This window comes from Rana temporaria, chromosome 5 (genome assembly GCF_905171775.1).
Source record: "Rana temporaria chromosome 5, aRanTem1.1, whole genome shotgun sequence".
Lineage (NCBI taxonomy): Eukaryota > Metazoa > Chordata > Amphibia > Anura > Ranidae > Rana > Rana temporaria.
The window spans coordinates 248,001,406-248,145,584 of NC_053493.1; the positions used below are offsets into that span (position 1 = coordinate 248,001,406).

Genomic DNA, 144,179 nt, shown 5'->3' on the forward strand with positions numbered 1-144,179 from the left:
AAAAAATATTCCCAATAAGCATATAGTGATTGGTTTGCGCAAAAGTTATAGCGCCTACAAAATAGGGGATAGAATTATGACATTTTTATTTATTTTTTTATTATTATTTTTTACTAGTAATGGTGGCGATCTGCGATTTTTGTCACGACTGTGATATTACGGCGGACACTTTTGACACATTTTTGGGACCATTCACATTTATATAGCGACCAGTGCTATAAATATGCACCGATTACTGTACAAATGTGACTGGCAGGGAAGGGGTTAACACTAGGGGGCGAGGAAGGGGTTAATGTGTACCCTGCATAGTGTTTCTAACTGTGGGGGGAGGGGAGTGACTGGGGGGGGAGGTGACCGATGGTTATCCCTATATACAAGGGACACACATCGGTCTCCTTTCCCTGATAGGACATGGATCTCTGTGTTTACACACAGAGATCCATGTCCCTGTCTCTGTGACTGCCTATCTCGGGTGCCCGGCAGACATTGAGGCCGCCAGTGACGCAGCGGGCATGCGCGCGCGCACGCCCCCCCAGTGGATTCGGAACATGTTATGCCTTGAATATGGATGTAACATGTTACAAATGGTGAATATATCCTTAATGCATTAAGGTAAAAGACCTTCAGGCTTGAAACCACTTTCAAATGCCAGAACTCCATGGGCAGTAGAGGCTCTGGCATTTGCCAGTTAAATGTGACTTAAATGTGTCAGGAGCTTGCAGGGATTAAAGCATATCTACATCCAAAAAAACAATGCAATATACTGCATTCGTGGTTGAAAATGTGGTAGCTGCATTCATTTTTTTTTTCACCTGGTGATTTGGCCAATAAGTCTGTTATTTTTCATCTTTTTTTTTTTTTAAACAGTCCAAGCTTTCGAGTAAAAGCAGCAGTTAGACTGTTAAACCAAACCATTTAACACCAGCAGGGGTACTTGCAATGGTCATCTTTTATTAATTTATGTAAAATCTTCATTTATAAAAAAAAGGGGGGGGGGGGAAATGTTGCTATAACCACTTCAAAAGGTTTAATTTGTTAGTCCAATCCATCCAAAACCGATAGTGCATTCAACACTACCCTTTCCACAGGTTCACAATGATGCAGTTTCGTTGCTCCTCCTTAGTGTGTTCCTAGTTGGATCACCTGGTTATTATTTTTAAACAGAATTTATATAGCACCAACAGCTTGTACAGCACTTTATAATAGAAGAGGAGACAATAAAGTTCACAACGAGAGGGGTAGGAGGGTCCTGCTGGTGAGAGCTTACAATCTATACAGAGCTAAATAAAAGAAAAAAAAAAAAGGTTAAAAAACAAACAAAAAAAAACAAATGCAGTCACCAACTTTAAAGCGGAGTTCCACCCACATTTTTCACTCCCCACCATGCAGCACCGATGTGCATCCTAAATATGAATTAGAAAATTATTATTATTTTTTCTGTTCACTTACCCGATTTCAGCCTATATCTAATCTCAATTGCTCCATTAGCAGACACGGCCATCATTCCCGGTTTTGCTTTGGCTCCTGGGAGATCTTGGTCTGCTTGGCATGGCACTGCTCCCGTAATATTTAGCATTGGCATCTACGGAAATTCTTGGTCAGCTTGGTATGGTACGGTTCCAGTAACATTTAACATTGGCGTCTATGGAAAATCTTGGTCAAAATTGCACCGCACATGCGTGAGATTGGCAGGTACATGCTGGGTAACCAGTATGCATGGAATCCAGGAAGGACACTGTGGTCTCAGATGCCCACACTGGAGATGGCCACGCTCTGCAGGAACTACACATTCATAGTTTACAGCATGCCTTTGTTACATTGCACGAGGCATGATTATTCTAGGGGTATTTTTATCTTAAAAGTAATATTTGGTCTGGAACTCTGCTTTAATGATTGGTAAGCTGTAATATAATAAATGTTTGCTTGTGGTTTTAACTTAACTACAGTTAGCCTGGACAGAAGATGAAACTGTAGGTAAAGCCTAGCCTAGGATCCAAGGCCAACAAAACTTGCAGGCTCAACAACATGCATATTTACTTCAGTACTATTACTTCCTTAGTAATATTTTTGACTAGGTCCATATGGAGAGTCTATTCCTTCTTGCTATATAATAAACACAATTATTATGAGAACAATAGGGATTGATTTTCAGTTTAACAAATAATTGGTCCCATAAATATAAAATATTAAATTTTTACAGAGCACACTGGAGTGAAACAAGGGCAAATGAAATGACGTGGCTCATTGGAACCACAACATAAACACATTTTCTTTACAATATCGTTCATACATTCATAAGAAATTCCCACTGCCTTGTTCAGGCCCAGGTGCTATGATCAGGGATAATAAAAGGGGGGGACCTTATATAGAACATAGAAAGGAACCCATGAAAAGACAGCTTTCACCGTTCTTAGAACACATTGAAACAAACCAGGGTGTGAACAGCCTAAAATACAGGTACATCTCAAAAAACAAAAAGTTTATTTATTTCAGTAATTCAATTCAAAAAGGAAAACTCATTAATTCTATAGATTCATTACACAGAGAAATATATTTCAAGCAGGCTTATGGCTTACAGCTAGTGAAAACCCAAGATTCAGTATCTCAGAAAATTTGAATATTGTGAAAAAGTTCAATATTGTAAACTCATGGTGTCACATTCTAATCAGCTAATTAACTCAAAATACATGTAAAGGTTTCCTGAGCCTTTAAACGGTCTCTCAGTCTGGTTCAGTAGGTTACACAATCAGAGGAGGATAAGTTACAAAGGGTCATTGCTAAAAAAAAAGCTAGCTGTTTACAGAGTGCTGTATCCAAGCATATTAATGGAAAGTGGAGTGGAAGGAAAAAGTGTGGTAGAAAAGGTTTACATACAACAGGGATAACCGCAGCTTTGGGAGGATTGTGAAGAATTTGGGGGGAATTCACAAGAAGTGGACTACGGCTGGTGTCAGCACTTCAAGAGCCACCACACACAGACATATCTAGGACATGGGATACAACTGTCACATTTCTTGTGTCAAGCCATTCCTGAATCAGAGATGTCAGAAGCGTCTACCTGGGCAAAGGAGAAAAAGGACTGGACTGTTGCTCAGTGGTCCAAAGTCGCCTTTTCGGATGAAAGTAACATTTGCATTATTTTTGGAACTCAAGGTCCCAGAGTCTGGAGAGGCACGGAATCCAAGTTGCATGAGGTCCAGTGTGAAGTTACCACAGTCAGTGATGATATGGGGAGCCATCTCACCTGCTGGTGTTGGTCCACTGTGTTTTATCAAGTCCAAATCAGCACAGCCCTCTACCAGGAAATTCTAGAGCACTTCATGCTTCCCTGACCAGCTTTATTGAGATGCTGATTTCATTTTATGGCAGGACTTGGCACCTGCCCACACTGCCAAAATGACCAAATACCTGGTTTAATGATCATGGTATTACTGTGCTTGATTGGCCCACAAACTCACCTGGCCTAAACCCCAGAGAGAATCTGTGGGGTATTGTCAAGGGGAAGATGAGAGACACCAGAACGCTGAGGGCCGCTATCAAAGCAGCCTGGGCTTCCATAACAGCCCAGCAGTGCCACAGGCCGATTGCCTCCATGGCACACTGTATTGATGCAGTAATTCATGCAAAAGGAGCCCCGACCAAGTATTGAGTGCATACTATACTGTACATGGACATACTTCTCAGTAAGCCAATATTTCTTTATTAAAAATACTTTTGTCTTATTCCAGTTTTCTGAGATACTGAATTTGGGGTTTTCATTAGCTGTAAGGGTTAATCATCAAAATTACAAGAAAGAAATGCTTGAAATATAATCACTCTGTGGGTAATGAATATATACAATATAGGAGTTTCACTTTTTGAATTGAATTACTGAAATAAATTAACTATTTGATGATCTATATATTTTTAGATGCACCTGTACTGGAGCTCCTGTATACAGACATCCTGAAGCCTAATTGAACCATTAAGATACATATATTTCAGATATAATAAAACTAAAAGGTGATCAAATCTTATAGTTCCTTTTCTTTTGAAAGCAGCCAGAATCTGAGTATACTCCTGTTCTCTGCCCGCATGCTGCAGAAAAGGAACCCTGCTCTCGATTTTGCTGTACAGAAAGACCTTTACTCTGTGTGGAAACAGGGGTCCCTCTGCAGAGGTTCAGCATGCCCCCTGCTAAGTCAGAGCTACAGCAAACAAGAAATACTCATGTACTCTGCCAATTGAAGAACTCACCCCATGCAGAGTCAAAGCTAGAATTCTCCCATTAGCAGGGTACACAAGTGTAGCTGATTTGCAGGAGGCGTACTGGACCTCTGCAAGGAGACCACCCACTGCTTTCACAGAGAGTAAAAGGTCCTTCTGTGCAGTATGCTGAAAGGGGTGTGGAAGATTCTGCACACTTTTTTTTTTGTACCTGTAATGTAGCTAGCAGGTTTAAACTAAAAGTTAAAGCGGTGTTTCACCCTGCAGAACAACTTTTTAGCATAAAATTAGGCATAGTAGCGCGAGCTACAGTATGCCTGTCTTAATTTTTTTATCCCCGTACTCACTGTGTAATCGTACATAGAAGATTCCGACTGCCCGCGGGGAATGGGCGTTCCTTTCAAGAGGGAGGGTGATTGACGGCCGGCTCTGGCACGTCACGCTCCCCGAAGACAGCCGGAGTAGGTCTTGGCTCTTCACGGCGCCTGCGCACAGACTATGCGCAGGCGCCGTGAAGAGCCAAGCCTATTTCGGCTATTTCCAGAGAAGCGTGACGCGCCAGAGCCGGCTGTCAATCACCTTCCGTCTGGATTGGAACGCCCATTCCCCGTGGGCAGTCGGAATCTTCTATGTACGATTACACAGTGAGTACGGGGATAAAAAAATTAAGACAGGCATACTGTAGCTCGCGCTACTATGCCTAATTTTATGCTAGAAGAAAAACAATTTTATTTTTTTTGTATAGGGTGAACCCCCGCTTTAAGTTTAGTTTTAAGGAATGCTGTTTGTATTCTTTACAAAGACCAGTTTGAGGGTATCTTGTTTATCTACCACATGATAAGCCATTATTTGCTATGGGCAATAGAGCCAATTGGCTCAAATAGGTTTCAAAAGTTAAAGCGGAACGCCATCTTTTGTTAGACTTTACATGGTTCGTTTGGGAGGCTACTGGATGTGCGGTATAAACTGTAAACAGGATACCGTACTGTGTTGGATCTGATACTTCCTGTCACATACCCGGAACATAGAGTCTATCACAGCAGCGCTCAGCCATTCACAGAAAGCGGTGTATTCTATCAGCTTTAAAGTGAACTTTGAGGATATTAATATTGGAGCTGCTACAGAGCTATTTTTAAAGATACAAAATATGGTGCTCGGACCCAGCTAAAGTATATGACATAGGTGCTCAGCCATATCAGGCTCCACTAGCTGCATGCATTTTTTCTGGTCAGCTACAGTATTTACTATGCAGTGATAACCCAAAGTCAGCATGTTTAAAATTAAAGTCAGCAATGCCATATCCCATATTTCTGTATTCACAGATTAACTTTTTTTTTTAAAAAGGGATCCCCAATGATTCATCAAAAAACAACAGTAAACAATTTTTTTAAAGGAAGGGCTATTTAAATATCAGCAATCTCCCGGTAATCAATTTGAAAAGCAGACACATAATCAAGTATTTTTAGTTACAGGCTGTAAACATTACTGTGCAGCCACACAGTGGCACTCAAGCCATTTCTTAGTGTCCAGAATTATTCAATAGGCGAATAATAAATAGCAGTATGATCATTTCATGATTAACAGGATGAATGTTCACATTTTATATATATTACATTATAAACAAACCTGCTGTGGAAATGCACGTTTAGAGAAACGTGGAGTGGCAAGATTATTATACACGCGACACATGAAAAAGGAAAATACACATTCTAAAGATGGAAAGAAAAGACAAGAAAAAGCACATTCTGTATTAGTTTTGCACGTTACAATCATGTTTCAGTAAGGCGTATGCTTTTATTTCTGTATCTGAAATCTAGTGTTGGAACATGATGTAAAACAGAGTCCCAACTCTGAACACTGCAACTGAAAGGCCATGTCCTTAGCCTCCATCCTCCTTCATGTAAGGGGAAAAAAAAACGTCCTTCGTAGCTACGACTTTCGTCAGTGCGTACGATTTGCATTTGAATGATACTGACAATTCTTGATCAAGCACTGAAAACTGTGTTATGATAGAAAAAAAAAAAAAACAGTCATAATACCAGTCCCGTAAATTATCATGGTCCACTAGTGTGTATACCTCCAACAGAGAGGTTGCTTAAGTCTTCCGTAACCTTACTTCATAGTAGGAGCCCACAACACCTGGCCCTCTGGAAAATGCTTTTGGCAAGTGGAGTGATAGAAGAAAATTAAGATCACCCTTGACTTAAACCTTTGCAGTAACATATTAGGCAATATGCCATCACCTTCTCCTTAGAATAACCGATTCCCTTTGGAAATACATAATCATTTAATGATTACTGAAGATAAAATAAAAAGTCTAAAAACTCATTATACAGTCTGTGAAAACGTCCGTGATTTTCCTTCAGAACCCGGTTTCTTCAGAAAACTGTAAAGATGGTGCAGCTTAAATTTGTCCATATTCTTACTGTAGACATTTAAGAAAATTCCAAGTACGACTAACAGTCCAGACCATATATACCTAAAAAAGAAAAAGCAAAGATAAAACACAGCGTTTTATTTACACGTTTATTATGCCATAGGCTCAGTTAACACTTCTGCGACTTGAGATCTGACTTGTGAGCATGACATGTAAAATCCCATGTTAGTCAATGAGAGCTGTCTTAATTAGCACTACTGAAGTCACTTCAACTTTAGAAAAGGTTCCTGTACTACTTCAAGGCGACGTCTATTCTCTTCTATTCTACACACTATCAAAGTAGTACTCAAGACGTCTGGCAAAGTCACACTGCAGGTCGTAGCAGTGTGAATCGAGGATAAATCTGCAATAAACCTAATCATATTTGCTTGTTCTTGTCCAAGATTCTGACACTTTCCAGGGCAACAACAGATACTACACTCTTCAAAAATGGATTAGCAGAAGGTAAAAGAATCGGTACACAAAAGCCACATTTGTATTTTGAAAATACATTGCTATGGCAGTATTTATGCCGCTGGATAAAAGAATAGCTTAAAGTGTATGTACCAGCTGATTGGTGCTACATTGGATATTCTCCAATATTTAAAAAAAGGGCCAAAATACATCCCTGGGAATTACAGATCAGTTAGCCTAACATCAATAGTATGCAAGCTCTTGGAGGGGTTGACAAGGGACGATATACAAGATTTTAGTTCAGAAAACTGTATCATTAATCGGCATGGATTCATGAAGAATCGTTCTTTCCAAACCAATCTGTTAACCTTCTATAAGGAGGTGAGCTGCCATCTAGCTAAAGGAAGGCCCATAGACGTGGTATATCTGGATTTTGCAAAAGCATTTGACACAGTTCCCCATAAACGTTTACTGTACAAAGTAAGGTCCATTGGCATGAACCATACAAAGGGTAAGTACATGGATTGAAAACTAGCTACAAGGGAAAGTTCAGAGGGTGGTGATAAATGGGGAGTACTCAGAATGGTCAGGGGTGGAAAGTGGGGTCCCCCATGGTTCTGTGCTGGGACAAGTCCTATTTAATTTGTTCATAAATGGACTGGAGGATGGGGTAAACAGTTCAATCTCTGTATTTGCGGACGATACTAAGCTAACCAGGACAAGAACTTCTCCACAGGATGTGGGAATTAGGTTTAATGTGGAAAAATATAAAAATAATGCATTTGGGTGGCAAAAATATGAATGCAATTTACTCACTGGGGGGGGGGGGGGACCTCTGGGGGAATCAAGGATGGAAAAGGGCATGGGCGTCCTAGTAGAAGATAGGTTTGGCAATGGCATGCAATGCCAAACTGATGCTAACAAAGCAAACCGAATATTGGCATGCATTAAAAAGTCGATTAACAAGACTCTGATTTGGCTGCACCTAGAGTATGCTGTCCAGTTTTGGGCACCAGTCCTCAGTAAAGATGTACTGGAAATGGAGAAAGTACAGAGAAGAGCAACAAAGCTAATAAAAAAGGGACTGGAGGATATTGGTTATGAAGAAAGTTTTGCGAGCACTGAACTTATTCTCTCTGGAGAATAGACGCTTGAGAGGGGATATGATTTCAAATTACAAATTCCATACCACAATAGGTATAAAACTTTTCCGCAAAAGGTAGTTTAATAAGACACATGGCGACTCATTAAAAAAAGAGAAGAAAAGAGGTTTAACCTTAAACTGTGTAGAGGGTTCTTTACTGTAAGAGTGGCAAGGGGTGAAAATGCCCTGTATTGAAGTGGTTAAAAAAAAGTTAAATGTAGTATTTGACTAGAACACCCAATGACATCAACCCTCATACATAAATAATTCATTACAGCAGTAAACAGAGTTAAAATAGCCAAAAACACATACGCATTTCAGAATTCTGTATGTGACAATGCTCTTTCTTTGCCCAGTTTACATTCTTCTTTCATAAAGAATTATCTTTCATCCAATGAGCAAACCACAATTAAATATCAAGGGCTGACAATAAGCTACAGTAGACACAAAAACACACACACACACACACACACACACACACACATACACAAACACACACACACACACTACATCTCAAAATGATTTTACATTTAAAAAAATAAAAATAAATAAAAGAAAACCTGTTACTTACTGCAAGGTAAAGGGCTTTGCAAAGAATAGAAAGGACAACACAATCGTCATTGCCTTTCTCCCAGTTGTTACTGTGGAATTGAACAAAACATGTATTAAAGAAGAAATAGAATTATAAAATTGGTATATGAAAAGGTTTTGAAATCAATATTGTTTTACCAACATTTTTCTCTTAGCATTTTAGTATTCCTGGCTTCAGTAGGTTAGGTTTACCATTGATGCAAGAATAAACCAATGCATGCAAGTCAACTGAGAACATGGGGTTTATTTACTAAAGCTGGAGAGTGCAAAATCAGGCTCACTTCTACATAAAAGCCAATCAGGGTCCAGGTTTTATTGCCAAAGCTTAACTGAACAAGCTGAGGTTAGAAGCTGATTGGTTTCTATGCAGAAGTGAGCCCGATTTTGGACTCTCCAACTTTAGTAAATAAACCCCAATGAGGTCAAATACAAAAACAAAAGCATTATTTTCACTTGCTTAAGTTATATGTTCAGTTTTCCTTTCGTTCTCTCTTCATTTGTAAAAATAATTGATAGTATGAGTGAGCCGAATATACAGAATGTCTGGTATCTATTGTATTTTCTGTGTGAAATCCAAATGAATACAATTACTGGGCACACTATCCTTAAAAATAAGCAGCCTCCGGTTGAAATGATATGCGACATTCAATAGGGTCGCCATTTAGGTGGAGATAAAAACAAGGGATTTACAAGACCCCAATTCATAAGCAATATGGGCTAGCGGTGGTTAAAGTTGAACTCCAGGATGCCATCACATTTTTTGCAATGCGTCCCTTTGGGGAAAATAAGTAGTTTTTGTTTACTCACTCACTAATTTTCTGAGAAAGTCTACGGAAAAGTTCATGATATCATCACTTTTAGTTGAAAATTGCTGAGATGCTAGGCCTCTAGGATGAGGTACTCGGAAGAGTCTGACATCACATCCTTTGGCATTTGCACAACCTGCCAATCTATTCAGGATGATGTGGATGGGTGGGACACATAAGGACGACTTGCCGATGCTTGAAGACTCTTCAGAAACCTCCTGGTCCACTGCTGGTGGTTTCCATCAAACTCTACTCGCTACAGGACACAGTAGTTACATAGGGATCAGCAGCTGGAACCACTGAATTCAGCAGGGGACTGGGAGGTTCTTGGAGCATCTTCAGGCTGCAGTTTCTCTTTTTTAGAGGCAGAGTTTGATGGCCGCCCTGTGGAATAGACAAATATTTGCCATCTTCACAAGGAGACCTTTTATTCTTGATATTTCGAGTCACTATAAAGAACACTTTATTGCCCATTTAATATTTCTCTTCATGAATTGACCATGTGATATAACAAATACTTAAAGCCCCTAAGGGATCATTCATACCTGCAACCCTCTCTACCACCCCTCTAAAAAGCAATTTTCAGTGGATCACTTTTTACAGGATGATGGAGCAGCAGCTGACAGGCATTCAGGAGGCCCACAGTGCCCTATGTTCGTTTCATCAAAAGAGACATCATCAGGAGCCATTAGCTTCCGATGACATCAGTTTTGACGAAACATATAAATAGAGCGGAACCGGAGGTCATGATGTCAGCACGTTTCACGTTTTGTCCAATTATATTGTGGAATGATGAGTCTTTGTGGATGCTGGTTTTTGCACAGCTTGTATTGTTTGTTATTTTAATAAAATACCCGACTACAGTAGAAAATTACCATGAAAAGAAGCAAAAAATTTGCATCATCCACTCACTCCACTTCAGCCAGCCTGTAAGTAGTTTTCAGTGGTATGTCAATCTGAATATAACAAGCTGAGCTGCTCAAGTAAGAAGCTTGGTTTTCACAGACAAGAGAGCTCATTAGTGCTTTGAACAGGGGAAGCTACAGAGTAGGGATGAGCCAAACACCCCCCCGGTTCGGTTCGCAGCAGAACATGCGAACAGTCAAAAAAATCATTTGAACATGCGAACACCATGGAAAACGAACGTGAAAAATCAAAAGTGCCAATTTTAAAGGTTAATATGCGAGATATTGTAAAAAAAAGTGTTTGGAGGCCCCAGGGGACGTGTATCAATGAAAAAAAAAAAAAAGTAAAAAAAAACTGCAGTTTTTTCAGGAGCAGTGATTTTAATAATGCTTAAAATGAAACAAACCTTGGGGGTGTCTATATTATGCCTGTAAAGTGGCGCATTACTCCCGTGTTTAGAACAGTCCCAGCACAAAATGACATTTCTAAAGGAAAAAAAGTAATTTAAAACTACTCGCGGCTATAATCAATTGTCGTATCCCGGCAAAACACATATAAAAGTCATTGAAAAAATGCCCCCCCCCAGTCCATTACCAGGCCCTTGGGGGGGGGGGGGGAGATGCGTGGGGGTCCCCCTCAAATTCCATACCAGGCCCTTCAGGTCTGATATGGATATCAAAGGAAACCCTGCGTCAAGTAGGCACACATAATGGGGTTAAAAAAATTAAAATTAATAATCGTTAGTTGCAGCCCTAGTTTGCTGTGTTCATTTATTTACGGATCACAGCATTTGGTGTCATTTGTGACTGTAAAAAGTGTTAGGGCAGTTAGTGGTAGGCCCCTTTAGGTGTAGAGTATCCCCCCTAATAAAGGTTTAACCCCTTGATCGCCCTCCAGATAACCCTTTCACCCCCTGTCACCAGTGTCACTAAGCAATCATTTTTTTGATCGCCATATTAGTGTAGCGGTGATGCTAGTTAGCCTGATAGTTATTTAGGTTCACGTCAGGTTTTTATAGCGTCAGGTACCCCCATATATTACCAAAATAAAGGTTTTAACCCTCCCCCCGATTGCCCCCTAGTTAACCCTTTCACCAATGATCACAGTATAAGTTTTATGGGTGACGCTGGTTAGTTTGTTTTTTTTATAGCGTCAGGGCACCCGCTGTTTATTACCAAAGGTTTAACCCCCCTGATCGCCCGGCGGGTGATATCAGTTAGGTTTTAGGGTCTGCGTCGCCCCAGGCAGCGTCAGATTAGTGCCAGTAGTGCCAACACCCACGAACGCAGCATACACCTCCCTTGGTGGTATAGTATCTGAACATATCAATTTCTGATCAGATCTATACTAGCGTCCCCAGCAGTTCAGGGTTCCCAAAAACGCATTGTTAGCTGGATCAGCCCAGATACCTGCTAGCACCTGCATTTTGCCCCTCCGCCCACCCCTCCCAAGTGCAGTATCGATCAATCACGGTCACTTACAAAACACTAAACACATAACTGCAGTGATCGAGTCAGGCCTGATCGCTAACAGTTTTTTTTGGTACCGTTTGACTCAGTTGCTGACAGCCTAGGTGTTTTTTTTCCTGTGAATCTCACTAGTTGTACCAGTAAATTTAGAGCCCAAAATGGCAAATTGAAGGTACACTAGTGAAGAGGCCTACATGTTTCTGAGCATGACAGATAGTGAAGAGGAAGTCACTCATCTGTCAGATTCAGGCTTAGAATATGATCCTGTAGATGACAGTGGCTCCATGACAGATAGCACTGACAACGAAGTTGAGGTCCCTGGCAGGGTCAGGTGTACCCGACTCCATTCTTTTTTTTGTTGTAGAGGCGCAAGAACCGCAGGGCCTGCAGTAACACTTGGTGACGTGGCGAGTCCCAAAAGTGCAGTTCAAATTGGCGAGGTGGCAAGCACAAGTAGTGTCCCACTGCCACCCACCGCCTGTAAATATGCTAACAGTTTCTAATAACTGGTTACCTGTCACAGCAGTCAGAGCTCCAAAGATCTTAATCAATGCAAGTACAAAAGATATTCCAAAATATCCTGTTAGCGAGAAAAGGAAGGCATATCCATACGTCTGAAATGGATACTAAAAAAACAACAACAGGTTCAGATTAGGAGATGCAGCTTCATTACACATACACACAACAAAATTACATGAAACTATTATTCTGGAAGCCTAAGAGCATATGTATATGGAATGCACCTTTCACCAAACATTCAAAATTGGTGTGTCTACTTGGTGCATGTGTCCCAGTTCACACTGCCGTGACTTGTCATGCGACTTAAAAGTTCAAAGTCGCATGACAAGTCGTGCCCTATTAACTGCAATGGAAGCGCTCTAATCGGTGCGACTGCAATATGACTTGGATTGACTTCTGTTAAAGAAGTCGTATGCAAGCCGATGAAGGCACACAGGAATGTCGGATTCAAAGTTGTGACAGTGTGAACCCAGGCTGACTAATTAATCAATCACTTGTTTAAAAGCACATGCACCAAGAAGAGACATACCAGTTGTGAATGTTTGGTGAATGTTTATAAATAAACCCCTAAACATAGAGCATGGGTCTCCAAATTAACGTTCTAAACAAAAGGGGCAGTTTATGGAGTAAACATCACAACTGTTGGGGTCAGTGGGAAAAATGGTGCCCCACTGTTGGTGTCAGCTGGCAGAATAGTGTCTGATATCGGTAGGAGGAATAGTGCCCCAAGAGCCAAATAAAGGCAAGAAAAGAGCCACAGTTTGGAGACCACTGATATAGAGTAAAGTATTTTTAAAATATAGGAGTATACACTGTATAAGATACAATTGTGATACATTTGTATTAAAAAATAAAATATTGAAATAAATTGCAACCATATTTCTGTGTCCTGGAGAGACAGCTGAAGTGTACGACCACCCAAACTATACAAAGACCGTACACGAGTATAAATCCCTAGTTGCACAAAAGCACCATTCTCAAATTTACTCCTTTGAATGAGTTGATCAAGCACGCTGTATAAATGCGTACAGCTAGTGCACAGCCATTCATTAGCATGTATGAATGTATGCTGCAGCTGTCAGAAATATGACGACAATTTACGTTGAATGTCTGAAAGTGTCTGTAAGGCCTTTGAGTGCTTAACTCTGTACAACTATTATGTATTTTTTAAGGGCACAATTATAATGAACAGCTATGTGTTTTACAAATGAGCTTTAAAATAAATGATGCTCCCTTCGCTTGATGAATAAACTTCAATATAAAGACAAGAAAAAAAAAATGGTAGAAGTTGAGCTCGGTCACAGAAGATGTCATAATATTGTAATAATATTCCTCCAATGCTGTAGTCTGCAGCATTATGCAGGAAACACACCACAACCTGCATTGTAGGAATGAGTGGAAAAAAAATAAAAATAAATGTAAGCATGGTGTGGAGTAAAAACAGTGGCATCCTGAGGAGAGCGGTATCCACCCTGCGCTGTAACCTCAAATCCAAGAACAAGTACTGTATGCATCGGCATAACACACACGCACACGCACGTGTGTGTGTGTGTTATACGCCGATATGCGTTTTTACCAATGGGCGGGCCCGGAATCGGGCCGCCCCACATTGGGGGTAGTCAGGCGAGCCGCCCGCCTCTCCTGGCCCTGGGACAGCACTGCCAGCATACTCTAAATTTAAGAAAAAAGTCACTGCCAGTCCCTTCTCATAAATTGCACCACCTGTGTCACGGTCATTGTAAAACAAAGTCTCTAAATATCTCATTAGCTCTGTTCTTTCCATTCTCTTCTCCTCCCTATGTAGCTTTAGATTGGAGGAGAAGAGCGGTCACGTGACACGCCCATGAAACATCATAGGAGAGCAGTCACATGACCGGGTCCATGAAATAACAAAGCTTATGAGGTATTTAGAGGCTTTGTTTTACAATGACAGTGACACAGGAGGAGCAGTGTATCAGAAGGGGCTGACAACGATTTTTTCTTAACTTTAGAGCAGGGATATGCAATTAGCGGACCTCCAGCTGTTGCAGAACTACAAGTCCCATGAGGCATAGCAAGACTCTGACAGCCACAAGCATGACACCCAAAGGTAGAGGCATGATGGGAATTGTAGTTTTGCAACATCTGGGATGTCCGCTAATTGCATATCCCTGCTTTAGAGTATGCTGGCAGTGCTTTCCCAGGAGACTGGGGGTCTCCTGGTAGTGCAGGGTGGCTGTATAATTAAAGGGACTGTGTACTGTGCATGGTGAGGGGGCTGTGTAATGTAAACAGGGCTGCATATTGTGTCTCTAACTGATTTCTTCCTGAAACTTCCCTCTTAAAATTACACCAATAAATAAGGTACCGTAATTGATAACTAGAAAGACGATAATTATACCTAATCCAAATGTTGCATGCCATTTACAATACTACCAATGCCTTCACATTGCTCATAACTTTTATAATATAGCTGAAGGTAAGAAACACCTTTTACAATGTACATTGTAACATATTAAAGAATAAGATGACCTTAAATAAACACATACATTAGGTAAATATATAAAGCCTGTGATGAATTAATTCTGAATATATAAAACATGCCATTACAATGTTTTTCATAGAGGAGAAAAAAATATTTTTGAAGTGTGTGCATGACTTGTGGCTGGAAGGCAGCGCCTATTCAGCAGCCACTCCATAACACGACATGTATATTTTATGCTTTCATGCACTACTGCCTTGTATTAATACAGTTTTCAGCTGTGTACTAGTCATTTCCTATTTTTTAATCATGCTGCTCTGTTTCAGCACTCACCTTGGAACAGAAGGCTATGGCAGGAGTTAATCCACTTGTAATGGCCAAACCCAATAAAATGTAAACAAATCCTATGGAATATGAATACAGAACCTGAAAAATTAAACACTCATTTGAAAAAGGTAATAGAGACTTGCCAGCACTGTTCACAGAGGCCTGAAATCTAACACAACCATTTTTACATAATGCTCTCCAGAATACTAGAGTATATTTGCATATAAAGATTACTTTGATTATGCAAAAAAAAAAAAGGTTGTTACAAGAAAATATACAAGTACAGGGCCTCAGAAGAAATATATACTCCACAGACCCCTTTCTCATTTACAAAGACCTTAAAAGAGCAATACATGTTTGACATTTGGTATAAAAGGGAGTAAAAAATTAATGTCTTATATAGATACATAGTTATTTTTATTTAAATTACAATCCAGTCATATGCAGTGCTTTACATTACAGCACATGTAGTGTTTGGCCTTACTAGCAGTACAAATTCCTATGCCCCAGTTCATTCACAAAACTGACTGAGCAGAGTAAAGCTTTTTAAGAGAAATTGGTTAATCTTTCTACACATGAAATCCTCCTCATACCTTTATGAAATAATTTCTCCCCACAGGTATCAATATGAGAAAACCAGGCAAACTTCAGTTTCCCACAGGAACTTTGCAAGCCCTGAACATAGCCGCAAACCTCATGCCCTTGTTGTTTTGTTGTTTTTTAAACAAGGGCATGGGAAAGTTAGGCATGGTCATAAAATAAATAAAAAAGGGATTTTTAATACAGCTTACCTGTAAAATCCTTTTCTTGGAGTACATCACGGGACACAGAGCGGCATATTCATTACTATGTGGGTTATATGGAGTACCTTCAGGTGATGGACACTGGCAATCTCAAACAGGAAGTGCCCCTCCCTATATAACCCCCTCCCATAGGAGGAGTACCTCAGTTTTGTAGCAAGCAGTATGCCTCCCAAAATGGTCCCCATAAGAGGGGTGGGAGCTCTGTGTCCCGTGATGTACTCCAAGAAAAGGATTTTACAGGTAAGCTGTATTAAAAATCCCTTTTTCTTTCTCGTACATCACGGGACACAGAGCGGCATATTCATTACTATGTGGGATGTCCCAAAGCAATGCTTACAATGAGGGGAGGGAGAACATCTTCCCAAGACAAAAGGATTTAATTTAGAGATATACTCAAATCATAATAAATCCAACTTAGTTGAGAAAAATAATTTTTAAATTTAACTGAAAAGGGAGCCCCCGGAATCCGAGGGTCTCAAACTGCAGCCTGCAGCACTGCCTGCCCAAAGGCTGTATCAGTATTCCTTCTTACGTCCAACTGGTAGAATTTTGTAAACGTGTGGACAGAAGACCAGGTTGCCGCCTTGCAAACTTGAGCCATAGAGATCTGGTGGTGTGCTGCCCAGGAGGCGCCCATGGCCCTAGTAGAATGAGCCTTTAATGATAACGGAGGAGGCAACCCTTTCAAGCCGTAGGCCTGAGTGATTAACTGTTTAATCCATCTCGAGATGGTGGATTTTGCAGCTGCCTGCCCCTTCTTGGGCCCATCCGGTAAAATGAACAACACATCTGTTTTCCGGATCTTCTCTGTAGCTTTAAGATAGGCCTTCATGGCCCTGACAATATCCAAGGTATGCAGCAACCCTTCCTTTCTGGAAGTAGGTTTAGGGAAGAAGGATGGTAATACCAAATCCTGGTTTAGATGAAAACTGGATATAACCTTCGGTAGGAAGGAAGGATGAGGGCAGAGAACGACCTTGTCCTTATGTAAAATAAGATATGGTTCCTTACAGGATAAGGCTGCCAGTTCCGAGACTCTTCTGGCGGAAACTATGGCGACCAAAAATACTAACTTCCTTGTTAGTAAAACCAAAGGAATTTCAGCCAACGGCTCAAAAGGTTGTTTCTGTAAACTTGACAGAACAAGATTTAAATCCCACGGACAAAGCGGGGATTTAACTGGAGGATTAATACGTAAGACCCCTTGAAGGAAGGTCTTAACTAGCGAGTGGGTGGCCAGCGGCCGCTGAAAGCACACTGACAAAGCTGAAATCTGTCCCTTGATTGTGCTTAATGCCAGTCCTTTATCCACTCCTAGCTGGAGAAAACTTAATACTCTATCGATGGTAAACTTGCGAGAAAGCCATCGCTTGGACTCACACCAGCCTACATAGGCCTTCCAGACCCTGTAATAAATCACCCTGGAGACCGGTTTCCTGGCTCCGATTAGGGTAGAGATTACTTTCTGAGACAGACCTCTACCCCTGAGAATCAGGGATTCAGCTTCCAGGCCGTCAAATTTAGATGCCGTAAGGCAGGGTGGAGGATCGGACCTTGCGATAGTAGGTCTGGCCGTAGAGGAAGAGTCCAAGGGTCTCCCACTACCATCTTCAGGATTAGTGAATACCATGCCCTTCTGGGCCATGCTGGAGCTACCAGGATGACTGGTATGTGCTCCACCCTGATCCTGCGCAGCAGGCGGGGTAGTAACTGGAGCGGGGGAAATGCATAAAGAAGTTTGAACTGATGCCAAGGGCAAACTAACGCATCGGTTCCGCAGGCTCTGGGATCCCTTGTGCGGGACATGAACCTGTCTAGCTTCTTGTTTAGTCTCGATGCCATGATATCCACGTCCGGCACTCCCCACTTCTGGCAGAGTGTCTGAAAGACCTGTGGATGCAGAGACCACTCCCCCGGCAATAGAGTCTGGCGACTTAAGAAGTCTGCCTGTAGGTTGTCCACTCCGGGAATGAATATAGCCGATATGCAGGGCACATGGGCTTCTGCCCACAAGAAAATCAAGCTCACTTCTTTCTGAGCGGCTTGACTCTTGGTTCCCCCTTGGTGATTTATGTATGCCACCGCCGTGGCATTGTCCGATTGTATTCTCACCGGGAACCCCTGCAGTTTGGACGTCCAAGCCCTGAGGGCTAGTCGGGCAGCTCTGAGCTCCAAGATATTGATGGGCAACTGCTTCTCTGCCGCTGCCCAAGTGCCCTGGCGAGTGCAACCATCCAAAATTGCTCCCCAGCCGATCAGGCTGGCGTCTGTGGTTACTATCTTCCAGGTCACAGGACTGAACGTCCTTCCCTTCAGGAGATTCTGAGGGTTTAACCACCAAGATAGACTTTGCCGGACTCTTGGTGAGAGTGGCAAAGGAATTTCCAAGGCCTGAGGCCTCTTGCTCCATGCTGACAGGATGGCTGCCTGCAAGATGCGAGTGTGGCTCTGAGCATACGGTACCGCCTCGAAGGTGGCCACCATCTTGCCTAGTAGCCGCATACATAGGCGAACAGTTGGCTTTCTCTTGCTCAGAACTATTTGTATTAGCTCTTTGATGGCCTTGACCTTTAATAGAGGTAGGAACACCTTCTGTTGTTCTGTATCCAATCTCATGCCGAGATATTCCAGCTGCCTTGTGGGCCGAAATGCTGATTTGTCTCGATTTAGGACCCAGCCGAACCTCTCGAGGTACTGAACCGTGAGGGCGACTGCTCGTTCCAGGCCAGGAAACGAGTGGTCTACGACCAAGAGGTCGTCCAGGTAAGCTAGGACCGTGACCCCTTGGGTCCTTAGATTGGCTAGGATTGGGGCTAGGACCTTCGTGAATACCCGGGGGGCCGTAGCCAACCCGAAGGGGAGCGCCACAAATTGGAAATGACGCTGAGCCACCGAGAAGCGTAGAAATACCTGATGTGGCTGAAAAATTGGCACATGAAGGTAAGCATCCTTTATGTCTATGGACGCCATGAAGTCGTCCTTCTGGAGCACGGCGACAGCTGACCGAATAGTTTCCATCCGGAATGAGCGGACCTTTAGGTACGCATTTACTCCCTTTAAGTCCAAAATTGGCCTGACATCGCCGTTGGGCTTTGGGATGATAAACAGGTTGGAGTAGAACCCCAAGCCCTGTTCCCGGACTGGTACTTCTACCATCACCTTCTGGCATAGCAGATGATTCAATGCCGCCATCAACGCGGCTCCCTTCACCGGGTTGCCTGGTACTCTTGACTCCTGGTAATGAGGAGGAGGGAATTCTGAAAATTCTAGTTTGTAGCCCGTGGCCACGGAAGACCGTACCCAGCAGTCGGGAATGCTGGCCTCCCAAACTTCTGCAAAGAGACGTAGCCTTCCCCCCACCATCGTGGGTGGGGGCGCCCCTTCATAAGGCCGACTTGGGGGCTGGCTTCGCAGGCTTGCGGTACCACTGCTTCTTGCCCCCAGTGGCTTGGCCTTGTGGCTTATTGTTAAAGCCTGATCTTGCAGGAGGCCGTCGATACTGTCTGGTATTAGAGGGCCCCTGTCCCGGGGAGGGCTGGCGCTTAAACGCGGGCCCTCTGGCTTTCTTCTCGACTGGCAAGAGAGTGCTTTTGCCGCTTGATATAGTCTGAATATATCTATCCAGATCTTCTCCGAAGAGTCGTCCTCCATGGAAGGGAAACCCTACCAGGAGCTTTTTGCATGGGGGCTCAGCCTCCCAACTCTTCAACCATAAGAGCCTTCTCATATGGATTAGAAATAAGGATAAACGTGATGCCTGCTGGATGGAGTCCTTGATAGCATCCACCGTAAAGCGTATAGCCCTCGGTATATCCGAAAATTCCTCTGCCTGCTGGGCAGGGATAAGTTTAAGCATTTGCTTAGTCTTATCTGATAATGCTTGGGTAATTCCAATAGCAGCCACAGCGGGCTGAACTATCGCCCCTGCTGAAGTAAAGGAGGCTTTCAGTAATGTTTCCAAGCGTTTATCAACCGGATCCTTAAACACCTGTACGTTTTCCACCGGACAAGTTAAAGATTTGTTCACATAGGAGATGGCTGCGTCCACCGCCGGGGGCGCCCATCTTTTGGAGAATTTCTCCTCCATAGGATATAAAACAGAGAATTTTTTAGGTGGTAAAAAGACTCTATCTGGCTTAATCCAATCCTGAAACATGACCTCCTCGAGTAGAGGATGGATCGGGAAAACTGCGTTGCTTTGAGGCGTTCTTAAAGAGCCTAAAGCTGAAACCGCCGATACTTGAGGTTCTGGTATGGGTAACTTAAATGCCTCATGGACCATGTCCGTTAAGGCCTGAACCCACAAACTTTCCCCTTGGGAGGCTGAACCAGACCCCTCAGTATCCAGATCCTCGATCTCTGAACCACCCTGGTCCAAAGCGTCAAGTCTATCCAATTCCCCTAGGGAAAGGATTTCTGTGTCTGTGGGGTTCTTGCTCGGGTGACGGAGACCTAGTCCGCTTTCTACCCGATATAGCTTTAGCTAGCCTTTTTGCCATTCTTTTCTCTAGTTCACCTAAAGAAACAGCAAGAACTCTCTCAGTGACAAAGCCGGGGTTGGACTGACCTGGATCAGCCCCAGCACCAGATCCCCCAGGTCCCATCAAGGCGTGCCCTGATATGTCCTGTGGGGAAAGCAGCGGCATAGCCGTGTCTGAGCCCTCGGATTTTGCGGGGGAATCCCCACCCGAGGTACACCTGCTATCACCCAGCCACAGATGTAGCTAAGGGGATCTGTCGGTTTGGGAGCGATAGAGACTAACGCCCAAACTGAGAAGGGAGATCAGCAGTTCTTTCCCTTCTTCTTTTTTTTTTGAAGAGGAAAAGAAACCACTCTGTCTCCCACTAAGTATTGTCAATAGCCATCTGCTGAAAAAAGGAAAAGAAAACCTATCTGTAGGTTTGACAGTCCTTAGAAAAAACTGCAATTCTTCCTTTCGCCACCGGGTGTCCTCGGCGTGCTCCGCTCTGTGTCCTCCTCTCCTCTAGCTCAGGATGACACTGAGCTCTTGGCAGCTACTGGAAGGACCTCCCCTTCCTTTATTTGTGATTCGCCGCCCACCGGGACGCGCCCCCACCACGGAAACGGCGCGAAAATCGTTTATATCTCGGGCGCGCGCGCCCGTCGGCGGGGGCCATCACACATGGAGGACGGAGCAGCGCAGGCACCCAGGCAGGTAAGCCCTTTAGGTAGGTCACAGACCTCCTTTTAGCATGGGAAAAAGACTCCCCTCTTACAGAGATCCCACACCTAGCGCCAGCAGCCCAGCTAAACAACACTTACCAGGGAGGTCACATATTACTGGGGAAAAAAGATTGAATCATCCTGTCTCTGTCATAGACATAGTGATTCCTTGCCAATGCAGAGCATACCCAGGCCTGTCCCCCTGTGCACCCCCTGTAGGGAACCTGCTAAGAACCAAGTTCCGCAAGCTCCCCCAATACTTACCTGCTCCATGCCGCAGGACTTTTGCACAGCAAGAGGTCCAATCTTCCCCCATCTCCGTGGGTGGCGTCTAGACCTTCAGGCCCTGGGTTCCTATGAAGGAGCCACTGTCCTGGGCCCATATAGCACCCTGGCAACAGAAACATTAGGCCCCCAAAAGTTTCTAAGTTCTGGGCCCAGGGTCCAGCTCTCTGAACAGAAAGCATTATGGGCTACACCCCAATGGTTTGGGGTCCGGTTGCTGACCACTTTAGCACTGAGGCCTTTGGACAGAACCGGTTAGCCCACCTTAATCCCAAGGATGTGGAGGTAAGCTAAACCATGACCAACACCTAAGACACTGGCGAAAAAACTGAGGTACTCCTCCTATGGGAGGGGGTTATATAGGGAGGGGCACTTCCTGTTTGAGATTGCCAGTGTCCATCACCTGAAGGTACTCCATATAACCCACATAGTAATGAATATGCCGCTCTGTGTCCCGTGATGTACGAGAAAGAAATACACTTCAGCGTGAAGAGGGTCTTTTATTGCGCCTTAAAGGGGTTGTAAAGGTACAATTTTTTTCCCTAAATAGCTTCCTTTTCCTTAGTGCAGTCCTCCTTCACTTACCTCATCCTTCCATTTTTCTTTTAAATGTCCTTATTTCTTCTGAGAAATCCTCACTTCCTGTTCTTCTGTCTGTAACTCCACATAGTAATGCAAGGCTTCCTCCTTGGTGTCAAACTCGTCCCCTCCCTTGGACTACAGGAGAGTCAGGACGCTCTCTACGTCGCAGATAAACAAAGCAGCTGTGTGTTAGTGGGCGTCCTGACTCTCTTGTAGTCCAAGGGAGGGGGGGAGCACAACACTCCACACCAGGGAGAAAGCCTTGCATTACTGTGTGTAGTTACAGACAGAAGAACAGGAAGTGAGGATTTCTCAGGAGAAATAAGGACATTTAAAAGCAAAATCAGAGAATGAGGTAAGTGAAGGAGGACTGCAAGGTAAAGGAAGCCATTTAGCAAAAAAAAAAAAAAAATTGTACCTTTACAAAGGGAAACAAAAAAAAAATCCTTTGCAATTTTTCTCAACTCCAGTCATCAAGTACCCCAAACAGGTAATGTTTTCACGATTTCCCTCAGATGAAACGGCTGTGGTGAAACTGATCAAATCATCTGTGCAAAATAACGGAAAGCCTGAAAACATGACTTATTGGGGGGTACTTGAGGACTGGCGTTGAGAAACATTGCTTTAGAAAGGACCTCCACGTGCAGTTAGGGAGCAGTACGATGTAGTCCTCTATGGCCTCTTGCATGCTGCAGCTTGAAAAGGCTCAGTACAGTTTTTTTTTATAGCGCTAAAATACGGCCCATTAATTGTAATGTGCCTATTCACACAGGAGCGTAAACAAAGTGTCGTGCATAAGAAAGAAAGAAAAAAAAAATGATAAATTTGCATTTTTGGTCAGTAATTTATGCCTAATGCGTGCAAATGTCTATTTGCATATTGTGCCGACCGAGAACGCGAGAATAAAATTTGCGCAAAAATACGCAATCGCATAAACACGAAAATTAACAAAAAAAAAAAAAAAAACGCCCTGAAAAAGTTACTTGGGTGATGTGATTGACCAAATATAATGACCACATTTTGTCAATGACCTCACCCAGGATCCCTGGCCAGTTTGTTTAGGAACAGAAGCCAGCTGGGAATTTGTCACTTGCAACATAAAACAGTGTAAGAGCCGTACGCTGGTTTATTTTATAATTTTTTGGGGTGTTTTGTGTAAAAATGTGTATTGCCTCTTTGGGGTGGGGGGGGGGACTTGTGGGGCCCCCCTAAATATTCACAGACCCAAATCCAGGCACACAGGCTGGATGATCAAGAAAGTAAGTGTTCATCCTCCAGAACCACATGCCTTACAAAAATAAAAATAAACAAAACAATATTCCCCGATGTAAATGCAATATCAATAACTGTGTCCAGCGATGTAGATCCTTGTCAATCATGATGACCTGCTACCCGACGAGGTTTTTCCATTACACGACTGCCACAAAATGACAGATCCCTGGCCAGCTGCTCTATGTAAACAAAATGTAAAATAATTCTACACTTGAGTTCTAGTTTAAGAAATAAAATCTTCTTAACCAGCTACCATCACCATGCCCCGATACAAGGTATTAAACAAACGAAACATGTGTGGTGTTACCATTAATAAAAAATGTATAATATAAATATTGTGATTTGATAACTGAACTAAAGTATTCGCTGCAAAAGATGCCATTGTGCAAAAATATGAACAATCTCCCCGTAATTGTGCAAAAGTGAACCTGAAAGTGCTGAAGTGCCAAAAAACAATCCTGGAATAACTTAATTTGGTTGATAAATCATGAATAAAGCACGCCAAGAGAATGTGAATGTCCTGCAGAACTCATGTGTGGAAATCTTCACACCACACCGCTGTGAAAAACATGTCTCTTACCAGAAGACAATGAACCACTTTGTACAAAAAAGTGGCAACCACCCCAACCTATAACTAGCTTTTGCAGTACGGTGCGCGTGGAAGGGCAACGCACATCACAAAAAACAAAGATATCCCAGCGTGCTTACCAGCTGGCATGCAAACAAAAACAAAAAACAAATTGACCCAGTCTTACTATTCACGTTCGAAACAATGGTTTTTGTTTGCACAGAGGGGTTGATTTAGAGCCGGTTCACACTGGGGCGACTTGTCAGGCAACTCAGCCACCTGACAAGTCGCGTCCCATTCTAGTCAATAGAACCGTTTTAACAGGAGCGATGCAAGTCGCTCCGACTTAGAAAAAGGTTCTTGTATGACTTTGGGGGCGACTCGGGGCGACTTGCATTGACTTCTATACAGAAGTCATTTTGCAAGTCGCCTCTGAAGTCGTCTTCAGGATGCCCCCGAAGTCGTGCCGCCCCAGTGTGAAACGGCTCTTGGTGTGCAAACAAATCCCTCTGTTTTTAACTTGAATTGTTAGACAGGGCCAATCTGGTTTGTTTGTAATAATCCCCTTTTCCAGAGTGGTCATTGTAAGTGTATCATCCAGTACCCTTCTAGAGAATATAAACCACCACCAGAGAGAGGGCAACCAAATGGTGCTCCGGCCAGAGATGATGGGTGACTTCATTAACCAACTATGGTCATGACGTCACTCAATATCCCTTTACAGATGGCAGGGATCTGTCATTTTGCAGCAGCAATGTTACCGCTGTAAAAGGACAGGTTTTACAACTGCTGTATACCTACAAACAATAGCCTTGAAGTCAGGCGGGCAAAACTGGCCAAATATGGCATCCCAACCGACATATTGCTCAAAGATTATTTGCTATTACAATAATTAAGAATTATATACAAAAAAAAAAAAAAAAGGAAGTGTGCCAAGATGAAAATGCCCTGTTGATCTAAGCAAACAAGCCGCCTCAAATTATAATTGCTAACATTTCTGTCATTTGAATATTCAAAATAATTGGGCTGTTTAATGCAGTTAATGCAGTGTGCATTCACTGCAGCATGCTGGTATGAATAGAATGTTAGTTCTGAAAAACCTGTGCATCCCAGGCCAAGATTTACATGAGGTTCTGACTAATGTGAATACCAAGCCCCATCTATCCTGATGACAGGTATTACCACCTCTCCTTAAACTGACAAATGCTAAGATTTCAGTGGGCAGTAAATGCTCTGGCAGAGGGCAGGGCTTAAGTTTGATTTGGGCACAAGCTGAAATCCCATGTTTAGCCTGGAATTGTGATCAAAAGGCAACCAGGACATATTAAATATAATAAGAGATTTGCAGGCACCTCAAAAGTAGCAGCACTTCAAAGCGGTTGTTATCCTAGAAACACAGAAAGAAGAAATCAGGTTCATGCTAAAGCCTTTTTTACACTCTGTATCCCCATTGACACTTTACAGCGTAGTGTGATTAAAGACTAAAAATTCCCTTATTGATAAAATCTGACAGTCTTATGCTGGCCATACACGGGTCGAATTTTCAAAGAACTTTCTTTCAAAAATCTTATCTAAGAATTTTCGTTCGTATTTCGCACCATTAGTGGGCTGCAACAACAGCCGATTTTCGGACGGTCATCGAATTTTAATAATCGAACATAGATGGATTTTTTTTTAAAAAACCAACGATTTTCTAATCAATGGTGGAAGAATTGTGCGAGAAACGTAATCAAAAAAGAAATGCGGATTTGCAAGAAAATAAAATTCACGGGAAGAAATAAAAAAGGTTCCTGGAACGAAAGAAGATTCCCAGACACAAAAATTATTTTCTGTAGAAACATGGGGTGAAATTGAAGGTTTGGTCGGTCGATTTTCTAAATCAATGGTGGTGCCATTGGATCACAAAACAAACACATTTTCTGATTTTCAAAAGAAAGTTCTTTCGAAATTCGACCCGTGTATGGCCAGCATTACACTATACCATTCCCGACTATAATCTGCCCTGGTGGAGAGGACTTTCAAAGCTTTTACTGCTCAGGTCAAAGAAAATTCTTCCAACAATGTACAAGTAAGAAATGAAAGCAGAGCTTTCAGAATGGTGCATCTTTAAAAGCATTTGACTTTGATGAACGGATGAGACTTTCTGCCAGCCATAGAAAAGTGTCTTGTCTAGCCAGGAATTATTGAGAACTTTGTTGTCAAGTACAGCCTTTGAGATGGTTATTCAGACTTTATCTAAAAAAAGGGTATATTTATAAATCTGTCACTCGCTGCAGATGAATCTTGCAGGTGTGTGTTTAAAATGACGGATTCACCAAAAATCACATTCAAGGCCTTATAAATATGCCCTAAAGTGATATATTAGCATCACTTTTAGATGAAACTGGGGCATAAGGGTTAATATAAAACGACATATGTCTTGGGTTGCCTTCAACGCTAGACATTTCAGATATTGCGATTTGTGGTGAATGACAGTTGTGTTTAAAGTGGTTGTAAACCCTGGTGGACTACTTCTACCTATAGGTAAGCCTAGAATAAGGCTTTCCTATAAGTAGTGGAAATATTTCCAAAACGGCGCACATTTAAGAGATATTTCACTAGTAGTCAGCCGAAATTCTTCACTGTGCATGCGCAGGGAAGAAACGAAACCAAGTGCAGTTTCTTTCCCAGCCTGTGCCGTGAAATGCGGCTCCTGTGCGCATGCGCGGGAGTGACGTCACGCGGCTCCGATGAATCAGAGAAGACAGAAGATGGACGCTGCCTACATCGATGGATTCGTTTGCAGGTAAGTGGCATACTAGCCCATTATGCTTTTCATTTGCAGGCTGCAGCAGCGAGCTAAAGAGGAAGTTAAACCCATCGGGTTTACTTCCTCTTTAACAGGTTCTTCAATCTGTAGCCCCCACCCCATTTCAAAGTCCCTTTGCTAGATTTTCAGAGGTTTTTTCCCCACACTGGAGCAAACTTCTAAAGCATGGTGATGGCGATTTGTACTCTCTATTTTTCATTATTTAACCACCACAATAACATCATGTTACACCCTATTCCTTTCTAGGCCATTTTTCAGTGATGTCATAGTTTGACTAACACTGAATCTTATATTGATTGTTTGACAGCTTTTTTTTGGTGGTATTTAAAGAGGAATGTCAGTTCCCTTTACCATTTGCCCATCCTGCTCCCCTCGGGCACCAGCATCTTTGCAAGTGTTCCACCTGTGTAAATGTGCTGAACAGCTCTGCTTGGCCTTCGGCTGTTCTGGCAGAGCCTAGTGGCACATCGGCGCACAGGGGTGAGATTCAATTCCGCCCATATGCAGACACAGTGATGTTTGGGACTTCTATACCTGTCCATGTACAGATGTGTTGCAGGACTTTACCGGGACCCAAGGCCCCGCAGCACATATGCATGTTTGCAGAATTTGGGGTGGGGATAGTGTCAAACATGATTCTCAGCTAGATGAAACTTAGGAAAAACTGCATTGCATCACACAAACCTTAAAAATAAAAAATAATAATAATATCCAAACATGAGAGAGAGCGAGGGAGGAGAAAGCAGGGGACATCAAGGGTTAGGTTTTCCAACATAAACAGTACTACAGTTTACATATGTGATCACCGATTTACTATCACAGCAATTAAAGTAATTGTAAAGTCTCTCTTTTTTTATTAAAAATAACAAACTTACCTGCTCTGTTCAGAATAGCCCAAATCCTCCTCTTATCAGGTCCCTCTTTGATGCTCCTGTCCACTCCTTGTTAAGTGCCACCACAGCAAGCTGCTTGCTATGGGGGCTCCCAAGCCTAGTCACAGCTCCCTCTGTCCATTAAGACACAGAGCTGCCGCCCGGCCCCTCCCTCTTTCTATTCTCATTGGCTGACTGACTTTGATTGACAGCAGCAGGAGCCAATTAGTGCCATGTTGCCATCTCAGTCAAAGAGGAGGGGAGTCCTGGGCAGCTGAGACATTCCTACAACATCGCTGATCTAGATGGACCTCAGGTAAGTATTAGGAGGGCGGAGGGGGACTGCTGCACACAGAAGGCTTTTTATCTTAATGCATTAAATGCATTAAGATAAAAAACCTTCTGACTTTGCAATCACTTTAAGGCACGGAGCTGCTCTGATCAGCTCTGTACTTTCTGCCTATACTCTATGCTGTCTAATAACACCAGGGGCAGCAGCATTGTGCGCACCTGGGAGCATGCACCATCGTAAACTAAAAGGCCGTTTTTAAATTACCTGTCAGAACTGCTCCCCCTAGTGGTCATTTACTACAACAGTCAACCATCCCACTAAGTCCGAAATCCGAATGCAAGAATGAAACTGCAACTTGTAGCTACATTAGCAGTTACATGTGCAAAGCACCCATGCATCTTGTGGTTACCATCCTTAGGATATACAAGAGGTTGCTGTCATTTCAACCTGCTGACAACCAAATAAATCTGAAAATAGGCACGTTATGCAACTTGGACTTTAAAGTACTCTGTAAAATAAAAAACACACTGCATAAATTTTAGATTCTTTACCATTTCTGAATTTGATCCATTATGTAGTTTCATGGCTTTTTCTTGCACATTTCCTATAACAGCATCTGCACAAAGCGCCAGGGAGATGAGCATCACACCTTAAAATGATAAAAACACAAATTAAAAAAATAGTCTGCATCTGCTCACTGAAACGACTCAACACTAAATGAGGTATGACTATTGAAACAGCACTTATGCCATTAACCCTTCAATGTAAAGAGACTCTATGCTACTTGTACATCAGAAAAAGTCCCTACTACAGAATCTGATAAACACCTAGCACTGCCTATTCTGTTTTAGACCCCTTTCACACTGGGGCACTTTAAAGGCGTTTTAGCGCTATAAATATCACCTTAAAAGTGCCTCTGAAGCCACACAGTGTGAAAGCTTGAGTGATTTAACACTGGGGTGGTGCGCTTGTAGGATGGAAAAAATAAAAATAAAGTATACGCTGCTCCTCCACTGCCTCGGCCCACTGAAATGAATGAGCAGCGACGCAACACGGGCGCTATTAATCCTTTCTTTGGCAGCTAGCGGTTAAAAGTGTCCCACTAGCGGCGGAAAAGCGCCGCTATAACAGCGGTAAATCGCTAACACCCGCACCGCCACAGTAAGAAAGGGGTCTTAAATGTTATTTATGATTAAGCAGTAATCCACATTAATTTACCCCGCCTTTAGTGAAGGTAATTGATGGTTACACCGATCATCCATAACTTCATGACCACCCAGCCAATATCGAGTAGGTCCCCCTTTCGTTACTAAAACAGCCCTGACCCATCGAGACATGGATGCAACTAGACCTCTGAAGGTAAGCAGTGGTATCTGGCACCAAGCCATCAGTAGCAGATCATGTTAGTCCTGTAAATTGTGAGGTGGGGCCTCTATGGACCCACACACACACACACACCCAGCCATCCACATGATGTAAAAGAAAAAACATGATTTATCAGACAAGGCCACCTTTTTCAATTACTCCGTTATGATGTTCATTGTAGACACTTTTTGTCGTGGACACAGGTCAGCATGAGCACATGTTGTGTATGGGGTTGCAGCTATGCAGCCCCATACACAACAAAACTATGATGCCCATTTTTACTACTTTTAAACACATCAACTTCATAGATAACATGTTTCTTTGCTGCCTAATATACCGTATCCCACCAAATTTCAGATGCCATTGTAACAAGAAAATCAGCGTCCGTGGTTCATAAAGTTATGGCTAAAACGGTGTAGATGTCCATATGAGATTTAACAGTTAGTTAACTTTACCAAAACCATGATTAATTTTAAAGGGCAAATAAAGCTTTTAGTTTGGAAGTCTTAATAAAAAAAAAAAAAAAGATTTCAATTTTTTTATATTTTATTAAAATGATTGTAACAAATATATAATGTTAACAGTAGTCAATTCTCAGGTTGTCATTGTGGCAAAAACAGAAGTCTGTCCAAAAAAGGGAACAATGACAATGTAAACCAGGGATCCTCAAACTACGGCCCTCCAGCTGTTGCGGAACTACAAATCCCACGAGGCATTGCAAAACTCTGACATTCACAGACATGACTAGGCATGATGGGAATTGTAGTTTCTGAACACCTGGAGGGCCGTAGTTTGAAGACCCCTGATGTAAACCATCATCAGATAAACTAACATCATTAGAATCTCAAACAAGTATTCTTATACTAAGTAAGGGCTCTTTCACACGTCAGTTCAGTTTTTTAGATCAGTTTTTTTTTCATCAGTTGATCCGTTTTTCATCAGTTTTTCCATCCGTTTTTTTTTGGGGGGGCTTTTTACATACAGTGCCTGCCGCCGAGAATGTGTTTTTAGCACGACGGCATCGCGCTGATTCTCGGCGACAGGGTGCCGACATCTCGCACTCGCTGGAATAGTAAAAGCACATTCCAGCAAGCACGTCATAGAAGCGACGGGAGATCCGACTTGGATTCCCGCCAATTCTACACGTGTGCGGCGTTTGGTATGAATCCTGAGGGGAAAGTCCCCGCCGGATTTTAAATAAAAATCCGGCATGGGTTCCCCCCTCGGGAGCATACCGGGCCCTTAGGTCTGGTATGGGTTGTAAGGAGACCTCCCTACGCCGAAAAAACGGCGTAGGGGGTCCCCCTACAATCCATACCAGACCCGTATCCAAAGCACGCTACCCGGCCGGCCAGGAAAGGAGTGGGGACGAGCGAGGGCCCCTTCCCGACAACCCTGGCCGTTGGTTGTCGGGGTATGCGGGCGGGAGGCTTATCGGAATCTGGGAGCCCCCTTTAATAAGGGGGCCCCCAGATACCAGCCCCCCACCCTAAGTGAATGGATACGGGGTACATCGTACCCCTACCCATTCACCTGGAGGCAAAAAGTTAAAGTTAATAAACACGACACAAGGGTTTTTAAAATAATTTATTAGTCTGCTCCGGAGGCCCCCCCTGTCTTCTTTATTAGCTCTTTCATCAGGGGGGGCTTCTTCTTTGACGTCTTCGGGTGGGGGCCGCTCTTCTTCGCCGCCGTCTGGTTCTCTTCCACCGCCGGGAGGGGGGGGGGGGGGTCGCTTTTATAAAAGCGCCCCCCCGGCGGGTTTCCTCCGACGTCTTCGGCGGGGGGTGGTGTGCTTCTTCTTCCGCTATTCGGGGGGTCTTCTCCGCTCTCCGGGGGTCTTCTTCTATGTTCGCCGCTCTCCGCTGTTGACTCGGCGCACCCCGGTTCTTCCTCCTGCTGTCCGGTGCCTTCTCCTTCAGCGCTGAACGTCTTCTTCTCCTTCAGCGATGAACGTCTTCTTCTTCTTCCGTGCTGTGACGTTGCCTCTTCTCGCTGCAATGACGGGTGCGCGGCTTGCATCGGACTTATATAGGCCTCACAGTCCCATCATGCTCCGTACCTACCCACGTGGGTAGGTATCACATGGGTAGGTATGGAGCATGATGGCACTGTGAGGCCTATATAAGTCCGATGCAAGCCGCGCACCCGTCATTGCAGCGAGAAGAGGCGACGTGTCAACATCGGGAGAAGAGAAGAAGAAGAAGACGTCACAGCACGGAAGAAGAAGAAGAAGACGTTCAGCGCTGAAGGAGAAGGCACCGGACAGCGGGAGGAAGAACCGGGGTGCGCCGAGTCAACAGCGGAGAGCGGCGAACATAGAAGACCCCCGGAGAGCGGAGAAGACCACCCGGATAGTGGAAGAAGAAGAAGCACACCACCCCCCGCCGAAGACGTCGGAGGAAACCCGCCGGGGGGGGCGCTTTTATAAAAGCGACCCCCCCCCCGGCGGTGGAAGAGAACCAGACGGCGGCGAAGAAGAGCGGCCCCCACCCGAAGACGTCAAAGAAGAAGCCCCCCCTGGTGAAAGAGCTAATAAAGAAGACAGGGGGGGAACTCCGGAGCAGACTAATAAATTATTTTAAAAACCCTTGTGTCGTGTTTATTAACTTTAACTTTTTGCCTCCAGGTGAATGGGTAGGGGTACGATGTACCCCGTATCCATTCACTTAGGGTGGGGGGCCGGTATCTGGGGGCCCCCTTATTAAAGGGGGCTCCCAGATTCCGATAAGCCTCCCGCCCGCATACCCCGACAACCAACGGCCAGGGTTGTCGGGAAGGGGCCCTGTCCTCATCAACATGGGGACATGGTGCTCTGGGGTGGGGGGGGGCCCGCAGTGCGCCCCCCCTGCCCCAGAGCACCCAACCCCCCCATGTTGAGGGCATGCAGCCCGGTACGGCTCAGGAGGGGGGGGGGGGCGCTCGCTCGTCCCCACTCCTTTCCTGGCCGGGTAGCGTGCTTTGGATACGGGTCTGGTATGGATTGTAGGGGGACCCCCTACGCCGTTTTTTCGGCGTAGGGGGGGTCTCCTTACAACCCATACCAGACCTAAGGGCCCGGTATGCTCCCGAGGGGGGAACCCATGCCGGATTTTTATTTAAAATCCGGCGGGGACTTCCCCCTCAGGATTCATACCAAACGCCGCACATGGCGTTAGCGGATCGGATGGTGAACGGATCATCCGTTTTTCGTCCGTTCCGTTTTTTTGACGGACGAAAAATAGGGTTTTCTTCCGTCCAAAAAAACGGAACTTAACGCAGACGGATGCTAACGGACGTTAGCGGATGCTCATCCGCTAACGGACGTTAACCCATAGGGAAGCATTGCGGTCCGTTAACGGATGTCCAAAAAACGGACGAACGGAACGGACGTGTGAAAGAGCCCTAAGGATGAAAATCATCAGAAGCTAGAAAGAGTGAACCCGATCCACAAGGGACCAGAAGCATAACAATCCCAAATGACACGGGGTCAGTTTACGTACCTCTGTCCTCTCTCTCCCTTCCCCTCCCTGAGTCAGTTAGTGACAGTGCCCGCCCCCTGCTATAATAACTGTAACACCTTATATAATTCTGCTCGTTTCTTAACCATTTCAGCCCCGGAAGGATTTACCCCCTTAATGACCAGGCAATTCTTTTTGCTATACAGCACCTTGACGCTTTAACGGACAATTGCACGGTCGTGCGACGTTGTACCCAAACAATTTTTTTCCCCACAAAAAGAGCTTTCTTTTGGTGGTATTTGATCACAGCTGCGGTTTTTATTTTTTTGCGCTATAAAACAAAAAACAAACCGGACAATTAAAAAAAAAAAACAAAAAAAAAAAAACAACTGTTTTTACTTTTGGCTATAATATCCCCATTAGCTTAGGCCAATATGTATTCTACATATTTAAAAAAAATACAATTGCAATTCGCGTATACTGAGACGGACAGATCGGAATCCTTTGAAACTTTTTTGGGACCAGTGACATTAATACAGCGATCAGTGCTATAAAAATGCACAGATTACTTTATAATGACACTGGCAGGGAAGGGGTTAACACCAGGGGGAGATCAAGGGGTTAAGTGTGTCCTAGGGAGTGATTATAACTGTGGTGGGGGGGGGTTGGAGTGGACGGACTGGGAGTACAGAGAGGTCACTGATTCTAATAACTAGGAACAGACAATAACACTGTAATCCCCTGACAGAACGGGGATCTGCTTTGTTTACACTGGTAGATCCCCGTTCTACCTCTGTGGAGCGATCGTGGGTGGCTAGCACTGTGCACACGCCCACTGTAGCTATTACATGAATCGCTGTACCGGTACCATAAAAACCCATTGTTAATCAACCACTGAAACAATGTAGGTACCAACCCAGATGGGAACTCTGGATTGCAAAAAATAGGGGCCAACGGTGTATGCAGAGATGAGGATTTACAATGGCATGCCCTATCCCAGATGACTAAGGATAGTGATAAGGTGGGACACAGTATAGGAGGGCGTAGATGGCTAGAAAGCCACAGCAATGATCTGATGGCAAAATAACAGCAGGAGAGAGCTTCAATAGAGACCCAAAGAGGTTTAGGTCCTTTAGCACTAGTATAGGCAAGTTGAGCAATTTGAGCATCTTAAAAATATGCTTGTAGGTTGGGAAGTTTACATTGCCGGGGGCTCGACTGCAAAGGCCATGACCGTTTGTTTAAAAAAAAAAAATAGAAAATGATCTCCGTCTTTCCAGCCTAGAGGAAAGATGTGGGTTCCTATAGAGGACCTTGCACGCGAAAGTGAACGCATACATAAGTCGCGCCCACATATGTAAACAGCGTTTAAATCACACATGTGAGGTATCGCCACGAGCAACAATTCGATCTCAAGACCTCCTTGTAACTTTAAACTGGTAACCTGTAAAAATAAAAATTAAAGCGTCACCTATGGAGATTTTTAAGTACCAAAATTTGGCGCCATTCCACAAGTGTGACATGTTGGATATCTATTTACTCTGCGTAACATCATCTTTCACATACAACATATTTTTATTTATTTATTTTAAATTCATGAAACTTTGTTTCCCAAAAAAGTGTTAGAAAAATTGGTGCGCAAATACCGTGTAATGTAAAAGGTTGCAATGACTGCCATTTTATTCCCTAGGGTCTCTACTAAAAAAAAAATATATATTCAATGTTTGGGGGTTCTGAGTAATTTTCTAGCAAAAAAAAAAAAAGTATGATTTTTACATGTAGAAGAGGAGTGCAAAAATAGGCCCAGAATGGAAGTGGTAAAAAAAAAAAAAAAAGAAGAAGAAGAACATTTCCACCTTTGAGCTGCAGTGGCATCTGAAGTACCATCTGCGTATTTTGTTAACAAAGCTCCAGTCTATATGTGATCAATAAGTCATAGATGACAGTGATCACATCTGGAAACGAGACAGTCAGCGAAAGCCAACATTGGTGCAGCGGATGGCTCACAAAAGGGCATTTCTTACCGAGTGCCCGACTATGCTCGCTCTTTCCAACAAGCTGAGCCATTCATAGAAGTCATACTACATGAATGGAGAATGGGTGGATGATTGATAGCTCTGCCCCCTCTATTCAGAGAACAGTTTCATTTATAGAAGCTGAAGTAAGGCTGGTACAGCTAGGGGGCATAGTCAGATACTCTTCATGAGAGCCTATGAACGCAAACTAAAAGAAATGGAATCAGCACAAGGGACACATCCTATTTACTGTAAGTTATGCTCCTTGTGCTGATTTTTCTGTTTTGTGAATTTTAGCTACACTTAGGCTTTAAATGCTGCAAAGGCTAATTGATATCATTACAACTTGAAACACTGCATTTAACAGACATAATTTGCAGGCCTAAATACATAGCCCTGTCTACATTTCAGCACAAAATAAATAATAGAAGCCCTCAACCAACAGAGGTTTATGATAAGAATATTTGTATGAGACAGCAGAATAGTATGCTTTGTTTATACTAGCTGAACAGTTCAGCTTCCTTTAGGCAAAAATGTCATCTGAATAGATTTGTCCCTCACAATGTTCAAACGAATCTGATTAAATTATGTAAGTAGAGCTTCAGCTGAAATCAGACTAGTTTATGTATCAATGTTTCTGAGAAATTTATGAGTAAAAGTCAAGTGAAGTCAATTTGGCATTTAGTAACTAGCATCCAAACTACTCCCCTAAGGCAAATGCATCCTTAAGAATTTTTCATTTGAAAGTTAATATAAAATAGAGAAAAGTAGCATGTTTTCTGAAAGCCTCAATGCCTCCAAGACTTTTGCTGGTTTATGCATTTACCCATGCATATGCTAGTGTCAATACTCATTTAACATATGTTGGCAAATATACCGCCTTTGCAAAGAATAATATGTGGTAATAAACTGTACAATGTAACTCTTTGTAGCTTTTTCCCCCCTTTCATTGTCTGTATTATTATTATTATGTTTATTACACAAAGAAATACATTACTTCGGATAACATTTCTACTACAACAACAACACAATTGTTACATGTTAGGATATCAGACACTGGGTAGCACAACTTGGGGGTAACATTTTTTTTTGAGGGGTCCCTTGATTTAAATGGTTTTATTAGGAAACACATTTTGGCGGCTTTCAAAATAGAAACATTATTTACTCCAAGAACATTCACAATTGGAACTCAAGAAAAATAGGGCAGTGGGGGACCCCATTAACCACTAAGGCCGCGTAGACACGGTCGTTCCAAACCGATGAGAATGGTCCGACGGGCCATTTCCATCGGTTCACCGCTGAAGTGGCCTGATGTGCGTCCACACCATCGTTCCAAAAAACGATCGGGTCAGAACGAGGTGACGTCAAACACACGACGTGCTGAATTAAACGAAGTTCAATGCTTCCAAGCATGCGTCGACTTGATTCTTAACATGCGCGGGTTTTGAACCAATGCTTTCTGTACTAACCATCTGTTTGGACCGATCAGGCAGCGGTCCATCGGTTCGATTTTGAAACATGTTTTAAAATTTTGGACCAAAGGAAAACAGACCGATGGGCTATACACACACCGTTGGTTTGGACCGATGAAACTGAATCTCTGTCCATTCTCATCGGTTTTGTCCGACCGTGTGTACGCGGCCTTAGAGTCCACCCTATAGCAGTTTTACTGCTACAGGGAAGGACCTGTGCACCATATCACGTAAATATATACATGATCTGACACTTTCGAGTAGGGGACGTGCATGTGCGCTCCTGGTGCCTCGCTTGCATTGCGAATACACACAGCCGAAGCCAATCGGCGGGTGCACCGCACCTGACAATAGTTTGGCAGAACAGAGATCTGCCCATGTAAACAAGGCAGATCGTCGTTCTGTCAAGAAGGAAGGGATGGAATTTGTGGCCCTACAAAGGAGGGAATAAATACCATCTCTGCCCCTAGTAAAAAGCACCTACCACAGTACACAAACAATGGCTAGGCACACAGTTAATCCTTTGATCGCCCCTGAGGTTAACCACTTACCAGTCAGTGTCATTAGTACAGTGACAGTGCATTTTTTTTTAATCACTGTATTAGTATCACTGGTCCCCAAACAGCATAAAAAAAAAAAAAAAGTGTCAGAATGTTCGCCACAATATTACAATACCGCTATAAGTTACCGATTGCTGCCATTACTAATAAAAATAAATAGAAATATCCCATAGTTTGTAGATGCTATAACTTTTGCACAAACCCATCAATTTACGCTTATTGGGAAATCTTTTTACCAAAAATATCTAAAACAGAATACATATTGGCCTAAATTGATTATATATATATATATATATATATATATATATATATATATATATATATATATATATATATATATATATATATATATATATATATATATATATATATATATATATATATATATATGATAGGCTTTATAGCAGAAATAAAAAAATAAAAAGATATTTTTTTTGAAAAGTGTCGGTCTTTTTTTGTTTAAAGCAGAAGAAAAACACACACACACACACACACACACACACACACACACACGAGGTGATCAAATACCAACAAAAGAAAGCTCTATTTGAAGGGAAGTTTATTTGGGTGCAGCTTTGCATGACCATGCAATTGTCAGCTAAAGTCTTGCGGTGTACGCAAGTATAATATTACACACTGTAGGCTAGCTGTTGGTTTTAATTTGCTGTACAGGCACAATGAATAACCCCTTCCCACTGAGCACATGCACATATGCGTCCTTGGCTTTCAGGGGATTATACCAGGTCTTTTAGACCCCGATCCCTCCATATAGAGTACCTGTCACCACCTATTACATGGGATGTTTACATTCTTTGTGACAGCAAATAATAATAAAAAAAAAAATATTTAAAAGCGCCCCCGTCCTATATATATATATATATATATATATATATATATACATATATATATATGCCTATGGAGATGTTTAGGTACTGTAGTTAGTCAGCATTCCACCAGTGCCTGCAAATATAAAGCGTAACATGTTTGGTATCTTGGTATCTATTCAACGTAACATCATTTAAAAAAAAAAAAAAAAAAAAAAAAAAAAAGGAAGGGGGCTAATTTTCCTGTTTCTTTTTTTTTTAATTCGCGAAAGTGCATTTTCCCCCAAAAAGTTGCATTTAAAACACTGCTGGACAAATACTGTGTAACATAAAATATTGCAACATCCCCATTTTATTCTCTAGATTATCTGCTAATATATATATATATATATATATATATATATATATATATATATATATATATATATATATATATATATATATATATATATATATATATATATATATATATATATATATATATATATATATATATATATATATATATATATATTGGGTGTTCCAAGTAATTTTCTAGCAAACAATACGGATTTTAGCTTCTAAACACCAAATGTCAGAAATAGGCTTATGCCGCGTACACACGATCGGTTCGTCTGATGAAAGCGGTCCAATGGTTCCGTTTTCATCGGACGAACCGATCGTGTGTGGGGCCCCATCGTTTCTCCCTCCCCCCCCCCCCCCCGATCGGTGAAAAAAAAACTTAGAACCTGTTTTAAAATGATCGTCTGTGGGCAAGTCCATCGGTTAAAAATCCACGCATGCTCAGAATCAAGTCGACGCATGCTTGCAAGCATTGAACTTCATTTTTCTCAGCACGTCGTAGTGTTTTACGTCACCGCGTTCTAACACGAACGGATTTTTAACTGATGGTGTGTAGGCAAGACTGATGAAAGTCAGCTTCATCGGATATCTGATGAAAAAATCCATCGGTCCGTTTTCATCGGATGAACCGATCGTGTGTACCTGGCATTAGGCATGAAGGGGATAAAGTATGCCAACTGCCACCACATGTAGATTTGCTCCGAATATATTAGTGTATGCTGTGCTGAAGAACTCCCTGCATTACAGTAACATGGGTCTCTTTCTACATGCAGTATGCATGTTCAGTAGTGTATCTGCAGCAAGCATAACATGCAGCAGTCTATAGTATTGTATATGTCAGTTTTATAATAAACCTCTCTGTTCTGCACTGCTTCCTGGAACCCTAAAGGAGTCCCTTGTAATGGGTTCTTCTTTTTGGTAACTTGCCAATCGTGTAAGATGCATCAGTCTCTTGTAATCTAAAATTTTTTGGTAAAGTACATAGTTAAAGACACATTTTGTGTAGGTATGTGGCTATGCAGATCAGTTTGAGTGACAAGGACACACAAGTTTAACCACCTCAAATCCGACCCTTCCACTTGCTTCCAGTCCAAGCCAATTTTTAGCACTGTCATACTTTGAATGACAATTAGTTATGCAACACTGTATCCAAATGATTTTTATCATTTATTGAGACGGATAGAGCTATATTTTGGCTGTATTTAATCACCACTGGGTTTTTAGATATTTTTACTATAGAAAAAAAACAAAACGAAAATCAGAGACGTTTTTCTTTTCTCGGTTATAAAAATGTAATAAAATTACATTGAGAGATTGCTTATTGCAATGACGATGCTTGCAATAAGCAATTGGTAAAAGACTGTGTAAATGTTTCATTCATGAAACCTTGTGTACTACTGTGATCGGCCCCAGGGATTACATGGTACCAGGGGCAAATCACAACAGCCCTGTACCATGTAACCGCTGTGACTAAAAACAAAGCTCACACAGTAGTAAACAATTACATAATGTTTACTACTGTTCACGTGCTCGCTGTAATTGGTTACAAACGATCATATGATATCATGGTCACTAATAGCGGCCTGGTACAACAATCGCACAAGCCGGTGATGCAGGGGGCTGTACGGGTAAGTCCACCTGCATCGGCGCTGCTCCTGTCCAGCTGTTAATGTACTATGGCTGGAGGCAAAGCAGTAAAAAAAAAAAAAAAAAAGGGGAGTTGTGGGGGTGTTAAGTAACATGCCAATTTGTTGTAATGTGCAAAATCCTCTGTACTATGTCAGTCTTATGCAAGATCCACAGATTGTAAGAACAATGGGCACTTTTTGACGGATTGGCGGATTGGCAATGCAGTTCCTGAATTTATAAAAAGTATATGCTAAAAATGACCTCAGTCTAATCTATATTGCCAGTGTACACTAACCCTTAATGTGAAACTGTTGTAGCACATTAGCTGTAAAACATTATTCAGGTTGAGATCCAGGTATAGCATGGTTTTAAATGTAGTTTGTGGGCCACATACACTGTATAGGCTTTCAAAATATGTAGATAGGTAAAACCAGAAAGGCAATTAAGCAACAGCTAAAGAACCTACAGAAATAATCCGCTAAACTCATAATAATTTAATATCTTACCTGTTACATTAAAGTTTGGAGCAACTGTGCTATCAGCCAGTGTGAACCATATGAGGCCAAAGCTCATGCATACAGCCGCACTTACATCTGCAGCATTATACCTCTTCCCTGTAGATACAAAAACAAGTAACATTTGTTTAGTAAACCTTTCTGCTATACATACATACATACATACATACTACCAATAAATTCAGCGCACAGCTAGAGATTGACAACCAAATCAGCAAACAAATTATGGATGCTTAGAAAAACTGATTGGTTTCTACGTTTTCTAGCATTTTCCACATTCTAGGCTGAGCAGAACTTTGCTCCTGGTCCCACCTGCGCAGAATCACGTTCAGGCAATCTCTGTTGACCTGAGTTGCAGGCAACCCAGGACTGTATAGGTGATAAAAAAGGATTAAAAAAAATAAATAAATAAAAAAAAGGGAAGGGAATTTCTAGGTCAAGAAGAAAGCTACCCACAGTAAAGCCGTGTACACACGATCGGTTTCTCCGAAGAAAACGGACCGATTGACTGTTTTCATCAGACAAACCGATCGTGTGTGGGCCCTATCAGGTTTCTTCCCATCCCCCATCGGTAAAAAATAAAATAAAAAAAACAGAACATGTTTTAAATTTTCCCTATGGATAAAAGAACGATAGAAAAATCTGATTGTCTGTGTGAAACTCCAGACAAAAATCCATGCATGCTCAGAATCAAGTCGATGCATGCTCGGAAGCATTGAACTTTTTTTTGGCTCGTCATAGTGTTGTACGTCACCGCGTTTTGGCACGATCAGATTTTTGACTGATGGTGTGTAGGCAAGACTGATGAAAGTCAGCTTCATCGGATATCTGACGAAAAAATCCATCGGATTAGATTCCATCAGATATCCGATCGTGTGTACAGGACTGGTTTTTCAAGTTCAGAAGTCAAACCTTTTGCCCTTTCATGTAATGCCTTTTCAAGGCTACACCACGATTCGGTCCAGTAAAGACACAGTATAGCCCACTGCCATCATAAGAGAGTAGGAAAGGAATACGATTTCCTTAGGACTAGCCACAAGCAGTGCCCATGGCAGGCTTACATTTCGAAAAGGGCCTTTAATAAAAGGGAATCTTATCCTCTTTTTGTGGAATCCTTCATGTCTTTAAAAGACTAGATCCGTTTTTGGATACAGTACCTGTGAAAAATGCTGCATGAAGTTTACATACTTTATTCAATAAAAGTATAATCTTTGTCAAAAAGGCCATTCTTCCTCTGATTCTGAGATGACTATGTACAGGAAAAATACATTTCTTGCATTTGCCAAACCCTGCATATATGCGATTGTGAAGCTATAACTGAACTCTTTATGCCTGAATTTTTTTTAAGTGGAATAAATATCTTTCAGAAGCTCAACTTCATCTGGTCCATATCGTCTATCTTCCTTATCTGCGGACTTCGCCTGAGGATAAGGCAAGCTCCCATCCTACTCATCTATCCCTCAAACCTCCCTGACACAGTGACAGAATACTGGGGTAATTACAAAATCCTGCTATGTGCCCAGATGTTTGGGGGGCAAGTTTGCTAGTTAATGTAGTATGAAAAGTTTGGAAGGTGGCAGATCATTTTTTCTGAACAGAGACAACAATATTGTTACAAGCAGCTGAAGAGTTTTCCTTACCCAACAAAAGATACAGGCTTGATATAGCAGCTTTTTCTAAGACCCTTCCAACCACATTTTAGAAGAAGCACATGCTCTTTTAAAAAACAGGAAGAAGTTTTGTCTTAGGCCCCATACACACGATAGAATCCATCCGCAGATAAATCCCAGCAAATGGGTTTCTGCGGATAGATCCTATGGTGTGTACACGCCAGCGGATCTGTTTCCGCTGAGAAATCTCCTCTGGGATGGATTCCAGCAGATCGGATATTTGCTGACATGCACAACAAATCCATCTGCTGGAATCCATCCCAACGGATGGATCCGCTCGTCTGTACAGACTCACCGGATCCATCCGTCCAAAGGGATTCCCCGCATGCGTCGTAATGATTTGACGCATGCGTGGAATTCCTTATATGACAGCGTCGCGCCCGTCGCCGCGTCATAATCGCGGCGACGGCGCGACACGTCATCGCCAGAGGATTTCCGCGCGGATTTCAATGCGATGGTGTGTACACTCCATCGCATAGAAATCTGCGGAAATCTTTGAGAGGATTTATCCGTGGAAACGGTCCGCTGGACCGTATCCGCGGATAAATTCTCTCGTGTGTATGGGGCCTTAGAGACTTTAGTCTTAAATACAGAAGATAGACACAGACTGGCTGCTTAAGTATGTGGTGTGGCATTGGGGAGAAGAAACTTAAGGCCTAATGCACACTGTACGTTTTTACAGCAGCTGTTTTTGGCTGTAGACATTTTTTTTCTAGTCATTAAACTCTCCATGCACATAGGCTGTTATCAGCAGTTTTGGGCAGTGGCGTTTTTGGGCAGTAAAAAAAAACAAAACAAAAAACCTAGTGGGTTCCGAGAGACGTTTTCCAGCTCGAAAAACGGTCTAATGCAGATAAACATCGACAGATGCTCAAAAACGTCACTCACCAGCATTTAATTTTTTTTTTTTTTCAATGGATAAAAAACAACAAACACACACACACAATATATTTATATTATATACACAAACACACGTGATACTCGAAAAATTGGAATATCGTGCAAAAGTTCATTTCACTAATGCAACTTAAAAAGGTGAAACTAATATAGGAGATAGATTCATTACATGCAAAGCAAGATAGTTCAAGCCGTGAGTTGTCATAATTGTGAGGATTATGGCTTACAGCTCATGAAAACCCCAAATCCACCATCTCCGAAAATTTGAATATTGTGAAAAGGTGCAATATTCTAGGCTCAAAGGGCCAGATTCACATACATTTGCGGCGGCGTAACGTATGTCATTTACGTTACACCGCCGCAAGTTTTACGGGCAAGTGCTTGATTCACAAAGCACTTGCCTGTGAACTTGCGGCGGCGTAGCGTAAATCCGTCCGGCGCAAGCCCGCCTAATTCAAATGGGGCGTGTCATTTAAATTAGGTCCGTTCCCGCGCCGAACCGACTGCGCATGCTCCGTTTTGAAATTTCCCGCCGTGCTTTGCGCGAAATTACGGCGCCCCGACGTGTTTTTTTGAACGGCGACGTGCGTTAAGTCCTTTCGTATTCCCGGACGACTTACGCAAAAAAAAAAATTGAAATTCGACGCGGGAACGACGGCCATACTTTAACATGGCCTGTCTATTTTTACACCACCTAAATAGGTGTAACTTTACGACGGGAAAAGCCAACTAGCGACGACGTAAGAGAATGCGACGAACGCGCGGACTTTCGTGGATCGCCGTAAACAGCCAATTAGCATACCCGACGCGGAAAACGACGCAAACTCCACCCAGCGGGCGCCAAAGTATTACACCTACGATCCGAAGGCGTACGAAGCCGTACGCCTGTCGGATCGATGCCAAAAGCCGTCATATCTTGGTTTGAGAATTCAAACTAAAGATACGACGCAGCAAATTTGAAAATACGCCGGCGTATCAGTAGATTGGGCCAGATTCACAGAAGAAATACGCCGGCCTAAGTGTCACACTCTAATCAGCGAATTAAGCCATATTACCTGCAAAGGGTTCCTGAGCCTTTAAATGGTCTCAGTCTGGTTCAGTAGGAATCACAATCATGTGAAAGACTGCTGACCCGACAGTTGTACAGTGTAATGACACAGAAGCCACAGGGGGTAATTAAAGTACATAAACTCCAAACACAGAACAATGCTTTTCTTCCAGACCATGGAGCCGTCTGGAGGGGGGGCGGGGGTTAGCCTTAAGACAGGGCAGAAGACCCCCCACTGTGTAACTGATTCAAAGGAGAAATACTTCAGTGTTCCAAGGTTAATGACAATACTCCCCCCTGAGAAATAGTCCAACAGCCACAGTGGGACCCCAAACGGGTCAACTCGTGAATGTTGGAAAAGTAGTCTTAAAGTAGTTGTAAATAAAAATAAAAAAATTATGCTAAAATGACCGTTTACAGGGTATAGAGACATAATAGTTAACGGATTCCTTTTAAAAACGATTAAAAGTAGATAAAAATCAATCATATAAAATGTACCTGTAGTTTCTAGTTTCATTTTTGCATGTTGTTTCCTGCCTCCCTGCTGTACAGAGCATACAGAGCCACAGAGCAGTGATGGTTTGGAAAACGAAACTGATCCAAAGGTACTGTGGGGTTTTAGACGCACAGCAATCACACCTCCTTGAAATTAGTGACCACAGAGAGAAAGCTCCCAGCACTGTGGTTATCAGGAAAGACAACCAGGAAGTGTGGAGATCAGAGAAGAATTACAGCAACTTGAGAGCAAAAACGAACAATGAGGACATGAAAACAGCACTGCATTAAGGTAAAGGAAGCTATTAAGATAAAAAAAAAAAAAAATTCCCTTAACCACTTAAGCCCCGGACCAATATGCAGCCTAAAGACCCAAGGTGTTTTTACAGTTCGGGACTGCGTCGCTTTAACAGACAATTGCGCGGTCGTGCGACGTGGCTCCCAAACAAAATTGGCGTCCTTTTTTCCCCACAAATAGAGCTTTCTTTTGGTGGTATTTGATCACATCTGCGGTTTTTAGTTTTTGCGCTATAAACAAAAATAGAGCGACAATTTTGAAAAAAAAGCAATATTTTTTACTTTTTGCTGTAATAAATATCCCCCAAAAACATATATAAAAACATTTTTTTTCCTCAGTTTAGGCCGATACGTATTCTTCTACCTATTTTTAGTAAAAAAAATCGCAATAAGCGTTTATCGATTGGTTTGCGCAAAATTTATAGTGTTTACAAAATAGGGGATAGTTTTATTGCATTTTTATTTTTTTATTTTTTTTTACTACTAATGGCGGCGATCAGCAATTTTTTTCGTGACTGCGACATTATGGCGGACACTTCGGACAATTTTGACACATTTTGGGACCATTGTCATTTTCACAGCAAAAAATGCATTTAAATTGCATTCTTTATTGTGAAAATGACAGTTGCAGTTTGGGAGTTAACCACAGGTGGCGCTGTAGGAGTTAGGGTGCACCTAGTATGTGTTTACAACTGTTTGGGGGTGTGGCTGTAGGAATGACGTCATCGATCGTGTCTTCCCTATAAAGGGAATGACGCGATCGATGCGCCGCCATAGTGAAGGACGGGGAAGCCGTGTTTACACACGGCTCTCCTCGTTCTTCAGCTCCGGGGAGCGATCGCGACGGAGCGGCTATAAACAAATAGCCGCGCCGTGGTCCCGGATCGCTCCCCGAGCGGACCCGACCACCGCATGTAGCGGGGGGGGGTCCCGATCGGACCCCCCACCCGCTAATAGGCGAGGACGTACCTATACGCCCATGTGCCTGTACGTGCCATATTGTGGACGTATATGTACATGCGGTGGTCCTTAAGTGGTTAAAAACCCTTTAAGGTTCCAGGTCCATCTGCCAGGATAACCCATCCGGATGCCTTCCCGTTTTGAGGCCCTGGCCCATAATCGGAAGGAAAGAGGCTCGCATTCAGTCCTCTCCAAAAGCCTCTGTCCCGGCTAGGTCTGTCACATGCAGAAAACCATCATTGACACCCTCCATAAGGAGGGAAAGCCTCAAAAAGGTAATTGCAAAAGTTGGATGTTCCCAAAGTGATGTATCAAAGAACATTAATAGAAAGTTATGTGGAAGGGAAAAGTGTGGAAGAAAAAAGGTGCACAAGCAGCAGGGATGACCTCAGCCTGGAGAGGATTGTCAGGGAAAGGTCATTCAAAAGTGTTGGGTACTTTTACAAGGCGTGGACTGAGGCTGGAGTCAGTGCATCACGAGCCACCACACACAGACGGATGCTGGACATGGGCTTCAAATGTCATATTCCTCTTGTCAAGCCACTCCTGAACAACAAACAACATCAGAAGCGTCTGACCAGGACTAAAGAAAAACAGACCTGGTATGTTGCTCAGTGGTCCAAAATCCTCTTTCCGATGAGAGCAAATTTTGCATATTATTTGGAAACCAAGGAGCCAGAGTATGGAGGAAGAATGGAGAGGCACACACCGCAAGATGCTCAAAGTCCAGTGTGAAGTTTCCACAGTCTGTGTTGATTTGGGGAGCCATGTCATCTGCTGGTGCTGGTCCACGGTGCTTCATTAAGTCCGGGGTCACCGCAGCCGTCTACCAGGAGATTTTGGAGCATTTCATGCTTCTTTCCGCAGACGAGCTCTATGGGGATGATTTCTCTTTCCAGCAGGACGAGGCACCTGCCCACACTGCCAAAAACAAAACCTGGTTCAATGACCATGGGATTACTGTGCTTGATTGGCCAGCAAACTCGCCTCACCTGAACCCCATAGAGAATCTATGGGGCATTGCCAAGAGAAAGATGAGAGACATGAGACCGAACAATGCAGAAGAGCTGAAGGCCGCTATTGAAGCATCCCGGTCTTCCACAATACCTCAGCAGTGCCACAGACGATAGCTTCCATGCCACGCCACATTGAGGCAGTAACTGCTGCAAAAGGGGCCCAAACCAAGTACTTAGTACATATGCATGCTTATACTTTTCAGAGGTTCGATATTGTTCTATGTACAATCCTTGTTTTATTAATTGCATGTAATATTCTAATTTTCTGAGATTGTGGATTTGGGGTTTTCATGAGCTGTAAGCCATAATCATCACAATTATGACCGTCTTGCTTTGCATGTAATGAGTCTGTCTCATATATTAGTTTTACCTTTTAAGTTGCATTAGTGAAATAAATGAACTTTTGCACGATATTCAAATTTTTGGAGCAACACACACACACACACATACACATATATATATATATATATATATATATATATATATATATATATATATATATATATATATATATATATATATATATATATATATTTATTTAAAAAAAAAAAAAAAAAAAGTTGCAAAGCTACTGGTGTTTTTATAACGTTATTTTAACGTCCAGTGTGCATGAGGCCTTCGAGGTAGGCGATGCTTACAATGAGTTGTGCCAGTCCAAAGCTGTATTTTAAGGCACGGCAGCCCACTTTTATTAAATAAACGGAATGTTCGAATGCAAATTAGCTCACGCAGGGGTTTCTTTTGCACAAAATCTTGATGGCAGCACCACTGTTCCTCTTACTAGTCCATCCAACAGTGTTGTCCAGATCTCCTGGATCACCTCGACTCCTATGCCACGTACACAAGATCGTTTTTTCGAGTAGTAAAGAAATGACGTTTTTATTTTAATGTCATTAAAAACGATTGTGTGTAGGCTTCAGAGCATTTTTCGGGTTCTGAAAAACGGACACATTTTTTTCCGAACATGTTCTATTTTTTCACAACGTTTTTAACGCTGTTGTTTTTAAGGTTGTAAAAAATTGGCATGCTCAGAAGCAAGTTATGAGACGGGAGCGCTCGTTCAGGTAAAACTACCGTTCGTAAAGGAGTAAGCACATTCATCACATCACATTCATCACGCTGTAACAGACAGAAAAGCGCAAATCGTCTTTTACTAACACAAAATCAGCAAAAGCAGCTCAAAGGGTGGCGCCAGCCTCATGGAACTTCCCCTTTATAGTGCTTTATTGCTTGGTCTCATCAACATTTAGGATTCGATTATCATTTTCAAATCTTCACTTATTAGCGCAACTATAAACCTTTTATGTACTGTTGTGTGTATATATCACCTTTTTGTTGCAGCTCACATTTATTGTAGTTTTTTATATTTGAGCGCGGTAAAACTTTTTTTGTTTATAGTCAGATCTTCTATTTGTTGAATTTCTGTTATCCTTGCCATCCAGTGTGATCTACAGAAGTTTTTTTCTACCTTGTTATAGGGGCACTCTATTACACTTTGCAGCTTGCTATTGGGGCACTCTGAAGGCAGGAGGAGCCAGAAGCGTCAGTGAGGGCCCCCAGAAGAGGAGACTCAGAACTGCTCTGTGCAAAACCATTACCATAGCAGGTAAGTATAACAGGTCTGTTGTTTATAATATATACATTTGTAACATGACAAAATGTGTAACATTTCAAGGGGTATGAATACTTTTTCAAGCCACTGCATTACATATACACAGACACACACACACACACACACACACACACACACACACACACACACTACAGATTTTTAAACAAAGCTGGATACCAACCTTGAATAAATATTCCTCCAATCATGACAGGGATCAGCTTACAGCATTTGAAAATAACCTGAGTAGGATAGTTCAAATACCCAAGAGAAGTATTTGAAAGGCCCATTGTACCCACAGTGAGGAATGCTATTATCATGTAAGTTTTTGCAGGTATTCTGAAAAATAAAGTAAATATACTCAACACTCAAACATTCATTTTGTTTATACCACAAGTTTACATTTTGTTTTTCATTTACATGATCAAGGTCTTCCATCATGCTATCATAACCTGACACATTTAAAACCATCATTCTGGGGAATGATTTAACAGTTTCGGATAGTATTTATACCTAGTAGTAATTTGTACAGTAATCATTTGTACAATAGCAACTAAAGGTTACATAAAAACAAAAAAAAACAGCAGATATAAAAACAGAAATCATGGCTGCACTGCATTCTTGGTCGTTACTATGACTGAAGACCGGTCTTATGCCGCATACACACGATCATTTTTCGGGTTGTAAAAAAACTGTTTCTCAGGCTCTCAAAAAAAGACGTTTTTTTCAACTTCATTATTAAAACGACGTTGCCCACACACGATCGTTAAAAAAAAAAATGCTCTAGCAAAACGCGGTGACGTACAACGGCACCATAAAAGGGGAAGTTCCATTCGGATGGCGCCACCCTTGGGGCTGCTTTAGCTGATTTTGTGTTAGTAAAAGACGATTCGCGCTTTTCTGTCTGTTACAGCGTGATGAATGTGCTTACTCCATTACGAACGGTAGTTTTACCAGAACGAGCGCTCCCGTCTCATAACTTGCTTCTGAGCATGCGCGGGTTTTTCATGTCGTTAAAGCCCACACGCGATCATTTTTTACAACCCGAAAAACGACATTGTTTAAAACGTTGTTAAAAAATGCAGCATGTTTGAATTTTTTTTTTGTAGTTTTTCAGAACCCGAAAAATGATGTGAAGCCCACACACAATCGTTTTAAATTGCATTTTTTTAAAACGTTGTTTTTTACATGCCGAAAAATGATCGTGTGTACGCGGCATTAAACTTACACATGCCATCATGCCAAATTGTCCTGAAGATACTAGCTTTTTGGCTAGTTACTATGATTTAAACAAGGCCAAGGATAAATTCAAGGAAAACTCAAAGCTTACTTACCGACGAGCCCATGGACAACGGAATAAACCTTTCTAATAATATGCGTTAAAAACAGGGGTTTATGGCCCGTACAAACAATCCGAAAATCGTATGAAAAATGTTGTCCGAGGAACAATCGTACGATAATCGGATCATTAGTACAGAGCTTTTCGAGAGCCGATCATGACAGTTCATCCGATATTATTTTATCGGACAAGCACAAAAATTTCTCGTACAATACCAGATCGTTCGATTTTCATTTAGTCAGTATAGTTGTCATCGGACACACACACACTATATATATATATATATATATATATATATATATATATATATATATATATATATATATATATATATACATATACATATACACACACACACATACATATACATATACATATACACACACAAACACACCAGTTTTATGGTCTGAAATCTATTTATTTATATATGCCGTTTCAACGTCATTATTAAATAGGAAAATGCCTTATCGTACTATTATTTCAGGTTTAACATTGCAGTTTATGACAGTACACAGACAGCTAAACTGAAAAATTGCTTAAGCTGGCCATACACCAAACAAATTTTGGTTGGTTTTTAGTGAACCGGATAAAATACAGTGGTTGGCTCTGATGGCACCACTGTGTCCGACATCCTTCAATCGAAAAATCGAAGCAGCCAGGTGCAAAATTGTTGGTCAAACAGTGCCTGCATCCAATCAGCCGTCATCTGAAAACAATAGACATAGGGATATTCGTCCGTGGCGTTTGGTGTGGATAGAGTAAACAGACATTTTGTTTTTCAGTCCACAGGCCTGACAAACGATCTATGGGTGTATGGCCAGCTTTAGACTGCTATAAAGTCAAGATAGTGCTAAAATAGCCAGTTAAATAAACAAAGAATTAGAAAAACACATGTCGTATACATACCTTCTTCGTTTATCTTGAGTTAACTGTAATTCTATTAATCCAAACACGGAGTAAAATCCAAATTGCACTAATGTCAGATACCAACCAAATGGTTTAAAACCCTCAACGGAGAATATCAATTCCTAAAAAGGGAAGAGAGAAAAAAAAAAAACACACACAAATTAAAAATCATTCAATTCTGTCAAATGTTGTTTAATATAAACAGCAGTTTTATGGTCAACATCAAAAAAATATTCTAGGACAATAAGTAATTCTCCCTAATTTCACATTTTTATAAACAGTGCACTACATCAAATCTAGTCATAGTAATTTTAAATAAAAATAGGTTACTCCTGGTCTATACATACACTAAAGTAAACCTGTCACAAATCAGGGAAATGCAAACTTGGCATTTGATTAACAATTTGCATATATAGAGCTGACCCCCTGAGAAAACTACACATCAGAACAAACAGATCCAGCGATCTTATTGGCTGAGAACTCATACTTATCATTTGTGGTCTAGAATAGATTATCCAAAACAGACTAGAGATTTAGGCTTCAGCATAAACAATAAGAACATATTTATTTTACTTCTGTGCTGAACCTATTGCACTGGCTAAATAAACTGTGTAAATATTCACTTCAATTATACAATCATGTGCAGATGATATAAATACGCAGGAATTTGCTTTTCACGTGATTGGATAAATAAGTGAAGATTTTCATTGCCTTTTTAAAATCAGTCACCACATATCTAGGCATGAGTTACAAGACCTTCTGCTGAGTTTTCTGGAGCAAAGTCACTCACAGTTTAAAGGACATTTGTACTCCAATGTCTAGTACACACGATCGGTTTTCCCCGACGGTCAGGAGAGCTCTGGTCAAGAAAACTGGCCGTGTGTATGCTCCATCGTAGCGTTTTCCATAGGAAAACTGCGGGGGGGAAAAATGCTGCGGCAAGAAAAAAAAGAAAACATGTTCTCATTTTTTAAACCGCAGTTTTCCTGTTGGGAAAACTGCTAAGGAGCCTACACACGGCCGGTTTTCCCGGCCAAAAGAAAAACACGGCAGTTTTCCCCGACGGGAAAAACGATCGTGTGTACTAGGCATAAAGTCCCATATACACAGTCAGACATTTTGACAACAAACTTCAAAATTAGCAGGTTTTCAAAAAAAAAATCCTACCGTGTGTACGCTCCATCGGACAAACTTTTACGGTTTTCATCGGACAAAAGTTCGCTCAGCAGATGTCCAAAGTACAAACATGCATGCTCAGAACCAATGTTAAAGGGGCTGTAAAGGTTCGTCTTTTATTTTCTAAATTGGTTCCTTTAAGCTAGTGCATTGTTGGTTCACTTACCTTTGCTTTCCCTTCTAAATGTTTTTTTTCTTAGTTTGAATTTCTCACTTCCTGTTTCTCCTCAGTAAGCTTTCCACCATCATCCCAGCGGTGGAAAGTCATTTAGAACACCTTACTGAGGAGAAACAGGAAGTGAGAAATTCAGACAAAGAAAAAAAACATTTCGAAGGGAAATGGAAGGAAAAGGTAAGTGAACCAACAATGCACTAGCTTAAATAAACAAACGTTTACAACCCCTTTAAAATCAACCAACAATAGCAGAAGTTTACCAAAGAGTGGTGGTAAAGAGCAGAAAAGAGCTGAAAAAACACGTGATTTTTGAAAAGTTTGCTAAAAAAAAGTCCTGCCGTGTGTATGCATACCAAGTTCATGGCCAACACCCTTCAAACAAAAATCCACGGAAAAGTTTGTTTGAAGTCCGACCGTGTGTATGAGGCTTTAGCCCAACATCCTAAAGTCACCTCTTCAACCTACCTGAACTAACCTGCACTAACATCCAACCCCCACCAGCTTCTTGCCCACCTCTGTAGAAGAGCTGCATCCTGTGCACTGTCCACTTGACCTTGAATCCCCTTTTGAGGTAGCCACACCTATACAATGAGACCTTGCAGACTTGTATGTGGTCTTCCATGACACTGGAACTGTATCCTGGGGGGGTCCCACCCAAGTCTATGAGGTCTTTGTGCACAGATGAAGCCAGTGCAGAAGAAGATTCCAGCCCAAAGTGAAGTAAACAGTGTACAGGATGCAGCTCTGCTACAGAAGTAATATTCCTACCTCTGATGGTAAAACCTTTACTTTAAACTGGAATCTGGAATTGCGCCATTTCCCTCCAACACCCACTGATTGTTAGCCAACCCATTGCCACTTTCCTAAACTAGTACTTTTCAAAAATCCCCACCCTGTCCTAGACTGCTAGCCACCCTCCACTGCATATACTTCTCTTTACCCCTCAACTACATTGAACGGGGCATTACAGTACAACTTCAAGTACGACTTTGAAGACATTTGTGTGGCTTCATGCATAGATGTCTATGCAAGCCGCATCCAAAAAAAAAAAAAAAAAAAAAATCGCCAAAAGTAGGGCAGGAATTACTTTTTTAAATCGATGCGGCACCGCAAATTCGGCATCACACAGATTTGATATTTTGAATGGTGCCATTGCTGACAACAGGGTGCAAATTGTCATGCGATTTAACCTGTCAAATCGCATGACTAGTCGCTCCAAATGTGAACAAGGGCTTAATGCTACTTCCTCACTACATCATGGGTAAATTCCTGGGAACTTCTTCTCCCACTGCCTAAACACAGCGCTGAGGCTACATACAGTCTATGCAGTGCTTACAGCTGTTGCATCTGTTAATGAAGTAAATAGTGGATCAGCTTGGTCCAAACAAACTATTTAGGCCTCATGCACACTGGACGTTAAAATAAAGTTATAAAAAAACGCCAGTGGCTTTGCAGTGAGTTTTTCAACTGTTTTGCAATAGCGTTTAGCGGTTTTCCGTGTTCCCACTAGTTTTGGAGGTTTTTTACTGCTCAAAACTGCCAATAACAACCTATGTGTGCATGGACACATATAGCCAGATTCAGGTAGAGTTACGCCGGCGTATCAGTAGATACGCCGTCGTAACTCCGAATCTGCGCCGTCGTATATTTAAGCGTATTCTTAAATTGAGATACGCTTAAATGTTGCCAAGATACCGCCTGCGCCGTCGTATTTTAGCTGTCTATTTACGCTGGCCGCTAGGGGCGTGTACGCTGATTTACGCCTAGAATGCGTAAATCAGCGAGATACGCCTATTCACGAACGTACGCTTGCCCGTCGCAGTAAAGATACGCCGTTTACGTAAGGCGTTTTCAGGCGTAAAGATAAACCACAAAAAAAGATGGCGCAGCCAATGTTAAGTATGGACGTCGGAACCGCGTCACATTTTTAAATTTTTACGTCGTTTGCGTAAGTCGTCCGTGAATGGGGCTGGCCGTAATTTACATACACGTCGAAAACAATGAGTCTTTGCGGCGTAATTTGGAGCATGCGCACTGGGTTAGGTCCACGGACGGCGCATGCGCCGTTCGTTAAAAACGTCATTTACGTGGGGTCATGCTTTATTTACATAAGAAGAATAAAGGTGTAGTGCTGCGCTATGAATGCTGCACTACCCCTTTATTCTTCATTTGTTCCTGGTTTGATACACCATCCAGTGCAGCAGCTGTACCCCTTCTCTCTCCCCCTTCCCCCACTCTCGTGGTAAGCGCGGTAATACTCACCCCATCCTTTATTTACATAAAACACGCCCACCTCTTCACAATTTGAATTAGGCGCACTTACGCCGGCACATTTACGCTACGCCGCAACTTACGGAGCAAGTGCTTTGTGAATACTGCACTTGCCTCTCTAACTTGCGGCGGTGTAACGTAAATGACATACGCTACGCCCACACAAAGTTAAGCCGGCGTATGAGAATCTGAGTAAATAGGCTAACTTGGAGAGTTTAAAGATTCCACCCGCGATTTTTTTTTTTTTTTTAAAGTTAGGAGCTACTGACACTGTAGCTGCTGACTTTTTATAAGGACACTTACCTGTCCTAGTCGCCCGTGATGTTGGTCCCCCGACGGCGATCGGTCGGTCCTGGCGCCTCAATCCTTGCCATGGTAAAAGTAAGCCTTATGGCTTCACTGTCCATTTTCTACTGCGCATGCGCGGCGCTTTGTGAATGGGTGGCTGCCTCCTGGCATACACACAGTTCCCAGAAGGCAGCGCGGCTCATTCACCAGAAGACACCGTAACAAAGGACGAGGCAGAAGATCCACCGCGGTGGAAGAAAAGGCAGATGAGCTACTCCTGCATAGCAACCGCCCTTTCAGGTGAGTATAAAACATTTTTTTTAAGATTTTTTGGGGAAAAAAAAAAAAACACACACAAGGGTGGAACTCCACTTTAACGATTGTAGGAAAAAATAAAACGTCTACTGCCAAAAACAGCTGCTGTAAAAACTCCAGTGTGCATGAGGCCTTAAAGTTCACTAAAACCTGGAGATCAACTTTACCGCTAGTGAGACTGCATCAGAGATGTCATTTTTTTTATTTTGTCTTTAGTACCACTTTAAATGTAATATCTGCAAATAACATTAACATAAACAACCTAAAGCATCACCCACTGGATTAAGATGGTCTGCATATTTTTTACTCTATGTGATTTTTGACATTTTGATATTATTACAGGAACATAAAATGTTTGCATGAAGATTACCTGTAAATATCCATATATTAAATAAAAAATAAAAACTCCAGTAACACAAATGAAAAATTGCACAGGTTTTTGGAACTGGCTAAGATTAATACCAAGCACCCGGATGTCGTCATTAGACTTGATGTGAGGGGACATTGTATCCGGTTTTGAGGGCATGCTGATGGAAATGTACTTCCTTGCGATATTATATTTTAGATCCATGGTGCTCAGTGGGAAGTCTTCAGGTTCCTCCGACGATTCAGCTGCTTTATCTTTAGCATAACTGAAAGAAAAAAAAAAAAAAAAAAGCAAAATTAAATAAATTTTAACAATGGCCTCTTATAATTGGTAGACATGCCATGCAGATCTGACAACACATATTCTTCACTTAATAGTGGTAATACACTGGATCTCATTAGGTACAAACTGGAGGAAACGACTTTTTTCAGCTGCACACAGCAATACATTTTTACAGCTGTTTTCTAGTGCGAGTAGAGAGTAAAATTAGGGATCAGGTTGATTCCGTTTCTACACTTCCTCTACATCAGGGATCTTCAAACTACGCCCCCCCAGCTGTTGCGGAACTACAAGTCCCACAAGGCATTGTAAAACTCTGACATTCACAGACATGACTAGGCATGATGGGAATAGTTCCTGAACAACTGGAGGGCCATGTTTGGAAGGACTGCTGATTGGAGGGAAGGGAAGGGAAGGGAAGGGACCCCCCCCCCCCCTTCACACAAGGACAGAGCTGAGGCTGCCAGTTGGAGCGCCTTCCCTCACTCTTTTTTTTTTTAACTGGGTCTCAGAAAAATGTATCAGAAGCGATTCATGCTGATAGCAGAGGAACGAAGCAGCAGACAGAAATTGCACTTAGTGCTCTTAGTTGAGACAAGTATACACGATAGAAGGATGTGCTTTGTTCATATTTCATGTCTGAGGTTTACAACCACTTTTAATCCTTCAAACAAGACTTCACTATCAGAGCCAGTACTCTGATTTGCACATCAGAAATTGACATCTAAGGCTGGATTCACACCTATGCATTTTTTTGTGCTTTTTGCATTTTGTAGATTTGCACTACAGAACCTGACCCATAGGACACCATGTTAAATGGACTGTAGTGCAAATCTGCAAAATGCACAAAAAAATGCATAGGTGTGAATCAAGCCTAAAGCTCCCTTTAGAAACTACAGTCTGTGTATATGCCAGGAAATGAGCACAACTTTTGTTCACTTTTGCACGACGACAGGTGACATTACTTATATAGGACAAAAAAAAAAAAAAAAACACACACACACACGGTGCTTGGTTATTTGAAGAAGAGCTTGAATAGAGAAATGAATAGCCTAATAAAACCTTAAAAAAAATAAGAAAAACAAACACATACAAAACTTTTGTTACAATATTCAGCTTCAATTTAGGGGTTTCATTGCAGTTTTTTTTCTGCTACTAGAGGTCTTTAGCATCTTTCAACCCTTTCTCTGAGCCCAGATAGTCCTAGACCCAGCACAGCTTGTGACTAAACAGTAAAAAAAAAAAAAGTAGCAGAGTGATGGTCAGATTTTGATTACAGAGATGAATAAAATGTGAGTATTTTATATCTGTCTAGAGATGAAATACATATCGGAGCAGTTTCGCCAGCCAAAAGAATTGCATCTCTGATATTTACACAGCTCTGTCACACAACACAGTCCTGTCATGCAGTGCAGCAGCAACTGATTATACAATGGACTGCAAGAGGGCAACACCAAGTCAACTTCAGGTAATTAGATGCATTAATGATTACAGAGATACATTAATATGTTTTAGATTAATATGTTAGATCTACTTGTAGTTCAGATTAAAAAGTTCCCAACTTTTCCCCAACTCTGGGAAAGAAAAAGACCTCCCCTGCTCTTTTTTTTTTTTTTTATGTATGTATGTATGTATGTATGTATGTATGTATGTATGTATGTATGTATGTATGTATGTATACACACACACATACAGGTTATGCAGTATAGGTAGGAGGTGGAGGGGACATTTTTAAGAATATTGTGGCTGAGTCTAAGTTCACATATGCAGGTCTGGAAACGCAGGCAAATCACACGAGTTCTTGCACCCTCAGCAAAAAACGCATTGCTCTAGCAGACATGAGGGGGTGCTGTTAATTCTTAATGGCACCCCTACAAATCTGGAAACGTAGCGAGTTCGCGAGTGTGCAGAACCGCATAGGATGTGTTTTGATAAAATAATAATAAAATAAAAAAAGGTCTGGGACTACCCCCCCCCCCCATATTTCCTGCAGGCACAACATCCCATTCAAACGAATGAACTGCTGTGTCCACACAAACGCACAGAGACACAAATACCTGAAGCTAGCATTGTGAAGAGACCCTCCCTGATGAACATACACTGGGTGGAACATTCAGGTAGACACAATAAAGTCACATCTTGCTGCCTAGACACATGCAGGGACCTCAGTCTGCTCCATTACACGCTGCCCACCAATGCCAACACTGGCAGCCTGCTGTACAGATGTGAGGAATGAATGAAAGAAATTCTGACAGGTACAGGTCATACAGGAAGCTCCACACATACACAGAGACGATGAGCTGGCCGGAACTCCATCAGATACATCCTCCCTCCTCCTCTTCTCCAGTTATCATGTATCACCTCCGTATCCCCATCAGGTGAACGCACCCGGCACCCTCATACTACAACCTCCGGGGACTCTCATACAGAGCGGCGATCACATATACCCCACAATGCAGACTTGTTGTGCTAGTTGTCAGTGACAGCAGCCACTTCCGGGTTCTGACCGTCACGCCGTGATGACGTACACCCAGCGAGCAGAGAGTGGGCGGGGATTTTTTTTTACTGTGAACCCTGCACATAGCAGAGCTAGTATGGGACTACATAGCGCAGCATTGGGGAGATATATGTGTCCTGACCGCTCTGCTTCTCCAATGTCCAGCTATTAAACAGTTTGCTGCCAGACCCTTTTTTTTTTTTTCCCACACATGCTGGGGCCTACAGTTTTCATCTGAAAAAGAATATAATAACCCTTTCACGTTTCACGACTAAGGCTATTTCTGACATGTGGCATATTTTTTTTGCTAGAAAATGACTTAGAACCCAAAACATATATTTTTTTTTAGCAGAGAATAAAATGGCGATTGTTGCAATATTTTATGTCATATTTTAAACGCAACTTTTTGGGAAAAAGACACTTTCATGAATTTTAAAAAAATGAAAAAGTAAAGTTAGCCCAATTTTTTTGTATAATGTGAAAGATGATGTTACGCTGAGTAAATAGATACCAAACATGTCATGCTTTATAATTGCACACACTCGTGGAATGGCGACAAACTACGGTACCTAAAAATCTCCATAGGCGACGCTTTAATTTTTTTTTACAGTTACCAGGTTACAATTACAGAGGAGGTCTACAGCTAGAATTATTGCTCGCGGGGACCGGGGTGCTTTAAAAAAATTCTTATTTTATAATATTAAATTGTGGGTTTTTTTTTATCACTTTTATTGCTGTCACAAGGAATGTAAACATCCCTTGTGACAATAATAGGTGGTGACAGGTACTCTTTATGGAGGGATCGGGGGTCTAAAAGACCCCCGATCCCTCCTTTCCACTTCAATGTATTCAGATCGTCGAAAACGGTGATTCTGAATACTGTGTATTTTTTTAAAACCGGCGCCATTGGCAGCCGAGTAAACTGGAAGTGATGTTGTGACTGCTTAAAGCCCCACCGAAGCCTCACCGAAGGCCCAATCGAAGTACCAAGCAAAAGCAAGGTGTAAACAGGACTGTAAGCTAGCCATTTTACCTAGGGTTCATTTACACTTGCTTCAGCTTCAACACACATTAACGGCTAGGACATGCTTTGTTAAAGCTCTCTGAACGCCAGTCAAAGCTCATTTCACGAAATAAAATTGTTAGCTTACAGTGAAAGAAAATCCCAAATTTTGGGTTGTCACCAGAACAGGAATAGAGGGGAAATCCTCCAATGGGGACACTTGTGTTGGTGACACCCTGGGATTCCCTCACATCGGATGGATTTCCTCTTACCTTCTCTTTCGGTTGAGGGACAGGAAGTGATGGGAAATGTCAATTGGACACGGATGACAAAAGAAACTGTAGCGCCCCCTTGCTTTCAGTATGGGCACTACGCTAAAGTTAGTGGGAATGGGAGAGTTACTTTGCTCCCATTCAGTGTTTGTCCAAATTTGGGACTTCTGTCATACCAGGAATGTCCACTGGGTCAGTCTGTGGTCAGGGGGTGCAATGCCACCCCTGGCCGGCAGTTGGCGCCAGAGGGGTTTCTGACAGAGCAGGTTTTCCCCAGCAGCCAATTGGAGGATTTTTCCCTCGCGGGGCATGCTGGGGGAGAGTATATCTGTGACAGGGGTCATGTGTTAAGAAATCATTACCCACCTTCAGGGTACGCGCATCCATGGACCCCGCCGGCGCGGCCCACCTGGCCAAGGCTCAAAGCTGCATTGAACCTCATCCGGAGGAAAAAGGGGACTCCAGTGCTTCGCTGGGTTCCAAGACCTGTTGAGAAAATCCCAGTCTGGGATCGGGTGTCCGGACCACTGACAGGTATGCTTGCTGTCATCCGGGGGCCTATATAGGAAAAGTCCACTGGGAGGATTCGCTCTCTCTTTATTAACCTAAGTCCTTTATTGAAGTTGGCCTGTGGCAGAGGCCCTAGGGCCGGTTCTGTGTGAGAGACCTCTTCGTCCCAGCTAGTTCAGAATGACGCTTTGGTTGCAGGGCCTATCACAGGGGTCTGTCCGGGGGCACTTTACCCACTCCAAGTAGAGTGGCGACGAGTTACAGAAATTGGTACTATACAGAGCAGTACTGACTGCTCCATTTAATATCCGGGCTTGATACCGCAAGGTTCTCTCTCTTCCTTCATCAACCTTGACCTTCCCAATTTATGTTGATGTTGGCCGTGTTTGGCCTGGACAATAAAGCATTGAAAAACTCTTTATTGGATGTCTGGACCTTCGCTCACTACCGCTGTTCTCACAACTACACCCCTATACACCGTCAGGGTAACTTAGTAGGCCGATTCCAAAATCAACCAGCGGCTCCTTCGGGGGTGAGCGCTACATGAAAAATAATTAAATAAACAAGCAGAGTTCTTCCTTATCATATCCAAAAAAAAAAAAAAAAAGCTGAAGTTTGGCTAAAAAATATTTTTTAGCCTTACAGCATTAGCCACATTACCAACCAGTTATGAAGTATGTCCTGCAGGCAGCTGGATCCTGGAGAAATCCTCACTATAGGGATGCCTGTCCTCTTCTTTTTTCAAACTTTGGGCATGCAGGGGTTTAAAATCTTCAGGCTCTATCTGAATACAATAGAAAAAGGTATTGACAAGGGCCTGCATCCCTCGTTTGCCTCATCTATTGAGTGAAGTTGTTTTCATTGTCTGAGGGGAGGGGGGTTAATCATTTGACTTGTCAGACTCTCTTCCATTCACATGTAGTGCTACCCCCGCAGGAGTTGCAGGTGAATGAAGTATCTCCCACCCTGTACAGCCAGGCACACAGAATTTTCCATCACACACTGGAGTCAAGAATCAGTCCTTGCAGATTTGTTTTTGTGTTTTATTAGGGGTATTGAACTTGGTTAGGGTTTAGGGTATTATGGGATGCCAACTTGATCAGAATAGTAGAACTCTTCAGGGGCACAACTATATACATCCCTGTATATACACTTCTCCTCTACCTTCTTCACGATCTTGCTTGTAGAACAACAACTCTCAGGACCAGCTGGCACTTTATGGATGGTCTGACAAGAGCGCAATCAGACCATAGCAAATGTGTAGTGTAGCAAAAAGTCCTAGTGCCTAACTGTCCTCCTCCTGTGGCTTCTGATCCCAGCACCACCTCTTCAGGCACTGCCAGCACGCCTGGCTGCAGCTGCCTCCTTCTCTAGCCCTCCTGGCTTCTTCTCCACAGTCTTCCCAGACTGACTCTGCATCCATCCCAGAGTGCTTACACCCAGTCCTCTCAGGCATGCCTCTCAGCTCTCAGTTCTCTGACTGCAACACTCACCAGCTCACGTGACTGTCTTCCTCCCTGGAGATTTGCCTGGCAGTGTTGTCCTGCTGTCCTCCACTTGCTCCCTTACCTCCGGTCCAGACAACTCTGTGTACAGAAGAAAGCCTGAAGTAGCTACTTGGATTTTGGGCCTCTTTATGCAGGTAGGCTGTGAAAAAGTCTCACACATGTAGAATCCTTATACTTGGAAGGTGTAGCAGAATTTGTTTTACTGTGTAATTGTAAGTATGCCTGTGGTGTGTGTGAGAAAAAAACATACATTTCTTAATTTTCCCAAAATTTGGGACAAAAGATTACAACTTCAAAAAACTCACCGCCCCTCCTACTAAGCACATTGGAGTGTCTTCTTTCCAAAATGTGTAATTTTGGGGGTATTTGTACTTTGGCATTTAAGGGCCTCAAGAAATGAGTACATCAGGATCAATCAATTTTTCAAATATATATACCAAAATTGTAAAGTCTTTTTACCAAAGAAAGGTATCGAAATATTTGTTGACCCCCAATCAGTGAAGAAATATGATTTATTTGCAAAATGTTATAACAAAAACTAAGAAAGGCATGTTTTTTTCAAAACTTTTGGTCGTTTTTCTTTTTATGTAGCAAAAAAAAAAAAACCCCAGTGGTGAATAAATACCACCAAAAGAGCTGTGTAAAAAAATTACCGGTATATAAAACTAATTTGAGTGCAGTGGAGCATGACTGAGTAATTGTCATTCAAACTGTGACAGCTCTGAAATTTGAAAAAATGGCCTGGGCTGGAAGGATGAAACAGTGGTTAGGGGAAGTGATGTAGAGGAACTGATCTGTTTGAGGCATGTTTACATTTTGGTATGATAGCAGGCATTTGTGTGATTTCACTGTATAACGGATTAGTGTACTTTGATTTCATTGACACTTGACTTGGTCCAGCTCAAGATGATCATGGAAAGATTGTCACAGTCACTAGCAGACACCAAAACGTGTTGGCACAATCCCTTGCTTGCAACACTTGCTGGCACTGTTGATTGTTGGCACTGACTCTTGCTGGCACTGATACACAAAAAGCTTTACCACTGACAATAATACTCAGTACCTCTGCTCCTGCCTGGCACTGTCAGTATTTCTGGCTATCTTAATGCTTCTGCCTGCACACAGAAGCCAATGTTGTTATGCATGACTGCTCTGTACAAACAGGAAGTGGATAGAGCTGCTCAGTCCTAGTTCTCTATTATTTTCCAATGCAATCTGGGATACAGGAACTTCCACTGCCATTATCACAGCACTCAGCAAGGAGTTTACAAAAATGCTATAGGTGTGGCTATGGCACGTTACCATTGAAATGATTGGAGGTGGCTAAGCGTTGATGCCTCATGAAAGTGAAAAGTGATATATTGATCTTGCCAGTGTCACTGTGTTGATGGTGAAAAGGGTCTCTTCCCTACATCCCTGGCCCAGTGAATGTGGGGGTCAGTGAGGGGACTTATGGAAATCTGAAATTCCCCTTTGAAATAAGGGGGTCCCCCAGATATACAGCCCCCTCATGTGAATTAGTAAGGCATATATAGTACTTCTGGTTACTCATTCTCAAAAAAGAAAAAGGTAAATAAAAACACAGACACTTTTGAAAAAGTCTTTTAATAAAACATTCCACAATACTGTCCCAAAATATAGATCTGTCAATCATATCATCTAGTGATGTACGTCCATAGTCAGTCGCAATAAACGATACTCCAATGACCTTTCAACACAAACGTGAAGGGTATTGCCCCAACGATATTCTCCTGCCAAGATTCCATCATAAGTGGCAGCTCCTTGACCAGCAGGTAAATGTCAACAAACCATCCAGGGATGCTGGGTGATGTCATTGACCAAATATAGGCATGATTACATTTGGTCAATGGCATTAGCAAGCATTCAGTTTGGTTTGTTTACATTCAGCAGTTGACTAGGGAGAGTCGGACATTTACTTTGTCAGACATTTATTTTTTACATCATGGGACATTATTTTTTGAACATCATGGAACATGCATGTTTATTTAGGATGTATATATATATATATATATATATATATATATATATATATATATATATATACTGTATATATATATATATATATATATATATATATATATATTTACCCCTTACTTATACACATTGGGGGGTTTGATATTGGCCTTCCTGGTGGTAGCTGCACCCCCTATGTAAAAAGCCCATCTCTAGGCAAAATTAGAATGTGGATATAAATGAGAAAAAAAGAGGCATTCTTATATCCTGTATGCTAGCAATTATTTAGAGAGAGTGGAGAGTGAGGCCAGAGGGGTGCCCAGAGTTGAGCTTTTTTGTTAAACCCCTTTCACACTGGGGCGTTTTTCGGGTGCTTTTGAGCTAAAAATAGCGCCTGTACAGCGCCTGAAAAATGGCCCCCCTGCAGTCTCAGTGTGGAAGCCCTCGGGCGATGTGCTGGCAGGACGTTAAAAAAAAATCCTGCAAGCAGCACCTTTGGATCGGTGTATACACTGCTCGCCCACAGCTCCTCCGCATCGCATCTTGCCCATTGAAATGAATGAAATCATTGAACTTAATTTTTCTCGGCTCGTTGTAGTGTTGTACGCAGGGGTGGACTAACAACTCATGGGGCCTTCGGGCAATAGGATATTATGGGCCCCCCAGGCAATAGGTTATGGGGCCACACAGTACTGTATATACACACACATACAGTATGCATACACAGACACACAATATACACACACAGTATACATACACACAATACACATGCAGACACACAGTATACATACACACACTGAGAAGGTACTGGAGAGGCGGGGCAGCTATAATCTTGGGATTTTTAGACCAAAAGGATATCGGTAAGGGACATTTTCATAGACAAATGTAAAAAAAACACAGATTTTTACATACTGTCCCTGGTTTTACTAGGGCTGGCAACCCTGATGGGGCCCCCTAGTGGCATGGGGCCCTCGGGCAGTGCCCGAGAGCCCGAATGGTCAGTCCGCCCCTGGTTGTACGTGACCACGTTCTTGATGTTTGGAATATCCGGCAACATTTGTGTGACCGTGTGTATGCAAGACAAGTTTAAGCGAACAATCGGGTGGAAAAAAAATCCACGGTTTTGATGTCGGAATGTCCAATCGTGTGTGCACGGCATTGATCTCTAGTTTTGTTTAATGAAGAAGAAGAAGAAGAAGAAATGCAAGTATAAAATGCATAAAACCCACATAAACAGATGTATAAATTGTGCATACAAGTGTTAAAGATCATTAACCACTTAAGCCCCGGACCATTTTGTTGCTAAATGACCGGGCCACTTTTTGCGATTCGGCACTGGGTAGCTTTAACTGACAATTGCACGGTCGTGCGACGTGGTTCCCAAACAAAATTGACGTCCTTTTTTTTCTTACAAATATAGCTTTCTTTTGGTGGTATTTGATCAGCTCTGCGGTTTTTATTTTTTGCGCTATAAACAAAAATAGAGCGATAATTTTGAAAAAAAATGCTATATTTTTTACTTTTTGCTATAATAAATATCCCCAAAAACTATCTAACATTTTTTTTCCTCAGTTTAGGCCGATACGTATTCTTCTACATATTTTTGGTAAAAAAAAAAAAAAAACGCAATAAGCGTTTATTGATTGGTTTGCGCAAAAGTAATAGTCACTACAACATAGTTTTATAGCATTTTTAGAATTTTTTATTTTTTTTTACTAGTAATTGCGGCGATCAGCGATTTTTATCGTGACTGCGACATTATGGCCACCTTTGTCACATTTTTGGGACCATTGTAATTTTTACAGCGATCAGTGCTATAAAAATACACTGATTACTGTGAAAATGACACTGGCAGTGAAGGGGTTAACCACTAGGTGGCGCTGTAGGGGTTAAGTGTTCCCTAAGGAATGATTCTTACTGTAGGGGGGCGTGGCTTGCTGTGACACGTCACTGATTTCACGGAGATCGCGGCGGGCGCGCGCGCGCCTGCTACAACCGCTTTTTAACGGGGACGTATATATACGTAGTTTTGTCTGCCCGTGCCATGCTGCAGACGTATATCTGCGGGCGGCGGGCAGCAAGCGGTTAAAATGTAATTGTATACTTGGGTCATGTAACAATACTCTAAAGTCACCAGCAGGCGTCATAACAAATAAAATATGTAATTGCAAACTACACTGATTAAATAATTAGTTCACTTTATCAGAAAAAAATAAAAAGGTGAACTAACACCTTACACCTACCATATGGGATGGGAACAGGGCAAGCTGGGAGCGGGACTGTCTTTGCTGTTTGGACTGAATGGACTAAAGGGACCACTTGGTGTGGGGAGAGAAGACCACTGTGACCACTGTGCTGCTGCACATTGCTGTACACTGCTGTCAGTGTCACTGTGAGAGTCAATTTTATGTGTGTGTGCCTGTCTATTCTAAGGGCCAGTTCACACCAGACACAGTTCCGTACAGTTTCGCGTGCATTTTTTCTGAACTAAAAATGCATGCACAGTGTTTTCCATGTATTCCAAAGGCTCTAGTTGGCTCTAGTTCAGTCCATGCAGTCAGTTTCCGGTGCAGAAACTGACCGGAAACTGACTGCATGGTGTGAATTAGAGCCATTGGAATACATGGAAAACACTGTGCATGCATTTTGTGCAGAAAAAAAGCGCACGTAACTGCGTCTGGTGTGAACTGGCCCTAAGTCCTGTCCCTGAGCTACTTGCTTACTGTATCAAAAATAAAATAAGAAATATTTTTTTTGCCTTAAAGGGGAGTTCCAGACAATATTTATGTTTATTAAAAGTCAGCAGCTACAAAAAGTGTAGCTGCTGGCTTTTAATAAACAGACACTTACCTGCTCCAGCGTTCCAGCGACGCGCCGGCCGGGGCTCCGCTCCTCTGCCTCCCCTCCCCGGCCGGCGTCTTCATTGTCACTATGGGCACCCGGCCGTGACAGCTTTCGGCTTCACGGCCGGGCACCCACTGCGCATGCGCGAGCGGCACTGCGCATGCGCGAGCGGCGCGGCGCCGTCCGATTGGACAGGCGCTCGCCTACAGGGAGGGGCTGTGAAAAGGCGATTAAGCTAATCGCCTTTCCAGCCCCTCAGGGGAAGGAGGAAGTGGGACAGGAAGTCCCCTTCTCCTGAAGTCCCCACTCCCCCCCCAAAAAAATTACATGCCAAATGTGGCATGTAAGGGGGTGAGGAGTGGGATAAGCGGAAGTTCCATTTTTGGGTGGAACTCCGCTTTAATATCTACCCCAAATCACATTGCTAATTGCATATTGTACTTGTTTGTAGCCTAAATATTGAACTTTTAATTTAAAACTGTAATTTTGTAACTTTTGGGAATGGTAATAAAAAAATGTCTGTGCCAGTAAATTTTGGGTGTCGTGTCAGTAAATTTAAGTCTGATAGGCTGGTAGCACTGCTGTATACTGTGTGCTGAATCAATAGACATCACTCTAAATCAAGGGTCTCAAACTGGTGGCCCTCCAGCTGTTGTAAAACTACAAGTCCCATCATGCCTCTGCCTGTGGGAGTCATGCTGGTAACTGTCATTCTTGCAATGCCTCATTGGACTTGTAGTTTTGCAACAGCTGGAGGGCCGCCAGTTTGAGATGCCTGCAAGTCTAAATGTATTGAATATATATTAATTCACTGCTTAAAACCCAACCCCATGACATATGCTCATGTCTCCATCATCATCACATGTTAAACCTGTAGAAATGCAAGATACAAGCATTTTAGATGTATATACGAGTTCACAAGCTAAAACAATATAAAATACCTTTCCTGTTCGGTCACAGGTTGCGGATTGATGTTTTGACTACTTGAATGAAGGTCCTTTGCAGGTGTCCAATTATTGTTGGCAGTAAACATCTCCAAAGGATGAATACAGCTGTTATCGTGGCAGTTGTAACTCCTTGTTCTAATATTCCTTGTATAAACCAGCACGGAACTGCTGACAAGGAAATGTTTAACTTCAGAGCAAGTATATCCTGTCTGCATAGGTCAACAAGTGTAGGTGTGGCAGCAAGAAGAGAAACTGTCTGGGCTTCTGACATTGCATTGTGAGGTCTATCTCTTACCTCCCAGATTTAGTACTTGACAAAAAGGGACACAGTTGTTAAGATTGCATGTGGTTGTCAAATTGGACTCAGCAGCTGAAAATCTGATACACAAGTTGTGCACATGTATGCCCTGCTTTCTCAGTGCCCATAAATTCGTTTGCTAAAGTCCAAACTACAAAGTACTTAAAAGGGTCCAAACTCTTCTGCAGCACTATTTGGGATGGATCTCCACACAGTATGAAAAAGAGCACAGACAGTTAGCAGTTAGAACCACATAAACACCATTTTAATATATAAAGCACACTTGCGTGTTAAAATCCAGATGGTGAACAGGCAATGGTAGACAAGCAGAACATGTAACAGGGTAGGTGCTAAAATAGGATCAAGCAGAGCCGCGGACTGGCAAGCAAATAGGCAACGTTATGATTAAGCATTATTTTGTGTGAAACTTGTAAAAAAAAAAGTATGTGTACTTGTTACAGAGAGGTATTTTTTTGTAGAATCATACTTACCTAGGTGGATGCAGCATCAGTGCGATGCTGCATCTGTCACCTGCCGGCTCTAAGCAGCCGCGAGAGCACGGTGAGTTAGGAGTTCCTGCGATGTTCTCTGTAGCAGGTGAAGCAGCCAGCAGCGGTGGTATAACTGCGGGTATGGCTGTGGATGCAGGCACATTGTGGATGCAAGGGTGCTGTAGATGCAGGTAGGTTGCAGGTATCCTTGACGCTGGTGACTGGGCTGTGGAGAAGGCGAGAGCAGCTAGCTCAGGCTCTCAACGACTCGCTGAGAGGCTGAGCTGGGTACAGGTCCAGGCATGTGGGTGGATCCTGACCAAATGGTCATGGTCTTTCCCGAGCCTGGACCAGTTAAAGTAGAGTTCCACCCTAAAAATTTACTTTCTATTACAGCTTGCCTTTAATGTAAAAAATAAATAAAACATTTTTGAAAACATTTTTTTACTCACCCTAACATCTGGCTCGTAATCTGCCTAGTTCCTGGTCCTAGGTGGTTCAACTTCCTGTCCTAAGACCCCATTGCCTCCTGGGAAATGATGACACTCATTTCCCAGGAGTCTCTGGGCATTACTGTGCCTAAAAATCGCCCAGCATGCACCTCTCCCTGAAAACCAGGAAGAAAAAGGAACTGGGTTTCACATGCCCACACGTATAATGGATACGGCCACAACATGAGCTGGAGGATATAAGGCAATTGTTTGCAATGCTTTCTGGAATGATTGGGGAGCTATTAATATGTTTTAGGGTCTATTTAATGTGATTAATTTTAGCTTGCAAAAAAAATAAAAAATTATGCCCGGAACACCGCTTTAAGTGACATCAGCCAACTGCAGGCTTCAGCCCGCTGTCTTCTGAAAACAGGTCACAGGAGTGCAGAACGAAGTGCACTCCTGTGACCTTTGGAACCCTGTGCTGTAATACCTGTTATCTTTTGGAAAAAATAAGCATTCCTCAGTATCCTGTTGTGGTTTGGGGCTATCTTTTGTTTTCCAGACAGCTGTCAAATCTGACCAATGATTTCTGGGATGGGTGGGCCACTACGTGTTTCAGGGGCCCTTCCCCCTTTGTCAAGCAACCCTAGCTTCAGGAACAAGACAGTTTCCTGACAGTCCACGGCTGTGCTTGTCGCTGTTTATGCACCTATCCTGCTCATCTACCATTGCCTGTTTACCATCTGGTGCCAGCTGTCCAAGCTCCCTTGGCTTTGTATGCTGACAAATCAATATTTTACCATGTAAGTGTGCTTTATTTATTAAAATGGTGTTTATGTTGTTCTACTAACTCCAGCGCCCTGTCCGGAATTTTTTTTCATGCTGAATAGCTGATTCATTGTTTTCACAGAATGTAACATCTTCTGTAAATGGGGGAGCGGATTCTGTCATTTATCTGCTCCTCCCCATTGTGGTACATTCTGTGAAAACAATGAAAGGCATTTTTTAAATGGAGAAGGGGAGAAAGGGGGGTACTGCCATGTTAGAAACAAAGCTATAAACACATCCTGTGCTGGAAGTTCAGCGCTGTGAAGAGAACCGACCAACAGTGGAGAGAGGATTTTTACAGGGAATATCAGTCTGCAGGACATGACTAGCGAAGGAAAGGGCTAGTCAATATATAATTTATCGGCCCCTTCTTTTTCTAAATGAACACACTCGCTCACTATGTTCATGCACAAACACAGTTTACTATGCTTCTGTGTGTTTGTGCTTTGGGGTGCACACCCTAATGCAATAGGCTGCACACACCTATGGTGCACCTTCATACACCAGCTCAGAGTTGGTATTTTTCTACCTCCAGTTTACTAATCTGAGAACTGACTGTAATTCTTAAAGGATTTGTTGCTGCCATAGCAAAAGATTTTTAACCACTTCCGTACCGTAGGACATCATATGACGTCCTGGACTTTAGTTGGGGATATCTGAATGATGCCTGCAGCTACAGGCATCATTCAGATATCCTTCTTTTCAGGCAGCAAATATTCGCACCATAAGAATGATCATAGCGGCGGTTATGCTGCTTGATCGTTCTTAAAGGTGGCGGCAGGGACATCCCCCCTCCCGCCGCCATTAGGTGCTTCTCCGGGCTCTCCCGTGCCATCGGAGGCCCGGAGAACGAATCGGCCGCCGCCAGATGAAGAGCATAGAGATGACCGATCATCTCTATGACCGTCGGAGGACCGGGAGCGACGTTATGACGTCACGCCTGGTTACCCGGAAGTAAACAAAGCCGCAATCGTGGCTGAAAGCATGAGATTGGTTAATATTTTTCCCGATCTCATGCTTACCAGCCTGGAGGAGAGATGCAGGGTCTTATTGAAAATATCAAACCCTACGGACGAAGACTGGGGTGCCATTAAATTTATGTGCGTGTAAAGTCAGGCGTCCAAATACTTTTGGTAATATAGTGTACAGTATGTCTTGGGTGCGTGTGCATTGGTATGTGTATGCCTGGAAGGGAGTGGAAGTCCTTCAATTTTTTTTTATATTACTAGACTTTTATTTTACTAGACTTTATTATTTTAAAACACTTTTGAAAATGTTGTGAAACTTAAAGCGGTTGTAAACCCTTGGCTACTTTTTCTATTTTTTAGTTATTCTATTAGCCAAGGTCATTGCAATGCTTATAACATTTATTATTTAAAAAAACGATGCCCGCAAATACCTGTTGGCTTGCGTTCTTTTTTTCAATGTTTCCGGGTATAGAAATCGCCATTCTAGCTCCTGTTCATTGCTTCTTTCTGATGTCACTTCCGCCCTTACTGGGTCTCTGTTAGAAATCTTCCACATGCATCGTACCGCCGTAACCAAGCCTCGATCTGGATTGCCGTTACCATGGCAACCAATATACTCATTCCTATGTCTGAGGCTGTAGTGTTGTTCAGTCACACGGGGGGGGAGGAGTTATCAGAAACAGGAGGACTGTAACATCGCGAGACTTCTCTTCTGAGGACAGAGGGGAAGCTCGCTCATGGAGCTCGCTCACATTTACTGCCGGAAATGTAGATGAAAACTCGGCAAGCTTCAAATGGCCGGATTTGCAGGGCTACAATGCGCAAGCGCGGTGACGTCATCAAAACGAAAAAAAAATTTTTTTTACAGCTAATGACGGCGGTGAGTAAACTTTCACATGCAGCGATCAGCTGCTTGTGTTATGTGCTAATTTTTTCAATAATGTTATATCCGAGGGTTTACAACCACTTTAACTTTATTACTATAGGGGATTTCAGTCCTCTTGTGGCAAATCTTATTTATAGAGACATGAGCGGTCTGTTAGACCCCCGATGTCTCCCCTGTACTGTGCCCAAGCATATTGAGTATAGACAGTATCCAATTACTCCTTTCCTGGCCACAACCATCTAGGATCAGACAGCCGTAAATCCCTAAGTGGAAAATATTGGCAGAACAAAGAGCTTGGACTTTTTAGCCACACCAGTACACAATGTAAAAATAAAATTTCTTTAATACATAATATATACAATAAACATACAATTTAGCTTAAAACCACGCTAATATAAATTGTCTATATAGTAAAGTATTGGCCACTCATACATCAAACCATTGCACTTAATAGAAGCGAGCGAGCCAAGTTAAAGTACTCCACAATCTACAGTACATCAAGCACTTTGGAACCTACTTCACCATATAATATCATTATTTGAATCTTTTATTAAGTGCAATGGTTTGATGTATGAGTGGCCAATACTTTACTATATAGGTAGTTTATATTAGCATGATTTTAAGCTAAATTGTATGTTTATTGTGTATACTGTATATTATGTATTAACCACCTCAATTCAGGGCACTTCCCCCCCCCTTCCTGCCCAGGCCATTTTTCAGCTTTACGCGCTGTCACACTTTTAATGACAATTGCGCAGTCATGCTAGACTGTAACCAAGTGACATTTTTATCAATTTTTTCACACAATTAGAGCTTTCTTTTGGTGGTATTTAAGCACTTCTTATGACGGCGTCCCAGAACGAGAACCGCACTGCCCCGCAGTCATTTAACGGCCGGCGGTAAGTTGTTAAAGAAATTTTATTTTTACATCATGTACTGGTGTGCCTAAAAAGTCCAAACTCTTTGTTCTGACAATAGTTTCCAATCCAATTCAGGACGTAGCACATGTGCTAATTTTGCATCCACAGAACCACTCTGTGGTGATTCAAGCTAATACATTTATGTGAATCCCTAAGTGTTTAGTGAAAAGCACATCCTGGTTCACAACATGCAAGGAGGCTCAATAAACTGACAATCCACCATGGATTACTTTTCAGAGGGCGGTAAGCACTGCAGCCACTGTGAAAGAGCCCTAACTTCATGTCATTATTCTGATCTGTTACTTTGGTCACCCTTTAGCCTCTTCCAAAGAATGCGCTCCCGATTTGAACCTGGTCATTGGAATACTTTGTTGATTGGTTGCCCTCTTACTGTATTTCCCAGCGTATAAGACGACCTTTTATACTTAAAAATATGCCTCAAAACTTGGGTGTTGTCTTATACGCCGGTACCTGTATGCAGAGTCTCAGTCAGACTTCGGGCGTCCATTGTTCAAAAGCCGCGCCTCCTCCTCGTGCTGTTTCGTGATAGGCGGAACACTCAGTTTCCCAGCAGAGACTCTGTTCACTGTTCCGCCTATCACGGATGTCCTCTCGTCCGAGGCCGAGGATGAAAATCCAAAATACATCATTCATCGATGTATTGTTAAAATGATGAACAAATAACCTTGTATGTGAAGGTGACATTAACATTTCATCAGGTACAACGTCCCTTTATAAACCCACACAACTACCTTTATTTTATGAGATGGAGTAAAGCCAGAGAATTACAGATACTTCCTTAGATATGTAAGGATTCATTTTTGTATCATTGTTTAAAACAACTATCCTCTATACATAAAAACACGGCATGGATAATCCAACAGGTTCCAACAGTACAACATTGTATTATTAATAGACAATGGGACCTAATAAATCCAAAATGAAGCAGACAAAAATGGCATTTAATCTAATTGTAGAGTCATTAAGAATCAAAGAACACAGCATAATCTATTTATGTATTCATTAGGAAATTATTTAATCCATCTTTTAATACAGCTACATAAAATAAATTCCTAAATCTGTCCTGAGAACAGCTTCCTGTAATTCCTGCTATGGAAAGAGAAGGGCAGCACATTGAACCAATCATAGCACTCCTGTTTATTGGGAGAATGCTTACATGATGGAGGATTCCATCATCAGTGTCCTGTCACTCCTCCATTATCCAATTACAGGGTGGAAAAGATACACGTACCAAGCACTATTAGTTAATTGAAACTGTAAATTTACCTTTCACAAAAAAAAAAAGATGAACTAACACCATACACCCTCCCTTTCCCCCCAGTCCCCGCTGAATTTACTTTCATGGATGGTTAGCTTTTTACTACCCATTCAGCCGATGCAGAGGTCCACTCCGGCTACATGGGCAAAAAAAAGCCTTAGATCCGTACCGAAAGAAGACCTAATGCAACACAGGATCATTTTTCATGACGAGAAAAATGCAATTTTTTAAATTGGTCATTAAAAACGGTCATGTGTAGGCTCCAGAGCATTTTTCTCGACGAGAAAAATGGGCATTAAAAATTTAGAACATGCTCTATTTTTTCTCGTCCTTTTTCACGTCGTCGTTTTTCTCGTCATGAAAAACGGTCGTGTGTACGCTTTAACGTCGGGAAAAAAAACGTGCATGCTCAGAAGCAAGTTACGAGACAGGAAATTAGCATAATCAGCCCAAAGGGTGACGCCATTCAAATGGAACTTCCCCTTTATAGTGCAGTCGTACGTGTTGTACGTCACCGCGCTTTGCTCAAGCATTTTTTATCACGATCGTGTGCATGCAAGGCAGGCTTGAGAGGAATCACGTTGAGAGACTTAACATTAGAGACTTACTCAAATCATGGTCAGCGTTCCATGTGTCCTTTATGGGTAGAATAGTTGCTACCAAGATGGTTATACTTCCAAAACTACTTTTCTTCTTTAGAGCACTCCCTATCCTGGTCCCTAAAAGCACCCTAGATTCGATACAAACAGATATAAACAAGTTCATATGGCAAAATAAAAAATCGAGATTTGGATGTGCACTGATGTATAGACCTCAGTCGAAGGGAGGGTTGAGTATGCCCAACTTATGGCTATACTACCTTTCAGCCAGATATACACAACTCGCACAATGGTATGCACCTTACAGTCATATCCCTTGGCTAGAATTTGAAGAACAGTCTGTCCTACCATTCCACCTCCAAGGCCTCCTATGGTCCAAATCTATTAAAACTCAAAGAATGGGCCAACTTAATAAAGTAGTGCATCAAGACCTACTATTGTGGCACAGACATAAACATAAATTTAACATCGCCTCAGAGATCCCTCCCCTAGCTTCTTTCTTAGGGGACCCTCTTTTTACCCCCCAGACCTACACTCCAACCAATATTCTGTTTGACAACTCCTCAATCTATCTAACTTAAAAGCTTTCACTAAAAATAACACTTTTCGCACATTCTTGGATTTACAAACAGAATATAAACTTAGAGACACTGAACTCTCAGACTACAATAATATCAAACTATTCTATGAAAAAAACTATTCTCTCTCCCTCCAAACCCCCTTCACGACTTTTGAACGAATTTGTCTTACTTCACCTCGAGATAGAGGCCTAATTTCTAGAATGTATAGAACCCTAAACGAACACAATTTACCAGACAAAACACGCCAAATGCTGCAATGGGAATCAGATCTAGATGAATCCTTCTCCACTGAACAATGGGACAGCATGACAAATAACCTACGGAAATGTACCAAGACAGCCTCCATTAGGGAATCTGCCATTAAACTCCAATATAGGTGGTACCTCACCCCTGACAGAATTAATTCATTCTATCCTACAACATCTCCCCTTTGTTTTAGAGGCTGCCCAGTACAGGGTTCCCTTATCCACACCTTCTGGGAATGTGCACACCTCAAAGACACGTGGCAACAAGTCAGTATTAGAATAGAACAGATAACAGGTAGAAGAATAGAACTGACACCTAAAATGTGTCTCCTGTTTTACCCTATCCCCGACATCCCTATAGCCCACACCAGGCTAATACACACCTTGCTCACATCAATACACTGGGCGATAGCGCTCAATTGGCGCTCCTCCATTGTGCCATGGTCCCAAATTATGGATCGTATGTTATCCATCAAACTAGGAGAACGCATTCATCACACCTTATATGATACTATGAACATATATGATCAGAAATGGAAACCTTGGGACCTTTCTCTGTTGAATCACTAAATTAAGCCAAATTTTATTTTATTTCTTTTGTTTTTGTCTGTGTTTTTTTTTTCTTCTCTATTTTTGCCATTAATCTAATTCATTAAGTTACCACATTGCTGCATTGTGCTACCTGATAGCCTTTCATACAAATCATTACCTATTTCTCTGCCTATCGAATAACTGCTATGCATATTCTTCACAGATGCTCACTGCTCTTGTATGTATTTTTGTACTTCTTGCCAATTCGAGTTTAAACTGTATTGAGACTTATTTTTTCAATAAACCGTTTGTAAACGGAGAACAACTTTTTTTCCATGCCATGAAAAATGGTCATATGTACGCGGCATAACACTAACTAGTCTTAAAAGTGTTCTCTTGCCCCTTCTGTTACCTATACTGCCTAAACTATGTAAAAAAAAAGATTTGTAAATGTACCTCCTTTTTAGTCCACTCCAGAACAGTCATGTGATCCCCTGTGCTAGTTAGTGGTGGCTGCAGGGGTATGGAGGGAGCGCTCAACAACAGTTGGGAATTCCGGGATCCATGATGCCACTCATAGCTTTGCATGTCCCAGCTGAGCAGATCAGGTGACTGGACTGGAGCGGACTAAAAATAGGTAAGTACACACATCTTTTTACACAGGTTATACAGCATAGGTAGCAGGGCGAAGAGCATATTTTTAAGACTAGTTAGGCTAGAATTCTACTTCAAGCGCATCCTCAACAGAGGTACAGTGGGGACAACGAGTATTTGATACACTGCCGATTTTGCAGGTTTTCCTACTTACAAAGCATGTAGAGGTCTGTAATTTAATTATTTAATTATCATAGGTAGTCTTCAACTGTGGGAGACGGAATCTAAAACAAAAATCCAAAAAATCACATTGTATTATTTTTAAGTAATTAATTTGCATTTTATTGCATGACATAAGTATTTGATACATCAAGAAAGCAGAAATTTATATTCGGTACAGAAACCTTTGTTTGCAATTACAGAGATCATACGTTTCTTGTAGTTTTTGACCAGGTTTGCACACACTGCAGCAGGGATTTTGGCCCTCTCCATACAGAACTTCTCCAGATCCTTCAGGTTTCGGGGCTGTCGCTGGGCAATACGGACTTTCAGCTCCTTCCAAAGATTTTCCATTGGGTTCAGGTCTGGAGACTGGCTAGGCCACTCCAGGACCTTGAGATGCTTCTTACGGAGCCACTCCTTAGTTGCCCTGACTGTGTGTTTCGGGTCGTTGTCATGCTGGAAGACCCAGCCACAATCCATCTTCAATGCTCTTACTGAGGAAAGGGAGTTGTTGGCCAAGATCTCGCGATACATGGCCCCATCCATCTTCCCTCAATACAGTGCAGTTATCCTGTCTCCTTTGCAGAAAAGCATCCCCAAAGAATGATGTTTCCACCTCCATGCTTCACGATTGGGATGGCGTTCTTGGGGTTGTACTCAACCTTCTCCTTTCTCCAAACACGGCAAGTAGAGTTTAAACCAAAAAGCTCTATTTTTGTCTCATCAGACCACATGACCTTCTCCCATTCCTCCTCTGGATCATCCAGATGGTCATTGGCAAACTTCAGACGGACCTGGACATGCGCTGGCTTGAGCAGGGAGACCTTGCGTGCGCTGCAGGATTTTAATCCATGATGGTGTAATGTGTTACTAATGGTTTTCTTTGAGACTGTGGTCCCAGCTCTCTTCAGGTCATTGACCAGGTCCTGTCATGTAGTTCTGGGTTGATCCCTCACCTTCCTCATGATCATTGATGCCCCAGGAGGTGAGATTTTGCATGGAGCCCCAGACCGAGGCAGATTGACCATCATCTTGAACTTCTTCCATTTTCTAATAATTGCACCAACAGTTCTTGCCTTCTCACCAAGCTGCTTGCCTAATGTCCTGTAGCCCATCCCAGCCTGGTGCAAGTCTACAATTTTATCCCTGATGTCCTTACACAGCTCTCTGGTCTTAGCCATTGTGGAGAGGTTAGAGTCTGTTTGATTGAGTGTGTGGACAGGTGTCTTTTATACAGGTAACAAGTTCAAACAGGTGCAGTTAATACAGGTAATGAGTGGAGAACAGGAGGGCTCCTTAAAGAAAAAATAACAGGTCTGTGAGAGCCGGAATTCTTACTGGTTGGTAGGTGATCAAATACTTGCAGTTGCAATGTCATGCAATAAAATGCTAATTAATTAAAATCATAACATGTGATTTTCTGGATTCTACATGCTTTTTAAGTAGGAAATCCTGCAAAATCGGCAGTCTATCAAATACTTGTTCTCCCCACTGTATGTAATCTAGTTTTAAAAGTGGGAGAACTTTTGGTTCACATATATATACTTTAATTTTGTATTTACAGATAAATTCCAGGAAACCTTGCTGTTCACTTCTGTCTAGGGGATTTGGCAAAGTAGGTTTACTTACTTGATCCTTCACTCTTGCAGGATCCTGCATGCTGCTAGACTGGTCCCTGAAGCCTCTTCTCCCCAAATGCCTCTAATGTCATCAAGGCCAATATGGTAATAGCCCTACATTGGACATGAGGACATTGAGGAACAGTACACCACTGGAAAATGGAGGAGCTCTGTTTGGCAGGACAGCAGAAGATAAGGTAAGTAAAAGTATTTCTCACAGGGGGGGGGCGTGGCCTGGATGGCAATGGAGTAGGAAGCAGGCAGAGTGAGCTCCTCTTGATAAATATCCTTCCTGATGTCCTCCTCACAAAATAGCCCTAAAAACATTACTGCCAGACAGTGCACAACAGCGCAGAATGGATCAGCACCATGTCGCCACCCAAAAGAACCACAGATGCAATGGATAAGCTGGAGAAATTCAGACACCAGGATAACGGCCGGGCAGACCAAGATGGCACCGACATGTGCTCTGCAGCAGAACATCAGGGTGCAGACACAGCCAAAGTACTAGAGGCCATAGCCACCCTCCAGGGGACACTTACTACGAATATTGATGAGGTTAAAATCGATATATCCCTGCTTAGACAAGATCTTTCTACTGTGAGGGACCGGGTCACAGAGGCAGAGACCCGCCTAGGAGCAGCAGAGGATATACTGCACCCCTTAAGCCATACTGCAGAAGACATGCAAAGGCAAATACAACAACGGCATGCACATCAAGATGAAATGGAAAACAGGCTGAGAAGGTGCAATATTCGGTTCATAGGACTGCCGGAGAGAACTGAAGGTAACAATCCCACTGAATACCTAGAGTCACTTTTCATTGATCAATATGGCAGGGAGGCTTTCTCTGTCATGTTTGCAGTGGAGAGAGCTCATCGCATCCCAGCAAAACCCCCTCCAGCAGGAGCCCCCCCAGTACCTTTATTGCAAAGTTTCTCAATTTTAAGGATAGAGACAAAATCCTGAGGTTATCCAGAGAGAAAGGAAATATTCAGCTTGATAACAGTCACATGGCAGTCTTCCCAGATTTCTCTAACGAGGTTCAAAAAAGAAGAGCACAGTTCCAAGATGTTAAAAGGTGGCTTAGAGCACTACATCTCAAATATGCCATGCTGTTCCCTGCTAGACTAAGAGTGGAGGAAGATGGCCATGTACAGTCTTTTGAAAATCCTAAGGCAGCAGCAGCCTGGCTGGATCAACGCGGATAACAAGATGTAACACGCTGACTACAGAAACTGAGTGAGTACAACTACCTTTGCCCACAAATGATGGAGGATTTACCCCCCACAGCTCTCCCCACTTCCCCTGTGTCACTTTACACACAGATCCCCCCCACCCCCACAGGACTGTCTGCAAGGGGATGGGGATTGAGAACATTAAATCATGCTCCGCACAAGGGGGGGGGGTAAAGACATTAGTCTTTATTTCCTTTGGGAACAATGCCCCCAAACACAGGGCATGCCTGGGCAACAATGCTCTATGACTAACATTATCTCACACTGTGATAAAATCTGACCCACCATGAGACACTGCTGAACCATATGTTCACATAATTTGCACTCAAGTGTTCCAAAATCCTGAACGGCAAGAGACTCGCTCGATTGAAGGACTACTGAACATAGGACTTCACCTGCTCCCTTCCCATGCGCTGTGCAGTGAGAAAACGACCCCATCTCACATAAACAGAATATTTTTTTTGTCATAGCTTTTTTTCATGCCATAACTGGTTCGAGTAGAACACCTCCAGTCAGTTTGGAAGGCTGGAAGAAAGTCCAAACACTGGTTCATGGGTATTGTATTCTTTCACCAAGTTGGGGAGGTGAAAAGCTGGGAGGGAAGGAAAATGCCAGATCAGCAGATCAGAGCATTGGGAAATATTGCACCTTTTTTAGGGGAGTCAGGTAGGCTTTGTGTACAATGTATATCTGTGTCAGTCTGTCAGATAACTTGGGGGACGTCAGTCTGGTCCCTTCCAATATTTCATCCCAGTCTTCCTCCTCCATAGGGCCACTGGGCTGGATTCAGATACAATGGCGTATCTGTCCGGCCTGCGTAACGTATCTCGTAGTTCTTTATTCAGAAAGAATTTGCACCCTTAGTTACGGCGGCATAACGTATGTGTTGCGGCGTAAGGCGTAAGGCCGCGTAATTCAAATGGGGATGTAGGGGTCGTGTTTTATTTAAATTGGGCTTGACCCCGCGTTTTTGACATATTATTTGAACGGTGCATTGCTCTAAATAATGTCGCAAGGACGTCATTGCTTTAGACGTGAACGTAAATTACGTCCAGCCGTATTCGCGAACGACTTACGCAAACGACGTAAAAATTTCAATATAATAAAAAAATTATTTTGTTACCCAAAATACTATAGACGGTTTGGCATGCTCCTCTATATCCCTTTAAACATCTTTAAACAAATGGAAATGGAAGCCAATCTAAACTCATTTGTATGGGGAAATGGCAGACATAAACTGGCCTGGCATGTTCTGAAGAACCCTGCGGATAAGGGAGGAGTGTCCCTTCCTGATTTACAGGATTATTACTTGGCAGCTCAACTCTCCCACATATACCACTTTAACAAAGTGGAAATGCAACGCTATAGGTCCCTAGTATGTAATAAACCGGGTCACCCAGCATTTACCCCGCTCCAAGCTATCCTCAGAGGGAAACAACTCACTAAAAAAAACACAAGGTATAATATGGGAATGCTACTCCATCATCAAAGAATATGGGAAATCACGTTAAAAAAACAAAACACTGGGAAAAGTCACACCCACACCCCACTATGGTTCAACAAACACCTATCCGAGTTAGAATCTTTCTCAGATTCGACAGTATGGGCTACACATGGTATTATATACTTCCATCAGGTGTTATCTAACTCCAGAATCAAGCAGTTTCAAGTACTTAAGGAAGAATATACACTCCCTAACCAGATCGCCTTTAAGTATCTACAACTGTGCCATGCATTGAAAACACAATTAATAAATAAACTCATATCGACCCTGTATCTAAAGATCAGAACCCGTAGTTCAAATGCCATTGCACAAAAGGCAAAAATGGAATGGGAAAAAGACATAGGGCCAGATTCAGAAAGAGATACGACGGCGTATCTCCTGATACGCCGTCGTATCTCTGAGTTCCGACGGTCGTATCTATGTTTACGCGACGAATATGCAAATGAGCAGTTACGCCGATTCAGAAACGAACAACCGCCCGGCGCTTTTTTTTTACGTCATTTGCGTTCGGCTTTTTCCGGCGTATAGTTACCCTTGCTATATGAGAAGTATGTGCGGCGTATCCTATGTTGTTAAGTATGGCCGTCGTTCCCGCGCCGAGTTTTGAAATGTTTCCGTCGTTTGCGTAAGTCATTCGCGAATACGGCTGGACGTAATTTACGTTCACGTCGAAAGCAATGACGTTCTTGCAACGTCATTTAGAGCAATGCACACCGGGATATTTTACGGACGGCGCATGCGCCGTTCAAATAATACGTCAAAAACGCGGGGTCAAGCCCAATTTAAATAAAACACGCCCCCTACATCCCCATTTGAATTACGCGGCCTAACTAAGGGCGCAAGTTCTTTCTGAATAAAGAACTTGCGCCCAAAGTCAGAGCAGCGTAACGTATCGGAGATACGTTACGCGGGCCGGACAGATACGCCATTGTATCTGAATCCGGCCCAGTGGCCCTATGGAGGAGGAAGACTGGGATGAAATATTGGAAGGGACCAGACTGACGTCCCCCAAGTTATCTGACAGACTGACACAGATATACATTGTACACAAAGCCTACCTGACTCCCCTAAAAAAGGCAAAATTCCTCCATCCTTATGACCCGACATGCCATTTGTGCCACGCAGCACCTGGAACATTCTTCCATCTCATATGGTGCTGCCCAAACATTCAGACATACTGGACGCAGATTGTCCAGTTTTTACATGACAATATGGGTTCCCCAGTGGTATTAGACCCCAAACTATGTCTTCTGGGACTTCTGCCAGACGTAGAAATTGACAAATACCAAGCTACATTTCTAAATTAAACTCTGTTTATGGCATGTTTAAGGGCATAGCCAAGGTATGGATGCAGGCTCAGCCTACCTCCATATGCCAATGGAAGAGGGACGTTAATGATGCACTACCATTTAGAAAATTAGTCTATGCCCATAGAAAGTGCACGCATAAGTACTTAAAGGTGTGGGATAGATGGTTAGAGGATGGAGAAACATGTGCCTTAAAATAACCCAAGCCCAGCAGACAGGCATACTTAGATGAAAGTAGAAAGTGACTGTCATATGAAGGTGTTAACCATGAAAATCTTAATCAGAACTGTATTGGTAGCTGAATGACACGAAGTTTCTTTTATACTGGTTATCTATACCCTCATAGACCTGTGCCTTAACATGTATGTACAAAGAATTTCACACAAAAATGACTGTTATAATGTACTGTTTTATTATTCTACATAAGCAACTACTTTGTAAAATGACTTTTATCCAAATAAAATTGGCTTTTTCCAATAAAAAAAAAATAATACTTTTCACTGCCACTGGACAGAAACAAGCAATAACCCTTGCAGTGCAAGCTCGGCCCCACTGCAAGAGAAAATGTTTATGTTTCCTGGAGTTGGACCTTAAAAAACTGAGCTAGTCTTCATACTTACCTGTCCAATGGTCCTGCATCGGCATCGGCATCTTTTTCCGAGTGCCGGTCTTGAGGTCTCTTCATTGGCAAGTGGGGAATGACGTACTCAGAGACCAGCCTCGCACTGTAAGCTGAGCTGAGCATGCTCGTCTGTACTAAAAGCCTGCATGCCTCACGTTTTTTACAGTAGGACTTTAGTTTTAAGTGTTTAGAGTACAGCTTTAACTCCATGTTTGCTTACTTCAACTTACTTTCCATAGTCTCCTTAAATCAATTGCGCGATCGTGCGACGTGGCTCCCAAGCAAAATTGGCGTCCTTTTTTTCCCACAAATAGAGCTTTCTTTTGGTGGCATTTGATCACCTCTGCGGTTTTTAGTTGTTGCGCTTTAAACAAAAATAGAGCGACAATTTTGAAAAAAAATTATATATTTTTACTTTTTACTATAATAAATATCCCCCAAAAAATATATCAAAAAAACTATTTTTTTCCTCAGTTTAGGCCGATACGTTTTCTTCTACATATTTTTCATTAAAAAAATCGCAATAAGCGTTTATTAATTCGTTTGCGCAAACGTTCTAGCGTTTACAAAATAGGGGGTAGTTTTATGGCATTTTTATTAATATATTTTTTATTAATATTTTTTTTTACTAGTAATGGTGGCGATCAGCCAATTCACATGGGGGGGGGGCAGGATCTGGGGGTCCCCTTTGTTAAAGGGGTCCTCCAGATTCTGATAAGCCCCCACCCGCAGACTCCCAAAACCACCGGGCAAGGGTTGTGGGGATGAGGCCCTTGTCCCCATTAACATGGGGACATCCTCCCCATGTTGAGGGCATGTGGCCTGGTACGGTTCAGGAGAGGGGGGGGCTGCACTCTGTCCCCCCCTCTTTTCTGCGACCGGCCAGGTTAACATGCTCGAATAAGGGGTCTGGTGTGGATTTTTGGGGGTACTCCACGCCATTTTTTTTAAATTTGAGGTGGAGTTCCCCTCAAAATCCACACCAGACCTGAAGGGTCTGGAATGGATATTTGGGGGGAACCCCACGTCATTTTTTTTTTAAATTGACGGTGGGGTTCCCCTTAATATCCATACCAGACCTGAAGGGCCTGGTAATGGAATTTGGGGGGACCCCCACGCTTTATTTTTAATTTTTTTATGAATGAATTCTCTCTGATCTGCCAGAGCCGACAATTCATTATTGCCGCAGGTCCGGTTTTAAAATACTTTTTTTCCTTTCAGAAATCACACTTTGTGCAGGGACAGTTCTATGTACACCCCCCCCTAGGTACAACATTTAAAGTAATATTTCACTTTTATTGTTTCACTTTTAGCATTATTAAATTCACTGCTCCCGAAAAAACGGCCATTTTTAAAACTTTTTTTTGCATTGATACATGTCCCCTGGGACAGGACCCAGGTCCCCAAAAACTTTTTAGGACAATAACTTGCATATTAGCCTTTAAAATGAGCACTTTAGATTTCTCCCATAGACTTTAACAGGGTGTTTCGCGGCTTTTCGAATTTGCCGCGAACACCACTAATTGTTCGTTGTTCGCCGAACAGGCGAACAGGCAATGTTCGAGTCGAAAATGAGTTTGACTCGAACTCGAAGCTCATCCCTACTGGCCGGTAAGTGGTTAAATGAACTTGAGCAGTTCTGCAAAGAACAGTGGGCAAATATTCTAGATGTGCAAAGTTGGTAGAGACATATCCCAACAGATTAAAGTCTGTAATTAAAGCAAAAGGTGGTCCAACAAAATACTGAAATAAGGGGGTGATCCTTTTTTCCAACTTAGGCCTTGTACACACGGGCAAACATGTCCGCTGAAAACGGTCCGCCGTACCGTTTTCAGCGGACATGCCCGCCCGGAGATTTCTGTATGATGGCTGTACACACCATCATACAGAAATGAGAGACAATCCGCGCGGACAGACAGCGCGGTGACGTGTTTGCGCCGTCGCCGCGACGATGACGCGGCGACGTGCGCGACGCTGAAAGGTCAATGCTTCCACGCATGCGTCAAAGTCATTAGACGCATGCGAGGGATGGCGGCCGCTCGGACATGTACGGTAAGTCTGTACAGACGACCGAACATGTCCGAAGGAAAGGGTTCCAGGGGGCATGTTTCTAAGCAAGTTTAGAAACATTTGTCCGCTCGAAAACGGTCTGGCGGGCAAATGTACGCTGAAATCCTGTCCGATCGGCCGTACACACGACCGAACATGTCTGCTGAAACTGGTCCGCGGACCAGTTTCAGCAGACATGTTCGGTCGTGTGTACGGGGCCTAAGTGATTCAGTTTTTTTTTTGCTGACATGTTGGAGGTATATCCTTGGATGTTGTAAGTTGCATTAGTAAATACAGCTGGATAAAACAAAAAACTGTGTCTGTCTTCATTTCAGGCTGCAAAGCAACCAAATGTGATTATTTTAAAGGAGTTAATTTTTTTCTATACCCACTGTATACAATATATATATATATATATATATATATATATATATATATATATATATATATATATATATATATATATATATATATATATATATATTTCTGTACAAGGAAAGCTGAGGTGAAAAAAGAGAATTTGGTTTAAAAGGCACTGTTTTGAACTATATATTTATGATGATTAATGAGAAGTTTCCAATAGTTTTTCTGCTTGTACGCTGCACACAGTAAAGAAACTTATGTGGTTCATATACTGTAGCCTATATGCTTTTCAGTTCATCATTATCTGATAATACAGAAGGTCAGTTCATCACCTTATTTTCCTCCTGCTCCTTGATAATATAAAAAGATTCCAGATGGACAGCTCAATCCCTCTTCCATTTTATATTTGATTGTTATGCTATTGCCTAGTTACCCTGGAGAGGCATCCGGGCCAATTTTCTGCTCTTCATGACCCTTAGATTTAGGTCTACACTTTCCCCATCTATTCCAACAATCCTATTGAGGATTCATGCAATCTTTATATATTATTAGTATGGGATTTATTAATTATTCTTGGCTGCTGAATCGCTTTTAAACAGAAAGCAATTGGCTAAGTGTATATTTTATGTTACTTTGTAGAAATATTAGGGATTTTGTATTTACAGTGTCTCCTAAACAGGATTTTATATACGATATTCAATAATATGGTTTGCATTTAGTTATCCATTCCACTAGCAACTGACTATTTTCAATCCAATTCCATTTGTCAACTGTACTTGATTTTTATAATCTGCTTTCTCTTTTTTAAATTGAATAGAATATGGATGATTTATTGATAGCACACCAATACCTGTGCATGCTAAACCTACTATGCCTACACACAACAGTAGATCGCAGATAAACAAAGTATTGTCCTTTCATTTTTGGAAAACTAAATATAAATCTAAAAAACTTACAAGCATTATATGTATAAAATTGAAAGGCATTAATTGCATAGAGTGCTATCTGCTTGTTAGCATTCCTTATTTTAAAGTGATGTTAAACTCAGCAATTGTATATATATATTTTTTAAATGGGCTTTCTTCCTGCCACTCTTCCATATAGGCACATTTGTGGAGTCTATGACTAATTTCTACAAATAGTTATCCTGTGGACCGATTTTCTCGCCTGAGCTGTGAATCGTTGCAGTTCCTCCAGAGTTACCATGGGCCTCTTGGCTGCTTCTCTGATGATTGCTCTCCCTGTCAGTTTAGCTGGATGGCCATGTCTTGGTAGGTTTACAGTTGTGCCATAATCTTTCCATTTTCGGATGGTGGATTGAACAGTGCTCAGCAAGATGTTCAACGCTTAGCATATTTTTTTATAACCTAATGCTTTGAACTTCTCCACAACTTTATCCCTGACCTGTCTGGTGTGTTTCTTGTCCTTCATGATGCTCTTTGTTCACCAAGGTTCTCTAACAAACCTCTGAGGGCTTCACAGAACAACAGTATTTATACTGAGATTAAATTGCACACAGGTGGACTCTATTTACTAATTTGGTGACTTCTGAAGGCAATTGTTCCACTAGATTTTAGTTAGGGTTATCAGAGTAAAGGGGACTGAATACAAATGCACACTGCACTTTTCAGATATTTATTTTGTAGATTAGGGTCCGAATGCATGGATGGGGGGGCGGCACCTATGCGCCCCTTATGGGGACAGCCCGTGCTGCTTTGAATTGAAATTGTGTATTGTAGCAAAAGCTACTTTTTTATTTTAAGTGGGGCAAAGGGGCATTTAAAAAAACATTAGCCAGGAATTGGACGCTAAAGGGGGGTAGCTGATTTTGAAAGGTACCGCTCCTACTTCTAGTCGTATCACTGCAGTAATCCACCGGATGTCCCCCTCGTCCACAACAAACTGGGACACGCCACAGGTCCCAGAAGGCTGTGGGACCATTCACAAAGTGTAGTGCAGCTTGTCACAAGCCACAAGAAACCACAACCGACTGCACACTGTAAACATGCTGGCATCAGGGAACCCAAAGATCAATGAAGAACCGGTTTGAGTGATCATGGAAATGGATCTCTGGACAGGCGAGTGTCCTTTTATTAAAAGTCAGCAGCTACAGTATTTCTAGCTGCTGTCTTTAAAAAAAAAAAATCAAATGGGGCAAAGAACCAATTTAAGATGTTAAAGCTGAAATCTCTACAGCCAGCGGTGTTGCTAGGGGGGGAGTGGGGGGTGCGGCCCGGCACAGCACTGGATTAAGAGAGGTGCCGCGGCTCTCTCCTCCTCCTTCCCCTGCGCACTCCGGTATCTTTGCTGTGACTACACAATGTTCCGGAAGGGAGGAGGAGAAAGAAGGCATAGGCAGACAGCTCAGTGCTCGGCACCCACATGTCTTCTGGGAACCGGCACTGCAATCCCCTATTATTGTGATAGGCAGGCGGGAAGAGGTGCCTTCTGCCTATCACAATTACACTCCTCACAGCCAACAGAGTTTAGGAGGTGGGACATCCATGTGGAGAAAGCTACACTGTTCTAAGGTCCGTAAATGTGGGGAGGGGAGAGATATTATACACTATATAGTCACAATGGGCAGATATACACAGGGGCGGTTACATCAGGGGCGTCTACATTAGGGGCATTAAACAGGGGGGAGTTATATTAAGGGGATTACACAGGGGGGAGTTACATCAGGCGGGGTTACATTAGGGGGGATTACACAGGGGGAGTTACATCAAGGGGGTTACATTAGGGGTATTACACAGGGGGGAGTTACATTAGGGGGATTATACAGGGGGAGTTACATCAGGGGGGGGTTACATTAGGGGGGATTACACAGGGGGGAGTTACATCAGGGGGGGTTACATTAGGGGGGATTACACAGGGGGAGTTACATCTAGGGGGTTACATTAGGGGGATTACACAGGGGGAAGTTACATGGGGGTTACATTTGGGGGTATAACACGGGAGAGTTACATCAGGGGGGTTACATTAGGGGCATTACACAGGGGGAGTTACATTAGGGGGATTACACAGGGGGATTACACAGGGGGGAGTTACATAAGGGGGGTTACATTAGGGATATTACACAGGGGGAGTTACATTGGGGGGTTACATTAGGGGGGTTATATGGGGGGAGTTACATCAGGGGGGTTACATCAGGGGGATTACACAGGGGGAGTTACATCAGGGGGGTTTACAATAGGGGGATTACACAGGGGGGAGTTACATTGGGGGGTTACATTAGGGGGATTACACAGGGGGGTTGCATTAGGGGGATTACACGGGGGGTACATTGGGGGCATTACACGGGGAGGTTACATTGAGGGGATTACACTGGAGGGTAGTTGCACAGGGAAGGAATACACTGCAGGGGTTTTACACTGTAGGGATTTACACCGGGGAGTACAATGTTGGGGGGATTTATACCAGGGAGTACAATGGTGGAGGGATTTATACTGGGGGAGTTTACACTATGGGAGATAAAACTGGGGGGACTTACTGGGTGGAGGGGGAACTACACTGGGGGGATTTACACTATGGGAGATTAAACTGGGAGGATTTACACTGGGGTCGATTTACACTATGGGAGATTAAACTGGGAGGATTTACACTGGGGTCGATTTACACTATGGGAAATTAAACTGGGAGGATTTACACTGGGGGAGGGGGATTTACACTGGGCTGCTCAGTCTAAAATGCCTGGGTCTATTTTTTGTCCCAGTCCAGGCCTGGGTGACACTATTAAGAAGGAAGTGATTCTGACAGTGATGGTGTCATCCCCATCCGTGACAGTGCATGGATTGGCGCACTGGCATAAACCACAACATTTAAAGGGGCCAGTTTGGGGTGCGCATTGTGATCGTGTGCTGCCGCCCCGAAACTAGCCTTCCCAGAGCCCTGCAGAGCACTGTGGCAGGCTAGACAGAAGAGAGCCAGATGCACTAGCCTGCCCAGTGTCTACTGCACTGTTCTGTGCCTGCTATTACTCCGCAGTGTCAGGACAGAGCATTGCGGCAGGCTAGGGGAGGGCTATGCTAATGCTTAGTGACTGCGGGGGGGGGTTGGGGGTGATACCATATTTTACCGCACCAGGTGACACCAACCCTAGTGACGCCACTGTCTACAGCTTTGGGCGCATCACTTACCTGTAATGAAAAATATCCCTTGTTGTGCAGACAGGTGAATCCTGGAGAAACCTTCACTGCAGGGATGTCCATCCTTTTCCATTCTCTCAATTGCTGGCTCTGCATTAGGGATGAGCTGAACACCCCCCCCGTTTGGTTCACACCAGAACCTTCAAACGGACCGAACGTTTGCGCAAACTTTTAGAACCCCATTGAAGTCTATGGGACTCGAACGTTCGAATTCAAAAGTGCTAATTTTCAAGGCTAATATGCAAGTTATTGTCGTAAAACGGGTTTGAGAACCCGGGTCTTGCCCCAGGGAACATGTATCAATGGAAAAAAAAGTTTTAAAAACGGTTGTTTTTTCTGGAGCAGTAATTTTAATGATGTTTAAAGTGAAATTTTTTTTTGAAAAATTCCTTTAAATATCGTACCTGCTGGGTGTTACTATAAGAAAAAAGTCATTTAAAACTGCTTGCGGCTTTAATGTAATGTCTGCAATATGGATGAAAATCATTGAGAAAAATAACCCCCCTCCCCCCAGGTCATTATATATATATATTTAATGTGTGTGTAAATAAAAATAAAAAAAAATCACAAAAATGCATGCTAACTGTTGCAAGGAAATAATATCTGAGTTTTGAACATAGTCTGTTTCCAGTCCCAACGGTCATTTAAGCCCCCTGCAGGAATGTAAGCTGTTACACCCGACTCCGAAATGTCTACGAAAGTCTTTGATTAGCCCCTTGGCAGACAATAGGGAAGTGCGACCGTCAACATAGTTGCAATGATGAAAGGATCAGCAATCTGTTAGGCCTTGTACACACGGTCCGCCGGACCGTTTTCATCCGACATGTCCGCTGCCGGATTTTGGTCTGATGTGTGTACACACCATCAGACCAAAATCCCCGTGGACAGCGAACGCGGTGACGTGGTCGCGACTTGGCCGCGACGATGACACGGCGACGTGCGCGACCCTGGAAGGTCAATGCTTCCACGCATGCGTCGAATCACTTTGACGCATGCGAGGGCTTTCGGCCGAGCGGACATGTCCGATGAGTTGTACTAACCATCAGGCATGTCCGACGGACATGGTTCCAGCGGACATGTTTCTTAGCATGCTAAGAAACATTTGTCCGCTGAAAACCTGTCCGCTAGGCCGGGAATCCGATCCGGTCGGCCGTACAGACGACCAAACATGTCCGCGGACCAGTTTCAGCAGACATGTTCGGTCGTGTGTATGAGGCCTTAGAGATTATATGAGCAGTATCGCCACCCAGAGGCTAGGTATGGCATGACAATCACTAACAGGGATGTGAGTCATGGAAGTGCAACGATTGGTCGAACATTAGATGGGAGGGCAATGGGAGGTGGTTTGAATGAGTAATGAGTGAGTTTTTGTAAAAAGAGCCTTGAAACACAGAGCTCAGTCTATTCTCGTTGATGCAAAGTTGAGTGAGGACCTGGGCTGGGGAATGCCTCCAGCTTGTATTTTGGGCCTAGCCATGTGGCCATGTGGCTGAGGCCTTCCTCTTTGTACATCGTGAGCTCAGCCAGTGAGGAAAGGAAGTGTTAAGTATATTTCATTCTTATTTGCCAGTATTGTTTATTAGGCCATAGACATTTTCTGTTAGAATGTGATGTTCCTACTTTGAAGGAAATAAATACAATGGGCTAGATTCACGTACCTCGGCACATAGTTTTGCCGGTGTAGCGTATCGAATATACGCTACGCCGATGGCGCGCAGAGAGCCCAGAGCAGTATTCACAAAGCACTCGCCCCGTACGTTGCGGTGGCGTAGCGTATTATGGTCGGCATAAGCCTGCCTAATTCAAGGTAGGCAGGTAGTGGGTGTGCTACATTCAAATTAACCGTAACCCCATGTAAATGAAGGGCCGATTGAACGGCACATGCGCGCGCATGCTCAGAATCACGTCGCATATACTCCATAAGATACGACGGCTCAATGCGAACGACGTGAACGTCACCTAAGCACAGCCCCAGTCACGTACGACTTACGTAAACGACGTAAAATTTGACGGCTGTTCCGACGTCCATACCTTTGCATGGGTAGCGCCACCTATAGCAGGGATAACTTTACGACATACGCACGCCTTACGTAAACGGCGTCGATTACAGCGATGGGCGCAAGTATTTTCGTGAATAGGCGTATCTAGGTCATTTACATATTCGGCACGTAAATCAATGGAAGCGCCCCTTGCGGCCAGGGTAAATATGCGCCCAAGATCCGACGGCGTAGGAGACTTACGTCGGTCGAAAGGAGGCCAAACTCAGGCGTATCTAGTTAAGAGAATAGGGCGCATAGATACGACGGCGCATTTGTTCACTTACGCTGCGTATCTGTAGATACACCAGCGTAAGTGTTCTGTGAATCTAGCCCAATATGTTTGTCTAGTAAATGCGTCTGTCTTTATAACTAGCATTTATAGCTTAATCCTAACACACTCCATTAGAGGATATTAGCAAATACGGGACTCATACATATTAACAGTGATGAGCCGAACATCCCCCTGTTCGGTTCGCACCAAAACTTGCGAACACACCAAATGTTCATTTGAACTTTAGAACCCTATTAAAGTCTATGGGACTCGAACGTTTGAAATCTAAAGTGCTAATTTTAAAGGCTAATATGCAAGTTATTGTCCTAAAAAGTGTTTGGGGACCTGGGTCCTTTCCCAGGGGACATGTATCAATGCAAAAAAAAGTTTTAAAAACGTCTGTTTTTTCAGGAGCAGTGAATTTAATAATGCTAAAAGTGAAACAATAAAAGTGAAAAATTCCTTTAAATTTCGTACCTAGGGGGGTGTAAAGTTAGCATGTGAAATATTGCATGTTTCCCGAACTTTAGTGAATGGGGAAAGAATCCTGTGACTGATCAAACTCTCCCCATTCACAAGTCCTGTTACAAGAGGAGTAATCAGTGAAAGAACTTTTCTCAATGAAGGAGGAGGATCTGTGCTGCTGTTCTGCATGTCGACCCAACCATTGCAACATCTGAAGTTCAAGGCCAGGAAGAGACCGGGCATCCCGGCACTAGGGTAACCACATTTACAAGCTGCCATTTAGGGACAACCCCCCCCCCCCCCTTCCCAAAAATCAGCTTGTGCCACAACGAATCACAGCACAACTGGCGGGTGCGTGCTCTACCCAGAAGCACTGATCACGCCCCCAAAAAAGGCCGCCACATCGCCACTTTACTCACTGTTGGTACTTGTCCTGGTCGGCCGAGACCCGTTTTACCTTGTTCCAAAGCTGGCTCTACACTGCCCTGCAGTGATTCGACACAAGGGATTTATGATTTAATCCAATCAAAAGCAGGGGGTAAGGATTGTGCCTCTCCAGACTTTCCCAGCCAGGGCAAGTACTGTGAGTAAAGCGTCAACGTGTCGGCCTTTTTTAGGGGCATCAGATCAGCCGGGGGGGGGGGGGGGGGGGTGGCTGTGTCAGTTTCATTCTGGGACACTGTATTGTCCTGGAATGAAGGTGACAGACCTGCAAAATGCGGGACTGTCCCAGGCAATTTGGGACATGTGGTCACCCTACTCTGAATAGAAGATTTTCCCAGGATCCAGCTGCCTGCACACTGTGGGGCATAATTCATTACAAATAAGTGATGTGACTAAGATAGAGATTTTTTCTTATATAAACTCCTGCATTAAAAGGAAGTAAACCGCCCTGTTAAAAACGGGGAAAAACCTAATCCTGCAACAGAAAGGCATAATGAGCTAGTATGCATAGCATACTAGCTAATTTTGTGCCACTTACCTGAAATCAATGCCCCCGTAGTCCTCCTTGTTCGCTGCTGCCGCAGTCGCCGCCGCCATCGTGTCCCCTCTCAGATACTTCCTTGTTTCGATGCTCCGGCGCTGTGATTGGCCGGAGCGGCGATGACATCACTCCCGCGCATGCGCGCGGGACAGGCAGATCCCCGCGCATTGCGGAAACACGCCATTAACCCAGGTTATGCCATTGTGAAAAACTGCACTTTCAGTGCACCTGCGCCGTAGACATCGGCGCCTGTAATTAATGTAAATATCTCCTTAACTGGTACGATTTAGGAGATATTTACATTTCTTGCACCTACAGGTAAGCCTTAATCTAGGCTTATCTGTAGGTGCAAGTTGTGTGTTTGAGGTTACAACCACTTTAACCTACCTGAAAATCCTTAAAAAGATTATAGTTCTTCCAATAGTTGGAAGATAATGCAAATGACACAGATGAACAATTTAGTATGAACTTAATTGCTCTATCTTTCAGTTCCTCACCAGCTTAAGCAAGCAAATACTGTATAGCATGATATCAATTAATTTCTCTGTTTCTTAGCAATCAAAATAGTCTGCTCCAGCATTACAAATGTGCATGAACAGAAGCAGCTACTTTTTTTAAGAATTGATATTGTCAGATTCAGGACCACTTTTAGCCAGAAGAGGGAAGCATGTGGCTTCTCAGATATTTGAGATTCTATACTGAGTAAAATACAAGGCTTACTGTTCCATTTCCATTGTTGCTAAATTTTAATAATCCAATTAAATATGATTTTTGCAAAATGGTACAGCTTGGTTGTACACATTTGAATACTAGAAGTTCAGACCTTTTCAGGCGTAAACATCTTTTTCCACTGGTATGACTATATGGATGCAATACAAGGCCAATGGAGGCTGAAGTGTAGACACAGGATTACAAAAAGGATGTAAGACAATGAAGAAAGCATGGTAGGAAGTGATGTTTGCTTTTCATGGAAAATACAATGTATCTCAATATTCCTCATACTGCGATTCAACATGGAATGGAATGTTAGATAACTGTGGATGGTGCTATAGCTTGCACAAAAAAAAGCTCTCAGCTCATTGGCACTTTCCTGTCTCTCCTCCTATGCACTGTCCAATACTGCCCTGCTTCACAAGCATTGCCCCACTACTCCCTTTTTAATCACTTCAATACCAGGCACTTAGGCCCCTTCCTGCCCAAGCCAATTTTCAGCTTTCAGCGCTGTCGCTGTTTAAATGACAATTGTGCGGTCATGCTACACTGTACCCAAACAGAATTTTTATAATTTGTTCCCACAAATAGAGCTTTCTTTTGGTGGTATTTGATCACCTCTGCGGTTTTTATTTTTTGCCTCTGTTTCTGTTATAAGATTTTGTAAAAAAGTATGTTTTGTCCTTCACTGATGGGCACTGATAAGGCAGCACTGACGGGCACTGATAAGGTGGCATCGATGAGGTGCCACCAATGAGCGGGCACTGACGGGCACCGACGATGGACACTGATATGCGACACTGATGGGCACTGGTAGGCGGTACTGATGGGTGGTACTGATAGGCATTGATAGGCGGCACTGATGGGCACTCATAGGTGGCACTGGTGGGCACTGATAGGTGACACGTATGGGCATGGAAAGGCTGCAAAATGGATACTTATTGGTGGCACTGATAGGCAGCACTGATAGGCACTGATAGGCGGCACTGTTGGGCACTGATGGGCATTAATACGTGGCACTGATATGTGGCACTGATAGGCATCCCTGGTGGCACTGGTAGTGGTAGGCATTGTGGGTGGGCACTGATTGGCTGCTGCCTGGGCATTGATTGGCAGCTGCCTGACCACAGATTTGCATTTCTCCGTGGTCTAGGGAGGCATACCTGGAGCACAGACCCCCCTGTCAGAAGAGTAGCCGATAGGCTCTCCTCTACTCGCGTCTGTCAGACGCGAGTGAGGAAAAGCCGATTTAATGTCTCTCCCTGTTTACATCGTGATCAGTCGTGATTTGGACATGGCTGATCACGTGGTAAAAGGGCCCATGTCGGAGGCTCTTTACCGAGATCGTTGTAGCGGTGTGTCAGACACAGTGTTTTTTACACTGAGATGAGCAACTCTAGTGACTAACATGGTTTATCTCTACTGTGAAGACATGTGCAGAATGAAAAAAAAATGTGTTTTGTTTGATTTGTTATTTAAATAATTGTGTTTAGTTAAATTAGTTAAATTAATTTTTGGAATTAATTTATTTTTGTTTATTTGATTCAAATTTGACTCAGCATTCGAGTTCAAATTGGCATTCACATTTTAATTTATTCTATTCTATTAAAAATAAAAATTTTGGAAGACGGTTATATTCATTCTACTCTAATGATTTTTGCTATTCAATTATTTTCTATTCTTTTCTACTAGAAAATTCTAATTTCGGAAGACGGTTATATTTTTTCTATTATATTCTATTTTATTCTAGTCTATTTCTTTTTTCAATGCTATTCTTTTCTATTCTAATCTGTTTTATTCAAATTTGAATTTAATCTATTCACAATTTGAATTTCGCAAGGCAGTTATATTCTTTCTATTTTATTCTATTGTTTTTTCTATTCTATTCTTTTATTTTCTATTCTGTTCTATTCTATCATTTTCTATTCTATTCTAAACTAATCTATTCAAATTCAAATTCATTCTATTCTAATCTAGAATTTCCATTCTATTCTTTTCTATTCTAATCTGTTATATGCCCTTTTATTATATTCCTTGTATTTCTATTCTATTTTATTATATTCTTTTGTTTTCTATTCTATTTTTTTCGGTTTTACTCTATTTTATTCTTTATTCTATTCCCTTCCTTTCCTTATATTTGATTATATTATTTTATTGTATTTTCTGTTCTGTTTTACTCTATTCTTTTCTATTCCTTTATTTTATAATCTATTTTATTCTATATTTATTTAAAAATTCAATTTGATCTTAAATTTCAGCCAAATTTAATTTAGTTATTTTGTTTAAAATCACCATGACGTGAGGAGGAATTATGTCTTCTGCTTCCTCTGTCATTGCTTGGCAGCCCCTGTAAAATATAGAGTAGCTTGTAAACTGTATATATGTGTGTATATATAGATATAGATATATCTATATATATAGATATATATTTATATAGATATATCTATATATCTATATCTATATATATAGAGAGAGAGAAAGAGAGAGATATCTGTCTCTCTCTCTCTCTCTATCTCTCGCTCAGATATATATATATATATATATATATATATATATATATATATATATATATATATATATATATATATATATATATATATATATATACCCTCTATGGCCTCTAATAGTTGGGGAACCCCAGCATCTGGTGTGTGTATATTGCCACAGTAGACCCCAGTATATTCTAGTTAATATACTGTAACGTTAATAAAAGACCGATGTCCCGTGACATATCACAAAAATGTATTTTATTTTGTCAATTTTTAAACTTGACTTTTCACTGAGGAGCATTTGGGCCCCTGATCTTGTGAGACCAGGGTCTCAAATCTCACTTCTACTCACTTAAAGCCCTGGTTCATGACGGCAATATGCCCAATTTCGGCTAGCGGTGGCACTATGTCACTTTAAAGCATTTGTATTCCTTGACCCTTATTGTGAGAGTATTTTTTTCTTTTAATAAAGTCTATATTTTATGCAGTATTACATTATAAGAATTGCCACTAGGGTCGTTGGCAAATATAAGTACTGATACTTTAGCTCAAGTACTCGCCGATACCGAGTACCGATACTTTGCGGTGCAATTTTTGTCAATACAAAATAAAATGGCGCAAATTGCACCACAGAGAATCACATGCGATTAGAAAAGGAATTCCTGTCCGAATCGCATTCGATTTCCCCCACCGCTCCTGTGTGTATATATAGAATGGGAAGCGCCATCTAGTGGGCAGTCTATTAAAAATGTTATAACTCACATTAATTACATATCTGGTCAATAGGGATGAGCCGAACACCCCCCCCCCCCGTTCGGTTCGCACCAGAACCTTTGAACGGACCGACCGTTCGCGTGAACATTTAGAACCCCATTGACGTCTATGGAACTCGAACGTTCTAATTCAAAAGTGCTCATTTTAAAGCCTAATATGCAAGTTATTGTTGTAAAATGTCTTTGAGAACCCGGGTCTTGCCCCAGGAAACATGTATCAATGGAAAAAAAGTTTAAAAAACTGTCGTTTTTTCTGGAGCAGTGATTTTAATGATGCTTAAATAAAAAAATTAAAAAATGAAAAATTCCTTTAAATATCGTACCTGCTGGGTGTCTATAGTATGCCTGTGAAGTGGCACATGTTTAGAACTGTAAATGCACAAAATAAGATTACTATAAGAAAAAAGTAATTTAAAACTGCTTGCGGCTTTAATGTAATGTCTGGTCCCTGCAATATGGATGAAAATCATTGAGAAAAATAACACAGACAGTACACACACCACGTAGCTTTAGGTGCACACTGCAGAGGACACGGGCAGTACACACCACGTAGCTTTAGGTGCAACCTGCAGAGGACACGGGCAGTACACACCAAGTAGCTTTAGGTGCAAACTGCAGAGGACAAAGGCAGTGCACACACTATGTAGCTTTAGGTGCAAACTGCAGAGGACACGGGCAGTACACACCACTTAGTTTTAGGTGCAAACTGCAGAGGACACGGGCAGTACACACCAAGTAGCTTTAGGTGCAAACTACATAGGACAAAGGCAGCACACACACCACGTAGCTTTATGGTGCACACTGCAGAGGACACAGGCAATACACCACGTGAGAATACTGCAGCTAGCACAATCACCTGCCTGCCAGTAAATTAGAAAGAGCTGATCTAGCTAAACTATACAGTGTATAAATATATATATACAACACCTGGGATGCATATATATCCTCTACACACTGTAACTTTAACTGACTAGCCTGCCTGCTCTCTCTGTCTTATCTCTTTCAACCACCGCAACACACTACACAAGGCCGACCTGCAGGCGGCCTTTTATAGTGTGGGGCGTGTACTAAACCCCCTTAGCCATAATTGGCCAAAGCCACCCTGGCTTTGGCCAATTATGGCTCTCCGTTTTTTGCAAGCTGTGATTGGCCAAGCATGCAGGTCATAGTGCATGCTTGGCCAATCATCAGCCAACAATGCACTGCGATGCCGCAGTAAATTATGGGATGTGAAACGTAACTCGAATTTGGCGCGAACAACCCAAAACGTTTGTAATTCGACGAACAATCGAACATACAAAGTTCGAGTCGAACATTAGTTCGTCTCGAATACGAAGCTCATTCCTACTGGTCAAATGCTAAATCTGCATAGTGTCCCACAGATGATAGAAAATCACGGCTGCTGAAGGTGCTCACAGGGCTGGATGAGAAGTTCCTGGACGCTTGTGGGTATAGGAAGGAAGTGATGTCAGCTTGGGGGTGGACCGCCTCTACATTTCCTTCAGCCTTGTGAGCACCTCCAGCAGCAATGATTTGCTATCATCGGCATGACAGGGACACTATGAAGATTTTGCATTTGACCAGGTATGTACTTAATGTGAGTTAATTTTCTTTTAGTAAACTGCCCACTAGCTGGCACTTCCCTTTATATACTGTATACACAAACACAAGTGTGGTAAATCGCATGCGGTTCGGAAAGAAATCACACCACAATGCCCATTCATTTTTGTATTGACACAAATCACACTGCAAATGCTCGGTATCATCACCAATAACAATATCGGTGCATCCCTAAAAATCACACTGTGTTCAGGTATAATATAATGCCCCAATATGGCAAACCGCTACAAAAGAAAGTGCTGACATTAACATTTCCACTAGTAATCCCCTGTGGTCAAGTGGCAGAAAAATACTACACGTATATAAAATAAATCCGAGAATTTACCTGTTCCTAGGCATCTTTCCTTACCTAAGTAAAAGGGGAGAATTTTCCGTCTCTACTTTGTACTTGTGTAGCTTTTTAGCTCTTCCTGAAATAACTGCTCTCTGTGTTGATGGGCTTGACCTTGTGTCCAATGCATTCATTTGACAGTTTGAGATGCTTCTGGGATCATTCAGAAATCACTGACCTTCTTCAAATGTGTTTTGCACATCCATAGATTTGTATCGAAATGTAAAACCCCTATGCAAACATAAGCCAGTAGACAAAGGCCCTACACCTTTCTTGTTCTCCCACATAGCAACGTCCTCTTTCACCACCGCTAGTTAAAAACATCCTACTGCAATACTGGAACTGTATACGTAAGGCTAAGCTTTTCCAAAGCACTGCACATTTTAATTGTAATTATTATTATTATACAGGATTTATGTAGCGCCAACAGTTTGCACATCGCTTTACAACATGAGAGCAGACAGTACACTTACAAATAAAAATCAATACAGGAGGGATCAGAGGGCCCTGCTCATTAGAGCTTTCAATCTAGAAGGGAGGGTCAAGTGGAACAAAAGGTAGTATTAACTGCTGGGATGAACTGATGGAGAGAACGAAAATACAGTTGTTAGGTGTGGGTAGGCTTCTCAGAAGAGAAGGGTTTTCAGGAATCGTCTAAAAGCTAATAGAGTAGGAGATAATCAGACAGCTTGGGGTAAGGCGTTTCATAGGATTGTAGAGGCTCTGGAAAGACCTGGAGGCGAGCATGGAAGGAGGTGATGAGGGAGCCAAAGAGCAGAAGGTCTTGAGAGGAATGAAGAGAACGAGTAGGTTGGTATTTGGAGACTAGGCTAGTGATGTAGCTGGGAACTAAGTCACGAATGCCTTTGTAAGTAGTTAGTATTTTGAATTTAATTTGTTGGGTGAGCGGAAGCCAGTAGAGGGAATGACAGAAAGGAGTAGCAGACGCAGAGCAATTGGTAAGGTGGATGAGTCTGGCAACAGCATTCATGATGGATAATGTTGATTAGATGAAAATAGAATGGAAAATGTGCCAAATATAGAGCTCAGTAATCTGAAAACCCATATAATATACTAAGAGTAGTGGCAATAATTCCTTTTTTGTCAATATGGTAACAATGGTAACTGGATATATCTGAGGCCCCGTACACACGACAGAGGAACTCGACGTGCTTGGCACGTCGAGTTCCTCGTCTCGTTTTGGGATGAAGCCGCCGAGGAGCTCGGCGGGCCGCCTTCTCCTATAGAACAACGCGGCCAACGAGAAAATAGAGAACATGTTCTCTATCTTCTCGTCGAGCTCCTCGGCGGCTCCATCGAGCCAAAACTGTACAGACGACAGAGATTCTCGGCAGAATCCGGGTTTTGACCGAGTTTCTCGGCGAATTCTGCCGAGAATCTCTGTCGTGTGTACGAGGCCTCAGAGGTTGGAAAGGAAAGAACACTCACAAAAATATTTTCACCCAGGACTTAATTGTGCCTCAATGTACTGTAAAGGCCAGGTCAAAAAGACTGGGGGCTTTAAGAAGAAGGCCCATACCCCATACATACCTGAGCCTCATCTATTTGCTGCAATCAATCACATCCAGTGAACCAATGAGGAGAGGGTGGGTTGCAAGGCTGAGCCACGCTTCTTGTGTGAATGGACAATGTCTCGAAACAAAGCCTGCTCAAGTGCCCCCCTATCAAGAGGCTTGCTATTGGGGGCACTAGACAGGGGGGGAGGAACCAGGACTGCTGCCGGGGGACCAAAAAATAAGAGGATTGGGGCTGCTTTGGGCAAAACTATTGCACAGAGCAGGAAAGTATAACGTTTATATATTTATTTTTAAATACAACCTTTAGAATCACTTTAAAGAAGGAATGATAAAGTGCTAACAAGGTCCTCCATGCTCAGGCACTGTTAGATATCAGAACCAATTGATCATTTTTTTTTTTTTTTTTATAATACTTGGTTGTATTTTTTCTTTTTTTTTTAAGTGTATTTTGTGCGTGTACTCGAGAGAGGAGCCGGACTGCAGGATTTGGGAGTAGGCAGGCCTCCCCCAGAGGCAATCTGCCACCTTTCTCCATGCCCCGGGTGGCAATGGTGGGTGTGTGAGGGGGTCCTCCCACACAGCCCGCCCTACCTGCTCTGCTTTGAAGCCCAACGGGGCAGAGGGACTCCCTATAAGGGAGTGAGAGGATCTAGCCCGCTCAACCAGCCCCGTTAGTCCTTTGCCTCTCTTTTTAGAGACCGCGTGGTCAAAGTGCGTGCATGTTAACCCAATTTCGAGTGCGTGTAAGTGTGGTGGTTTTTGCGGGAGGGGGGTAGGTGTACTAAGCGCAAGCTTACCTCGCATAGCACACCCACCAGGAGCCGGGCTGAGACCACCAAACTCAATTCACATGTAGCTGAGACCGGGATGCGAACCTCTAGCTGCAGAGGTGAATGGCTTGTCAGCGCAGTGCCAATCGCGTTGAGCCACCGCAGCTCCGCAAGGATCATTTTAAACACGTAATTGGGACAGCTTGGACAGGCTACATCTATAGTTACGTTATTAATTTTTAATCCAGTAAACTGGGTAGCGATTACTGGTTCATTTGTGCACAGATATCATCTCCATTGGTGCCAGAATATACTAAACTGAATATGAGCTAAAAGTTTTAGATTTTTCTCACATACTGTATCAACTTCCTGCCAGATGTTCTGTAAAACATCTTTGTAAAAATTCAAGATCCTTGGTATCATTATGTAATCATCTACATAGAAAACTGCTAGCTTCTTGTGAATTTGTGTACCTCATTTACAAAACTCACAGAAACCATACTACAGATTATACATAAGCTAAAATACTCCATACTAAAGCGTATAATCTAATTGTGCCCCATGTCGGTTATAAATCTGTGCAAGAATTCACTTAAAAAGCAAAGTCACCTTTTTAAATTACAAGTAAACGTGAAGGAAATGTATGTAAATGCAAGGCAATTTAGCAACGGCTACAAAAGTCAAATAGCTGAAATCATGTTGCATGTATGACACATATCTCCCTGTATTTATTAGATTAATATATATCTTTCATATGGTTATATAGCTGTTTCATATATTCACATTCATTTATTCATATGTGCATTTTTTTAATGTTGTTATATAAATCTCATAACAATGGCGTCTTTATAGCGTTGGCTGCAGGCGTGGTTTAGAGCTTTGAGGAGTCCTATTAATGTTGACTAATCTCATTTGCCTGTGATGTATCCTTGGTCATGGTAAATCTGACAGAAACTGACAGTACTGTATAGATAGCCCACTTTTCATTGAAGATTTCGTTTAGGCTCTGTTGTTGCTTGTTTGTTTTTTTGTTTTTTAAGTTTTCATGTATTCTTTTTTTTCTATCTTTTTTTTTTTTTTTTTACCTGCTTAACCCACAGTTTTGTGTTCTTTAATTTTCTTTGACATTTATATCATAAAAACATTTGCGCTTTACTCATACATGTTATCCTTATTGAGCATATTTAAAAATTGCAATTCTTTAAATATACTATATTTCACCGGTACCAAGGGAAATCTGTCCATCCAATATAAGAATGCATAGAAATGCAATAAATAAATAAATAAATAAATAAACAAAGACACATTTTAATAGATAAATAGATAAAAGAATTGCGCTCACATTAAAGTGACTTAATTAGGGCATATCATCAGGAGTAGGTCACACCAACAGATGCTGAAGACACTCATGTTAAGTACCTGATATAACAGATATACAGATATAACAGGTTTGGTTACCTTTAGGCTGGGTTCACACTATTGTAAATTGGATGTGGGTTTCCCTGCATCCAGTACACATGACAGGAGATTGTGACTGGCTCTCTATGGTGCTGGTTCACACATCTCCGGAGTGGCTTTGGTGGGAATTGCACAGGAGTCCTGTGCATCTTCTGGTCCATTCCAGGTCCGAATTCAGACAAAAATTTGGACTGAAATCGTACATTAAACAGTGAACAGGGACACACCTGATCCCTGCTGTGAGACGCTCCATGTTGCAACGTGAGCCCAGCCTAAAAGTGAACATTGCAAGTGGAGAAATCCTCTGTGCCATGACTTATCACAATTAAATTAACTTTAACCCATTGGAGTCATCTCTTGCTGGCCCTTTAAGGGGTTTAGAATGGCGGGAGGCTGGCGGGGCTTATGGGCAGGTGACTGCCATGATTGGTTGTCAAAGCGTGCACTCACAGTGCGCATGCTCTCGACACAGCTAAATTTGCACTAATGCACACACATATGCACCCGCTCTGCGCCAAAGCCCACCCCCTGAGAGGATGCATATTTGCGTGTTTTCAGCGCCGACTCTACATTCAGCTTCTTTTGGCAACCCGTGACGCTCCTTATGCGACAGGTGGAGGTCGTTTTTGTCATCACGTCAATCACCTGCTGGATAGGAACGCCCACTCCCGCGGGAGGCCCTACCCGGAAGCCGGGGAAGAAAATAGCTGAACGAGGTATGTACAGCAAAAAAAAAAAAAAAAATAGCGTCATACTGTCAATGTAGAGAGTGAGCTGGATGTAATGTTAGAAAATTGTTTTTAGGGTGAACCCCCGCTTTAATTATTATTGAAAATTGTTGGGTGGATCTCACATATGCAGTACTTGCAAGACAACCTAGAATTATTTTATTTTTTTCTAACTAGAATCATTTGCCAAGGAAGGGTGGAACACTATTCTAAAGTAAGGATAAAGGCTCTTCAATAACTCCCAAAGATAACTGCCAAAATAGATGGTGCTATTGACCAACAGGGCTTCCAAACTATTGCACATGCTTTATTTTTCCAGGTTATGCATGAATTATCTTACTCCTCGGTCTTGATTGCAAACACTTCTTCATAAGCCATCCTGCAGTGTAATGGATCAAAGCTACTGTTTTCTATATGACCAAAGCTAATATCCTTCAGTTAAGTAAAATGGCATAGTTTTTTTTTTTTTTTCATACCAACGATTTGTTAGGGGGGTGGGGGAGGGTTTGCTAATATCATGGAGGTTGGCAAATAGTAATTCTGATTTGAATTTTAAGAAACATATTATGTTTCAGTTTGTTCCATGGAAAGGTTTTATTAACTTGGTTTCCTGAGATTGCATAAGAATATGTTATTTATTAACAACAACAACATTATTTAAAACATAAATAGATTGTCTGCTATTTACGTTAATGATTAAATTAAGTGATATATTTTTATTATTACTATTATATTACGCATATTAATACATCATGCAAGTACAAGCTGCAGAGCTGAGCGTTTCCAATCTCTTTTTTTACTTTTCATAATTTTAAATATACACCAAAATAAACATAAAATTGCTCGCCATTTACTGTATATTGCAAGTTCTTTTATAACAAATATATTTTGAACGTTTGATTTTTTTACTTTGTTTGCTACATTATCTGCCTGACTGAAGTTCTTTTTTTTTTTTAAGTTTTCTTTTTGTGTCCAGGCTATTCTTGGCTGACAAGACACGCTCATAGAAGTAGACAATTTAATTAGTATTGGTTGTACTATTATGTGCTTTTTTTTGTTTTTCTTTCTGTATTATTAAGTGTATGTTGTTTTCCATTATTATGGCATTTGTTTTTCCTTTTCTTTGAACAGTGATCTTTTTATCAATCCCCCGAGGAAGCCCTTTTGAGTGAAACATGTCGGGATAAAAACTTCACATCATCACCTAGTTTGAAAATGTTCTCCATGACGTGATAAAATGATAACCTGTCAACTTTTTTATTGTTACATAAACTTTTTAAAGATGTACAAATAAAATGTATTATGTTTTAAAGATATTCCTTTTTGGTACTATTTGTCCAAGGCACCGCCAAAAATCCCATTAAAAAACGTTCTCTGTATATAGATGTAGACAGTTGGTATCTGCATCCTTGGCCCTACACATTTAATTTCAGTATTTGTTTGTTGTGGCTTCCTTCGTGAAAGGGGGTTGCTGATGCCTCTAGATCTATTCAGCTGCACAAAGCTATTCAGCTGCACAAAGCATAACTGGTCTAATGCCTTGGTTAAATCTAGTCTAGTTTTGGACATAGAACTGGTATCGTGGTCATATTTTATAGAGACTATGTTGATGACATACTAGTTTCCATATTATTTGGCTGGCATGGTGACTGGTGCCTTTAGTGTCTTTCTGGCTGATACAAGAGACAAGGTAAGAGCTAAGCAAAGTAATAGGACGATTGGTGGACCTTTTCCTATTTCTGGTGGTGTGTCGGCTTCTGGACTTTCTCTATTTTATTTGCCTTCTCCTCTAGTACACACTGCAATGTGATCTTATTGAATGTGCCACAAACTCTTCTTTTACCAAAATTACACTATTTCTACTACTGAAACACAAGTTCACTGAATTTCATGATTTTTCCATGTAAAATTCGCAAAATATGCAGTGCAAAACATAAATGAATCAGATGACTACAAAGTGTCTATATGCTTGCAATATAGGGTAGTGCCTCAGTAGGCTACTAGGTTCTAAATTTTTGGCCTCTGTAGCCAGGGAGAGCATTTATCATTTGGTTAAGTCAATTCTCTGTTCTATTGGTGCAGGCTCAATTACTTTCCCCTGTTTTCCCAGAGCATTGTGACTTAGTGGGTGAAAGAAGACCCTGGCCTGCAGAATAATGTCTCTTCAGCCAATCCATGGTTAGTATGGTTAGTGGCCAGCAGGGGGCTGAGAGGAGTATATATGGGCTGGAAGCCAGAACAGAGGTCTCCTGTTCCTGGGAAAGTAAGACCAAGTGTGAGGGCTGTGACATCCCTGGGAGTTCACCTGCAGCTCAAAGAATCCTTCATGGGGTCCCAGATTTTGCAGTGTGTCTGGCTGCAATGTGCTTATCGGGGAACAGAACTTCTATGCTTTAAATAGAAAGAGAATGTATTAACACGCAGAGTGGTACTGCGGATACATAAAAAAATATTAAATGTGCCACTAGGACGTGATACCATCTATGCGCTACATAATATTATATGAACAGAACAGGCAGCTTTTTTATGATAGTTGGTGAGCAGTTTGGACTATTTACAAAATACTAAAAAAATAACTGTTATAATCCTCAGGTTGCTATCCTATCCTAAGATCATTAATGATCCATTGTTGTCTATAAAATCATTAATAATTTTGAAAACATTTACAGTAATTAGTGGGAATGCTTTCATAAGCATTCCCAGTATTGATATTCGTTTTTTATTAGTGGGAATGCTTTAATAAGCATTCCCAGTATTGATATTCGTTTTTTATTATTAGTGGGAATGCTTTAATAAGCATTCCCAGTATTGATATTCGTTTTTTATTATTCTTCTTCTTAATTTTATTCCGTACGTTTTTTGGCTCTGCGTAACTTCTGCATACTTTCAGCTATTGAGACCATTTAACTTTTAAAATGTTCGTCTCATTCAGCTAACGATGGGACTTCTTCAAGTTTTTTTGTACTATTTATACTTTTTAAAATATTAAGCTTTTAGACACTTTTTTTTAACATTGAAGTCAATGAGAACATCCTTTTTCCTGCTTCAAAACACACGTTCTGCCAAAAGTTTCAGCTCCTTCATACTTTCACTTACAGACACCAAACAAACTTTAAAGCGGTCACAAAATATTCAGCTATCCAAACATGACTTTTTAGATTGATATCTTATACGGTTTTTGTGAAAACGCAATTTACGTTTAGTGATTTTTTTATCGGTTATAATGTAATCCTATGGAGCAGGTTTAGAGTGTGTCATGTGACCTTTAGAGTGGAGATCTTTGAAAACAAAAATTATCTTTAAAAAAAGGGCGAACAAATTGCTCTCACGCCCACAAGATCTACTTGTCATACACAATTTATATATCAAAACGTAGGTATGCTTGTCTGGTTTCAGGCAATGTGATCAGTTTTGTGATACGTATTTTAGTTTTAGTTCCAGGAGCTTCTAAAGGACAAGAGTGACAAAACCACTCTCATTGACCGTCCATGTTAAAAATTTTAAAAATTTTCCTGCAAAACACACAAAGACGCTCTTTTCTAAATCGCTGGCATGGCCACAATTTTAAGTTTATCAACATAAATTTCATATCGATGCGTTCACAAGGGCCGTGTCTTTCAAACGGTGAAGTCGCTGTATCGATCGCATGTACGGTTGTGGATTTATTACGTTTTGTTTGGAGGCGTAATTAATGTATTGGTCTGTGAATTAAAAGGCGTTTGTAATGGAATTTCTTTCCATAAATAGCTTTCTACCTCAGTGCAATATTCCTCCTCACTGACCTGGGGGGAGGGGAAACCTCTTGAGGGGGGAGGGGCGACCAGGAAGTCAGCATACTCTCTACTTTGCAGATAGAGAAAGGAGCTGTGTGTCCTAAAGATAGTGTAGTGGTTATGGTGAATGGCTTTGGTGCGGGCTCAGCAATTCAGCATTCCCACTCGCATTTTCCTCAGGGAATGCATTTTCTAGTTCTTCTTCTTAATTTTATTCCGTACGTTTTTTGGCTCTGCGTAACTTCTGCATACTTTCAGCTATTGAGACCATTTAACTTTTAAAATGTTCGTCTCATTCAGCTAACGATGGGACTTCTTCAAGTTTTTTTGTACTATTTATACTTTTTAAAATATTAAGCTTTTAGACACTTTTTTTTAACATTGAAGTCAATGAGAACATCCTTTTTCCTGCTTCAAAACACACGTTCTGCCAAAAGTTTCAGCTCCTTCATACTTTCACTTACAGACACCAAACAAACTTTAAAGCGGTCACAAAATATTCAGCTATCCAAACATGACTTTTCAGATTGATATCTTTTACGGTTTTTGTGAAAACGCAATTTACGTTTAGCGATTTTTTCAGAAAATGGAATCGGTTATAATGTAACCCTATGGAAGGGATTTAGAGTGTGTCATGTGACCTTTAGAGTGGAGATCTTTGAAAACAAAAATTATCTTTAAAAAAAGGGCGAACAAATTGCTCTCACGCCCACAAGATCTACTTGTCATACACAATTTATATATCAAAACGTAGGTATGCTTGTCTGGTTTCAGGCAATGTGATCAGTTTTGTGATACGTATTTTAGTTTTAGTTCCAGGAGCTTCTAAAGGACAAGAGTGACAAAACCACTCTCATTGACCGTCCATGTTAAAAATTTTAAAAATTTTCCTGCAAAACACACAAAGACGCTCTTTTCTAAATCGCTGGCATGGCCACAATTTTAAGTTTATCAACATAAATTTCATATCGATGCGTTCACAAGGGCCGTGTCTTTCAAACGGTGAAGTCGCTGTATCGATCGCATGTACGGTTGTGGATTTATTACGTTTTGTTTGGAGGCGTAATTAATGTATTGGTCTGTGAATTAAAAGGCGTTTGTAATGGAATTTCTTTCCATAAATAGCTTTCTACCTCAGTGCAATATTCCTCCTCACTGACCTGGGGGGAGGGGAAACCTCTTGAGGGGGGAGGGGCGACCAGGAAGTCAGCATACTCTCTACTTTGCAGATAGAGAAAGGAGCTGTGTGTCCTAAAGATAGTGTAGTGGTTATGGTGAATGGCTTTGGTGCGGGCTCAGCAATTCAGCATTCCCACTCGCATTTTCCTCAGGAAATGCATTGTCTAGTTCTTAATTTTAATTTTAATTTTATTCCGTACGTTTTTTGGCTCTGCGTAACTCCTGCATACTTTCAGCTATTGAGACCATTCAACTTTTAAAATGTTCATCTCGTTCAGCTAACGATGGGACTTCTTCAAGTTTTTTTGTACTATTTATACTTTTTAAAATATTAAGCTTTTAGACACTTTTTTTTAACATTGAAGTCAATGAGAACATCCTTTTTCCTGCTTCAAAACACACGTTCTGCCAAAAGTTTCAGCTCCTTCATACTTTCACTTACAGACACCAAACAAACTTTAAAGCGGTCACAAAATATTCAGCTATCCAAACATGACTTTTCAGATTGATATCTTTTACGGTTTTTGTGAAAACGCAATTTACGTTTAGCGATTTTTTCAGAAAATGGAATCGGTTATAATGTAACCCTATGGAAGGGATTTAGAGTGTGTCATGTGACCTTTACAGTGGAGATCTTTGAAAACAAAAATTATCTTTAAAAAAAGGGCGAACAAATTGCTCTCACGCCCACAAGATCTACTTGTCATACACAATTTATATATCAAAACGTAGGTATGCTTGTCTGGTTTCAGGCAATGTGATCAGTTTTGTGATACGTATTTTAGTTTTAGTTCCAGGAGCTTCTAAAGGACAAGAGTGACAAAACCACTCTCATTGACCGTCCATGTTAAAAATTTTAAAAATTTTCCTGCAAAACACACAAAGACGCTCTTTTCTAAATCGCTGGCATGGCCACAATTTTAAGTTTATCAACATAAATTTCATATCGATGCGTTCACAAGGGCCGCGTCTTTCAAACGGTGAAGTCGCTGTATCGATCGCATGTACGGTTGTGGATTTATTACGTTTTGTTTGGAGGCGTAATTAATGTATTGGTCTGTGAATTAAAAGGCGTTTGTAATGGAATTTCTTTCCATAAATAGCTTTCTACCTCAGTGCAATATTCCTCCTCACTGACCTGGGGGGAGGGGAAACCTCTTGAGGGGGGAGGGGCGACCAGGAAGTCAGCATACTCTCTACTTTGCAGATAGAGAAAGGAGCTGTGTGTCCTAAAGATAGTGTAGTGGTTATGGTGAATGGCTTTGGTGCGGGCTCAGCAATTCAGCATTCCCACTCGCATTTTCCTCAGGGAATGCATTTTCTAGTTGTTAGTAAGTATTCCAACTGTGAGCTAGCCTATTCTCTTAATACATACAAACTCTAAATGCTTAGATGTAATGCATGTGCTCCAAAAATGTGCTTCCGCTAATCCATAACTAAATTTGCTAACTGCATAATAAGTACTCCTTATTGCACAAGGTTTTTTTACAATCACAATGCGTTTGCAGTTTTTAACAACTTGCCAACTGGCTAGCGTAGATATACGTCGGCAGAATGGCACGGGCAGGCAGAGCAACATACAGGCACGTTGCTTTGAATCTGCCGCCTAGTGGGAGCGACCGCCGCGAGCTCCGTGACTGTTCCCGCGGGACCCACAGACATAGTGTCCGCTGGTGTCCCGTGATCATGCCACGGAGTGGCAGAACGGGGGGATGCCGTTGCAAACAAGGCATTTCCCTGTTCTACCTAGTGACAGGAAACTGATCGTCTGCTCCCTGTCATCGGGAGCAGCGATCAGTGTCAGGTCACAGGTAGCCCAGCCCCCACACAGTTAGAATCACTCCCTAGGACACACTTAACCCCTTACTTGCCCTCTAGTGGTTAACCCCTTCCTTACCAGTGTAATTTACACAGCAATCCGTGCATTTTTATAGCACTGATCGCAGTATAAATGACAATGGTCGCAAAATAGTAGCCATTACTAGTAAACAAATTATAATAAAAATGTCATAAAACCATCCCCTTTTTTGTAGACGGTATAACTTTTGGGCAAACCAATCAATATACGCTTATTGCAATTTTTTTTACCAAAAATATGTATAATGCCGCGTACACGCGATAATTTTTCGGGTTGTAAAAAACGACGTTATTTAAAAATGTAATTTAAAACGATCGTGTGTGGGCTTCAGAGCATTTTTTGGGTTCTGAAAATGGGCTAAATTTTTTTTTCGAACATGCTCTTTTTTGTCACAACGTTTTAAACGTTGTCGTTTTTCGGGTTGCAAAAAATTATCGTGTGTGGGCTTTAATGACGTGAAAAACCTGCGCATGCTCAGAAGCAAGTTATGAGACGGGAGCGCTCGTTCTGGTAAAACTACCGTTCGTAATGGAGTAAGCACATTCATCACGCTGTAACAGACAGAAAAGCGCGAATCGTCTTTACTAACACAAAATCAGCTAAAGCAGCCCAAAGGGTGGCATCATCCAAATGGAACTTCCCCTTTATAGTGATCGTCGTACGTGTTGTACGTCACCGCGCTTTGCTAGAGCATTTTTTTTTAACGATCGTGTGTAGGCAAGGCCGTTTTAATGATCAAGTTGAAAAAACTTTGTTTTTTCTAGAACCTGAAAAACAACATTTTTTACAACCCGAAAAATGATCGTGTGTACGCGGCATCAGAATACATATCGGCCTAAACTGAGGAAAAAAATGCTTTTTATATATTTTTGAGGGATATTTATTATAGCAAAAAATTAAAAATATTGTGTTTTTTTTCAAAATTCTTGCTCCTTTTTTGTTTGTAGCACAAAAAATATTTGTTTGGGAGCCACGTTGCATGACTGCACAATTGTCAGTTAAAGGGACGCAGTGCCAAATTGCAAAAAGTGGCCGGGTCATTTGGCAGCCAAATCCTCCGGGGCTGAAGTGATACACTTCGTCCCCGGACTAAACTTTAGAGCTTTGCTTTTTTAACTAATTAGGAACTGTTTTATACAGTAACCAATGGCAACTCTACAATACCAATATTCACACTTTATTGTCAATAAGACTTGTAGCGATAATGATTATTAATCCAAAAATTAACAAAATATTCAAATGAATAGTACAGGAAAAGCATGACGTGGATGTTGAATCATCTGCTTTGCATTAAATTAATTTATTCCACTTAGATTGCCTGGGACTCATTGACATAGCTGACATGTACAAATAATTTTAGCAGAGAGCTGAGATCATATTGTACATACAAGGCCTGCTGAGTTCTTGCCAATACAGCATTTTAACTTGCTTCGGTATTCAATTTTTTTTTTAATATAATCTTTATTTAACATTTTTAGGTAGTACAAAAACATAAAATAAAGGAAAAGAACAGAAAAAAAACACAGTACCAAAGAATAACAAGCCAAAAACAGTCGGATAAACCAGCACAGCATGATACTCGTAAGTTCTCTACTGTCCCAGATATTCGGTCTATGTGCACCGGTCCTTTACCCCCCCAGAGAGAGGATAGAAGGGTCCTCACTGAAACTTTTTAATATAAGGTGAAACCATAGAAACCTTATGGTAAAAAGGTATAACTCCATTTTTCCCCCCCCCCCCCCGCCTATATACACCCCTTCATTACCTTGCAGTAAGGTAAAAAAAATGTTATTGCCAGCTCTCCCAGCCCCGCCAAATACGTACCTGAGCCTGATCTTGATCCAGTGCTGCGCCTGAGAGCAGCGGCACTACTCTCTCTCTCTCCCTCTTTACTGGATTCAGTGAGAGCTGCTGTCAATCAAACCCAGTGATGAGGGAACAGGAAGCGGGGTTCGAACTGCAGTGTGTGTGTCAATGAACACACAGAGCGCTGCTCGGAAATTTGAATTGCTGTTGGGGATAGTGTGGTTGTATTACAGCAAAGCACGATTGATCTTCATTGAGATCTTTCTATCCGGTAAGGAGTGTTTGAGTGCTGGTGGCATTCACTGGGAAAGCACTTTTTATCCTGCATTGCTTCATAGTTTGGAACTGTTAACTTTGAGACTATTTTAAGTGTTTTCACAGTTTTTTCACTTTTGTTTTACAAATAAAAAATATATATAAATTAGGGAGGACCTGACCGCCACATATGAGATATTTGCTCCCTCTTCAGTATCTCTGTGAACCAACTGTACTGTTTTGTATATGAATTTTAAATTTCTCTTTTGTAACTTATAAATATTTTGTATGAATTTTCTGTTATATTTTGGTATTATTTTTCTGTGGCACCGCGATAATCCCACTCTCTCTACCTCCTCTATTCAAATAAATTTAGGGATGATGTGCCATATTTCTTAGGACAATTGACCACTTTCTGCCATATATATTATCCGTTTATTTCATTTGTATATTGTTTATTATTGCACTAAATTTTATTGCATAATATGTTATGTTGTGTATATATATTGATAGGATCAGCACCTTAAAGTGATAGCGCACCTATTCTGCAAATAGCATTCAAATCACATGTATCTAGAAGATTCACCTGTAGTGTAACCAAAAAAACAGTGACATATTTTGAGCATATTTATGAATAACACATTAACACACTGAAATTATGCTTTATATATATATATATATATATATATATATATATATATATATATTAAAAAAAAATACATTACCCCGTTGAAGTAAATTAGGAAAATAAACAAGAGAATAATATTTTATTGTAACTCTTTTGTTTTTAATTTTGCTATTGCTTGGTAAGCCCAGCACTGTATAAGCAACAACATCAATACTCAAGGGTTTCCAGAAAAGGCCCACAGCGTTAAGTTAGTATAAAATTACATATAGTTTAATATATCTGTACAACACCTTTAAACAAGCTTTTCTAGACAGGAATGTTATCCATCTTATAAATCTATTATTCCATCGTACATCTTGATAGCCCAGCGTTGCTTCTAGCCATGTTTAAGCATTAAATAGTGCATTATTATTTCACATAAATCAACCAGGGATGTGTGAATTCATAAATTTTGCATTCGGGAAGACAGTATTTTAAACGTTTTATGACTTGTTTGGTACTAAGAACTAAAACCAGTACACAAATCAGAAAATGCTTACCCTATTTATTTTATTGGCAAATTGTATTATTTAATATTCAAAAATATTCGAAATACAAAAGATAATCTTATGCAGTGCTCCGTGGCTATTTGGCTCCTCTAAAAGTGTTACTGAAAATTAAATTTGTATGCAAAGATTTATTGATATGTTTCTATGGTAATATAACAAGACATTAAATTGTAATAAGCAGTCTTCCATTATATACACATTTAGCACAACAGAACATCCTTTAGAGATATCCTGTATTCAATGAACTGGAAATTGACTGTACTGGAGAGTAAAAGCACAACTATTTATGTTGTGGAAGTTACATTTCTCATCTATATTTTCGAATGAATGAATTTTGGATTTTGTGGTCCCCAACAGCAACCACATATATACTGTTCTTAAAGAGAACCTGTTGTCAGACCAATTATTTAAAAATGAATTTTTTCAAAAAATAAGGGGCCAGATTCACGTAGATCAGCGGATCTTTAGATCCGCTCGATCTACCTGATTTAAGATCCTCTCCCGCAAGTTTGCGAGGCAAGTTTGTAATTCACAAACCACTTACCTCCAAACTTGCGGCGGCGGATCGTAAATCCCCCAGCGGAATTCAAATTCCGCGGCTGGGGGAGTGTACTACTTAAATCAGGCGCGTTCCCGCGCCGATTTAAATGAGCATGCGCCATCCGCGGAATTTCCCGGCGTGCATTGCTCCCACTGACGTCACTAGGACGTCAGTGGTTTCGACGTGAGCGTAACTAGCGACGCGTGGGTTTCTGAATCGGCGTACGCAAACAACGTAAACATTTTTAAAAGCGACGCGGGAACGACGGCTATACTTAACATTGGCTGCGCCTCATGGAAGCAGGGGTAAGTATACGCCGGGAAAGCCGCTACGGAAACGTCGTAAGAACACTGCGTCGGGTCCGCGTACGTTCGTGAATTTGCGTATCTCGCTGATTTACATATTATTCAACGTAAATCAGCGGGAACGCCCCCGGTGCCATTTTCAAATTGAAAATAAGATCCGACAGTGTAACACAGTGTAACACTGTCGGATCTTAGCCATATCTATGCGTAACTGATTCGATGAATCAGACGCATAGATAGGACCAGTTTAAGTCAGAGATACGACGGTGTATCAGGAGATACACCATCGTATCTCTTTGTGAATCTGGCCCGATATGTGCATTCAAATTATTTTATGCGTTTTATGTTCCTTTTAAAGGCTCTCCTTGTGTAGACATCAAAAAACCTTGACACTTCTGCTGGGTGCTTCCATCTTGAATTAAAAGTCAGCAGCCCCAACAGGCTCAGAGCTGTCACTCACTACAATTTTACCCAACACTACTCCACTGGCACCTACATAAAAAGTTATGTAGAGAGTTGAAGGGAGGATCAGAAGACCTAGGCCATGACAGAGAGTAATCGTTCACTCCTAGTAAAGGAGAGGGCCATGATGCAAGCAGGGAGGGGATGTTCTAGGGCAGTGATGGCGAACGCGTGGCACGTGTGCCACACCTGGCACGTCAAGCCCTCTCTGTGGGCACGCCAGGAGAAAAGCAAACACCGACCGGTGTTGTAAAAAATCCTCGGACAATAGAAACTTATTCGGCCCCCATCAAACTACACATCCCACAGGTCTCTAGGGCAAGCAATGACGTGTCTGAGGTGGGCGTGAATGATAAGACCCGGCTCCCACAAGTCTCTGGGGCCAGCGGTGATGTGTCTGGGGTGGGTGTGACAGAAAACATGGCTCCCATGCGGCTGGAATCAGGGGTGATGTGCGGGCGGGAACGCGCTGTCGGATTGGGAGACACAGACACTGGAGACAGGTGAGATGTGGACATCATGTGTAGATCAGTTCTGTTTGTGGAGTCCTGCTTCTTAGAGGCCGAGGTTTAAGCTCCTAATGTACATCCTGCTGACCGGAGCCATGCAAACCATACCAACTGCTGGAGGTACCTTCCCCTTCAACTTCAACTCCTTCCTGTCTGGTTTCACCTCCTTCATCCTGGCCCTGTGTCTAGGATCCAGATTAACCCCCAAAATAAAAGATTTCCTGGGAATCTCTCCAGAAAGTGCCTTTGCAGATTTTCTCTTTGCCAATACACTTGCTTGTCATACACTTTGTTGGGTGAAATTATCGTTTTTCTTCATTGGAAAAAAAAAATATATATATATATATATATATACATTTTTAAACAGCAGCCCTGGGAATTGTGCCCCTTTATTATTGGTATCATTGTGAATCCTTGTACCCCATCATTGGTGTCATTGGGCCTCATTATTGGTATCATTGGGAAACCTTGTACCCCATCATTGGGCCTCATTATTAGTGTAATTGGGAAACATTTTACCCCCCTCATTGGTGTCATTGTGCCTCATTTGGAAACCTTGTGCCCCATCATTGCTGTTATTTGGCCTCATTCTTAGTGTCATTGGGACATTGTGCCTTATTATAGGTGTCATTTGGAAACCTTGTGCCCCATCATTGCTGTTATTTGGCCTCATTATTAGTGTAATTGGGAAACATTTTACCCCCCTCATTGGTGTCATTGTGCCTCATTTGGAAACCATATGCCCCATCATTGCTGTTATTTGGCCTCATTCTTAGTGTCATTGGGAAACATTTTACCCCCTCATTGGTGTCATTGTGCCTCATTTGGAAACCGTGTGCCCCATCATTGCTGTTATTTGTCCTCATTTTTAGTGTCATTGGGAAACATTTTACCCCCCTCATTGGTGTCATTGTGCCTCATTTGGAAACCTTGTGCCCCATCATTGCTGTTATTTGGCCTCATTATTCGTGTAATTGGGAAACATTTTACTCCCCTCATTGGTGTCATTGTGCCTCATTATTGGTGTCATTGGGAAACATTGTGCCTCATTAGGTAGGTCAGTGCATGTGTAAGGTAGGTCAGTGTATGTTGCACAGTGCATTCTAAGCACAATGCATTCCTGAACCCTGCATTCTGAGCGAATCTGGCAGAATCTTACGTTTTTTACCTCTTAGGGCTCATTCAGAGAAGGATGATCAGTCCCATCCTCTGTACAGAGCCGCTGGTGGGTTTAATTCTGTGTTGGCACTTTGAAAGAAATACGTTGGTTTTGCGTCGCGGTTTGGGCACTCGGGCTCAAAAAGGTTCGCCATCACTGTTCTAGGGAATTGTCTTGTCATTTCTTTTTAGCAAGTTTAGAGCACCTTGCAAGTGCAAACAAAACACATGTAGGCTCGAGTCACATGGCATGTGAAATTCCATGTTAGTCAATGAAAGATCTCTTAATTAGCACTACTGAAGTCTCTCCCACTTTAAAAAAGGTTCCTGTACTACTTCAAGGCGACTTCTATCCGACTTGTGCCCATAGACCTTAAACACTTAAGGACCACCCCACATACATTTACTGCGACAGGGCGGCCCTTAAGCGCAACATCACATACCTGTACGTTATTTTCTTCGGCAGAATGGTGGTCCGCCTATGTAAACAAGGCAGATTACCATTCTGCCAGAGGGTAAAATGGAGATCTGGGGCCAGATTCACGTATCTGGCCGTATCTTTGTGCGGGCATAGCGTATCCTATTTACGCTATGCCTCCGCAACTTGGACAGCCAAGTGTAGTATTCACAAAGCACTTGCTCCATAAGTTGCAGCGGCGTAGCGTAAATTGGCCGGCGTAAGCCCGCCTAATTCAAAATAGGCTGGTAGGGGGCGTGGTGTATGTAAATGAATCGTGACCCCACGTAAATGACGCGCCTAACGAACGGCGCATGCGCGCGCATGCTCAGTATCACGTCGAATTTACTCCATAAGATACGCCAGGCCCAATGCCTGTGACGTGAACGTAACCTACGCACAGCCCCATTCACGTACGACTTACATAAACAACGTAAAAAGATACGCTTGCCGACGTCCATACTTTGCATTGGCTGTGCCTCATATAGCAGGGGTAACTTTACGCCGGACGTAAGCCTAACGTAAACGGCGTAGCGGGCGCAAGTACGTTAAGCGCAACATCACATACCTGTACAATGTTTTCTTCGGCTCCGGGGGTGCATGGGGGAGAAAATGAGCGGGTCCGGTGGATGCAATATTGGCCAGGACCCGACAATATTTCTGAGAGGCAGAATGGTGGTCTGCCTATGTAAACAAGGCAGATCACCATTCTGCCAGAGGGTAAAATGGAGATCTGGGGCCAGATTCACGTATCTGGCCGTATCTTTGTGCGGGCGTAGCGTATCCTATTTACGCTACGCCTCCGCAACTTGGACAGGCAAGTGCAGTATTCACAAAGCACTTGCTCCATAAGTTGCAGCAGCGTAGCGTAAATTGGCCGGCGTAAGCCCGCCTAATTCAAAATAGGCTGGTAGGGGGCGTGGTGTATGTAAATGAATCGTGACCCCACGTAAATTACGCGCCTAACGAACGGCGCATTCGCGCGCATGCTCAGTATCACGTTGAATTTACTCCATAAGATACACCAGGCCCAATGCCTGTGACGTGAACGTAACCTACGCACATCCCCATTCACGTACGACTTATGTAAACGACATAAAAAGATACGCTTGCCGACGTCCATACTTTGCATTGGCTGCGCCTCATATAGCAGGGGTAAGCCTAACGTAAACGGCGTAGCGGGCGCAAGTACGTTCGTGAATCGGCGTATTTAACTAATTTACATATTTGACGCGTAAATCTACGGAAGCACCCATGGCGGTGATTAGGGATGCTAACTGGTGTGGCAGTGATTACGGACACTGTTAGTGGGTGGTGGTGATAAGGGACACTGTTGCATGTACAGTAAATCTGACTTTCTGATAAATTACATCTTAGTTTGAATTGTCTTGATATTAAAATAATGGATGTGGGGGCCTTTTGGTGGACGTGATTTTTTTTGGGGGGCAGCATTTCATTCTTGGACCCAGACAGCATAATGTCTTGGGCCAGCCCTGCAGAAGACTTTCCTGGCAATGTAACCAGCATTTGGGCAGAGCGGAGACACTAAAAGCTGCACCTACACTTTACAGTAGAATGTCCCAGCTCTGTCACCGTCCACCACTTGTACTGGGGAGCTTAATCAGCATAGAATGCAAATAAATATAAAGACATAAAATATATATATATATATATATATATATATATATATATATATATATATATATATATACACACACATATATATATATATATATATATATATATATATATATATATATATATATATATATATATATATATATATATATATATTACTATCATTTTATGTATAAACATGTATGTATAAAATGCAGACAGTGTAAAATACAATTTTTTGTGAAGTTGGTATTTAAACAAAATGTAATATTTCTCCCTTTATTTACAATTAGATTTCTTTTATTTCATTTTATTGTGTTTATAACAATTTAATATAGTGGGGGAAAAAACATATAGATGAGCTGTTTAACATACCCCAATGGACCAAAATGCTTGTTATTTTTTTTAACTAAAGTGTAAGTCTAAGTCAAATAGACCACTTCATTCAGATTTTAGCTCAACATGTGATTCATAACCAATAAAGCTACTCAAGCCAAATCACAGTGCTTTAAGACTGCAACTTAAACGGCAATTATTTTTCAGTGTTGACTTTGAAATTCAGAATTAGCCTTTTAAACTACCATTCATGCCACAGATGTAGGTTAGATTTAAATGCCAATATTTTATAGAATTTTTTTTTTCTGTAAACCATATTATGCAAAGTAAGATACTATTTTTGCCTGGTAAAAAGAGATTTATTCAACAGAGACAAGAAAAGCACTACTTTTAAAATCTAAACCCAAATGAATTATCCAAATTACTAGGCATAAAAGCATGCCCAGTACAACACTGATCAAGATACCAAATTCTGTAAATGTATATTTTCATTATGTATAATATATACACTGTAATTTTTGTGAAATAGTTATGTTTAAAGCAAACTCATGACAACCAGCAAAAATCTAAATGTACACTTAAGATTAAAAAGCAGGCACTTGCAGATGTTTACATGTCAGCTTTGTTGTCCTGCAGCAGAGGCTTTTGCAATAGTTGACTTAGCCCTTTGTCAAGGCATTGTCCGCAGCAGAGGCTCATGAAGACCTGACATTCCTACCACTACCTTTCATGGTCGCAGGGATGTGTGCTGGCGCACAATAGATGCATGAGGATACGCACTGGTGCACAAATGCGTGCTGGCACGTAGCTATGCATGTTCCTGGCCTGGACTTTTATAAGGGATCAAGTCGCCCTCTGTGATTGCTGGTTGATCTTTGACTCTCCAGTGTGTCTGTTCCTGTGAAATACCCTTGCATCTGTGGACACTTGTTACTGACTCAGCTTGCCCATGGACCTGTCTTCTGCCCACCTCCTGATCTGACCTCGACTTGTTTAACAAACTATCTTATTCTGCTCTCCTGTGTATGACCCTGTCTATCCTCCTGACCATGCTTGCTCTTGTCCACATCCAGTACTTGACCTTGGATTTGAACTGAATTCTCTTATGACTTTTGCTTTTTGTCTGAGTCCTGTTACTTCTCAAGGGTGCCACCTGTCTGCAGACACTATCCTGGTGTCTTATCCGAATACCTGGACATCTCGTTTGACAACTCTCCAGTCAGAACATCTCTGCAAGTAGTTCCAGCAGGCGACCTGTGCTTCTTTAAACTGACTCGTCCTGTTCTACCTTCAGAGGACTCGAGTCTGGAGCTTAGCTGCAAGGGAAGCCTTCTCACCATTGGCCTTCAGCACCAGGTACATGATAACCTTTCCCTCCCACCTCTTGTACTTTACTATATTTTACCAAGGGGTAGTATTAAAGAACAGGAAACAGGAAGGGGTAAAACTAGACCAAAAAAGCTTGTACATTCTTTACTGGCACCCATATGTCTGCATATAGGTGCAAGCTAAACTCCTGGTGCCTGTTAAACTCCTGGAGACAGTTGATTCCCTGAGAACCCCATAGACAACAAGGCTGATACCCATGGGTTCACTATGATGTTGTCTGAAGAAAGAAACTAAGTTTTAACTGGGCAACCCAAACACAGATGTGGTCAGGTGTTCTCATTTGCATAACAAATATCATAAATCCAAATAGCTGCTGTGTGTGTGGGCTTCCTCTGGATGCTTCAGTCTCATCCAAAAATTAAAACCTTACTGGTTTGTTGACTGCACATTGGTTGTAATGTGTGCAACTGTGGAATAATGGTCAAACATTCCCATATACATACTCCTAAACCTTGTGGACAGCCTCCCCAGAAGAGTTAAAGCTGTTATAGCAAAGGGTGGATCATTTCATAACTGAACCCTACGGACTAAGACTGGGATGCCATTAAAGTTCATGTGCGTGTAAAGGAAGGCGACCCAATACTTTTTGTATTATAGTGTAAATGAAAATATATATAGTGGTTAAAACCTTCGCCTAGCAGCGAAAAGTGTCGCTGGTTCAAATCCCTACCAGGACATTACCTGCCTGGAGTTTGCATGCTCTCCATGTGCCTGCGTGGGTTTCCTCCAGGTACTCTGGTTTCCTCCTACTCTCAAGACATGCTGGTTGGCTCCTGTCTAAATTGGCCCTAGTATGTGTATGTATGTGAGCTATGGACCTTAGATTGTAAGTTCTTTGAGGGCAAGGACTGATATGAATGTACAATGTATATGTAAAGCGCTGCGTAAATTGACAGCGCTATATAAGTACTGTACCTGAAACAAATAAATAAAATAAATGCATTTTACAAATGACTGTCAGACTTCTTTTGAGGCCAATCTTAATGTACTGTACTGTATATGGTAAAGTCTATCTCTCTATGTAACAAGCAGAAAAGGGTCCTATATTTTTCAATATATCTCAAAAATATATATATATTTTTTTTTTACCTTTTTACTATCTTACTAGTTTTCAAGCCTTGAATAAAACATTTTTGTCAAGTAAAATATAACCATTTCCTGTAATAGTAAACAACATATACCGTATATACTCGAGTTTAAGTTGACCCGAGTATAAGCCAAGGACCTAATTTTACCACAAAAAAAACGTATTGACTCGAGTATAAGCCAAGGGTGAGAATGCAGCAGCTACTGTAAGCGGAAATGAGGGTCATCAATGCCCATTTGCAGCCTGACCTCACTGTGCCCATTGCAGCCTCACCTCACCGTGCCTATTGCAGAATCCGATCTGTGTACCCAAGTCTGTGACATAGACGGCGGCCGTGCAGTTTTAAAAAATCGCGCTCCTCCTCGTGCTGTTCCACGATAGGCGGAACATTTCCCAGAAAACACTGTGTTCAGTGTTCCGCCTATCACGATCGCCCTCTGGTCCTCTCGTCTATCACGAATGAGAGGGCGATCGTGATAGGTGGAACACTGAACACAGTTAGCCAGATTCAGGTACGGCGGCGCATCTTTCAGGCGGCGTAGCGTATCGTATTTACGCTACGCTGCCGTAAGTCAGAGAGGCAAGTGCTGTATTCACAAAGCACTTGCCTCCTAAGTTACGGCGGCGTAGCGGAAATGGGGCCGGCGTAAGCGCGCCTAATTCAAATGAGGATGGGGGGGCGTGTTTTTTGTAAATGGGTGGTGACCCGACGTGATTGACGTTTTTTACGAATGACGCATGCGCCGTCCGTGTACATATCCCAGTATGCATTGCTCCAAAGTACGCCACAAGGACGTTTTGGTTTCGACGTGAACGTAAATTACGTCCAGCCCCATTCACGGACGACTTACGCAAACAACGTAACATTTTCAAATTTCGACGCAGGAACGACGGCCATACTTAACATTGACTAGGCCAGCTATTTGTTCGACTAACTTTACGCCGGAAAATGCCTTATGTTAACGGCGTATCTTTTACTGCGACGGGCGCACGTACGTTCGTGAATCGGTGTATCTAGTCATTTACATATTCTACGCCAAACTCAACGGAGGCGCCACCTAGCGGCCAGCGGAAAAATTGCACCCTAAGATACGACGGTGCAGGACGTCGTATCTTAGCTAGGTTTAAAGCGGTTGTAAACCCGCATCAAAAAATTTTCAGTTTTTTTCTCCTGCAAGGCAAAAGTCATAATGAGCTAATATGCACCACACTTACCTCGGAACGAGGTGTGTAGAACTTACCTGGTCCACGCGAGATATCATCTTGACTCGGTGTGTCTTCCAGGTATCGCCGCTCCAGCGCTGTGATTGGCTGGAGCGGCGATGCGCGGGAGATTTAAATTCGGCAAGGTCCGGCTGCGGCCGGTCCTTTCGCCGTAGATCCCCCCTGTGCATGCGCCGCTGCAATCAGCGGCGCATTGCGAGGGGAATATCTCCTTGTTATAGGCTTACCTGTAGGTAAAAGTAAAAAAAGTGGGTTTACAACCACTTTAAGTGTATCTCAGTTTGAGCATACACTTAAACTTACGACGGCTTAGATTACGAGTTACGTCGGCGTATCTACTGATACGCCGGTGTAACTCTTTGTGAATATAGCTAAGTGTTTTCTGGGAAACCGAGTGTTCCGCCTATCGCGGAACAGCACAAGGAGGAGCGCGATTTTTTAAAACTGCACGGCCGCCGTCTATCTCACAGACTCGGGACAGGTACACAGATCGGATTCTGCAATGGGCAAGGTACTGACTCGAGTATAAGCCGAGGGAGTCATTTTCAGCCCAAAAAAAGGGCTGAAAAACTTCACTTATACTCGAGTATATATACGGTAAATGCTTTAGCACTGTAACATAAAAGAAAAACATGAAAAGAAGGGATGGAGTTGCGCTAAAAAAAGTGACTTATCAAAAAATAGTGAGCTCTATAAAGTCCCAAGGAGAAAAGAAAAATCTTCTTTAATCAAATATAAACTCTGTGGAAGTTCTGTGTATAATTGAATTTTCATTAAGAATCACAACGAGTGGAAAGATCTGGATCCCTGTTCCCTGAACATACTGACCCTTACCAGATTTTCAGATCCAAAGGATCAAGCCAAGCAGATTAGCCAAACACCTGGGCTGCACAGGAGATCAGGATCTTGATAAAATCTTCCCAGCAGTGGATCAATGGAACATCCAGAAAGCAAACAAAGAAATAAAACTAGATAGTGTGATATTGTCAGGTAATCACACAACAACAGCTCCCCTGGTGACTGGCAAACGGACAGTGTGACATGCAAACCACCACCAATATACACACTGACCCTTACCAGAGTTCTAAATCTAGATAGATCGAAAACACAGGGGGGATGTAGGCAGCCACTGCAAAGAACTTCTCCCAAATACAGTCCACGGGTTCACCAGGATGCACTAGACAGTCAGCAGTCATGGAGGAGAAACTCACAATGGTGTGATAACGTTTAAGGCATTTATTGAGCAAAAACGTAGTACACTTACATCAAATGACTTTAAAAACAGCAAAAAGGATCCGGCCGGTAGTAGAACGTGTAGTCCTCAAATTTCGGTGACGTCAGTACGTCTCCTCCCGACGTTTTCGTCTGCTAAGACTTGTTCACGGGAGGAGACGAAAACGTCGGGAGGAGACGTACTGACGTCACCGAAATTTGAGGACTACACGTTCTACTACTGGCCGGATCCTTTTTGCTGTTTTTAAAGTCATTTGATGTAAGTGTACTACGTTTTTGCTCAATAAATGCCTTAAACGTTATCACACCATTGTGAGTTTCTCCTCCATGACTGCTGACTGTCTGGTGCATCCTGGTGAACCCGTGGACTGTATTTGGGAGAAGTTCTTTGCAGTGGCTGCCTACACCCCCCCTGTGTTTTCGATCTATCTAGATTTAGAACTCTGGTAAGGGTCAGTGTGTATATTGGTGGTGGTTTGCATGTCACACTGTCCGTTTGCCAGTCACCAGGGGAGCTGTTGTTGTGTGATTACCTGACAATATCACACTATCTAGTTTTATTTCTTTGTTTGCTTTCTGGATGTTCCATTGATCCACTGCTGGGAAGATTTTTATCAAGATCCTGATCTCCTGTGCAGCCCAGGTGTTTGGCTAATCTGCTTGGCTTGATCCTTTGGATCTGAAAATCTGGTAAGGGTCAGTATGTTCAGGGAACAGGGATCCAGATCTTTCCACTCGTTGTGATTCTTAATGAAAATTCAATTATACACAGAACTTCCACAGAGTTTATATTTGATTAAAGAAGATTTTTCTTTTCTCCTTGGGACTTTATAGAGCTCACTATTTTTTGATAAGTCACTTTTTTTAGCGCAACTCCATCCCTTCTTTTCATAGCATTTTTTGTTTGTATAAACATTTTGAGTTTGCAGCTGTTTTGTATTGTTTTAGATAAGCGCACTTTTTTTTCACTTTTTGCATAAAAGAAAAACACACGAAAAGCCATTCTTTAAGTGAAAATGATTGTTATTTACAACATAGAAAAATTGGATAATGAAATTAATAAAACACAATGGGACTATAGAAATTAGTTACCTAGGGACGTACAGTGACATGAAAGATTTAATTATACAAGTAAAACTGTGTATAGAGCTAAATAAACAAAATCATTTTTTTACACTGCTCACATCTTCTTTTAGCACCCTATCATACTGACTATGGAATTTTTTACTGTAACTTTCTTTGTTCAGGGAAATGTGTTATAAACCAAGGTGAATTTTAATTTTCAAGTTATAGTTTAGTGTCACTTGTGAAAATTACTTTCATGTCATAGAATTACTCTCTAATATATTAGACTGCAGTAATTCAAAGCTAATTTGAAAATAGCAAATTTATCACCTGGCAGGGAATGATGTTGAAATGTAAATTACTGTGAAATTAACCCCCCCCCCCATGTTATATAAGCAACGTCTAACAAGGAATATTGCTGAAAGTAGAAAGTCCTCCTTGGCACATTTTATTATGCCTGTGGCCTTAGGTAGAAGAATGCATTATTGCTACTTACAAATGGCAAAAAGTCCCTGCTATATTGCTTCCTAATTAAATTAATTTTAGCAGACAGTTGCTGACTTTGAAATGCTTCCTCTTTTAGGTGTTTAATTAATCAGTAAATCCTGTGGTTCCTATAATAACACTAGAGCTCATGTGTGTGTGTGGGGGGGTATATATATATATATATATATATATATATATATATACAATTTTATTTTATTTGACCATGTACATAAAGCTATGATTAGATGCGTCACGTGTGCGCTAAATGGTGTTTATACCCTTGGTATTCCCTGATTATTGTGCATTCTTTGTATTTCTCTGGTACACGAAGAACACGTATAATTCACAACTTTTTTGTTTTCTGTCTGTATGATGCACATGCTGTTTAACTGTAACCACTTATCTGTTCTTGATTTGAAATAAAAAATGTATGGAACAAAAAATATTTTATTTATTTTTATTATTTTTTTTTTTTTATTATTTACAAAGAGCAAACACAGCAACATTTTGCATGCTTTTCTTGTTGCTCATGCCTCCATATTGGCACGCATAACAGTGTGGTTTAAAGATTGTTTTAACATTGAACTCCAGGCAAACGGTTATACAGTTGAATTACATGAATGAGACTTGCAGCCAGTCTTATGATTCAACCACCCCTGTCAGATAACAGGCCAGATCAGAAGTCTCTTCTACTGAATTAAAGCAGGACTTAATGATTGGACAATGAAGGAACAGCAACATCTTGAAAAGTTATCACTCTGCTCACTCTACTCATCAGTCTGCATGTTCTCTGTGAGTACACATACAATGCATTTCTATTTTTGTACATTAGGTAAAGCGATTTTGTGGTTGGTGCACATTAATGTTAGTATGAGGGGGCCTTAAATGAAATTTACTTGTAGCGAGGCCCAGGAAATTCTGGAGGTCCTATGAGGTGTTTCTGCTAGTTTCAGAAATTGTTTCCATTTTACTATTTTTGTCGTTGGTAGACTATAAATCAGGGACAGTCCCTCGAAATCAGGGACAGTTTTATGTCACAATGTAGAGTATAAGATTTCCTATCATCTGTGCCCAGTCTTGCCACACAGTTAAAGGGTCACTAAAGGAATATTTTTTTTTAGCTAAATAGCTTCCTTTACCTTACTGCAGTCCTGGTTTCATGTCCTCATTGCTCGTTTTTGCTCTGATGTTGCTGTAATACTGCTCTGTTCTGGACACTTCCTGGTTGTCTGGCTCCTTATGAAAAAAGTCATGGGAGAGTTTAGTTTCGTTTCCTAGCCATGACTCTCTATGGCACTGTCCAGCACAGAGGCATAAAATAACATGCAAAGACTAAACTACTTTCAGTTTCGTTTTTGCATCTAAGAGGCACATTATATGATTGATTTTTATCTATTTTTAATCATTTTTAAAAGGAATCAGTTAACTATTATGTCTCTATACCATGTAAACAGTCATTTCAGCAAAAAAAAAAAAATTCCTTGAGTGATCCTTTAATCACTTAAGACCCGGACCTTTAGGCAGCTAAAGGACCTGGCCAGTTTTTGCGATTCATCACTGCGTCGCTTTAACTGACAATTGCGCGGTCGTGTGACATGGCTCCCAAACAAAATTGGCGTCCTTTTATTCCCCACAAATAGAGCTTTCTTTTGGTGGTATCTGATCACCTCTGCGGTTTTTATTTTTTGCGCTATAAACAATAATAGAGCGTCAATTTTGAAAAAAAAACTATATTTTTAACTTTTTGCTATAATAAATATCCCCCAAAAATATATATTAAAAGTTTAGGCCAATATGTATTCTTCTACCTATTTTTGGTAAAAAAATCGCAATAAGCGTTTATCGATTGGTTTGCGCAAAATTTATAGCGTTTACAAAATAGGGGATAGTTTTATTGCATTTTTATTAATTTTTTTTTTTTTTACTACTAATGGCGGCGATCAGCGATTTTTTTCGTGACTGCGACATTATGGCGGACACTTCGGACAATTTTGACACATTTTTGGGACCATTGTCATTTTCATAGCAAAAAATGCATTAAAAATGCATTGTTTACTGTGAAAATGACAATTGCAGTTTGGGAGTTAACCACAAGGGGGCGCTGAAGGGGTTAAGTGTGACCTCATCTGTGTTTCTAACTGTAGGGGGGTGTGGCTGTAGGTGTGACGTCATTGATTGCGCCACAGTGAAGAATGGGGAAACTGTGTTTACACACAGCTCTCCCCGTTCTTCAGCTCCGGGGACCGATCGCGGGACTCCAGCGGCGATCGGGTCCGGGGGTCCCGCGGCCGTGGTCACAGAGGTTCGGACCGGGTCGCGTGCACACGCCGGCGGCTCGCACGCGACCCCACGGCTGGGCTTAAAGGGCAACGTACAGGTACATGGATGAGCCCAGCCGTGCCATTCTGCCGACATATATCGGCATGAAGGGGTCCTTAAGTGGTTAATCCAGCTCTGAACGATCCTCTTTTATTGTTCAGTGAAATAAAACGGACTTACAGAGAAAAACCTTAGTCCGTTCCGCCCCCTTGCTGTGAGTGACAGGTTATTTACATATCTCATGCACTAGCCTGGAGACAGGCATTATTTTTTAATTCCCACACGCACTCCTTTTTTGAAGTAATGTGGTTACTTTTCTGGATTTTGACTGGATGATAGTGATCATAGCAGAATTTAGTGTAAGGAAAAAGTGCATGTTGACAAGAGGAGTGAAGAGGAGGGTGGGGAGTCTACTGGCATCACGACTCCACCCATCCATATCCTTATAGATCAGCACTATGGCAGTAGTTTAGAAAGGATGAGAGTGGGTTTACATCCACTTTAAATATACATTTAAAATGTATACTGTACACCAGAACCTAAACACTTGAACCACTCAAATAAATCATATCAGCAAGATATATCTTCAGATACCTTTTTTTCCTATGGGGACAATGCTAGCTGTGCCATGGTAACACTTTCCTTTGTGGTCTTGAGTTAAAGGGTTTGTAAAGGAATTTTTTTTTATCTTAAAAGCTTCCTTTACCTTAATGCAGTGCTGTTTTCATGTCCTCATTGTTCGTTTTTGCTCTGTAATTCTTCTCTGATCTCCACACTTCCTGGTTGTCTGTTTCCTGATAACCACAGTGCTGGGAGCTTTCTCTCTGTGGTCACTAATCAAGGAGGTGTGATTACTGTGTGTCTAAAACCCCACAGCACCAATCAGTTTAGTTTTCCAAACCATCACTGCCCTGTATTGGCTCTGTGGTTCTGTACATCACAGAAGCAGGAAACAACATGCAAAAACGAAACTAGAAACTACAGGTACATTATATGATTGATTTTTATCTATTTTTAATCGTTTTAAAAAGAAATCAGTTAACTATTATGTCTCTATACCCTGTAAACAGTCATTTCAGCATAACATTTTTTTTTATTTACAACTCCTTTAACCTACAAGTAGACAAGCCACAGTTTAATATGCTGGAGTATTCTACCACAATATACCGTATTTATTGGCGTATACCGCGCACTTTTTTGCTGAATGGGTGCTGAATGGCAGACAGCTCCCCACACACAGAGTGTATGGACTTAGGTCAAGATAATGACTGCAAGTGAGAAGAGAGTGAAGTGCAAATTACTGAACAATTAGTGTTTGAAAGAAAAAGACAAAAACAAAGAGGGAGAAAAAGAGAAGAGGGAAAAAGGTGCATAAAAGGAGAAAGAATTGGTGTAAAGCTAAGGCCTCGTACACACGACTGAGAAACTCGACGGGCGAAACACATTGTTTTCCTCGTCAAGTTCCTTGTTAGGCTTGTCAAGGAACTCGACAAGCTTGCTTTGCGTACACACTGTCAAGCCAAAATCTCCTCGTTCTCAAACGCGGTGACATACAACACATACAACGGCAGGGGAAGTTCGATTCCACTGGCTAAACTCTTGGGGCTGCTTTTGCTAATTTTATGTGTTTGCGTGTTAAATAAAAGTTTGGTAAGAGACGATTTGCACTTTTCAGTCTGTTACAGCTTTAAAAATGTGTTATCTCCATTACAAATGCTACTTTTACTCCCGTCTCATACTTTAATCTGAGCAAGCGCGGGTTTCTTAGCATACAGACGTCCGAGTTTCTCGTCGAAAACCAGCCCGTCGAGGATCTTGACGAGCCAAGTCAGAATCCCGTCGAGGAAATAGAGAACTTGCTCTCTTTTTGGCTCGTCGAGTTTCTCGACAGTTTCCTCGACGAAAATGTACACACGACCGGTTTCCTCGGCAAAAAAAATAACTCCCAGCAAGGTTTTTGCCGAGTAACTCGGTCTTGTGTACGAGGCCTGAGTGCGTGTCAGTGAAAAAAACGAATGTGGGAAAAGAGTAAAAAAAAAAAGGGGGGGGGGTTACCTGTAGAGTCAATAATGATGCGTGTATGCTGTGAAGTGCAATGAGCCGAATGCCTGAAATGGACAGGCATCAGGCAGGAAGTAATATATAGACTTGGGTCAAGATAATGACTACAGGTGAGAAGAAAGTGAAGTGCAAATTGCTGGACAATTGGTGTTTGAAATGAAAAGAAAAAAGGGGGGGGGGAAAGGGTGCATAAAAGGGAAAGGAAATCTGTATCTTATGATGTTCTAATGGCTATATTGTGGTGACTATGGTAGAATACTCCAGCATATTGAGCTGTGGCTTTTCTACTTGCAGGTTAACTCAAGACCACAAAGGAAAGTGTACAAAAGGGGTAGATGAATCTGGTTCACACTCTTTCAAGTCAGTCTGTTGTCTGCCCAAGATTCCACACAAAAACATGTCATTCGTGCTTTGAAATATAATAAGCAGTCACAAATTTGCTTAATAAAATATCTAGACATGTGCAATTTGCTTCAAAATCATTTTTTAACAAATTTTGATAAATTCATTCGGAAATATCCAAATTAACGAAAACCAGTTTAACAAATTTTTCAGAATATTTGTAAATTTGAATATTCAAAAATTCATACATTTTGAAATTCGAAAATCTGGAAACCCAAAAATTCAAAAATATGAAATAATACTAGAGAACTAATAATAACTTAAAGCGGTGTTCCGCCCCCAAAAAACATTAAAAGCCAGCATCTACAGATACTGCAGCTGCTGGCTTTTAATAAATGGACACTTACCTGTCCTGGAGGCCAGCGATGTCGGCACCCACAGCTGATGTTTCCATCAGCTGTCGGGCGCTCCGCTGTCATTGCGAGTACGGGAACCCAGCAGTGTAGCCCTTTGGCTTAACGCCGGAACCCTACTGCGCATGCGCGAGGCCCCGCTCCTCTCTCCTATTGGCCTGGCGGCTGGGGGAGGAGGAGGGAGCCCCGTGGTGACGTCACAGCTCCGTGGCAGGGACTTCCGGAAGTGGGAAAGGATACCTGTGAAAGACAGGTATCCTGTCCCCCCTCCCCCAAGAAAGGTGCCAATTGTGGCACCGGAGGGGGAAAGGAATAAGATGAGCGGAAGTTCCACTTTTGGGTGGAACTCCACTTTAACTACTACTAACTATTAAGTTATAGGTATTGGAATGTCCTTTCAAATTTGGCTGTTAGTGAACGTAACGAATACAAATTTATACGAAGTTATGAATTATCTGAAATAAAGAATGCTGTATCTAAACGAAAGGAACATAACGAATGAATAATAATAAATAACAATAATATTAATAAAAACTTTTTATTATTATAAATTTGTTCCATTCCATTAATTTAGATGTGGCATTCGTTATTATGGCTCTCTGTTTTTTGCAAGCTGTGATTGGCCAAGCATGCTGGTCATAGTGCATGATTGGCCAATCATCAGCCAGCAATGCCGCAGTGAATTATGGTCTGCGAAACGTAACTCGAATTTGGCGCGAATGACCCGTTTTGTTCGTATTTCGACGAATGATCGAACATACGATGTTCGAGTCGAAGATGAGTTCGACTCGAATACGAAGCTCATCCCTATTCGTAACTTTAAGTAAATTCTTATTTGTTATGTTCACTAACAGTCCAATTTGAAAGGAAATTCCAATACCTATAATTTAATACAGTGGAACCTTGGTTTACGAGTAATGCGGTTTACGAGCATTTGAAATACAAGCAACTTTTTTTTTTAAATCCTGGACTCAAGCCTCTTCTGTGTGCAGTACTGCATTTGGCCAGAGGTGCGGGAGCACCGGTGACACTCGGAAAGGTTTGGAGCCGCTAGGAGCCTTTCGTAAATACTCGGAAATACTCAGAAGCACTCGGAAATACTCAGTTCCCGCGTGTTTCCGAGCCTTTCCGAGACTTACGAGTTCAGCCGAGCAGTCTCTGAGTATTTCCAAGTCTCTCCGGTGCCCCCACCCCTGGCCACATGCGGTATTGCATGAAATTGAAGTCAATGCGGAAAAAAATTATCATTGTTTCCATTACCTTCTATAGGAAACTCGCTTTGATATGCGAGTGCTTTGTATCACAAGCATTCTCCTGAAATGGATTATTCTCACAATCCAAGGTTCCACTGTAGTTAGTTATTATTCCTTAGTTATTCGTTAGAATTTTCTGATATTCTTTCTTATTTTCAGATTTTCTCATTTTCAAATTTACGTATTTACAAATTGCGATCATAATGAATGACCTGAAAAATTTTTTTTTTTTTTTTTTTGGGCAGTGCACATGTCTAAAAAAGTCCTCCTTTTAATTAATTTTACTTTAGACACGTGCGCACACCAATGGCTGCAAAATGTTTTAATACTAGAAAACTTAAACAGGTTTGGACTTTACTGGTAGCAAGAGAGGGACAGCCACAACTTTATTAGTAAAATAACAATATTTATTACAACAGTATAGAAAAAGCATCAATAAAAACATATGTTCATATTTCCATAGGACAATATCTGCCGTATATTAAAGCACCAACATGTCTTTGCTAAATACTAAATAATAAGGGCCAGATCCACAGAGAAATAGATGGGCGCAGCGTATCAGAGATACGCTACGCCGCCGTACCTTACCTGGCGGAATTTCGAATCCTCAACGATTTTGCGCTGTAAGTTACGGCGGCGTAGTGTATTTCTGGCGGCGGATTTCAAATTGGGCGGGTAGGGGGCGTGTTTCATTTAAATGAAATCCCGGCGCCGAATGAACTGCGCATGCGCCGTCCCGAAATTTCCCGCAGTGCATTGCGCTAAATGACGTCACTACGACGTAATTTTTTTAACTTAGACGTGAGTTACGATTCACGGACGACTTACGCAAAAATAAAAAATAATTCAAATTTCAACGCGGGAACGACGGCCATACTTAACATGGCAAGTCTAACCATACGCCGCAAAATACCAGCTTTAACTATACGCCGGAAAAAGCCGACTAGAGACGACGTAAGAGAATGCAACGGCCGCGCGTACGTTCGTGGACCGACGGAAATAGCTAATTTGCATACCCGACGCGGAAAAAACAACGAGAACTCCACCCAGCGGACGCCGAAGTATTGCATCTACGATCCGAAGGCGTACGAAGCCGTACGCCTGTCGGATTCGAACCCAGATGCCGTTGTATCTTGGTTTGAGGATTCAAACTAAAGATACGACGTGGGTAATTTGAAAGTACGATACGCCGGCATACTCTGTCTGTGGATCTGCCCCTTAGTATTTAGCAAAGACATGTTGGTGCTTCAATATATGCCAAATATTGTCCTATATACAGTAAATATGAAAGCCATGACTAAGCATCCTATAGTGGTGTGAAACATTTCAGCTTTTCATTGATCCTGTGCCTCTGATGGCTTTATAAAAGAAGAGTGTTTTAACCGTCTTCAATAAAGGTGTTAACAGAGTATGGCCGTCCAGCCTTTTCTTCGCTCTATTTATGAAAATATAAACATATGTTTTTATTGATGCTTTTTTATATACTTTTGTAATAAATATTGTTATTTTAATATAAATGTGGACCCGCCCCTCTCTTGCTATCAGTAAAATCCAAATCTGTTAAAGTTTTCTAGTATTGATTTACATGGATGAACCCCTTTTATAGCCTGTTTTCTCCCTTTATTAACCACTTAACCCCCGGACCATATTGCTGGTCAAAGACCAGAGCACTTTTTGCGATTCAGCACTGCGTTGCTTTAACTGACAATTGCTTGGTTGTGCGACGTGGTCCCCAAACAAAATAGGCGTCCTTTTTTTCCCACAAATAGAGCTTTCTTTTGGTGGTATTTGATCACCTCTGCGGTTTTTAGTTTTTGCGCTATAAACAAAAATAGAGCGACAATTTTGAAAAAAAAATGAATATTTTTTTACTTTTTGCTATAATAAATATCCCCCAAAAATATATAAAAAAAACATTTTTTTTCCTCAGTTTAGGCCGATACGTATTCTTCTACATATTTTTCGTAAAAAAAAATCGCAATAAACGTTTATTGATTGGTTTGCGCAAAAGTTATAGCGTTTACAAAATAGGGGGTTTTATGGCATTTTTATTAATATTTTTTTTTTATTAGTGGCCGATTCGAGAGCCGACGTATAGCTACGGGCTCTCACGCAGGGGAGCCGACCTGCCGCCGTATAACTGCGGCGGCTGGTCGGCAAGTAGTTAAATCTGCAAAATGTTTTCGTGGCAGTGACTATGGCAGAATGTGCCAATGCACTGTACATCGGTATGGCGACTTAAATTCCAAGTTGAGAATCTGCAGGGTAGGGTGAAAATTTCACTCTGGGAAATGAGGTACCTGTTGACATACATAGTTACAAGTTACATAGTTAGTCAGGTTGAAAAAAGACACAAGTCCATTCAGTTCAACCATAAAAAAATAAATAAATAAAATAAAAAATATCGTACAATCCAATATACCCAATTCTTTACCCACAGTTGATTCAGAGGACGGCAAAAAACCCCAGCAGAGCATGATCCAATTTGCTACAGCAGGGGAAAAAATTCCTTAATGATCCCCCGAGAGGCAATCGGATTTTCCCTGGATCAACTTTACCTATAAATGTTAGTACCCAGTTGTATTATGTACATTTAGAAAAGTATCCAGACCTTTCTTAAAGCAATCTACTGAGCTGACCAGAACCCCCTCTGGAGGGAGTCTATTCCACATTTTCACAGCTCTTACTGTGAAGAAACCTTTCCGTATTTGGAAAGGAAATCTTTGGAGATGATATACCTTACTGATCACAAGGTATTTTTAAATTGAAAGCAAAGAATATGAAAAAAAGCGTAAAAGTTTTTGACATTATGGGTGCAATTGCAAATATATATTTGGTTTAACTGTTTGAGTTTGAGACTTTAACATATGGCACTACTTCTGTTCTTTAATTGGCACTTTTTTTGTAAGCAGGGAGACTTTGGCCTTTAAAATCTATTGTAGTCAGTAAAGGAATATTCTTCTACTTTGAAAATGTACTCCAGTGCATTCAAAATATTCACAGTGCTGAAGGATTTTGTCTCTGTTGTTTAGATTTTTTATTTTATTTTTAGTTTCGGGCTTTTGTGTATGAAGGAATACAAGTCTGAGCTCATCACTGCTGGGAGATCGATATGTTTGATGGAAATTACAAAGACACGTAGAAATCAGAGCATTCTAATCCCTACAGCACCACCAAGAAATAACAATAAACATTACCACAGGCAAACACAGCTCCAGAATAGTCCTAGATTAATACAGTAGCTGCTGTGATCATCAATAAAACTAATGATAATAATTGTGCTATTAGTGAGTAATGGTGGTGGCGTGAATTTTTTCCCCATTGATTTCGGTATGGGATATCTGAAAACATCAATCTGAAAACAGATAGAAACATAGAGTGAAAATGTAGAACACCTCTAGGGAAAGAAACACAAAATCACAGTAATAAGGTTTACTTTATAGGCTAAAAAATACACCTAATATTACACTTACACAAGTGTATTATTTGTGTAATGAGAGATGTGTCATCTGTTGGAAATCACATTTTATTTACTAACTCTCAGGGTGTAAAACAGGTAGTGTTCCTTTAGCAGTATAAAAGAAATGAAAAATACATAAATACCCAAATTATATGCCACACTTACAGTACAATAATATGCAGTTTTATTTTTTTACACAAATATAATCCTGAAAGTGACCACTATTTTATACCACCTTACTGCAACTAGGTAGGAAACATATTAACCACTTGACCTCCATAAGATTTACCCCCTTCATGACAAGGCCATTTTCCTGGTGCCTCCATGGCAGCATACCTGTGACAAGCTCCGCCTTGGCTCCTCCCTCAGGACTAGTGAATATTATAAAAGTGTTGGTTAGCACAGCCCCCACATTCTCCTTTTTTTCCTCATACCTCATGGCAGTGAATTCTGGTCGGTTGTCCTTACCTTCTGCATTCGGCAGCTTCCGTCCGGGTTCAAGCCTCTCCCGGACGCGGTCCCTTCTCTTGGACAGCTAAATGCGCTTGTAAGGTAGGGAGTCCCTTCTGTAGGCGTCCCAGCATATGTTTCTGAAAAATTTGCCGAGTGGAGCTCTTTTTCATCAGTGGAGTTCGGCAGTCAGGTGGCAAATAGGTCTTTTGGTTCTTCTTTTAAATGATAAAAAAAAAACTCTTTGAAATAAACCTCTAAGCATCATCCCACCCATCTCAGCTAGTTATTTGTCACAGGTATGCTGCCATGGAGGCACCAGGAAAATGGAAAATTGTATCATACTTACCAGTAATTTTCCTTTCCTGGTGCCTATCCATGGCAGCATACAATCCCACCCTCGGTATTCTATATTACGGAGAATGTGGGGGCTGTGCTAACCAACACTTTTATAATATTCACTAGTCCTGAGGGAGGAGCCAAGGCGAAGCTTGTCACAGGAAAATTACTGGTAAGTATGATACAATTTTCCGTTTTTTTCCCAATACAGCACTGTGTTACTTTAACTAACAATTGCACAGTTATTGTTTGTTTTTTCCCCACAAATATATGTTTCTTTTGGTGGTATTTGATCACCTCTGCGGTTTTAATTTTTTGCGCTATAAACAAAAAAAGACTGACAATTTTGAAAAAAAAAAACAATATTTTTTACTTTCTGCTATAAAGCATACCCAATGAAAAAAAAAATCTTCATCAGTTTAGGTTAACATGTATTCTGCCACATATTTTTGGTAAAAAAAATCCCAATAAGCGTATATTTATTGGTGTGTGCAAAAGTTATAGTGTCTACAATCTATGGGATATTTTTAATTTTTTTTTTTTTTTTTTTTTTATTAGTAATGGTGGCGATCAGCGACTTATAGTGGGATTGCGATATTGCGGCAGACAAATCGGACACCTAACTGACACTTTTGACCCTTTTTGGGGACCAGTGGCACTAATACATTGATCAGTGCTAAAAAATATACAAAAAGGGTTAATTGTGTGCCTAGCCTGTGCTTACCCACTTTGGGGAGGTGCTTTGACTAGGGAAAGTAAAGATCCATGTTCCTGCTTTGTAGAAACACAGGATCAATACATTCCCTTCTGGCAGCACAATAATCTGCCTTGTGTACATAGGCAGATTGTCATTCTGCCTCTGTACTGTGTAATCGGCAGGCGCCTGTGGACAATAAGTCGCGGTACCCCGCCGCTGTGCTCTCGCTGTGTGTGATCACAGCGGGAGCAGGTCACTTACGACACACGCGTGCGCCCCAGACCTAGACCCCAGATCACGCGTGCGCCCTGATCTGGTGCAATTTCGTCCATTGGGCTTGATTTATTAAAAGCAAATAGATTGTTGACTTTGCAAGGGAAATTTTGAGATGAATGAGATGAAGCTATGATTCATTCACGTGCAAGCAAAAATACTATTTTTTTTTATTTTCCTTGCACATGATTGGGTATTCTTTACCAAGTGAATTTGCACCACATTCAAGGTCTGGAGAAGATTTCCTTGCAAAGTGCAACTTTTTTTGCAAAATTAACAACCTTTAGTAAATTAAACCTAATACACAGGCACAGCTGCTTATAGTATAAAGTGAGAGACAGCCAGACAACTTGCATTTCCAGAGGGAGTCAAGCAAAGCTTAATAATTCTTAGGAAAATTGGATAGCTCTGGACCATGAGCCTTTCTTTAATATCTCTCGATAGTGTGTCCATTCTGTAAGTGTGAAATCATTGGACAGAAGGCTTGGAACTTTTGCACACAAAAGGTCACCCACGTTCACCTGGGGCTGTGATTACAGTGAGCAGAACTAGAGTTGAAGTGTCACACTATGATAGTACAGTCCAAATGTATTCCTATCGTCAAAATGTACACAATTCCAACATATTTTAGAGGCTAAGATGCAACACCTTCATCGGGACTTGAAAGGAAGAAAGTGGGGTATGTGGACTTGGGAAAGATCTGGTTCTTTTAATTTATAATGTGGTGTGTGAATTGGCACAAATGCTCATCATCACCTGGTAATAATCATAGCCTGGTCACAGTTCTGGCTTCAGGCCGGGTTCACACTAGTCCGACAAACGCTCCAACATTGGGAGCTCATGTCGCATGACGTGTAAAAATGAATGTTTTCCTATGGGAGCCGTCTTAACTGGTCCGACACATGTCGGAGCGACTTTGCAAATGCTCCCTGTACTACTTTGTTCAGACTTTGATCCTACTTCACTCCATTGAATATCAATAAAGTAGGATCAAAGTTGGATTGCAGTCTTGCACGCTCCGACTTTGGCATGCGACTTGTACTCTGCTGATCTTGATGGGGAACTTTGCACCAAATTTTAACAAAAAAAAACGGCATGGGTTCCCCTCCAAGAACATACCATGCCCATGGGTCTGGTGCGGATTTAAAGGGGGAACCCCCTACGCCGAAGAAATGGCGTAGGGGTCCTCCCATAATCCATACCAGACCCGTATCCGAGCAGCAGCCCGGACGGTCAGGAAAGAGGGTGGGGACGAGCGAGCGCCCCCCTCCTTAACCGTGCCAGGCCGCATGCCCTCAACATGGGGAGGTAGGTGCTGTGGGGCAGGGGGGCGCCCCGCGGCCCCCCCACCCCAAGCACCCTGCCCCCATGTTGATGAGGACAGGGCCTCTTCCCATCAACCCTGGCCGTTGGTTGTCGGGGTCTGCGGGCGGGGGGCTTATTGGAATCTGGGAGCCCCCTTTAATAAGGGGGCCCCCAGATACCAGCCCCCCACCCTAGGTCAATGAGTATCCCTACCCATTCACCTGGAGGAAAAGTGTAAAAAAAATAATAAACACACTACGCAGGTTTTTAAAATATTTTATTAGTCAGCTCCGGGGGTCTTCTTCCGACTTCTCCGCTCTCCCGGGGTCTTCTTCTGATTTCGGGGGTCTTGTTCTGTCTTCTCCGCTCTATTTTTCTGCTCTCCATGCTCCCCGGTTCTACTCTCGCTCTCCGGTGCCTTCTGCTGGGGGCAGGGTGCTTCGGGGTTGGGGGGCCGCACCCCTGCCCCAGAGCACCTACCTCCCCATGTTGAGGGCATGTGGCCTGGCACGGTTAAGGAGGGGGGGCGCTCGCTTGTCCCCACCCCCTTTCCTGACCGGCTGGCTGCTGCTCGGATACGGGTCTGGTATGGATTTTGGGGGGACCCCCACGCCGTTTTTTCGGCGTAGCGTGCAAGACTGCAATCCGACTTTGATCCTACTTCAGTGATATTCAATGGAGTAAAGTAGGATCAAAGTCGGACCAAAGTAGTACAGGGAGCATTTGCAACGTCGCTCTGACATGTGTCGGACCAGTTAAGACGGCTCCTATAGGGAAACATTCATTTTCACACGTCATGCGACATGAACTCCCAATGTCGGAGCGTTTGTCGGACTAGTGTGAACCCGGCCTTAAACTCAAAAGCATAATGAGCAGTTGCATCTTCAGCTGCACACTGTTCTAATCTTTCCACAAGCTTTCTGCCACGAAGGGGGGAAATAATTCAGATGACCTAAGATTGCAACATTAGAACCCATAGATTCTGCAGGCTACGTTAATTCCAACATAGGGCAGCATGAGGAAGATAATGCTCTATGGATCACTAGAGTATGCAGAACTCTTCAGATCAATGCAATGTACCACTGTCCGCGACACTGTCGGCCTTGAGGCGATTAAGTTCGCATTTGCTGCGCTATACAATTTACTCACTCACTTACTCATTAGTGAATGCGAGGCAGGGGCAGAAATGTGCCCCAGGTACCTTATGTATATTATAGGGCCTTAATCCTCTGTTCAAACTCAAGTAATGCAGTGGGATCTGGTGTTTATTAGCCTTGAATTGGGTGGGTTATATGATGCTACACGGAGGGGGAACAAGTCAGTGGAGTTATTGCAGAAAACGTGTACTATGGTAACTATTGATTTGCCAGGTGTTTAAAAAATATAAATACAACAGAAGTTTTATCTATTATCTTATTTTTGTACATTATTCACTCAGGGTGAATTGCAGGAGTATGTAACAGAATACCTTTTTGAGAAGTAGTTGCTAGCAAGAAGCTAGAGTAGCTTAAGTCTGTGCTCGCAACGTGTCGCCATCAGAAATGGAAAACTGAGGAGCAACCACTGAGGTCTGTGGTGCCACAATGAGGAGCAAAGTGCAGCAACAATAATTGGTTGAGAATTGAGCGGTGTTATGTTCTATTCCCAACACAGTCTTTTGTGGTCCAAGTGTTAAGCCTCGTACACACGGCCGAGGAACTCGACGTGCCAAACACATCGAGTTCCTCGGCCAGTTCAGCCCTGAAGCCGCCGAGGAGCTCGGCGGGGCGAGAGCTCCCATAGAACAACGAGGAAATAGAGAACATGTTCTCTATTTCCTCGCCGAGCTCCTCGTCGGCTTCCTCGGCCGAAAGTGTACACACGACCAGTTTCCTCGGCAGAATTCAGCCAGAAACTCGGTCGGAAGCTGAATTCTGCCGAGGAAACTGGTCGTGTGTACGGGGCCTTACACGATGAGGAACTGTGAGTTTAAGGCAAGCTTTGTTGTCAGGCCAATGAAGAACATAGACCAAGTGAGAGTCAATCTTGTTGTCAGAGTTGGCTAGCACTTTTTTTATTTTGCCCACTGCTGGCTCTGCTCCTTTCAGAGATTGGAAACTTGTATTCTGATTGTTGCTCCAGGTCAGTAATTTACCAAGTAGAGAAACAAAGATAACAATGACACCCTAGTAGCACACATCTTCACCACTTAAGAAGGACCAGAAGGATTTACCCCCTTAATGACCGGGCCATTTTTTGCGATACGGCCCTGCATCACTTTAACTGACAATTGTGTGGTCGTATGACGTTGTATTCAAACAAAATTGATGTCCTTTTCCCCACAAATAGAGCTTTCTTTTGGCGGTATTTGATCACCTCTGAGGTTTTTTAGAAAAAAAACTTTTTGCTATAATAAATATCCCCAATATATATATATATATATATATATATATATATATATATATATATATATATATATATATATAGGAACCGGTGTACAGCTATGGTGATTTGTGCAATAGAGCCAACCTGTTGCAGTATAATGAAGGCGGGTCAACAAGTGGTTAAAAATTATCAACAGTGGCAACTCACAATTGTTCTTCTTTCATTTAATGCAATCCTGCCAGGACTTTTTTTTTTTTTAAATAAACCTTCCCTCTGTAAAAAATAATGTAGATAATTTTCACTCCTGCCATTTGCATCACTGTGACAACATGAAATTAGAGAAGTTCCCCCCAAATGGGAGCCAGCCTGAAAATTAAAAAAGGTATTGTGCAAAGGACGATGATCAGAAAATATTCAACCCATTGGATCAACTTTGGTTTCAACAGAATGAGGAAGATCATCAAGGATAAACGTCAGCCAATAATAAAAATAATAATAATAATTTTAGCCAATGGGAAAAGCAGAGATGAAGAAAGTGAAAGTAAATATAAGTAAAGTTCATTTTTACACTGAATTTCACAGCTGCTGCCTAGGGATTGCTAGAGAGCTGTGACATAAGAGAGGGAGCAATAAAGAGTTTTCAACAGCCTCAGTGGGAGCAAAAACGAGCTTACACAGGTACTGTTAGTTGGAATTGCAATAGGAAAAGCATGGTTTACTTTAGAGCTGGATACCACATATGATTACATTTTATCAGTACTTTGTCACCATGAGTTTTCAATTACTATAAAATAACTGTAGCCTAAATATCCCTATTGAGCTCGGAATATTTGCTTTAGAATTATTAACAAAATATGTGCCTTCTAATCATTTGAGAAATATGTGAAATAATGGCTTAATGCTGTAATAAAAACATCTTTTTTTACAAGACATGATAAAATTGTTCTCGTTAAGAGACCATTTTATCGGTCTCTTTAATTAATCATGCCTTTTCAGGCAGATTTGCAGGGAGCTCATATGGTATTACCAGAAATAAAATATTTCAATAAAACATTTTACCTAATAAAGTAGTCAGGGAAAACAACGCGTGAGAGGGAATAAAAAAGGCAGTTTAGAGTGCTCTCCCTCTATCACTATTAATAATAGTAGCTCTTAATTAAGCACATGGAAAGGATCTGAATGAATATCACCTCATTGGAAAGGAAATGCTGGGGGCTGCCCGAGTTGAGCTGGAATTAGAGACAGCAGGGGATGATTTTATGCACATGCTTTTCACCTGCCTTTCAAGTAAGGATAGCATTACTGATGGTATCTCTTTCCTGTGATTACATATCATGCAACTAAATAAGTAATTGCTGATGCTCTCAGTATCTTTAAGATTATAAGCACATTTGTTTTAAAACCAATTACTTATATCCTCCAACAAATGTTTCTGGTGTTTTTCTCAGTAACTGGTATTTACGGTAATTACGCTGTACCCAAACAAAATTGACGTCCTTTTTTTCCCACAAATGGAACTTTCTTTGGTGGTATTGGATCACCTCTGCGGTTTTTATTTTTTGTGTTATAAACAAAAAAAGAGCAGCAATTTTGAAAAAAACACAGGCCCAGATTTTCAAAGGGCTTACGACGGCGCAACGCAATGTACGCCGTCGTAAGTCCTAATCTGGGCCGTCGTATCAATGCGACTGATTCTTAGAATCAGTTACGCATAGATATCCATTAGATCCGACAGGCGTAAGGCTCTTACGCTGTTGGATCTTAAATGCATTTTTTTTTGCCACTAGGTGTCACCTCCGCCGTTTTCCCCGTCGAGTATGGAAATTAGCAAAATACGCGAATTCCCGAACGTACGCGCGGTTGACGCAGTGAAGTAACAACGTTTACGTTAGATTTGCGACGCGTAAAGTTGCCCCTGCTATATGAGGGGCAACCAATGTTAAGTATGGCCGTCGTTCCCGCGTCGAAATTTAAAAATGTACGTTGTTTGCGTAATTCGTCCGTGAATGGGGCTGGACGCCATTTACGTTCACGTCGAAACCAATGACGTCCTTGCGACGTCATTTAGCGCAATGCACGTCGGGAAATTTTAGGGACGGCGCATTCGCATTACGTTCGGTGCGGGAACGCGCTTAATTTAAATGCTATACACCCCCTACCCGCCTAATTTGAATTAGGCGGGCTTGTGCCGGGTGATTTACGCTACGCCGCCGCAACTTTACAGGCAAGTGCTTTGTGAATAAAAGGAAGTTCAATGCTTCCAAGCATGCGTCGACTTGATTCTGAGCATGCATGGATTTTTAACCGATGGTTGTGCCTACTAACGATCGTTTTTTTTCCCATCGGTTAGGAATCCATCGGTTAAATTTAAAACAAGATTGCTTTTTTTTAACCTATGGATAATTAACCGATGGGGCCCACACACGATCGGTTTTGACCGATGAAAACGGTCCATCAGACCATTCTCATCGGTTTAACCGATTGTGTGTACGAGGCCTTAATGTCACTGGCAAGGAATGGGGTTAACACTAGGGGGCGATCATTGGGTTAACTGTGTTTCCTATGTGTGTGTTCTAACTGTGAGGGGGGTGGGACTGACTATAGGAGATAAGAGATTGTGGTTCCCAACTCGTAGGAACTCACAATCTGCATCTTCTCTCCTCACAGAACTGGGATGTGTGTGTTTACACACATACGTCCCTGTTCTGCCTCTCGTGCCCATGATTGCTCATGGCCAGCGATCATCATGACCGCCGATCACAAGCATCGGCACCCCCGCTGTGCCTGCTATCCCGCTTAAAGGGACCGACGTACAACTACAATGGTTCACGGGATCGTGCCGACCTGCTGCAGTATAATAACGGCGGCTGGTCGGCAAGCGGTTATAATATTGCTGATTTATTCATTTATTTTATTTATACAGTATATATTGCACATGTTAATGTTGAAATTGATCTAGATTAACTCCTTCCTGCTGACCGCACACACATATGTGGCCTCACAGAAGAGAGTTTTTTTTTTTTTTTTGTGGCGTCTCATATATGAGTATATCTCCCTTTGTACTAGGAGTGCGCCGTACAGCGCTGCTCCCAGCACAGAAACCGGGCTCTCACCAATTTGTCCTTAAAAAAAAAAAAACAAGGTGTAATTAACCTAGATACACAAAGTAGTTGTGACGATATGTACAGTTTTACTAAAACATGTCAACGTTAAAAAATTATGCTTAAACATTTGTTTTACTCTTAGGTGTGAAGGGGTTAATTCGTTTTTGATAACAAAACTTTACATTTTTGTAAATTTTTATGTTTTACACAGTATATTGCATGTTCTCTTTTTCAGTACATTAATACAGTCATAACATTCCATTTTTATCTTTTGTTACTGTACAGTTCCATAACCATTTCTAATAGTTGAATAATTAATGTACAATGAAACATTCCTCTATACTGTTGGAAAACTATGTGCTTCAATCATGGCACAGACAAATTGAAATTTCATGTCAATAAATTAAAGCGCAATACCTTTTCAAAACATTGCATATTGCTCACGTATATTATTGACATAATACAATGGTAAAATGCATCACTGAAGTCTAATCATTTTCTTTTTTTTTTACATATCATACCGTTTTGCAGCATGCGTACTGTTACACATTATACTGGTATATTGTTCATATATTATGAATGAATAAGTTATTAGTTCAAACTGTAATTTACATCATGATGTCTTTCCTTGCATTGCAAGTGGTTTCACGCCATGTCAATAAATTACCAGCACCGTTTCAGTGACTCATGTTTAAACCAAAGTTTCATATCTAATGTAATAATTTATCTTGTCAATTACAAACACTGCCTGAAATATTAAAGGGGAAGTCCAATTCAGGATACAAATGGAATGCAAACTTACAAAGTATTAGGTTACAGTATATTTTTTATGATAAATCATTTTGCAGATGATTGCTTTATAGGTGGTTCCTTTCTTGAATCAAACTGTAAAGCCCTGTACACACGAACGGTTTGTCCGATGAAAACAGACAGATGGACTGTTTTCATCGGACAAACCGATCGTGTGTGGTCCCCATCAGTTTGATTTCCAACGATGAAAAAAAATAGAACATGTTTTAAATGTTTCCTATGCATAAAAAAACTATTGAAAATGTAACGGTCACCACCGTTTACGATAATCCCATTATAGCAGACTTAGCATCTCAACAGCCAAGGTTAAGCATTGAAGTAGACACTCTTATTGACCGGTTGTGGGTCAGCATGAAATCAAACTGTAATATGTCCAGATCTCCTGCAATACATGATTTAACAGTAATGTCCCATCTC

The 144,179-nt window shown here is 41.8% G+C and overlaps 1 protein-coding gene across 5 annotated transcripts; it reads right to left on the minus strand.

Annotated features, from left to right (window-relative positions):
• Positions 1–5,588: 5,588 nt before the first annotated feature.
• SLC35B3 (solute carrier family 35 member B3) lies at positions 5,589–66,912 on the minus strand. 5 transcript variants are annotated; one of them, XM_040353697.1, is made up of 10 exons: positions 66,747–66,912; positions 54,922–55,183; positions 50,327–50,448; positions 48,266–48,420; positions 40,081–40,188; positions 28,479–28,576; positions 15,266–15,358; positions 12,467–12,578; positions 8,752–8,821; positions 5,589–6,685 (listed from the first exon to the last, which is right to left on the minus strand). In XM_040353697.1, exons 1-10 carry the CDS (start codon positions 66,836–66,838, stop codon positions 6,535–6,537), a joined length of 1,263 nt encoding a protein of 420 aa, XP_040209631.1. In that variant the 5' UTR covers positions 66,839–66,912; the 3' UTR covers positions 5,589–6,534. The 5 variants fall into 5 exon arrangements, with proteins under 5 accessions (XP_040209631.1, XP_040209633.1, XP_040209634.1 ...); XM_040353699.1 differs by lacking the exon at positions 66,747–66,912 and adding an exon at positions 57,559–57,734; XM_040353700.1 differs by lacking the exon at positions 66,747–66,912 and adding an exon at positions 57,484–57,734.
• Between the last annotated feature and the right edge of the window lie 77,267 nt (positions 66,913–144,179).

Coding starts and splice junctions, on each gene's coding strand:
- SLC35B3 (XM_040353697.1), bottom strand. CDS start 66,838: ATGTTTACTGCCAACAATAATTGGACACCTGCAAAGGACCTTCATTCA. Junction 50,449..54,921: donor TAATATATGGATATTTACAG/GTAATCTTCATG, acceptor TTCCCTTTTTAG/GAATTGATATTCTCCGTTGA. Junction 40,189..48,265: donor TGGAGGAATATTTATTCAAG/GTTGGTATCCAG, acceptor TTGTATCTACAG/GGAAGAGGTATAATGCTGCA.